The sequence below is a fragment of the Cyanistes caeruleus genome, chromosome 1 (assembly GCF_971803275.1).
Source record: "Cyanistes caeruleus chromosome 1, bCyaCae1.hap1.1, whole genome shotgun sequence".
Lineage (NCBI taxonomy): Eukaryota > Metazoa > Chordata > Aves > Passeriformes > Paridae > Cyanistes > Cyanistes caeruleus.
The window spans coordinates 119,191,355-119,331,447 of record NC_141701.1 but is presented as its reverse complement, the minus strand read 5'-3'; the positions used below and the strand labels follow the sequence as shown (position 1 = coordinate 119,331,447).

The 140,093-nt window shown below is 45.6% G+C and overlaps 10 protein-coding genes and 3 long non-coding RNA genes across 20 annotated transcripts; 3 read left to right on the top strand and 10 right to left on the bottom strand.

The window, feature by feature from the left end:
- Positions 1-42,733: 42,733 nt before the first annotated feature.
- HOXA1 (homeobox A1) lies at positions 42,734-45,360 on the bottom strand. The gene is made up of 2 exons (XM_023919833.2): positions 44,558-45,360; positions 42,734-44,146 (listed from the first exon to the last, which is right to left on the bottom strand). Exons 1-2 carry the CDS (start codon positions 45,174-45,176, stop codon positions 43,791-43,793), a joined length of 975 nt encoding a protein of 324 aa, XP_023775601.2. The 5' UTR covers positions 45,177-45,360; the 3' UTR covers positions 42,734-43,790.
- Positions 45,361-49,827: 4,467 nt separating this feature from the next.
- Positions 49,828-55,791, bottom strand: HOXA2 (homeobox A2). The gene is made up of 2 exons (XM_086853030.1): positions 51,871-55,791; positions 49,828-51,191 (listed from the first exon to the last, which is right to left on the bottom strand). The coding sequence occupies exons 1-2, from the start codon at positions 52,250-52,252 to the stop codon at positions 50,434-50,436; spliced, it is 1,140 nt and encodes a 379-aa protein (XP_086709156.1). The 5' UTR covers positions 52,253-55,791; the 3' UTR covers positions 49,828-50,433.
- Positions 55,792-56,666: 875 nt separating this feature from the next.
- On the bottom strand, positions 56,667-102,066 carry HOXA3 (homeobox A3). Of its 6 annotated transcripts, XM_086853042.1 has the most exons (6): positions 101,664-102,066; positions 89,523-89,627; positions 75,355-75,543; positions 71,619-71,700; positions 59,821-60,409; positions 56,667-58,334 (listed from the first exon to the last, which is right to left on the bottom strand). In XM_086853042.1, the coding sequence occupies exons 5-6, from the start codon at positions 60,290-60,292 to the stop codon at positions 57,565-57,567; spliced, it is 1,242 nt and encodes a 413-aa protein (XP_086709168.1). In that variant the 5' UTR covers positions 60,293-60,409; positions 71,619-71,700; positions 75,355-75,543; positions 89,523-89,627; positions 101,664-102,066; the 3' UTR covers positions 56,667-57,564. The 6 variants fall into 6 exon arrangements, with proteins under 6 accessions (XP_086709168.1, XP_086709173.1, XP_086709185.1 ...); XM_086853047.1 differs by lacking the exon at positions 75,355-75,543 and having other exon boundaries at positions 101,664-101,991; XM_086853059.1 differs by lacking the exons at positions 71,619-71,700; positions 75,355-75,543; positions 89,523-89,627; positions 101,664-102,066 and adding exons at positions 61,069-61,313; positions 62,278-63,217.
- LOC111923423 (uncharacterized) lies at positions 64,387-67,721 on the top strand. The gene is made up of 2 exons (XR_002861075.2): positions 64,387-65,215; positions 66,922-67,721. It is a non-coding gene; the product is annotated as an uncharacterized LOC111923423 (long non-coding RNA).
- HOXA4 (homeobox A4) lies at positions 76,999-79,480 on the bottom strand. Its single transcript, XM_023948009.2, has 2 exons — positions 78,844-79,480; positions 76,999-78,271 (listed from the first exon to the last, which is right to left on the bottom strand). The coding sequence occupies exons 1-2, from the start codon at positions 79,424-79,426 to the stop codon at positions 77,943-77,945; spliced, it is 912 nt and encodes a 303-aa protein (XP_023803777.2). The 5' UTR covers positions 79,427-79,480; the 3' UTR covers positions 76,999-77,942.
- HOXA5 (homeobox A5) lies at positions 90,558-93,982 on the bottom strand. The gene is made up of 2 exons (XM_023919161.2): positions 92,695-93,982; positions 90,558-91,657 (listed from the first exon to the last, which is right to left on the bottom strand). The coding sequence occupies exons 1-2, from the start codon at positions 93,254-93,256 to the stop codon at positions 91,407-91,409; spliced, it is 813 nt and encodes a 270-aa protein (XP_023774929.1). The 5' UTR covers positions 93,257-93,982; the 3' UTR covers positions 90,558-91,406.
- On the bottom strand, positions 94,362-97,594 carry HOXA6 (homeobox A6). The gene is made up of 2 exons (XM_023919162.2): positions 97,003-97,594; positions 94,362-95,659 (listed from the first exon to the last, which is right to left on the bottom strand). Exons 1-2 carry the CDS (start codon positions 97,436-97,438, stop codon positions 95,400-95,402), a joined length of 696 nt encoding a protein of 231 aa, XP_023774930.1. The 5' UTR covers positions 97,439-97,594; the 3' UTR covers positions 94,362-95,399.
- Positions 99,360-102,967, top strand: LOC147655858 (uncharacterized). Its single transcript, XR_015277075.1, has 2 exons — positions 99,360-100,448; positions 101,671-102,967. It is a non-coding gene; the product is annotated as an uncharacterized LOC147655858 (long non-coding RNA).
- Positions 102,957-110,880, bottom strand: HOXA7 (homeobox A7). Of its 3 annotated transcripts, none has more exons than XM_086853139.1 (3): positions 105,700-106,331; positions 105,536-105,606; positions 102,957-104,806 (listed from the first exon to the last, which is right to left on the bottom strand). In XM_086853139.1, the coding sequence occupies exons 1-3, from the start codon at positions 105,747-105,749 to the stop codon at positions 104,523-104,525; spliced, it is 405 nt and encodes a 134-aa protein (XP_086709265.1). In that variant the 5' UTR covers positions 105,750-106,331; the 3' UTR covers positions 102,957-104,522. The 3 variants fall into 3 exon arrangements, with proteins under 3 accessions (XP_086709265.1, XP_086709268.1, XP_023803512.1); XM_086853142.1 differs by having other exon boundaries at positions 105,829-106,331; XM_023947744.2 differs by lacking the exon at positions 105,536-105,606 and having other exon boundaries at positions 105,829-110,880.
- Positions 110,881-112,104: 1,224 nt separating this feature from the next.
- HOXA9 (homeobox A9) lies at positions 112,105-115,229 on the bottom strand. The gene is made up of 2 exons (XM_086853118.1): positions 114,628-115,229; positions 112,105-113,514 (listed from the first exon to the last, which is right to left on the bottom strand). Exons 1-2 carry the CDS (start codon positions 115,172-115,174, stop codon positions 113,276-113,278), a joined length of 786 nt encoding a protein of 261 aa, XP_086709244.1. The 5' UTR covers positions 115,175-115,229; the 3' UTR covers positions 112,105-113,275.
- LOC147655856 (uncharacterized) lies at positions 114,627-115,725 on the top strand. The gene is made up of 2 exons (XR_015277074.1): positions 114,627-114,757; positions 115,588-115,725. It is a non-coding gene; the product is annotated as an uncharacterized LOC147655856 (long non-coding RNA).
- Positions 115,726-120,537: 4,812 nt separating this feature from the next.
- On the bottom strand, positions 120,538-124,315 carry HOXA10 (homeobox A10). Its single transcript, XM_023919163.2, has 2 exons — positions 123,465-124,315; positions 120,538-122,043 (listed from the first exon to the last, which is right to left on the bottom strand). The coding sequence occupies exons 1-2, from the start codon at positions 124,282-124,284 to the stop codon at positions 121,769-121,771; spliced, it is 1,095 nt and encodes a 364-aa protein (XP_023774931.1). The 5' UTR covers positions 124,285-124,315; the 3' UTR covers positions 120,538-121,768.
- A 9,208-nt stretch (positions 124,316-133,523) lies between these two features.
- Positions 133,524-136,430, bottom strand: HOXA11 (homeobox A11). The gene is made up of 2 exons (XM_023919904.2): positions 135,856-136,430; positions 133,524-134,439 (listed from the first exon to the last, which is right to left on the bottom strand). Exons 1-2 carry the CDS (start codon positions 136,388-136,390, stop codon positions 134,207-134,209), a joined length of 768 nt encoding a protein of 255 aa, XP_023775672.2. The 5' UTR covers positions 136,391-136,430; the 3' UTR covers positions 133,524-134,206.
- Positions 136,431-140,093: the final 3,663 nt, after the last annotated feature.

Below are 140,093 nucleotides of genomic sequence, written 5' to 3'. Positions count from 1 at the left end.
CCTGTCTGTTGCCTGCAGTTTTGTACCTCATTCTGCTCTGCAGTATCTGAAAACCTTCCAGAGCTCAAGAAGAAAACTGATTGATATCCCTCTTCTTTCATCTTCATCACAAGAATGGAAAAAAGGGTCCAAACTGCTGGGTCTTGTTTTCATTGGTCTTGTTTCATAACTTACAATCTGTGTGGCCAGTGCCACAAAAAAAACCAACATTGTTCCATTCTCTTTATTTTAATTCTTTGTGTGATTTTTGTTGCATGGTTTTATTTTCTCTTTCATTCAATTGCTTGATCTACTAACAGTAATACACCTGAGTTTATGCAAATAATCCCTATTTTGAATTTTATTGCTTCACTTTATATCCCCTCAACTTATCTGAATTTCTTCCCTTCCTTGGTACATCCTTCCCCCTAATTTCAGAGATGAATAAAATGTGAACTCTATGGCTCTTTGCTGGGCCTTTTCATGTGCTTTCAACTTTGAACAATGAGCAACAGAAACTGAGGCATTTTTATTATGTGTACCATTCTCATACATGTGTCCCCAGGAATTTTTTGGTTGGTTGGTTGGTTGGTTGGTGGTTTTTTTGCTATGCTTGAAGATGTAGCAAGGTGGCTAAATTATTTTAAATTAATCACTATAGTTTGGAGTCATCCCATGGTCAGTAGAACTGTACAGTTCATTATTTAATCTGGCAACACTCAGAAATTATATTCTTTTTTTTTAGTTGTAGATGAAAGACTCAAAAGGAAGGATCGTCCAATAACAATGTAGGTTGTAAGGTGTGACGATTTTCATCTCTGAGAGCATTTCATGAGGTCTGTGCTCCAATACCTTGCATTTCTGTTGTTAATTTAGTGGAACAAACAATGATAAAGTATTTGTGAAGTCAGAGGGAGTCTAATCAGCAGTAGTAGTTCAAAGTATTCCCTGCCACTGTCTCAGACTGGAGGCTGGCTGTTGGGTAGGTGGTGAAATACCCCTTGGATAAAATTCAGCCTGTATCTGCATCTTTGATGTAGAACTTTTATGACTCCTGTGATGCTGAGTAACAAGCTCGATTTGCATTCCAAGGCACTCAGCCCTGCCGCTGATATCTTGAGTAGGAGTTCAAGCCCCATTGAAGGAATCTCACTTAACATCGGTGTGAGCTTTAACATGCATTCCTTTTTCCTGTTGACCTGCTCTTGGGGGTTAAAGTTGAGTAGCTGAACTTTAGCTGCTGCCTAGATATGTGCTGAGTGTTTGATACATATTGTCATCGTAGGTCCATAAGGAACAGTTGTGTGCATTGTCTCTGAGTATTTTTACACATGTTTTCTGATAAGTTATTGAGAATGCAAACACTTTTCAAAGCTCCCTTACCAGATACTACTTGTTAAGGGTAAGTAATACTTGAAGCAAAGCTGAAAAACCATTTCCTGAAACTTTAGGAAGCACAAGTACCCCTTACATCTTTTCATTTTAAAAGTCAGGCTTCAAAATTAAGATTTACAATTTTCAACTATGTAACAGATTTTTAAATTTATCTTCTTCTGCGCTATTTTGATTACAATGGCTAGATCAAAGGAATTTTCCACTCCTTCAGATGTGTCAGTCCCGAGAATGACTTGGTGTTAGTGCAAAACCCAATTTACTACTATAGTCAAGCTACTCAATTAACTACAGCAGTATCACCCTGCAGTCCTGACCAGCACAGGTTGTGTTGTTCTACAATACATTGTGACATCCAGGCTTGAAGCATTTTCAGCTATATTGACAAAATGTACAAAAGGACTGGGACCCACACAGCAACACAAATAATGCCAGGTATAAAATTCATATCAGGTGAAAGTTCCTTATGAAGTGTGGTGAGAGAGAATATTTTAATGGTGACAGAGGCAGGAAGAAAGGAAATAAGAAGATATTACTTTGCTACAGCTATGTCCCACTTAAGACCAGGCACTTAAAGGCATGAATCATTACTGTCTACTATATCCCAGGTAATCAGCCTTCCTGGTAAGTCATAAGTGAAGCAATAACACCTTGTATTAGAACTGGTTCAAGAATTTAAAAACTTGATTAAGTAATAACAGATATTTTCAAAACTCTTGGGAAAACCAGGGGAAATTTCCTGAAAATCAGTAAGAACTCAATGAAGATCCCAGAAGGAGGAGCCAGCACAGTGACCTGTTAAATTAGCTACCTTCAGAGTTGACCCCTTAACATTTATCACCTACAGTTATGCCCTCAGTTACTGAAGTTACTAGTTACTACTACTGCCTTCTTCCAGGCCAGCTGAATCTCGGATGATGGGAAAGGCCAGTTGCTGATGCTGCTTCTCCGAACTCTTGCCCTGGGAACAGCAGAGAGAGGACTTGTCTGTATCAGAACAACTGAGAAAGTAGAAATACCATGAACAACAGATGAAAAAGAAGATGCAGGAAACCTCAGTGTATTTTACGGGCAGATAAATATCAAAAGAGGGGCAAACTGGGGAGAGAGAGGGAGAAAGAACAAGCAGTCATGCTCTCAAGTGTGCCGACACCCATCAGTAAAGTTCTCTGCAGACAGATGAAATACCACAGAGAGGGCCTGTCTGAGCACTACAAAGAGAACCAGGCTCTGTCCTGAAGAAATTTATGCCTGTAGTGATACAAGGCTAGCCCGCCACCCAATGTCTCCCAGCACTGAATGTACATAATTAGGTTTTTCTAGGTGTGCAGCAATTATACTTGAGGTGCTGTCTTTCATTTGAACCATTGCTGCTTATACATAAGGGGAAAAGCTTATTCTGTGTTAAGTGGGAGAGCACATATAAACCTGAAAGAAAATGAAACTTCCCTGAATGTTATTCTCCCTTTTGCCGAGACGCTATGCTGTAGGAGATACAATATTTTCTTGAGTTGCTGAGCTTCCTGCCTCCTTCCTGAGACAGATCCATTCTCATTTAAACTAGTTTTCCACTGGTCTGGAATGGCTTCAGCTGTTATGCTATAGTGGCCCTGTGTAAGAGCAGAGAATTTAGCTCATTGACTTCAGTATCTGGTGAAATCATTTAGGCCTTTTCATGCAGAGTCCATTATAAGGAAGAGCTGGAGTGGCAGGGGAGGGTGGGTTTGATGTTTTTGTTCCCTGTCAAGACCCTTCCTCTGCCCATGCCTCGGATGTAATAAATTTATTCAAGGCAATGAAATGTTAAGTATGAAATCTAGTGAGCTTGTAAGTTGCTTCTGATTGTTTAGATAACACATGTAGCTAAGGAGAGGCTAGAAATGGGGTTGAAATATCAGCTCTTTATTTTCCAGGCTTAAGCCTGAATTAATTATGATTTGTGCAATTATATTTCTTACTTTTGTCCCCATACTAGGGAAGAAAATCCTGATCCTACAAAGCCTGTGGCAAGACAGTCATTAATTTCACAGCTAGTGTTTTCCTCTTTTGTTTCTAATTACTAGTCAAACACCTGGTGGAAATATTTTTTGTAATTCTTTCTTCTTATCTCTTTAGATACACACATACTGTCTTATCCCTCATCACTTAACATAGCCCTATAGAAAATTTATGTAAACGTGAAAATATATATTTTTGAGCTTACAGACAAAACAGGATTGGTACGCAGAAATGCAAGTGTTAGTTCAGTTTTCCTTCCTGGTATTTACTGAAAGCTATGACTTCACCCAGCTGAAAGTCAAAGACACAAAAAGAAATCTAGGAGATATGCTATGAATATGTTAACATTGAATACCAATGGTGGACTTGGGTCTTCTCCTTTAAGTTTCAGGTGGAAGATGGATGATGCTTTTACTGTATTTCCAAGTTAATTTTAAAAGATCTTCTAGTCTTTGAAATAGGGAACTGCATCTATTGTTTGTACTTTTGATCATTAAAGGCTTATAATGTAGAGTCTTATTCTTTCCTCTTGCCTGTAAAAGAGCTTTTCCAATCTAGACACTGAAGCCTTCAACATATCTAGAAAGATATGGCAGCTTTTATGCTAAAAGAGGTATAAATCTTTCAACTCCGAGCACGCTTGTTTATTCATGTCCAGCTGTAGCCATTTTGCTTCAAATTTATCGATACAACCCGGCTAAGTTACTCATTTATTACCTTTGGCAATCAAAAACACAGTAAAATCAATTTGTAGGGTCATCCATCTGTGATTCTCACTGTTGCAAAGTTTTTTGTGAGATTGTTGCCATTCTTCTACTGTCAACTTCTGTTGTGATGGTAACTATAAACCAAAATTATGTTATGCCTGGACAAAGAATACAGAACAATGTGACTTCAGTTCATCACAGAGCTCATATACACTACAATATTCTAAATAATACTTTCAGATTTGTTTTTTTATTGACAGATGAAACTTTACAGCTACTTATGCCAGAATTTTGAAAGGCCTTTCTAAAATCTAAACACCCGTATCTTTCTTAAAACTCAACCTGAATTTGAATATGCTTACCATAAATCTAATTGCTATGCCTCATTATCTTCAATTCAGCCTCTTCAATTTTTTTCAATAAATACCTAAATGCAATGAAAACAAGTCTGGTTTTAGTCACCTTGTGTAGACATTTTAGAAGTAGCCCAAAAGCCTCCAGAGGCCAGTGGACAAGAGAATGACATCCACTTGTCTAATACTGCCTTTTCCAAACAGTGTAATATTCACGTATCTTCTAGACTATGAGTATGCTAGTTTAGTCTTGGGTATAGGTAATCATGAAATTGTTGACTTTCATAGAACTACATGTAATTTCATTTGTGGCTAATACAGTTTCATGCCTTTGACTGAAAATGTGCATGCAAATGCAGCGGCAACACCTTTTTTATTATGTGGTAGGTTGCATCAGTCAGATTGGCTTTGGCACAGACTACAAAGGCTCCTAAAGTGCAACAAATATACCCATAATCCAAGAGAAAACCCATCTAAAATCTCATACAAAACAAAACCCTGAGCAGTAATAGCTTGAGAAAGCATTAAAAGAGTGTAATGGAGTGACTACGGTTTGTAATCCCAGTGTGGTCATCAGGACACCTGCAAATTCTGAACATGCTTTCTACTAGCTTCAGGCAACCATTACAAAAACATCTGTACCAATCAGTGTTCCTGAGACTACAGTCAGGGAACAAGACCATACCAGGGACTGTGTAACAATTTATCAGTAACACTAACAGATGTCCAGGGCTGGAAACATACTCAGCAGTGCTTACACATCTAGCAATACATCATCTTTAAAACTCACCCAGAGGTAAAGCAATTCCAACAGGAATTCAGTATTGTCCAGTGAGGTACTACCTTACTGAGATCTAGTTTGAGGTTCATTGGAGAGGCAAAAGAGAGTTCTCTTTGCTTGCTGTCCACTTTAAGATGTTATTAAATCTACCTATGTTACTTAGTCTAAATATTCAACCCATACAAGCACAATTTCCATCCATAATAAAACTTGTAAATCACCTAAAACAATTTCAAACTGAAAAGCTTTAATCTTCATAGCATTTCTTTGAAAGTATTTTATAGACTGAGATTATTTTAATACCTAATTTTTCGTAACACCTATTTACTCATTTTATAGGGCTGCTTGCCTCAATTAATACCATTTTATTATTATTGATTAAGGTAGTTGTGAATCCATCAACAGAGGACAGACTGTACAGTTATGCCCTAAAGGAAAGCTTTAAAATAGTGGGATTTTATTATGCAAATAATTCAAAAATATTTTTAAGAAGCATTACTTCAGCATTTAGATATTGGCTGAAGCAGCTTTAATATGCAAGACAGGATGTTAGGTGCTTAGCTGATCCAAATGCCAGTCTATAGATTTGAAAGACTAAAGATCACATCACTGGGAGGTTGACAGAAGTGACACTTTGCAAAGTGCCAATGATTTATGCCAACGTCTTGCTTGATGATACTGTTATAGACAGCACTGTCATTACAAAGTCCCTAACGACTTCAGTCTACATTTATGGTGCACAAATTATAGGTGAGCCCAAAGATCAAAACCTTCCTGACTTTTAGATTTCAATGACCAAGTAATTCTCACTAGGTTCACTTCTTGTGTGTTGCCTGATACTTTGCACTCCCTTTTTTGTTTCAGCATTTGTAATTAGATCGCAGTAACAAGGACAAAATATGTGTTCATTCTATGATACCAGGAGTGTAACCTTAGCCTTATCTTGCAAACACCATGTAAAATGCTCTAAACTTTATACTCCAGCAGCAAGCCACAATGCAGCTCTGGCTTTTTCATCAACAGAGATTTTGCAGCCAGTTCTGCAAGGTATCACATACCTCATGCAAGCTGCTTGGGTTCTCTGGTTCCCAGTTATGTCCCCCATGGAGGTGTGCTCCAGATCATGAAAACTACACTTCCTTCTAAAGAATATGTCTTGGTTTGGATGCATTCCAAGAGCAAGCTTTCCATGCTGTAATAGCCTGACCACCTGTGATCCTGTGACATGTATGATGTTCTGTGAATTTGTACATTTAAAATGTTACTCCCATGCAACATTACTCCCCCTTTAGTCAGGACCAAAATGATTGCTGATACTGAAGCAAATCACAGTGTTTGGGTGGTTTACTCTCTTCTGTAATTCAGTTACCTTAACAAGAAGGAAATCAGGGACTTAACTTCATGAAGCATTAAGGTAAGTAACACTGACAGTATCAGAGGTAGCACTGACACTCAGATGATATCAGTTTAAACCAGGAGAAATAGTTTCTCATAGCTATTTAAAATGAAGTAGTAAACTTTCCTGGGCCAGGATTCCTGCTCTAACACTGATAAAGCCTGCCAAAAAGGAGGATAGGTCTAAATATGGTGGGATGATAGGACATGGAGGGAAGTTCTAGAAGCAGAAAGTTACATCTGGGTAAGCCATAAAATTTCACATCTCCCAGACAAAGTTATCTCTTACTACAAATCAGAGATAATCTTCCTGAGGGAATAAACATTTTAAAACATTGAATGAAATCCTGCAGGTTATTTTAAAGTAAGTCAATTCTTTCTGTGTCCATCAAGGTACCTACTTCATTGTCTAAGAGCTGCCTGAGTGCTGAACCAGAATACGTCCTGCTGTAGAAGCCTTTTAGCCTGAAAATGCTAGAAAGCATCTAATTGCTTTGGTCTTGTGGTTTCCTTTGTAACCACAAATCCTTCAGAAAAATAACAGCTTCATATTACACAATAGGTTATATTCATGTCTGAGCTAGAACTTCCTCCAGTTTCTGTCCCATTGCAATTCCCTGCTGGCTCTGAGGACAGAAATGTAACACACAAAACCAGACAAGCAAACATGCAAATGATGAATGTCTAGATAGAAACAATGTCCTTCTCAGAAAATTTTTGTGGTGCAGCTGGCAATATTCTTCAAATTGTTCACTCCAACAACATGTCATTCCAAAGTCAGATTACAGCTGAAGCAGAAAGTTATCTGTACAAAAACATATTTTCTTGACTGGCCTGAATAAAGCTTCTATGCATCAAGCTTATTACTATCCATGGTAATGCTAAATAGGGAATTATATGACTGCTTAATCTGCAAGAGCAATGGGTTCTCTAGAAGAAGCAGTATAAAATCAAGTGCACTTGTGTCTTTAGATGCTCTTCAAGAAAGATAGATAAAAAAATCGTAATTTGGTCAGGAAAAGATGATCATCAATTTGTAAAGACTGATCTGGCAGACACTAAGAAACAACTTCAAAAGTGCTTCGATTCAACAACAATCTCTCTTACAGAACTCTTCACTTTTGACAGGAGTCTCAAACAGGGTGTTTCAGGGGTGCTGTGTTAATGTAGCTAATCACGTCATTTATATGAAAAGAAATTAAAAAAAAAAGTTAAATAGGTATTCTTGTTTGTAAATATATATCAGTTTAACACTGCTGTTTATTAAGATGAATGAGTACTCACAACATCAATGTATTTTTTTTAATTTTTGAAAAATATGAAGTCAGCATTTTAAGTTCTTCATTCTCATATTCTGGTAACTTCATAAAAGGAAGTTCTAGGCAGTTAAGTTAATCTTTGCAAGACTAAAAGCTTAAAAGAAGGCTGAAAAGACCATTGAAGGTCAGAATTTACATATTGATCAAACTGTAAGTTTATACTCTTGTAAACATGTAATTAACTTTGCTGTTATTGAATTTTTGTTCACAACCAATTTTATTAGTCATAGTTTCACAAGTAATTCCACTGGACTGAAGCATGAGTGACAGACATCCTTAATAAGGTAAAATGCATACTAAGACTTTGTGTTTAAAAATATATATAAATCACCTGAACCACTGGTTATTTTGAAGAAAACTATTCATAAAAAACACAGCTCTTGGCAATGGAAATGAAGCCATCTTCTGAGAATTATTGATCAGAAATTGAAATAAAGACTTGCATAAAAGTTATATTTCAAAGTTCCGAACCACTGAACCTTTTGCTATGTAGTTTAATTTTGTAAGTTAACAATCATATAGTCATCAATAAAACAGCTAAACCCTATTATTTTAACCCTTGGTTTGCTGACCAACACATAGCTAGAAGCTGGTAAAATAAATATCTGTGGCAGTCAGCCTCAAGTGTATTGAAGGGATGATTCCTGTCCACACAGCAAGCAAGAACATGTGGGTGAACTCATGTTGCTACATATAAGAATTGCTCTAGAACAATTGATGAACGGCCTGGGATCTGTTCTGGTTTGCGCATCAGCAGCAGAAATGATCATTTGTATTCCTTCTTGATGAGAAAATGCAAGATTTTCTCCCTGAGATATGAAGAGAATACTCAGGGACAAACAGTGTCCTCTCAAAGGACTATTCCTTTGCATATGGTCTCCAAAATTGCACCGCAGTCAGGAATGTTATAGTATATAAATGAAGACCTCACATCTTTAATTATAAGGGATAGTAACAACATTCAGTCATAAGCCACTGATCTCAGTGGCCCTTTCACCTTTGGATGGATGAAAAACAGAGGAAAAGGTCCTTTCCAGTGTCTCTCTGCACTCACAGCCCTCTGCACAATTGAGGTTTCTGTTTCATGTTCCTGCTGGCAAACATAGAATGAAAGCACATCCTCAGTGAACCTGCATCCTTCTTATGATATCTTATCTGTCCTTTTTAGCTGTCTACCTGGGCAGCCAGCAGCTGTAGGTTCTTCCTTCCTGGAGACTAATGAAGCCTTTTAAATACTAGGAATTTAAAAGCTGAGCTTGGGCTTTGCTGCAGACTTGCACACCAGGAGCTCACATGCAAGTGTATTGGCACTACTAAGAATGGAAATCCCACACAGGCTACAGTCACATCTGACTCTGATGCCTTTTCCTCTTTTCCTTTCCAAGTAAAAAGATCTGAATAGAAGGAAAAAATTCAGGAATTTGCACGTGTGCTCCCATGTCTAAAAAACATATAAAACAAAGCTAGATTCAGACCTGAACTTTTTTAATTATGATACCTTCCAATGAAGCCTGTCCTAACATGAAAAAAATGTTGAAAACTTTAGGATTATTTTTAGCATTTCAGGAATGACTATCACCAATCTCAACAGACTGATGTGCCTTCAATACATATTACCCTCAGCCATCATCTCCATGTCAATACAGCCATCAGCAATGAAGGCTTCACTCTGAGAAGGGAATTCCTAACTTCACTTGTTATAGCAGGACCCAGAAGCACAATATCATACAACACTCTGGGAAAAAAATGACAGGATCATTGACAGTTTAAGCAGAGAAATGTTATGTTTAGTGGCAAAATGTAGCTGTTTGAAATGTGTTTTATTTCTGTTGAAGTTTATGCTTCAAGAGACTGTGCAATTGGATACGTGTCTACTGAAAAAAGGAATAAAAACATAAAAGTGTTGTGGCTATCATTAGGCAAAGGCACCCAGAAATGGCAATATTGCTCAGCATTCTTCTGGCCACACACTCTCTAGATACAGAGAGGCAGTGTGTTTAGTTAGACTTCAGTTCCAAGATAAGAGCTGTTTCCTTGTTGCTTCAGTGGTGGCAGCAGCAGAAAGCTTCTTGTTGTTTTAGCATTTGTTTTGAACAAATTACTCTGTCCATAAGCCACTGTCAATAAATCTCTTACTTATTTTCTTTACTACAGAGAAAATGTGGTATCAGATTACACCAAATACCATGTTTACCAGCCATCAAATCTAAAAAATCATTGTATTTTGTTACAGTCTCATTCGAAAACATTTTATTTCAACTTCTCCATACCTAAACATACGAAGCAAGCCAGCAAAATGAGAAGGTGAGGTAGAGAGGACAGTCATGAATGCTTCTTTTCTACACATCTGAGCTTCATCTCATCATCTTTCAGAAGTTAATCAGTATGATAGCTGTGAAAATTAAGTGACTGCCCCAGCTATTACTCTGAACAAACCCTTGGTACAAAATAGGCTTCCGATGCAGCATATATTTACTCTCCCAAAGTGACCTACCAGCCTAGAGCTGTGTCAACCAGTTTTCTTAATTGCACACTAGCTCTAAACACTGTATTAGCTATAGCTAAAAGGTGTTTAAAATTATTTAGTATCTATTGTACATTTCATAACTCATCCTATAACTCTGAAGTGCCAAGAGATTGAAATTCAGAGCACAGTGTAAGATGACCTTTTGTATGCAAGCAAAATCAATTTTATACTCCTTAGAATTTGACCCACTGAATATAAAAGAGTCCAAGCTGTCAAAAAGAGAAAGCTATATTTAAAAAAAAAATGGTGGGGGGCATCTCAGCTATGCTTGCCAATAGATAAACAGGTAGTTCAAGAAATGTCTGTGAATCTCTAGCATAGAACTTCCTCCCTTCCAGAAGCCATCATGAGCCAGTACTTGGTGCTGGCTCATGATTTGAGAGTATGTCTCAGGTGAAGAATGGGACCCAGCCCAACAAGATCTTCTGCAGGAGCAGGAGGGAAGGCAATGGAGGCAGCTGGTGGCAGACTGGTATCCAGGAAGGAGCTCGATCTAGTCCAGTAAAAACCTGAAGTTTTCTTGAGTGAGGCTTAGGTGTGCAGATTAATGAATGGCCACTGTAATTAATTCTGTGCTTCACGTTATATAGCTCATAATTACCTCAGTGGTACACACTGCACTCGGGGGGTGCTAGAGGGGATCAGGCCTTTCACCTGCCTGCAGGGCTGTGCAACACTGGCAAAAGTGCCCTGCAAGGAACTCACCCTAAATTTATGCCTCCAGCACAACAGTCACATCCACAGGCTTGTGCTGCGTCTTCTAAGCTTCCATTTCTCTTTTTCTTTCTAGTAGAATCAACAATAGGTGGCAGTAGCCAAAGGAGATGGTTTTATTTGAAAGTTCTATGAAGGTGGAAGAGATGGGAATTTTATCACTTTATTTTTACAAAATTCGGGACTAAATTCTGTGTTTGGTAACAATCAGGTGACTTCAGAGGAATCAGCAGGCACATCAGAGGGCTAAATCTGGTTCTTAACCATTAAAATATTATGTAAAGGAACATGAATAGAAACAAAGGCAGGAGAGTCTTCACTTCCATATCAATGTTCCAGATACTTTGCATTCATACAGAGCAGAGTTCATGAACTCTCTCTAACCATGTTAACAATCCTCTGGGTTTCTAAAGGAGCAGCAGGGGTTGGAATGAGAAGTCTCCCCATATACATCAATAACATCAGTCTTGACACACTGATGGGATTTCCAGGGGGTTCTTTTCTAACTGTGCCTGCTAAATCCTCTGCAGCACTCAGCAGTGGTAGCTCAGTATGCCTCGCAGGGAGAAGAAAAAAAAAGTCTGAAATTTGTAGTTGAAAACAAAATGTGCATCTGTGGGATATGATTCCTTGTGCAAAAGCAAGTTAGAGCATAATGAATTTTAAATGCATTTTTCTCAGTGGCTGAAGTCAGTTGGGGTGTCTTAAATGGATATTTTACAGAAATTAGGCACAGCAATATTTTGCACCACACATTTTATATTTCACAAAATATATGTAGATAAACATGTCTAGTGTGTTGTTAATTTTGAAGAAGTAAAATAAAATCAGAGTGACATAACTATCCCAGACCAAGGATCCACATAGCTCAGTCCAGGCTTGCTCAGTGTCTGGCACTTAATTGAAGAATATTATCAGAACAGGACAAACATATTTTTATTCAGCAAAACCTCTTAGTACCTGAAAATCCATGCTATAAGGACACCCTAAAACTTACATGCTGTTTATGGAATTGTTCTTGATGTTCTTCTATGGATGGTTTTATTCTTCTAATTGTTTTTTGAATTCATTTATACTCATTGGAGTTAGGAGACTGCATTCAGAATGAGATTGTCAGCTGCAGTTAGTGGCATGATGGCATGCCAGTTTCTATCAACTAAGAATTCATCCCTTAGAAAATTCAACATTAATATGTTAACTGCTTCAGCTTCATAAACTTTTTAACTGACTCATCTTCTAATGTAAGCAGTTTCTTACAATAGAAAAATAACTGTGTGCTGAAATCTGGCATTTTGATAGAGTTTTCCTTAGTGATACAACATTTTTTTTAATAAATCTTGAAAAGAACTTTAAAGCTTTTGTATTCTGAATTTTTTAGAAAAGGTAGATTTTATAGACCTATAAACTGCAAACCAAATTAATATCGAAGAAAATGTTGCAAAGTAGCAGTAGTGTTCTATCTGGTTTAAGTGCTTTGATACTACATATATGTACTTCCTCTTTATAAAATCTAGTATTCCTAAAATCCAAAAGTTAGTAACAAATAAAATCTGCTCTAAAATTTTATTTTGTGACATTTTCACAAAGGTGAAAGTGAGGCGAAAATTCCTTGTGCCTGGGATTAAGCACAAAATAAAACCCAGTACCAGGGAGATACTATTGTTTCTGATGGTTTTCTGTCTTCATCCCAGGCATGTGAAATTTCATGCTGGATCATCTAGTACAAGAGAGACACGGATGAGCTGGCGTGAGCTCCATCTTGAGCCTGCAAAAAGTCCTTATTCACTCAATTCCTGAAACCATGGGGATAACTAAGGAGAGTGGGGAGAGCCTAGATAACTCTAAGGGCTCACCTGTTCCAAAGTCCTTGAACAGTGGTTTATTCTGTCACCTCCATTTGAACCCTCCTCATTTCTCCAAGCATGACAGTGATGGGGTAGAAATGCACCTCTGCGGTCTCCTCCTTGCTTTGCCACACAACTCTCTGAGCTGCTTGCCAGAACCTGATCAAATGCTTGAATTTCCATTTTGCTTTGCCTTAAATGATTACTTAAATAAACAGAAACAAACCTTAAGCAAAGTCCTCGAGCTCTGGATGACTACAGTGAATTGGTTGTACGTATGCAAAATGTTGTCATAACAAAACAGGTGTTCTGTGGTAATTGTGCTAAGTATCCTAACAAACAAGGTTCATCTGGCGCAGCTCACCCAAAGCCTTCAGGGGACTTGCAAAATTTATTTACCAGTGAGAGAGAAAAAATGTTCTCCTTAAGCTAAGGCAGTGTAGAATAACAGAAGCCAGCCATATACATCCTTTTTCTGATGGCAAGAAGGCCTGTTTAAACACAGCATGATCCTCCCAGGCACTTCTGCAAAAAGAAATGGCCTCCATTCCCTACCAGGTCTCCTGCCCACACAGCTTGTTTGGAAACTGGTTCTAATCTTAAGCAACAGTGGAAGAGAGGCATAACTGGGGAAAAAAAAATCTGACTTCATCCTGGTGAATTTTGGGTAACTCAGTAATGGGGTGTATGAAAGAGGTGATCAGAAGAAATTCTATAGAAGAAGAAACTTTGTTAAGAGATATGGAATAAAATATTTGTAATCAAAATATGTCAGAGGAAAAAGAAGGAATAAATGAATTTTCCAGCTCAGGGGCAAAGGTCAGCGTTGCAGACAGATGCATTCATGTTTATATGTTTTCCTATGGTTAAACCCCAAAATGTGCTCAGCAGCATGTAATCATAAATCCTGTCTGGATCAGAGAAGCGTTTTTCATTGTTCGATCTCCCTTCCACCGAAGAGAGCGCTGACAGCTTTTCTAACAGGTGGCACTTGCTCTATTATGTGCTACTAAAGAGTGAAATGGTATGGGCTGTCATCCTATTCCCAAGTATCATGTCTTAAATGTAAAAGAGCTTTCAGCATCTGACTCAACTTAAACTGGCAGTGTGGTCTTCCGTCCTCTATCATAAACCTGAATATAAAAATATTTGGCCTAAGCTTAAATAGGTGGATTCTTACAGATGATTTGTAGGTCTATATAAAATTCTAGGTCTGCTGAAATCGATGATAAAGTTCATATCAACAGTCATAGAGCCGAATTTTACTGAACTATTTTAAGGCCAGGCATTTTTAAATGTCAGAAATAATGCATTCAGGAAACATTAGTGTCTTTGCTCAGCTGAAAGTGGGAACCCTGCTCATGAAAAATTTGGCTGTTCTTCCAGCTTAGCTGGTTTCTGGACATGCTTTGCTGCCTCCTACACATCACACAGTAGTGTTGAAACCAGCAGAAAACAGGATCTTTCCTTCCCTCCTAAAAGCTTCGCATGCCAGTCCTCCTAATGAGTCCAGGGTAACAGGTGGGATCTCAGAAAACACATTGCTGGTGGTGTATGGGATCAGCAGCGCTCAGGTTGTTGGATGCTTAGACGTGGGCTCCTGGAGCATGGCTAGAGCAGTGTTGGATCTGTTCCTGTAGGGGTTTGGATTTGCTTTCCTGGGGTAATGAACCCTTACCCTGTCATGCAAGAAATGCTGATGTCGCCAACAGTGTCTGTGGGTAAAATACCAGCTGAATTAGAATCATTAAACCCAGACATATCTTTTTAGGGTCAAGGAGGCAAGGAATTGTAATTCACACTTATGGGTGAGTAAGCACATAAATTACAGTATTTAACTAATTGCTTACCTTACAAAGATGAATTGGACAAGGCTTTCCCAGAAAACAGCAAGAGTTTGGACATGTTTGTATATGGGAACACTTTCCCAGTCCTCACTCGAAACACTGCCAGAAGGTCATTTCTCATTACTTAAACTTTCTGAACTATTTCAAATCATTTAATGGACCAAATATATCCAATGTTTCTATGGCAAGGATAGAACAATTCCCTTAGGATCCCTCAGAGATGCAGTAGGCTCTCAACAGCGTGGATAACAGCCTTGTGAGCTGGCACAGGAACAGTTAAGAAGCAATGAACTCTGGTTTGACCTCTAGTAAGAGAAACTGGGTGTTCCCCATCCAGTCCAGCCCTGGGGACAAACTGTGAGACACTAAGCCAGCTATTTGTGGCCGTATTTCCCTAAAATGTTTGTATTTTTCCAAAAATAGTGAATTGCCATAAAAACAGGACCTGTCCCAGATGACAGAAGTCAGGAGCTTGTATTTTATTTTCACAGGAATAGAGCATGAGGAGTTATTTACACTAGAAGGGGATGTGCAGTAACGGGTATGAACCAGCACTACTTAGCCCCAGGAAGAATGTATGAAGTCATAAGTTCTGTATTTAAAAGAAGAAAAAAAAGCTACAGGAATCAAAGATTTCATCTGGGAACAGAGGATGCCTGCCAGAACCAGAAATAGTTCTGTTGCCTGATGCTTGCTTTCCTCAGGCTCAAGGACCCCAGAGGTGTGTTGAGGAGTAGGTGGAGTTGCAATGTTTTAATAAAGTACTCTGGAATTTTGTTAATGTGAAGGGTTGCAAATGCCTGCAGTTCTGGTCATGTGAGAATCTGCATTCAGCTGTCCTGGATTTTAATGAGGTTCTGAAGAACATTAGCTATGTAATTCACTTGGTTTCTCTTTTGGCCAGCCATAGGGCATAGCAAGGTTAACATTATGTTCACATTTTGATTTTAGTGTTTGCCTTACTGGAAAGTAAAAATAAGTAAAAGAAATCCTATGCCTCGAAGGGGATCATAGGGACACTTGGAAATGAAAGGACTGATTTGCAAATGTGGAACTCATGGAGTGATGAGTAAGGCTAGCCAGGAGAGACAAGGAACTCAGTGTTAGAATTTCATACCCAGAGACTTCACTGCAGATCTCAGACTCACAGAAAGCACTGAGTGTCCTATTACATCCCTAGTTAGGAAGAGCTGAAAGCTGAAGTGAATTTTAAAACCTTTTTCCCTTCAAGAGGAAACCAGGTTGATCATGCTTCTTAGGAAAAACAAATGCTTACTATCTGGGGACTTCTTTATTAGGGCATAAAGTTTGCTCTTGGTCCCAGTTCAGTTATGACTGGAGCTCAGTCCCTGCAAGAGGACTGTCTGTGCATTGATGCCTCCCCCAGAGAAGCAGGGGTTGGCCCAAGAGCAGAGCACTGCTGCAGAGGTATCACTTGGAGCCCAAAGACAGCAGCTCCTTCCCAGGAAGCAAACTGAATTCCTCTGTGTGCCACTTTTTAGATTTCTGGCCATAAATATCAGGAAGCTTTCTGAGCACAGACTAGTAGTTCATCCATATCCTGAACATATATTTAATCCTCCTTCAGCATGCTTAGAAGTGGGAAGATAGCAATTCCATATGTGAATTTTACTCTGAACTTCAGCTTCCATTAAAGCTATGGTCAAGTTACATGTCTTTTCCACTCCCGAAATCCACCCCCATCGCTGGATCTGGTGTAGTGCTTCTTCCCTGCTCCCAGGGGAGAGCCTGGCCTTCCAAAGGAAGTACTGTGAAACCAATCAGCACACAAGCTCTCATTTGCTGTGTACAGCCCTTTCTCTGGGCAGTTACGTGTTCTGTGCTTTGGGGTGAAGAATGGTCCTACCCCCAGCTCAGCCACTGGTTGCTGAAAAGTCATCACCTCTCTTGGCTTATCTTTCTCCTTCTGATGGCAGTCTGAACAACTTACCCATCAGCATGTGCACTCCAGCAGACATGCCAAGGATTCCCACCCTAAGGACCATTCAAAGGGTCTGGTCAGACCTGCAACATCAGGCAGCTGTTCTTGTTGAATCCCCCTTGGAAATCGTCTTCCAGCTGCTCCTGAGCTCCTCAGGAATGGGGTGTCACAGCTGGGGAGAGACTCTAGGCATGCTGGGCCAGAGCTGTCATGCAGTCCCTCTCCTGTAAATGCAAAGTCCAACTTGTCTGTGAAGATATTTGAATCACATTTTTCCCCTGTGCCACATTGTGAGCTGTATGTCATGCTGTCAAGGCTAGCAATCAGCCTGATTGTTGCAGTCTTGACAAACATGCTTATTTTTAGAACTGCTGGATATTACACATTGCACTGGATCTCCCTTTCATGTTAAAGACTTTAATCTTCTGCTGGAGTTTCTTATTGGACATCTGCCCAGAATATAAAGACTGATCTTTCCTTTTTTTTTTCCTTTTCTTTGATAAAGTGTCAGAGCCTCACTGAAAGGTGTAGATGGCAGTCAGAGGATCTCAGCTGAAGTCATGCCTCTCCCACCTCTCATCCAAATTATAAGTAGGGGTTATTGGCAGTATGTTGAAATAACTTTACCTTGGGATAATAGCCTTTTGCTTATCTCCCATCTATCTGTCACACTGTCTAACTTCTGTATTAACAGAGTCTACCTTTGGGCAGCTCACACAGTACAGTAGCTGTCATTCTGTCCTCACTCCTGGGTATTTAATGTAAACTAAACTAAAGTATGTTAAAGGTATACCAGGAAAGACAGTCATTTTTCCATTTCACTCCCCAACAAAGTGAGAGGTAGCCAAAATAGTGGCCCTGCAGCACTCCAGATGTGAAGTAGCACAGTACGTATCATTACAGAAGAAACATTTTCTGCCTCAGGGGTCTATTAGTAACTTTGACAGCAGAGGCACTCTAATCCCACGCAGAAGAAAACAAGAATAAAATAAGCTGGGACCTAGTGAGATACTAAAAATTAAAATTAAGACCCAACTGAGATACCCTGGCCCTGCTGTCAAACCAGAGATTGCTGAAGACTGCATTCTGGACTGTAGAACTCAATATTGCCTGACTGTGATGGCTGGGAGTAAAGTGAGAGTTGAAAAGATGGGAAAGTTCACTTGAAAGGCTCATTTCTTTTATTCCAAATGTAAGGCTAGGTGACAAATGTCCCACAAGGACTATGTACTCCAAGGAACACCCTCTTGACTAGCATGCTTCCCCCTCTCTGCAGGAGGTGCTATCCAAACACAACAAGAGGAGGCAGAAAGGAGCTGAGACAGTATCAAAACCTTACTGGAGCACCAAGATTGGCCATTTATGAGAAGCAAAGGTCTCAGCAGCTCAGCATCCATCATTTGCACTATGCCACAAGATGAAACTTTGTCTTCCCTGAAATTTAAAAAAAAAAAAAAGTATCTAAAAAGATAAAGTGGATCACATAAGTCAACATGCTTATGACCATGTTCCATAAATGAGTTTTTCTACCTACTTTCACGTATTATTTCTGCTCTCATTTTTTTCTAAATGGCATTCCCTTATTGTTCTGGTTCTGGTCCATGGCCTCACTCAATAAGACTGGGGATGTAGACTTTTGATCCCTCTTTATTGATTTGAATTTTAAAAAGGGGTCGTGTACAAGTAATCTGTGGCATTTGAGTGAAAATATAAATCTATCAAGTTTAAGATAGTCTTAAAATCTAAGAAAAAACTATTAAAACATGGTATAGCACTTCCACAGGATAGAATATACCCAGTTCTTCAAAGAGGAAATATGTGGGAAAATTCCTTAAGAAGGAATCATTATACCTTTACAAGATATGTGATCTTTAAAACTGCAAAGCTAAAAACTCCTAAGCCTTTCTTCAATTCATAGCGTTTGAAGTGCACCACAACCATATCTCTCCCTTCTAGCCTTCTGTCCAGAGAATCCAGCTGGTGGCATGAACTGTCCTGATAAGGACACGCTTGGCAGCCAAGCTCCACGCAGAACAAATACCAGTGCATTGCCTCATGAGCAAATGTGAGAAAAGGTAGGAGTGCCACAAACAACAGGGAACTGGCCCGAGGCAGTTCAGCTTGTTAGCAGAGAGAGTGGAGCAGCCCTGAAACAGATGTAACCAACACCCTTCGTCTGTAATCACTGCACAGTTCTCATGTCAGGATAGCTTGGGCAATATGAGGATCTCAACTGCTGTCAGTGTCCTATTCATGAGAAAACAGAAGATATGGCAAACCTCCAAACATAGCTCAGTTTGATGGTCCAGCAAGTCAGTAAAGCACAGGAGAGACAGTTGCTTTCCAGATATGGATCTCAGTTACTTTTTTTTTTTTTTTCCATGACAGATGGGGATTAGTGTAGCTAGCCAATATGCCTAATCTCTGGGGAGTGGAAACATTTTATGCCACTCAACAGGAGGCTTTATAGATGCTAGAGGTCAAATTCACAATGATATCTGAAAAACTAAAACCTACAGGGGTACTTCCCTTTGGTCTTAGTGGGAATTTAGTCTCTGGAGGGTTAAACCTTAAACACCTTTGTGAAACTGAGCCTGGACACTTAACATTTAAACTATCTCCTGAAGAGTTCTTCCTCAAGCTGTTCCCAAGTTTCAAGAATCCCTACATCTGCTATAAAAGCTCAGACTGTGTGGAGAACAGATTATAACTATTTCCACAGCGAGAGAGTAATCCTGCAAGCAGCAAGACTTGCTGTACAAAAGTATACCCACTGCACGAAAAGTATTGACGGGCTTATAAGGCTTAAGCGTAACATTGGCCTTTCCCCCTTAACTGCATAGCTGGGAAACTGTTCAGTGAGTGACATACCTGCAGTCACACACCCTGGGAGTCTAATATCCCATTAATCCTATTAAAATGGAATGGTGTTGGAGAAACTGAATTTTATGTCAGGCCTGTCAATAATTCCGCAACACTGGCATTTTTCCATGTTTATTAGAACAGTGCATCTCTCGTATACCACTAACATTCCTCAAAAACATTTGCTGTCTTCTTATCTGCAGGAACAAAATGAGCCCTGGATCTCACTTTGAAATGAGGATGCCCAACATGTGTCAAAACATGCTGCCTCTTTTATTAATTCTTTTCCATAAGCATTTCAATGACCACAGTTTAAATTAAAATTTAAGAGCAAAACAACCTGGAATAAGGTATCACCTGTACCTGCTAGAACACTGTCCCTTTAAGGCCTTGCATTCTGCCCCAATTAACATTCCACTTTTATTGCATGTACCTGGCCTGAAGAGAGTCAGTAGCCACTGGGCATAGGATAAATTGTTGGCCTTCAGCAAAATGAACAGCTGAAACACATGCAGTACCTGACCATGCTTGTTAGGCTATTTGCTCCTTTAATCACTGCTGCACTCCTGAATGCCTGCTATTCAATTATCTTCCAAACCTTCATCATGTCACTAGACAATAAAACCTGACAAGACAGGTATTACTGTGGTAAGGTCATCTGATATCTAGAAGTGTCTCATTATTCCCTTCAGTGATTAGCTACAATTACTGCTTTAACCCAAGTATTTAAGGCCATAACTAAGTGTTTCAAATATTCATCATGGGATACTTTATGAGAGGTAGAAATATTCATGGAGTGTCTCCAGAGCAGCAGCAATCCCAGAGACAGTGCTCAAAAAAATGTTGGGACCCCCAGTTTGCTCCTAAGACACAATCAGACACTCACAAGACAGAGGCAGCCTGTATCTTGATTGTGCTGGATGCAAGTGGTATCAGAGATAAGAAGGATCCATGTGGAAGACCATCCTTGACTCATCTTTCTTGCTCTAGTCACTCCAGGCACTGCTGACAGGACAGCTGGAGCCCAGAGACTGACCTGAAGCACCCAAAACATCTCCCAGAGGGGATGCCCCAGAAACACCTGCATATGCAGGCTGGGCTGGCCCAAAGGATGTCATCGTGTGGCCACTCTTCCATAACACAGGCACCTTTGGCTTCAAAGTTCCTGCAGTTTCTGTATTTGTCAGGAATTTATAACTAGATTTAAGATTAGGCCATCTTGTTTGTTAAACCAATGTCGTCCTATCCTAAAAACGCCTCTTCAATCAGTTCAGGACCAAGAAAATTTTTTGTTCCTGATGCCTGAAAACAGCAACTTGCAGGAGTTACAACCAATAAAAGAGTTCACGATCCCACGTTCCTCAAGTTGGGGTGGATTAGGTAACTCGCTGAATTCCAATTCTTTCTGTCCTTGAGGTGACACCATTTATAGTGCACAATGGAGAGTTCCCTCCAAGAGAGAATCCCACAGGTAAGCAGAGATGAAGGAGGCAGGGCTGGCAGTTGGAATGCTGATTGTTGAGGAGACGGCAGAACAGACCCAGGGTTTAACATTCCTCAGTAAATCTAAATTACATCCAGGATCAAATCAATGTTTCCTCTCCCCCTTTCACCCTGCCCAACCAAAGTCAAACTCTGGAGAGAGGAGAATTCATCCTCATCTTTGAGTTCAAAGGCAAGACACACATTTCATAGTTCTGTGGGAGATGGAAATAATACCTGCATAAAGTAGTAAACAAGAACAGCCAGACTTTGACTGGGGGAAAGGCAGTTTTACAGGCACATTGCCAATTGAAACTTCTCTCCCACTGTGGCTCAGTGGCCCCAGTATTTGCTCTGCCTTCCACAGAGCATTCAATGTGACAAGCTAATAACCACAGCTGGCACTGCCGCTGGCGAAGTCAGCAGCTACCTCGAGCAGATGACTGATAGAAACGGGCAAGATGGCTTTTGCATTACCTACCAGCAGAGCCCTGGAAAGTCAAGTGAGGGGATGTGGCAGATGTCCCACCCCAGTGGCACAGGAGTAGCAAGCTCTGCTCTCCAGGACTCGCCTCCATTCCAGCCCTTCTTTCGTCCTTCCCCATCCAGCAGCAGGACAAGCCCAGTCCTCCAATCTTGGGATTGTAAAATTCAATCCTGCTAACACTGCTGAAAGATTTGAGCTGGCCCTGCAGACAACACGGCTCACTGCAAGAGAATGAGTTGACAATTTTGTTTCTTGTGGTACAATGAAACTTATTTAAATAAAATTCTGATTAAGACAGAAAGGCATGGACTTGATTCACAGCAGGGAAAGCTGAAAACTGCTTACTACATGCCGTTAAATTACCAATTTCTACCATTTTATTTTTAAAGCACTGTGCTTTTTCTTTGAACTGGGAACAACACGGCATGCACATCATTTTGGGTAATGTCTATGCAAGGTCAATTTGTTCATTTGACGCTATTGAGCCCAAAGTAAGAAACATGGGGGTTTTTTTTCCTTTCCAGTTGAGCAGTGTCTATTGCCATGCAGAAATCAATGATCCTGTGGTAGCAAAAATCTGTCTTGACATGCAATTGGTAAATCAAAGTGACCCACCCCACCATAAGGATCATGCAGCTTTTAAGAGTCAGTGTCCTACGCCAGGGGTGCATCAATGAGGTAAAAGAAACTTTGTAGCTCTCTCATCTATTCCTCACATTTAAGTGGTAACTGCTATAGGGCACAGTTAGAATTTGCAGATCTTTGCTTTCTATCTTGGTTACAGAGGACCTGTTACACACACCAGGCACAGCTGGCTACAGTTCAATTAGACAAACATTAAGATACCCTATAACAATACACCAAAACTTTAATTTAATGCTAAGTGAGAATAATTTGATTCATTGTGACCATATTTCCCTCTAAATCTTAATCAGCTAATTACTAACCAACATTTCCATTGCCTGGCTATGACTGTATTCTCACATTAGACCTTGCAGCTATGTTGTAGCTGGTCATTTCAGACAGTTTCTATTTCCTACTGGTATGAGCATGTGAGCAATCCTTAAGCAAATACTCAAATGTACTTCATGTGGATAGTTGTATCTAGAAACAAGAACACAAGAACTTCCACAGAAAATGGCTATAAATAGAACCAGATCAAGAAAATGCAGTTACAGGAATTCCTATTTCTTTGTCCTTTGGGCTTTTTTCCTAGATCTTCTTGGCAGAAATGTTTGATCTCCCATCAGCTAGCCTAGCTATGAGTTTGGGGCGCCATATCAGCTTGCACCACTTGAGAATCTGGTTCTTTTTGTACTATGTATGTTTATGGCAGAACATTCCAGAAAACACGTCCTATACAAATGAGAGGAATGTGTCATATATATTAACCACCGTAACTGTTGTGTTTGTTTTTACTACCCAGACAGAGAATTAATTGCATTGATTTTTAGGAATCTGCATTTTAGATGAGGGTGCACTGCACAGAACAGCACAGATGAGTTTGCATGATTGTGAGAATAAACACTCAGCCATTTTAGAGCATCTCTTTGAAAATAATCCCTGGCCTTCTGTAATGACAAAAGCTTATAGGTGTAGCTCTTTTCTATAATAATTTTCAGTGAAACCAACTTCCTTCAGCAATGCCCTGTTTTCAGGGATCCAGCTATATTAGCAACATTCCCTTCCTCTGCAGAGGGGGCAGTGATAGCCCACTGTCACTATTCTGCTGCAATTCCATATTAGGCTGTGATGGAGAGCAGTCAGCCCTGTCAGCTGCAGCCAGGATAAGCTTTCATGTTTAAATCACATTAGATCACTCAGCAGTTATACCCAGGGCTGCCTAAATACCACAGATAACAAGCCTGACAAGTCTAAGGCAGGTACATTAAGAAGTGCAGTGCTGAAACTCTTCCCACTTACTAGGTTTCCTTCACTGGATTTTGAGGAGTATCTGTAGACCACTTCTCTTGTGCATGGCACTGTTTTGTACCTGTGCACCCTCCTCTCCAGTCCTTTTCTCAAACAATCCTATACCACAGCTGTGAAAATACCATTTATTCCATACCATCAGTGCCCAGGTAGCATGCAGATACATGTCCATCACTAGATGGGAAATTCTCTTTTCCTCATTAAAATGTCCCTCCTCTTATGTGAGATAGCAGACAGATGGAGGGATGAGGACAAAAAGTTGATCCAGGAAAGCAGAGAGGGTGAGGTAAAAAAGACAGGTGATCCTGCCAATTCATTAGTCTATTAGCCCAGGGGCCAAAAGGCTATTGCAAAGCCTCCAGGTCCTACTAGACACCTGAATGCAGGTCAGTAGTTAATGAGAAAAATTTATTTCAGCTGACTGTGCTCTGGCTTTTTCTCTTCCCCATATGCATCAGTATAGTAGCTGCAGTAGATCTGATTATTTCAACTTCAGTTATCTAGGTTCAGTGGCCAAATAGTTGGCCATGTGCTTGCTGTACCTGGACTTTCTATTGGATCATCTGAGTACCCTGGATGTAATCAAAGTCACTCAACTCAGTCTGGGTAAGGCTTACTGAATTCTTTATTATAGCAATCCTTCTGTGGGGCCCTGAAGTTTTAAGTGACTCACAGCTATGCACTATGCTTATATGTCACTCCTGAGACTTGTATTAGTATAATAAGCCATTGGAGAGATTATTCATTGTATGTAATTAAGATGTTGGTTAACCATGACATCCAGAATGAGCATTAGAGCAAAGACACTTTGCTAAATCTGTTGCAGTATTCCAAGTCATCAAGATATCAGTTTGATTGACAGATCAGATAATCTCTTTAGTAATCCCCTGAATTCTAAACACAGAACCCGTAACTCATCATCAGATAAGAATATGTTGCGTTTATATTCTAAAGTGATGGAGGACAGCATTTCATTTGGCTGGGTTTATCCACTCACTGCACAAATATTCTTAGAGCATGTCTGTTTCAAAATGAAGTTTAACTTTAGCAACATCAGGCAGGCTTATCCTTTAATGTCAATGACATGTTCTTGCAGAGGTTCTGCTTGTTGGTTTGGTTTTTTTACAAGGCACTAATGATGTAATAAAGATTAATTAGTGTAAGTTATAGTGTCTGAAATGTATACATTCAAGCTGTTAAATGTGTCAGTGGAGATCCATTATGACAACAATGGACATTTTGGTCTCAATAGGAATTGCTCTATTTGCCAGTGTGAGATGTGTTTTCTCTATTAAGACAAAACCAGTGAGAAGAGCCCAGATTTGAATACAGCTGAAATAAGAGCCTTGCTTTACACAGCATGATTAGCCTTGATTTTGTAAACACTATTACTTTGCTTTCATTACATATTCCTGCTGGAGTTATTTCATGGCATCAGCTCTTTTACCAGCTTTTATTTGGCATCATATTAAATCAGACCAACAGAACATGCTCACCACCTCACAGCTTAAAAGAACCCAAAATCAACGTGGTGTTTATGAAGGACAAGTAGTTGAATTTCAAATAGGATCTGTGTATCCATATAAATACCTGCCCAGGTCTAGATTATCCATCAGATGAAAAATCTTAAAGCTCACTGAATTTCTGCAGCCAATAAAACACAAGGGAATGTTGTGGATAACAACACCTTTGTATTCTTGGATATTCCATAGTGCAATTCAGCAGGCATCCACACTCACTGCTGGATCAGAGAGGTGATTACCAGTGCAAAGCCCAAATCCATCCATGTCTATGGATCCATATTGGCAATTGAGATGTACTCCTGCCATCTCCTCAGTCCACCATCACTTTAAATTGTTGGAAGACTTAAACTGATTTTAAAGCCATTATCAAGATATTTTAAAACAAATGAAATGCAACAGTAGGATATTTGCAGCAAACTGACTGCTTAAATGCAACAAACACTAGTAATCAGCAAATTAACAAAACTAACAACTAGCAAATGCATTGCTTGGATCATTTTGAGTGCATAAGGCAGTTACTAAAATTCAGTGCTTGATCTGGTTTCCAAAGAGGCCCATGGGATGGGCAATTCTTCACTAGGCCAAGATGGGTCCATCTGAAGGCACTTCCAAATCCCCCACAGCAGCTTGGAGCCTGTAAAAACACAAGTTTTTACAAATTTGAGATTTTACATAGGATTCTTCTGTGCATGGCATCTCTTGAATTTTGTGCATCTTAGCCTTTACAAAAGAACATTCAGATGTCAAAATTAGACATTGTTTTCTCTTTCTTGCCTGTTTGTTTGCTTGCTTGTTTGTGAGCTGTATTCTGTAAGAAGGTTGACTGTCCCTCTCTTCTGTGATTCAGTTTGATCAAAGATTTTTTCCCAAAATTTTAGCAGGATAAAAAGGTCTTTTATAAGCTGAGAGCAGGCATCAAGTCTTTCAGCCCCAGAGAAGCTTGGGAGCAATTTATAGGTATTTGAAATTGAGGGGGGAACAAAACAATTCATGCCAAGAGTGACTTCCCTGACACCTGGAGAAATGCTGCTTTCACCTCTCCCCCTGCCATGGCCTCCAGTTAAAACAAATTTCAACTTTTTCAAAGCAACATGAGTGGGGCTCAAGGCTACATCTTCCCCTCCCTTTTTTCCATTAGGCTTTCTGCTAGCAGTTTCATTCAGGTTCACCTTAATACAGCAGAAGGAAAGTGAGGAGGGAGACGTGGGAATGTGAAAGATCTCCCCTTCCTCTCCTAAATATAAATGAATGACTGTACTGAACCTCAAACAGAGAAATGCTCACCTCATTCACTCTGATGGACAACTCATAGTCCAAGGGGACTTTCCAGGCAACTTGAGGGCTGCACACCTCATACAGACTCTCTGAAGTCTTGCAGTTGTACTGGCACAGAGCTCGGCTCAGCTGCCACCTGAGGACTCAGCTGTGACTGAAGCAACAGGATACCTGTTCATAGATTTCTTTGACCCAGAAATCCAGAGAAATGCCTGTGCTTGGCTTCATACCTCTGGGACAGCATCACAAGTGCAGACAACATCACAGCCTAAGGAAATCGGTAATAACAAGTAGCACACACACCAGAAACTACCAGTGCTGTCAGGGATTGAAATATTAGTGGACTGTGCCTCAAGAGAGCCATGAAAACACAAAACATTGTCCATATATCACTGACTCTGATCTGCTTGTTTAATTAAGATCTCAAGATTAAAGTTGGATAAGGAAGAAAACCCTTTCCACAAAACCTTCACCTTCTCAGAAACGAAGCATTGAGCCCAGTATGTAATAAAATCATAATTTCCTGCAATAACATAAGGTGTCAGGGCAACCCAACCCTCAGGAGCACAGATAGCTACACTAACAGAGCAGGCAGCTTTTGTAGATGAGGTGAAAATTCACATGATCTTGGCCAGTTCTGAGTCTTCAGCTGATGATCTCCACAGATCCAGAGAGCTGCCCAAGTGCCAGTGCCTGGGTTTGCTCCCTGTAAACAAAAATATGTAGCAATTGCCGCTCTGCTGTTGATCAGTGTCCCATTTGTGGAGCATGTTGAAAAAAGAACTAAAGAATCTTTGCTTTATAGGTTTGAATTTGGAATTAAGACTAAGCTATTGTAAGGTTTCCTACATTGAAGTCTGAAGTCTGCAACAGATCTAAACTACTGCTTCATGTTACTTTCCATACATTAATCATTCCTACAGCTCAAAATATGCTCATACACCTTAGTGTATGGTATGAACATGTATTTACTGAAGATCCCATCTGTGCTTTGGCATATTTATAATTAGATGTACAGTTTATCAGTCAGGTACAGAAGATTATTCTTTTTCTGGTAAACTAATCATTGCCACAATTTGAAACTATGTATTAAAATGCTTCAATTATATGTCTTTTACTGTAAATGAACCTTTTCCTAGTAACAGCATTGCACCTGAAGTAATTAAATAGATGTGGAGCTTATAATAACAACAGAAATTGAATTTTCAGTTAACAATTCTGAAGTCCTATTGATGAAAATTCCTACTGATTACAATTCCTATTGATTGAAAGTGATTTTAATCGGTTCAGTTGTTTTTCTTTTTTGGAGGATTGAACACAAAATAAATACTCTTTTCCCATATGAGAATATTTGCATTGCTAGGAGCTATACAGGGATGAAGCTTAAAATTCGGTGTTGATTTACTTTATCTAGTTGTCTTCCTTTGAAAGAAAAAACAACTCTCCTTTTGAAGGCACTCAGCACCGTAATTTTAAATGCCTGGGCATATCCATCTCCAACAGATAAGACATCAGAAAATTTTTAAAAGTCCATTTCTGAGACTGCCAAACAGCTCAGCCAGTGCAAACATCTACCTGCTTGAATTCTTAAACACTGAGCAAGCACAGGAATCAGTTATAAAATAAAAAAGCTTCTGGCTTATCAAACATAAAACCAAATCCTCAATCCTGATATTAAGGATTTGTAATAGGTAAATAAGTAATAAGTAAGTTTTCTAAAAGACTATTAAATTTTTTAATATTATGCACCTGTAGCATTTCTCATTTTTATTTTTTTTTTCTGAGATGTATAAACCTTATATTTATGTCAAAAATAACCATTGGTGTGGAATAGCTAACATGAACCATCCATATTACTTCAGCCTTCAGAGGGGTTATGGCCTAGGATTTCTCAAATCTTAGATCAGTGACAGCCAGATCAGCTCTCTATCCATGGTTAAAACCCACAGTGGGTATTGGTATTTTACCACATATTTTTCTGACCTAAAAGTGTGTTTCAGTGTGGAGAGCATAAGCTAGTGGCTCTGAAGCCATCACTGCAACATTGCACAAACCAAACGTCTGCCTGGGTGGGGACTCTGAGAAAACCCAGTGACTGGCTCCATTTTGGAGATAAAAATTCCACTCCTGGAGTTGAGTTACTGTCACCAGCCTGCTTATTCAGGGATGCATGGCAGTGAGGTTTATGAAAACCTTTAGGGAACCAGCACTGAAATCTCCACCTGAACAAAAATTCAGTTGCAAGTCCATCAGATCTGGCCTATATAGTATAATAGCATAATACATGATAACATATCTGAGTCAATACTCTTCTAAACCACACCACCTTTCTAATTTTCACATGATTCATAACAGCATAATCAAGTCAGAAACTCCATCACAGTAGGAAGTACTCACTTTCTCTCACTGTCGTAGTATGGACAGGCTCACAAAAAAATGTCTGTAATTGGAGCTGTGAGCACCTGAACTTCAACAGAGGGCAGCTGTCAAAATACTGTAAGTTCATCTTCAGATCAAATATCCTCAATGGTTCCTTTGCACAGTATCTTTGTTCAGGTGTTAGAGTGCACAAGTCCTCCTAGAAGGATCTTGGTTAAGATAAGCTGATGTCCTGTCCTTTAATCGTTTAGAACCCTGACTCTGTGTTGTTATTTACTGTCAGCTCCAGAATTCTGCAATATTGTGACCTTATCCTAGTGTCTAACATCAGGTTGGAGATGTACTCTGCTTCCCTTAGCACTGTAATGCCATTGCTGAGGACAAAAGGTATCCTCTGTCAGTGGAGGACACCTGCAAGTCTTTTCATAGATCAGATTGCCTAAAGATTTACTCTTCTTTTTTTTTCAAATTAAAAAAAAAAAATCAAGTGAATTAAAACCATTTGAATTGTGTGATAGATAAATTATCTGAGAAACTTCAACATACAGAAAAGATTCAGGACCCAGAGTCTGGCAATTTCTTTAAAATTTCACACAGGTCAAGATGACAAACAGATGGCACAGTTAGTGGAAAATCTAGAAGGCAAAATATAGCCCCCATGTCACTTTAATGATGCCTCTGCTTATCACAGCCTATATTTTAAATCAACTTATAAAGTATTTTTCTAAATCATAAAACTCTCTTGAGCTCTATTTTCTAAAGACAAACTGGTCTGTAAATATGCATCAGTCAAGCAGAAGATTAATTCCTGTTGTACCAAGTTGTTGTTTTTGGCACAGAAGTCAATATTTATAAGACAGAAAGCAGCTGCAGCACGCAAGTTAGCATAGTGCATAAATCTTTGCAGCAGGTTATAGCAGGATGATGATACTATCCACAGGTAACACGATGGAAGCACTGCCACAACAGAGCCTTCCTAATGGTGGTCATCCATTTACCAGTGTGAGCCACGCTAATGAGGTCACACTGATTCACTTCTTGTCATTTCCCCTTTGGAAGCAATCAGCGCAAATATAAACCAGTAATACATTAGAGGAGGTCACCCAGCGCAGTAGCTCTGTAAAGAGTGAGCTGTTTGTATAGGACTCCGAGCCAGATCCAAGCCTGCCTGGAGCAATAGGACGTGTGGCTACTGACAACAGGGCCTGGGAAGCAGATTAACCCCCTGTCCCCATGAAAGCTGGCTGAGGTAAAGCGCTGCTCTCGGCTTTGCCTGTGGTGCAGCTCTTCATCCCCCCTCTCTCATCACCCCTCCACATCAGTGGTGGGGGTCGCAGGAAGGGCAGGGGGTTAACTCTCAGTTTTCCTTCTGCTGATTGAAGCTTTTGCCTCCTGCCTGGTGATGCCTGATGGCAGCTTTGGGGCAGCAGAGGGACAGGGGCACAGCACTGCCAGGAGCTGTGGCAGATGTGGTCCTGCCTCCCTTACAGGGGGGCAAGAGACGTGATTTGAGAGACGTACTGACCTCCTTCTGCATCACTCCACCTCTCTTGCTTGATGCATTAGCAGTGAGACTTCCACTGTCCCTTTCCTCCACGACAGAGACCCGGTGTGGTCACCAGCAGGGTCAGGGCATGTTGGATAACGCCCAACCAACCAACCAGCCAAGCCCCAGCAAACCCCAGCCTTGCCTTCCTTATCTTCAGCCCAGCAATCATTCCCTTCCACAGCATATTTAGAGCTCTGCAGTGGAGAGGCTAGAGCTGATCTTATATTTGATGTGCAAGATTATACAGGTTTTCCATATCTCTGTCAGCCCTTTCCCCAGCGCTGAGATTGAAGATACCAAATCCCTTGCCACAGTATTGTCTCTGAAATTAGAAGTGAAGGAAGTTCAGCCTATGAAAGTACTTGGGTATTTCTCCCCACTTCTTGAGAAGGCTATCATGCCAAACTTGAGTTTCTGGCACTTTTCACATGAGTGTAGCTACTCACTTACAAGACCAGATGCAGTTCCAAGCCCATATCTCTCCCCAGCCACTGCTGCACTAGCTCTGACATTTCCAGCCTCGCTTGACCAAATTATGTGGGGTTGTAGGCAAAGACGTTTGAAATTTACTGAATAGATGCAGATTGAGCCCACATGGGAGGAAATACAGTAGAAATGTGGAACCCCATTATAAGAATTTATCAGTGTACATTCTGCATGCTTTATAAATTTCACTAGCACAATCATCTGTTTCATTCCTAGAAGAGAAAAAGCTATATTAATTTCTTGAAATAGGCAACAGAAAGAGATTGACTTGAAATAAACAAAATAGTTGAAATTAAATTTTCTTGGCAAGATTTGCTTGTGTTGTTCGTCAAATAAATGTACATTATGTCTTGCACTGTTACTCAGCTGTGATCCTGTAATGTGTTCTCTGCATCCTGTCAGACATATGATCCTTTGTCCCATAATAGACCCAACTATCTCACAACCAGCTGAGCTCAGGGTCATCCCAGGGTCAGGCTGGTTAAAGATGGCTGTCAGTTCTCTGCCTGACTCACAGACGAACTTTAAATCACCTTTATCTCACTTTGTGCTGATGTTTTCCAGCCATCACTGTAGCAGGAGCTGTAGCATCTATGTACAATATGGGGAAATGCCTTACAGCATCCCTGAAAATTTCTCTGTGGATCTGCAATGTGCAATGCACTCAATATAAAGAAAGTGCAGCTTGATGCATAATGTGAAATGGGAACTATTTCAAATACCTTTATGCAAGGTAGTTAACAATATGGTTCTCATCCATCTTGCAAATGAAAACAATAATTCAGAGAGTGAAATATCACCTTTCAGAACAGAAATATAATTATTACTTAGCCTGAAATTTCCAGCAAAAAGAGTATTTGCATAAGAAGGACAGATAATCTGGGAAATGCATCACCTAATGTTTTTATTGTGATAAATACCTCTCTTCAGCTACTGCAGCTATACAACTTCTTAATGCTTGCCACTAGTCTCCAAGGTACAGAAGAAATACATGCCTTAATTGTAAATTTACACATGCTTTATTACTGGTGCAATGGCATAAACACATTTAACAGGATTGTCATTCCAGTTAATTATGCTGATTGTGACATGTACCTGTCTCATCTAAAATCGATAGTGCCTTTTGACCAGTTAGTAGCATTGCAATGTGTTGTGTCTTTCTTTCTAAGGTTAAGCATGTTAGTAGCAAGAGAATGGCAGGAGAAGAGTGCACGTATAGCAAATAAACACCAACAGATCAGCAGCCAAACCTCCTTTTAAGAAAACTGTAGATAGCTGAACCCCAGCACATGTTCTGCATTTCTGTGTCTGCTGCAGCCAGAGCACACCTGCCCCAGGCACAGACAACAATCTCCATTATGTCTAATAGTAAACAACACTGCTCCAGCCCCTCAGAAACTACTGGCCTTGTTCACAATGTGTAGCACCCAGCACCCAAGCAGATGGTAACACTTATTAAAGATATTAAAGCAGAAGAAATGACAGCAGAAATGGAGGCAACTGTTAGAGAACACATTGTGACAAGGGAAAAAGCAATTTCCATGTTTTCCCTGCAGCAGAAGTCTGTGAATTCCAGACTAAAGAAATTGGGGGGAAGACATGAAATCAACAGCAAACAACAAACAAGCATCCAATGACAATATAACATCACCCTTCCCCTCAGCAGAATTATCAATGCTCAGATCAAAGCCTCATTTTCAAATCTCATACTGAGAAGGAAACCACACAAACTTGTTTCTTTCCCACACACTCCACTACAAATCTGGCAGGGCATTCTCGAAGGGAGATGGAGGTACCTGTATCTTACAGTCGAGGGGGGAAGGGAAGGGAAGGGAAGGGAAGGGAAGGGAAGGGAAGGGAAGGGAAGGGAAGGGAAGGGAAGGGAAGGGAAGGGAAGGGAAGGGAAGGGAAGGGAAGGGAAGGGAAGGGAAGGGAAGGGAAGGGAAGGGAAGGGAAGGGAAGGGAAGGGAAGGGAAGGGAAGGGAAGGGAAAGGAAGGGAAGGGAAAGGAAGGGAAAGGAAGGGAAAGGAAGGGAAAGGATCTGCTTTTCTAAAAAATGTATTAAAAAATCTTCAAGTCATTAATTTTCTATCCTGTGATCCACATGCCTTTTAAAGAAAAACAAGCTTTTATGCTCTATCAAAAGCATAAAACCATGGGTGATGGTAGGCAAACCAGAGTGCAAAAACCTGGAAGAAAAAACTTTGAGGAATTAAAAATGCATTAAAAAATAGCAATCCTGTTGGGCAGTCGATTGACATGTAACTTGAAATGTATCCCTATGTAATATACAATTTCACACTGTGCTTGGGAAGGGACAAGGTATCACCACTGAGGACTCTCCTCTCTATGCTGTCCACCCACTCCTGCCCCTACTCCTGAGCAGCAGTCTCTCCTTACAGCTACCCCACTGCTCTACAGCCAGGATTCTTGGGGACAGTCCATGTCCAACAGAGCCCCTGCACAACTGTCCATCTTCCTTCCTCACACAAGCCTTGCCCTTTTGACCACCCTCATTCCAACCTAGATTACAGCAATGGAAGAACTGCACCAAAGGCTGGAGAACTTGAAGCTCATGAAGTCTGGAAAACTGGAAAGGCTTGTGCCACCTGTGAACCAAGCTGAAGAGCTTGTCTCATAGCCGTGGATAAGCATCTGGGAAACATCTAGTATAAAGCTTTGGACTTTAATATTCTTTTAAGTAGGGGAGTACAATGGATGCAAGGAAGATTTCATTTCCTCCATTTTCCTAAAAAGGATTTTGCAGGTCTTCAGTTTTTGAGTACATCTAGAATTCATTTTTCTGGCCAAGAAAAAGCCATATTTTCTGTAGTGGCATTCTGGCTAAGCCCATATACTCCTTCTCACAGTTAAAGGGATGTTCTCATGAGACAGCTCAAAGATCCAGCTGACAGGATCTCTGGAGCAGAGCACAGTGCCTGCCTTCAGACAAGCTCACATTAAGTGGGTATGTCTCAAGACAGTGCTGCTGACAGATTTCATCCCTTTCTCCTTCTTCTTTTTGAGCTCAGCTAGTAGTAGTGTGACTTTTGGGGCTACTTTCACACTCCTTTTTCTGAGAAACTTCCCACTGAAACTACTAGGCCTTTTTATATAGTGAAATATGACAGGAGTTAACCCTTTGTGATAAAAGGAAATCTATTTGATGCCTGCTGGCAATTTTTTTCTCTAAATATTTTACTACAATAATAAAAAAAAAAAAAAGTCCTACCTTCTGAGATATGAACAATATATCCTAGATTATTTAATCTTCACTTAAATGCAGATTGTTTCTTACAAAGTCTGCTATGTATTCCTTGCCCTGGAGAATATTTATAGACAAACCAAAGTTAAGTCTCAGGCTGGACTCCATCACTTTTAGTGCTGCTGCTCCAAACTAATATGGAATTGCACTAAACAAAATAACTGCTTTAAGTATTAAAAACCTGAAATAACATGTCTCATTCTCATGAATTCTAAAGAACACACCCAGGATGCTTCATCATGGACACTTCAGGCATGTCAGCACCTGGGGCAGCTCTTTCAGGTGCTTCACCAAGGAAAATGGCTATTGGAACTTCCCATAGGTAGTAACAGCATCCTTCTCACTCTGAGGTTCCATGCTGAGTGCAGACACTGGGGTAGAGGGGACCCTGTACAGCTGCACAGGGATCATCGCTGTCCCACGTGGCTGAACATGCATCCTGCCCTCAAGGAAAGGGGCCAGGTTTGTCTTAGCCAACACACACCTGAATGCAGTTAATATTGTTCAGCTCTTCCATTCATCTTCTGGCCAGTATTTCAGTCTCTAAGAGGAAAGGAATTTTATGAAATAAAGATCTAAGGGCTGAAAATGTGCGTGCAGAGGAGTGGGGGGTGGGGAGTGTGACAAACCTTGTAGCCCGTGTGAAAGGTTGCTTTGCTTCTAAAGCAAAGGGGAGGAGGCCTGATCCTGCTCCCATGCTAGATAAGCGGATATCCTGCAGGCAAGCAAAGCTGGCAACAGGCTGAAATTGTGGTGAGAGTTGAAAAGCTTGTTTTTCTATATGCACAACAAACCAGAAACGTTGACAGAAAAGTAAAAGAACATCTGCTCATGCTGATCTATGAATGCTTTTCCTGGATCCATTAACCTCCTTTCTTTGTCTGTCTCTTTTTTCCCTAAACTGAAAATTATCATTTTAAATATTCAAGGCTTTCATTTCTCTATTAATCAAATTAAATCTCCTTAGCTACAGTTAAAATACTCTGTGAGGTCCTTCGACCAAAGATTATCTGACTCGCAATTAGAACTCATTTTTAATACAACAGGCGGGAAATAGAGAACCACAGCTGTAGAATCAATACAACTATAAATTACATGGGAAAGGAAACGGTAGCATCCTAGCTTGAAACAACAGATTTATTATCAAAGAGGATGGTATTTTATCGACAGAGTACATAAGTTTTATAAAGAAAGAGAGAAGGAGACACAGAGAGAGAAATCAATGTTAACATGGGCTCACCGTTGCTTTAAATGCTGCATTTGTGGTAACTAATTTTAATTTCTTTTTTTAATTTATAAAATGTCACACTGAAAAATGTTTACAGGCTAAAAAAATCCTGTCTGGAGAATTTTCTAAGGCAAAACTCCACTGATTTTAATGAATAAGATCTGCAGAAGGAGGTCCCATTATGTGTTCTGTATTTTATCCTGGTTAAGACTGGTTGCTAAAGGACTTCCTCCATTCTCTTATTTTGAACGGTATCATAGTTCAGGTTGCAGCTAAGATTTGAATTTAAACTTCAAAGACTTGCATTTATCTTGATTCTCACCTACAGGATAGGGTAAGAAAAATTGTTCCTTCTGATAGCAGCAAATACTTTAAATGCATCACCTTCCCCATCCACAATCAGAATTCATCAGTGGTTGCTGATATATAGGATACAAAAAAAAAAAAAACCAACTAAACCTGTGATCAGAAGATTTCTTGCTGGATTTTCACTGCTTTCAGTGCACAGTCTGCCCTGCTGTTTTCTCAGTGAAAAGCAAAGGGGAATTTTTTTGCCTGTTGTTGAATACAGAGTTTCCAGGCACTGGAGGACCTTAAGAAAGGAGACGTAAGGAACTTTAAGTTCCAGAGCCCAAGGTAATAGCTATGTCTTCCTCTCTTTCAGCTCCAACAAAAGTGGGAGTCACCCTGTATGGTTGACCAGTCTCAAAACACACCATGATGTTCAAGAAAGGGGATTACATAGAGATTATCTGGATTTCTAGAGTCTCTCATCTGATTTGCAATCAAGCTGTCTTGTTAGAGAGTTCTCAGCAGAATTTTCTGTGGGTTTGGCTGTGTTCTTTATATATACTTTACTGTATAAATGCTGTTCAACCCCTGGGGTGACAAAGATGTGATCTGAGGATAGAAAACTTATCTTTACTGGTTGATTACCAGGCTCAGTGAGGCTAATTTTTGGATTTGCAGATTTATGGGTCACAGGTGAGCCGAGTCTCCCTGAGCAATGAGCCACAGTAGGTCCCACTCAAAGCCATGTATCACGGTACAAGCCTCAAAATCTTTCAAATCTTTCTATTTCTGAGCTGACTTGAAAGAAGCTAGGGTAATGCCTTTTTACACGAATCTAAGTTTTTGGGAACATACATGTTCCTATGGATATAGAAAAACACTGCATGTTTCCTGTGGAGTGGGATCTGAGCTCTGTCACTGAAAACAGATCTTCTCAGACCATTTTTACCCCACTTTCTATTTCCATGATCACTGCCTTGCCTCATAGCACTGTCAGAAATACAGAAAATAAAATATACAGGGGGATGTAATGAACTGCAAAGCCCCTTGGGGTCCTGCCTGTCTGCAATACCCACTTCTATGTCTAAACATATTGTTCATGTTAATACTGTTTGCTGGTAGGAGTGTTCCTCCAAGATAACATTTTTGTGCAGTGAAATATGCATGGTTTTCAGATGGCTCAGCTCAGATGGGATCACCTTTCAGTTTCTAGACAGTGTTATTTTTTTTACCCTTTTTTTTCCCCATCACAGCATGAAGAACACAACACTACCCCACCAATGCCTTTTGTTTTATGACCCATCTGTCCACAGAACTATGCAAGGATGTTAAATCCACTGATATTGCAGAGCTGTGCTGCAGGGATTTCATTTCTTGCAAAATAGGGTAGTCTGGTCCAAGTGTCTACCTTTGCTGGGTGCTAGCGGGAATATTTTACAACTATGCTAAGAAAATAAATTGATGTTTGGATGACATTTCCACTGCAACTGATGTTTTGCACTAGAGTTATTTGAGGTAATATATCCATTGCAAAAGTAAAGAAAAATCTTGGCTTTATTGGAACAGAAGAGTTTCAATTGAAACTGTGTAGAAATTCCCACTTTTATGGCTTAGCCCCTTCCATGACCTTCACCTTCTTATGAGGTGGGAAGTTTGGACAAGTGGTTGCTCTCCAAGATCTCTCCAACATGCCCCCACTGCTCCCAGAAGGGGTCTGTGATATATACAGGTGTGCTTTGCACCTGAAGGTTCACTGGTGTGCAGTGGAGGTGCCCCTATTTCCACCACCAGCCTCATCCTCACCCACGTCTCTTTTCATTACTTAACGAAGCTGGTCTTCTGTGTTTTCTCTGCTCTTTATTGCTTGTCACCGGGGCTGAGTGACTGCTGAAGATGAGAGGGGATGAGGAGTGTGAAGAGGGAAGCTTCTGCCTTTGGTCTGAGCCTGACGGGGAATGATGAAAAACACATGGGCTATGAAAAAGTCCAGTCCAACTTTCTGTTTACCGAGCTCCCTAGAAACGTCAACATCTGTCACCAAGTTACCCCTAAAAGGGGCACCCCCTTGCTACAGGACCCCGATGGCAGGTCCCATCCCTCTTCCCCCAGCTCGGGCTGGAGCGGAGGGGTGTTGACAGAGGGAAAGGGAGGTTATCCGGGATTTGGTGATGGCTGCATTAATAGACAAAGGACATCAGAAGCGATATCCGCGGCTCAGCGCTGCCGTGCCACCTCAGGCTCGGCCAGCCGGCCCTCAGGGATGGGGTGGGCTCGCAGCAGCCCTGGGTGAGCCTGGCTTTTGCCGTGCCCGCAGGCGGGTCCCGAAGGAGAGAGCCGCTGGGTGCGGGGAGCGCGGCCGCCGGGTCCCGCACCCCGGCGCTCCCGGCCCGGCGCTCGCAGCCCCGCTCCCTTCCGATTCCAATCCGCACAACGAATTCTCCTCGTATCAGTAATTTCACCGAGATCAAATACAAAGACAGCTGCGAATGAAATCGATCCCTACAAAATATGTGTTAGCGAAGTGTTCAGTCCAAGTAGAAGTAGATATTTCCTCGTTCTTTTTTTTTTTTCTTTAATTTATAATAGTCGATAGCATATTGCTTTTTTTTTTTTTTTTTTTTTTACTTTTACTTTTTTTTTTCTTTTATTTCTTTTTTTTTTTTTTTTGCTTGCTTGCTTTCCTGGCGGAGAGTTACAGCCCCGCATGGGATAGAATTAGAACATGCATAAGTACCTCGGCAAATCCAAGCTTATCGGATGCAAACAGGAGCCCCGGGCGGGCATCGAGACAGGCACCGGGGCAAACACCCGGGCAGGGCACGCTCGTCCCCTGGCTCTCGACTTCTCAGACACTGTCTACAACCCTGGAGAGAAAAACCCTCCATGAGTCCCTGTATATTCCTTATCCTCCGCCTGCCGCTGGCTGCACCACATCTGATATCGATGTGAACACAGGCACGAGAGTTTGTGACTGAGATTGGCTTCGTACCTCCCGCTGTCCCCGCTGTATTTGGAGTTATTTGACTTTTTTTTCTTTTTGATACTTTTACTTTCTTGAGCGGGAAGAGTTCTGAAATACTTTGTGTTTATAAAATGAGCACTCGGAGAAGTCATCAACTTGCTACGAGTTTCATCGTAGTCGAGGCTGATCATTATTTGACAACATTTTCATCAGAATCAGTAGTTCCGATTAAATTTCGTGAGATATACACTTTCAAGGAAAATAGGTTGGGAAGCCAAAATAATAGTAATAGCTGAAACATTCTCCGCCTAGAACAAAGGCTTGCACTGTGTCACTGCCCTATAAAAAGTAGCACAGAAGCATTCTCCGGACCCCTTCCTGCTCGTATTAGTGAAATGTGTAATCCTTTTGAAGTGGCAAAGAGGACTCCCTCCTTGCATGATCAAAATAAACACAGTTTGTTCCCAAATGCCTAGGCACAGGAGAAAACTTTCTTTCCCCTAGAGCGCCCATTGATTTCATTGGTCTTTCCGACCATGAAACAGGAGTAACTGTGACCTGTAATATTTTATGACACATAAACCATAAAAGAATAATGTTAACAATGAGAGTGGGCCAAGTAGTGTGCCTGGGGGAGAAAAGGAATGTTTCTCTTGGAAAAGGGGTAAGGCAAAAGGGAAAGAGAGAGACACAGAGAAAGAGAGAAAAAGTGAGAAAGGCAGACCAAAAAATAAAGAAGGGAGGAAGGGAGGAAGGGAGGGAGGGAGGGAGGGAGGGAGGGAGGGAGGGAGGGAGGGAGGGAGGGAGGGAGGGAGGGAGGGAGGGAGGGAGGGAGGGAGGGAGGGAGGGAGGGAGGGAGGGAGGGAGGGAGGGAGGGAGGGAGGGAGGGAGGAAGGGAGGAAGGGAGGAAGGGAGGAAGGGAGGAAGGGAGGAAGGAAGGAAGGAAGGAAGGAAGGAAGGAAGGAAGGAAGGAAGGAAGGAAGGAAGGAAGGAAGGAAGGAAGGAAGGAAGGAAGGAAGGAAGGAAGGAAGGAAGGAAGGAAGGAAGGAAGGAAGGAAGGAAGGAAGGAAGGAAGGAAGGAAGGAAGGAAGGAAGGAAGGAAGGAAGGAAGGAAGGAAGGAAGGAAGGAAGGAAGGAAGGAAGGATTCTCAAAAAACATTACATATCTGTTTATTCATATGTTATTAATTTCATTATTTATGTAATGCTTTTTTGTGGTCGCCAATTTACTGTGATCTCACGGAGCTAATTACTAAATAAAAACAAACAAGAGCTCTTGCTCCTAAGCTGACTCGGAAAACATTCCGAAACTGCTCTTTCTCCCTTCAAAAAAACAAAAAAATGCCAGCCCGGTGTTCCGCCGGCTCCAGGGCCCGGCCGTGCCGCGGGCAGGAGCCGCCTCCCCCAGGGCCGTCCCCAGCTCGGCTCCCGGGCTCTCCCGAGGGCCGCCCCGGACTCTGGCCCCGCTCGGAGCATCCCCTGCTGGGGCCTGGCCGGGAGCTCATCGCCTTCCGTGCCCGGGGTCCTCCGGCAATTCCTGGGAGGGAGGGGGCATGGCTCTGGAAAAGCAGTTTGCCGGTAAAAAGCCGCCCGAGTCTATAGCCCAAACGTGAGCTGCCATTAGAGAGTTACTAATAAATCCCTATTAAGCATGCATTTATGCAGTGATTATGTGAACTTTGGCCTTTGAAGAGTCCCAGCAATTAACGTCTATCGCATTTTGCCCAGATTTCTACCCTTTTCCCATATAGGATGGAGAAGGGAGCGCGGCTCCTCCAGCGCCTCCAGCTGCCGGGTGGCTCTCCAGCCATCCCCTTCCTCATCACTGCTGAGGAGAAAACCCCAAGCACCCCTCCCTTTTCCCCCAGACCCCCGCTTGCAAATGCCGGCTCCTTTGCGGGATGGATTTTTTTCCCCTCGCTCCGGTACCTCTCGCCGGGGATACCCGCCTGAGCGTCGGATGCAGCGCGGGGAAGATGCCGGGTTTTTGCTGTCTCCGCAAAACAGCGGAAAGATGTTAAAATTTAGTAAAAATCTGCTGGGCAAAAAATGAGAGGAAAGTTGCCGCGGCCGGGGAGACAGCGAGAGAGAGAGAGGGAGAGGGATGACTCTGTAATTGTTGCCTTTATCAAGGCTGTGAGATTAACTACTGGGATTTATTCTAAAGTGACCCATCACCGAATTCATTTCTGCTTGAACTTTCGGTGAACCTGAGATTAAAGAGGGGAGAGCAGCTAAGCAGTTTGTTGTTAGCTGCCTTTTCAACAGCCCTTTCAGACTGAGTAAATATTGATCGGTTTCAATCTGATTGCCCCAGAGGAAAACACCAAAGCATCTCAATAGCCTCCAAAAGTAAACTTTAAAGGTGAACAGCAGAAATGGCCTTAAGTATGATAGGAAGATACTAAACTCCGTTTGACATTTGAATGCGATTTTTGTTGACGGGTTTTGATGAGAGGAGGGGGTTTTCTTCATTTTTTTCCCCTGAGATTCTGGACAGATTTTTTTTTTTTTTTTTTTAAATTTTAAAATGCGTAAAAAAAAAAAATCCTTACAACATGAAGGGTAAAATACTGTCTTCATTTAAAGCACTTTGTGGGGTTTTTTTTAAGCGACATTTTTGCGCTCGAAACTATAGGCTAGAGATTTTCATTTCTCTTTGCTGCATCTCTGAACCCAAAGACTGATGGTATCGAAATAGTATTAACGCTAAATAAACGAGACAAGATGGGGAGGTTTGGAGCGTCTTTGCTTGAAATACGTTATGACTGCGGGGGATATATATATATATATATATATATATATATATATATATATATATATATATATATATATATATATATGGAGTTTGGGCTTGGAAGGAGATGGGATTCTGTGCTCGAGAATCGCTCATCACAGATTGATGCACTGACTTGTCTCTCGTATTTAGGCTGTAATTTATGGCCGCTCTTTCTAACACATTGAGTCAACACCGGTGGAATCGAGTTGTAGATCCGGATTCCAGCAATGTTTAGATCCAGATTTCGATATTGAAATGCCCTCATTGGCATGTAAATGCCACTTTAACACATCCAAGACTCTGGAAGAAGGCCATCTGTTTTGCTTTGTGGCTTTACACTAATAAACAAAAGGTAAAGTATATGGCAGGCGGGGAAATGAAAGAAATAGAGGCATCGGCGGGAGCCTTTGGAGACAGCCCTGCTCCTTTGCAGATAGCTCGGCTCTTGATATGGCCGCCGCGCCTTGCAAATCAAGGCTTGTCTCTTTTGACACCGAAGTGAAGAAAATTTCGTCGGCTCTCGGCGGATCCCGCAAAGCAAAGCCTGCGTGGGCAGAGCAGCCCCGGGAGAAGGCCGGTGGCACTTCCCGCAGCTGGGCCGGGTGAAGGAGATGTTAGGCGTGTTTGCGTTGTAATTCAAGAGGCATCAGTGACTTGAGACAGCCCCCGTCCAGCTGAGCAGGTCTCTGCTCTGTCTTGCCACCCAGGTTCTCCCCACAGAGGCAACTCTCCCTTCCCGACCCGCAGTTCACTTTACATTTCTTGGAATAGTTATTATATTTACCTGCAAGAGCTTTCTCTTGCACACCGAGGGGACGGGGTGGGGGGGCATGGAGAAAGAGGGGAGGGGACGGTGGAACGGGCTGGGGTTAACACCAAAAACACCGGGAGCCATCTCCCGCTTTGGCACCCCATCAAGCGCTGGGGATAGCAGCTTGGGGTGGGAGAGAGAAGCCGGACAAGCTCAGTGCCCAGGCTAATTAAATGTGCAGTCCTTGGAGAGGGGCCTGCAGTGTGAGGAAAGACTGGCTGAAGAGAGTTTCTGCTTTTGCAGGGTGCTCTGTTTATTTAAGTGTCAGCATCCATCCCGAGGTGAAAAGGTTAGCACTTGACCCAGGAAGTTCTCCTGTTTGTGCTTCAGAATTAGATTGGGATCATAAATTCCTCCCAGTTACAGAGAATGGAGAGAAGGACCTTATATTTTCTAAAAATAATATTATTTGAGCATAGGAGAGGAAGGAGTTTTGTGTAGGAAGTCAGATTGGGCAGCCAGAGCTCTGGCCGCCAAAACAACATAGGAGGAGTAAGGTTGTGAGGTTCTTACTCCCTTTCCCCCCTTGGAAAGACTCCAGTAGGAGAAAATAAGAGAAACAAAACTGCTGAGCCCAGCCTGTGACTCAGCGCTGACGTCACACAGAAGTAGGCAGACGAGGGCTACCTGAAAGTGGAATATATTTATTACAGACATTATAAGGACCCGTAAATCCTGCCCTGGATTCCACCACTGGTGGAATCACAGAGCCTTTCATGATTGTACAGAAAAGTCAGGAGGACATTTTGCTCACACACGACAACTGATAGAACTCAGTGTACCCGCAGTACAGCAAAGCACGGTGCGTCATGCAAAGGTCTGGACACCAACCACAGAAATTATACATTCATTTGGCCATTTGTCACATTCACGAGTAGTTTGAAAAGACATCGAGTCTAAAGGAAGGTTAATATGAAAATAGGAAGAGGTCTTTTGGATGGTTGTACCCCTCAGCTGAGCATAATCCAACACAGCTTTTGGGGTGGGGGGGAAAGGAGAGGGAGCAAGCACACCGGGTAAGGTTTAAAAAACCTAGTGCAATTGAAGCCTCGTTTGTCACATTTAAGGAAATAACGCTACTTATTTGAGGTATCTGCTTGAGCTTAAGACGTTTACTTTATACGGTTGTCTACTTTACCAATATAAAAATGGATCCAGTTTGGCGAATGCACTCACCCTGCTTAACCTGATAATCGAAACATCATTCTAGAAAAATCTGTAAAAAGATAAATCTCTCGGACAAAGTATTTACAAGCAACAAACTCATTGACACGAACAAAGAATACATTAAATTAAGGGGATGAAAGTCCTATAAGTCGTGTAAACACTTGCAATAGTGCATCTCTTTGTGAGGTTATGTACCCTAAATAACCTGTCTTTCACTCAGGGGAACTCGGTGGAGCGTCCTTGCAGCGGAGGAGGGAGACCCTTACGCGTGTGCCAACACAGCTCCTCCAGCAGAAAAGGAAGGGGGAGGTGGGCCGGGCAGAAAATCCCCTGGCACCGAGGCGCCGGGACCCGGCGGAGCCGGCAGCCCCGGGGCCGGGCGGCGGAGGTAGCGGGGCAGGGAGCGGCAGCTCGCCGGGACCCCTCGGGGACACCGAGCGACCGAGGGACCCACACAAGGGAGCCGGACGGACGCGTGCCGAGCTGGCGGGGCCGTCGCGCCGTGCGGCCGGGCTCAGTTGGAGGCAGCCAGAGTGTCCGAGGCGGAGGAGGCGGGCGAGGCGCTGCAGGGCGAGGAGCACGACTTCTCCGACGAGTCCTCCGCCTTCTCCTCGCAGCCCGTGGGGGTGGAGGGGGAGATGGGCAGCAGCCCCTCTTTCTCCCGTTTCTTTTGCTTCATCCGCCGGTTCTGGAACCAGATCTTCACCTGCGTCTCGTTGAGCTGGAGGGAGGCGGCGATCTCCACCCGCCTGGCCCTGGTCAGGTATTTGTTGAAATGAAACTCCTTCTCCAGCTCGGTGAGCTGCTTGGTGGTGAAGTTAGTTCTGACGGTGTTGGGCTGCCCCACGAAGCCGTACTCGCCGGCTTTGCCTGCGAAGGGACATGCAGCGGTGAGTGAGCGCAAATGATTTATAGGCGATGTAATCAATGTGTCCACACCGGCTAAGCGATAGGGAGCAAGAACTTCTTAGGATAAGAGGGAAACCCCGGCAGGGTGAGTGATGGAGTGCGAGGTGCTAAACCGGAGTCAGCCTCTAGTGTCAGAGCAAACTTGATAAGTGGTTTATGAATTACCAGAAATATGACCACGGGAGAGGAGGAGAAGGGGGAGTCAGGAATAAGCGAGGAATAAGCGGCGCTGGCTTCCAGCTCCGCGGGCAGACAGCCGCGACTGCTCCCAGAGGTGCGGGCCGCCCTTGCTGCCCCGCGGGACGCCGCGCCTCTTTCCCCGCACCACGGAGAGGAGCGGCCCCCGCCCCGGCCCTCCCGCCGCCCACTGACCTGTTTTGGGTGGGTTTCTTTTCACTTTCATCCAGTCGAAGGTCTGCGCCGGCGGCGAGGTCTCGGTGGAGGGGGAGCGGGAGTTTTCCCGGTGGCCAGCGTGAAGGGGAGACAGGGCATGGTTGTAGGTGCCCAGGGGCAGGCTCTGCTGCTCCTGCCCGTAAGGGGGAGGCACGTACTGAGCGGAGGCCCCCGCGTAGCTCTGGTGCGGGAGCGGGTGCTGAGCGGCGGCGGAGGAGGAGATGCTCCCCGAGTACACGGCGGGGGCACAGGGAGGGAAGCCGCCGCCCAGCTCCGCGTCCTGCCCCAGGGGGTAGGGGCCGTACGCCGGCCCGAAGCCCTGCGCGCTGTAGGTCGGGCCGCAGCCGGGGTGCGCGTAGGACACCCCCAGCCCGCCGTGGTGCTGGTAGGCGGCGGGCTGGGCCGGGGGGTGGTGGTGGTGGCGGTGGGGGCTGACGGGCACCCCGCGGCCCGCCAGGAAGCGATCCTCTCCGCTGCAGCTGCCGGCGCTGACGGCGCAGGGCTGGAAAGTTGTAATCCCGTGGTCGGGGTGGTAGGAGCGGGCGGCGCAACCCCCCGCCTCGCCGCCCAGGACGGGGTACTCGAGGAAGGAGCTCATCCTCGCCGCGTCCCTCTGTCACGCCGCCACCGGGTCTTCAGCGTCCGGCGGGGCCGCGCCAACTTTCCCACTTCCTCCATGGGGCCGGCAGGAAAATGACACGAAGGCGCCGGCGGCGGGCAGGCACGTGGGGGGCGGCAGCCAATGGCTGCGGGGCCCGCGGGGCTTCCCCGCTCCTGCCGCTGACACAGCGCCGCGTCGGGGGCATTTAAACACCGAGCGCTCCCGGGCAGCCGCACCGCGGGCAGCGAGGCGGCGGCCGTGACCCCCGGGGTGGGGGGGACACACACAGCATACACACAGCATACACACAGCACACACACACACAGCATACACACACACAGCATACACACACACAGCATACACACACACAGCATACACACACACAGCATACACACAGCATACACACACACAGCATACACACACACAGCATATACACACACACAGCATACATACACACAGCATGCATACACACACACAGCATACACACACACAGCATACACACACACAGCATACACACACACACACACACACACACCATACACACACACCATACACACACACACCATACACACACACACCATACACACACACACACAGCACACACACAGCACACACACAGCATACACACACAGCATACACACAGCACACACAATATCACACAGCACACACAGACACACACACACTCACACACACACACTCACACGATCACACAATCACACACACACAGCATACACACAATCACACACAATCACACACACACACAATAACACACCCCCACCGCGGCAGCCCCCTGGGTCTCGTCCGCCAGCTGAGAGAGGAAGGCAGGAGAGACCCGGAGGCTGCGCCCAGCCCGCGGAGCCCACCGGCCGTCCCCTCCAGGGTGAGTGCTGCTGCCAGGGTGCCCCAGCATCACCCTGCTGTCGGCGCTGTCAAGCCTGCACGGGGCACCTCTGCTGCCCACCAAGACCCGGCCCCGAGGGGGGGTGGCGGGGGGAGGTGACTAGATCCAGGGCACGGGGCTAGGGATGGGGCGGAGAGAGGCAGAGACAGTACTGAGAGCATCCGCCCTTGGAACGGGAATGAGAATGGGACCGTGGATGCGCCTGGGGATTTCTACGAGGATGGGAATTGAGATAGGGACAGGAATGAAGGTAAGGATAAGGTAGAGGATGGGCACGGGACCGAGGATACGGATGTGGGTGGAATGCGGGTGGAGATGGGGACGGTAACAGTGCCGGTGCCGGGAGATCTCGCTGGTCCTGCCTGCCCCGCCGCAGTCCCAATGCCGCGCTACGCCAAGAGTTAAAGGGGCTTGTCCAGCCGCATCACCAGGCGGCCGCAGACATTAGCATGGAAATGAGGGGCTTTTGGGACTGACGGCCATTGTGCTATCCCAGGCTCACCGGCCACCCTCTGGCCTTCATCCCTGCTCCTCCCGCACCTCCGCCGGGCTCACCCTCGCCAGCCCAGGGTCGGGGTAGGAAAGGAGGAGCCGGGGGCAGGAGGACGAATGATTGGACGGGGGCTCGGGGGCTCCGCAGCCCATCTGCTGCGCTCCCGCAGCGCCGCTGCCGCCCGTCCGCCCTGGGACAGGGTGGGGGGAAGGCTGTCCTGGGTGCCGCAGGTCGCAGCTCGAGGGGGCGACCCGGGACAGGGGCAGAGGAGCGGCGGGAGGCGCAGGGCCCGTCGCTCCGGCCCCTTTGTCCCTGCGCTCCGTCACCCGGGTGGGCGGTGGGGAGAGGTGGCAGATGGCCAGTGGCAGAGGCGGCCCCAGGACCCCTGGGAACCGCGCTGAGAATCGACTCCAACCTACCCCTCCCCAACACCGTGGGGAGGTGGATCAAAAAATGGGTCCGTGGCCAGAGAAGGAGGGATGGCGGTGAGATGTGGGTTACGACCTGGTATTCGGTTTACGTATGCGGAGAGGGAAAGGGGAGGTAAAGTCCGGGCATCCGTCTGTCCCAGCGCACCTGGCCGTCTGCAGGCAGAAAGGACGGCACCAAAAGTCGTCAAAAGAAGTTCTGTAAAACGTCAGCCTGGGAGAAAGATGGATGGAAAGTCATGTCCCCTGACACCGGCCCCAGGAGGGGCTACCCCCTCTATTTCTGCAGGTGCCGACTCTTCTGTTCCTCCTTGTTTTGAAATCCAAAAGGCTGGTCTACCCCGCCACCCCTGCCCGCTCACGAATACACACACACACACCCATACACGCACCCTCAAGCTCCTCCCTCCCACATGAGCTACAGCACTCTCCTAGGTGCAGAGCTCTCCTACTGCTATTAGCTCAGCCCTTATCCCACGGCATCTGCACGGCCTCTCTAGTGTCAGCCAAAACCGAAGGGCGCCTCTCTCCACCACGCGCCTATCCCGGTGCCCTCAGTATGTCTATTTGTTCTGATTTACTGCAGAGGCAGGGATGGTTAAGGGCCCTCTGGAAAGGTTCCGTTTCTTAAACTGCAGGGGGGCTGAGTGGAGGACAAGAGCAACAACACTCCAGAGGCATTTATGGTATTATACCGCGCCAATCTTGGCTATGGTTACGGCTGTAAACACATTTATTTCATTCTTGTGAACCAGTTGTGATAAATACTGCATAAAGCAGAGAAAAAAAAAAAGACAGCGATTAGGACTGCTTAGTAAAAGGGCTGACATCTTCTCAGTGGTTTTTCCTTCAGAAAAGAAAAATATTTTACTACAAGTAGATCCCTTTCATCCGTAAATTCCGATAAATCGCTTTTCTTACTGTCTCCAGCATCCCGAAATCCTTTTTTCTCTGCCTTTTTTGGTGCCATTGTCTCTTGTTGCATTGTCTCTCTGGCGGGGCTTTCGGGTTTTGCTGCCCGCACTATGCATGGGGGCAACACCGTGAGAAGGGTCGGAGCAGAGAGGAGGAACACACACCACACCCTCCCTCCTCCGCGGCCGGCCGAGGGGGAGCTGCTGCCCCTTCCCCCTGCCCCCAGGCCATCCCGGCCCCTCCGCGCCCCTCCGCGGCTTCGCTCCGCGTTTCCTGCCACGGAACTGAGGCTGAGGGGGCGATCCCGGCTCTTTGGGCTTTTCCGTGGGAGTGTGCCCCCGCTGTGGCCCCAGAGTTCACCCGGAGCCCCGGAGGCGGCTCCTGCTTGCTGAATTCCCCCGTTTATTTAAATGGAGTTTAGGAGAAGTTTAAACCCTGTACCAGGTTTCCTTTTTCTTTTTCTTTATTTTCTTTTATTTTTGTTTGATGTTTCTGGGTTTTGTTTGGGTTTTTTGGGGGGTTTTGTTTAATTGTTTGGGGTTGTTTTTTTTTTTAGTTCGTTTTGCTTTGGTTTTCTTTAAGCGTTGTCAGCATCCGGAAATCTGGGCACAAAAGAATCCCCAACATCCCCAACCTTACACGCACGTTGCGGTCCAATTTAACCCAGTGGCAGAGGAGTGAAAATGCCGGTGAGGCTGCTCGCTTTCCGCAGGGACATGGCTGGAGCAGAGGGAAGGAGGAGAACCAAGGCCGAGGTTTCACCGCGCCCGCAGCTCAGCCAAGCTGTTGTTTTAAAAGGGCAATAAAAGTGAATTATGACTAAACGCCTTCTCACTTAATGGTTTTAGACGGGGATCCCCAGCCCTGGCAAATACGTAAGAGGATTTTTATTTGTGAATGTGTTCCTGCAATTGATCTCTTTGATGACATTCTCATTCATAGAAAGAGTTTGATTTATGACTTTCGGAAGAATTGCGTTCAGCCCTTCCAGCTATAACCCACGCATCCCAGCTCCACAGCGTGTTCCAGGGCTGGGAGACAACACTGCTCGCACGGATGGACAGCAGAGCCCCGTTCACAAACCCCCAGCCAAGCCCCACTCGTTTGTAAGCGATGTAAGCACTCGCACTCGCTCGCCAGGAGCCGCCAACGTCCCCGCCCGGCTCCCCCGGCCCCAGAGCGGCAGAGCCTCGCTGCCATCTGTGGCTCGGTTTTAGCCCAAAGGACGGGGCTCACCCTCCTCTTTGGGGTTCGGCAGGGCCGGCTGGCAGGCAGTTTGCTGGAGGTTTCGGAAAGCCCGTCTTGGCCGCCTCCAGCAGAAGAGGGGAGCCCGAGGAAACTGTAACTTTAAAAGTCAGGGTTTCCCCTTTACGTTCTGAGTCTCACCTCTCAAGAAGGCTTACAAAGAAAAATATCTTCGGGTCTGCCCTCGCACCGCCCCCGAGAAGGATGGAGTGGGGAGGCCGGTTCCTCCCTAAATACTTTTTTCTTCCCCCTGCGTTTCTGCCACCCTTTTGATTTCACAGGCACTAACTTCTCTATTTCCTCTCCTCCTAGGACTGATTTCTTGGATTACTCGGCACGTGAGAAGTAACCAACCACATTCTTTGTGAGCTCTGATAAATTTTAAGATACGTTTTCTGAAATATCTTGCTGGCTGTTAAGCGCTGCTTTCTAGAATAACAGGATTATTAAAAAAAACCCCAAAAAACAACAACCAAACGCCTTTCCTTTCGTTCATGTAACAGGCTGGTTTCTGCAAGAGACGTTTATCCTACTGATTCTCTCTTACATTATGCCTGTAACAGAGAAAGTCCTCGTTCATGCTTTTGTTACAGCTCAGGATTTTCAATCTTTGTATCCTCACAGACATAAGATGCCACATTTATATATTAAAAGGAACAAATCTCCGTCAAACCTGCGAACAGTTTTAATTTCTTTAGTTTGTTTTTCCTTCCCTTGTGAGAATCCTTACAATAAAGAAAATGAAAGATGTTTTCCTCTCTAATTAATGTCCTAAATTGCCAGAAGGGAAGAGCTCGTTGTCAGAACGTTGGATTTTGATTATTAGTAAATTAATGGTGGAAGGGATGGGGAGAGAGACCCGTCATGTTATCCATCTTGAAAGCAGAGAGAAAGTGAGGAGAAAGAGAAAGAAAAAAGAGAAAGCTCCTTGTAGCAAACAAGAATTTATTCTACCAAAAATACTTATGACAACGCATCCTAATGCAATACAAAAATAAAAAGAAAGTGAAGATACATTCCTATATGATCACTTTCTTACAGACCTCATATATTGCTTTCATAGAAGGACCTAGAATGTGGCTAGGTTAAAATTGAACACAACTAAAACTTCATAAGAAACGGCAAAATGGCATATCAGAGGGAAGTAACAAACAGAAAATACTGAAGAGGGCAAGGGAGGGGGAAAATAAAATTAATTCACTGGGGAAAAAAAAAATTAAGAAGAGTAAGGAGGAGGAAAGCAGGACCCTTGGAGAGGACGTCTTAAATTTCTTAGTAATTCAGATGCTGCAAGTCAATTGTGGTGAGTGTGTCTGTAAAAAAGTCAAAACTGTCAGCAGAGATATCTACGGGACTGTCCAGAGATCCTGGCAAACTGGGGGAAACTGCATCTGAAAGCTGTAGGCAGGAATCTGTGGAGAAAACGTTAAAGTCCTGTAAAGAAGGGACATCTAGGGCCTCAGGACTGTCATTGTTCAGGCCAGCTGCACAGTTCTGGGCCATTGTTGAGAGGCAGTTTTGAACAGTGGGTGACTGATGTTGAAAATGTTTCAGATTTTTCTCATTGCTCGTTAAAGGCGAAACGGGGAAAGTTTGGGATTCGCCATTGTGCGCATTCTGCGCCTGCTGCTGGGAGAGGGCATTCTGCTGGAAAGCGTAGCCTTCCCGCTCCAGGAGAGCGCCGGACACGTTGCTGAGGGCTTGCTCGAAGAGGGATTTCTCCTCCTCCTCCTCCTCTTCTTCCTCGTCCACCGCTTTTTCGGGGTCCTCTAGGTTCTTAAATTTCCCCTCGCTGTTTTGATTCTCCTTGCACTGGGTCTGTCTCTTGTGCTTCATCCTCCTGTTCTGGAACCAGACTTTGACTTGTCTCTCAGTCAGATCCAGCAAGGCTGCAATCTCAACCCTCCTTGGTCTACAGAGATACTTGTTGAAATGAAATTCTTTCTCTAGCTCCAAAAGCTGGGTGTTGGTGTAAGCCGTCCTCAGGCGCCTAGATCCACCGCTACCGCTATCGGGGATTTCAAGGGGGTCTGTTAAAAAAGAAAGAAAAAAAAAAAAAAAAAGAAAAACACCACCACCACACGCACCCCAAAGCATCACCGCCAGAACGGCGAAAGCAAAGACACACGGACACACATACAAAACAGATAAATGCACGGATTGAATTTCAGCACCCCAGCACATCGCATCCCGGGGGGGTGGGGGGGAGTGCTCTCTCTGCATGTATGTGTCTATATCTATATGTCCATATAGCATAAAATAGCAACTGCAACAAAATGGCCGCCTTTGGATGCAGTAAACCCATTGTGTTGCTCTGCTGAGCGCCCGGTGCTGCGTGCCCCTCGGCCACCTCCGCCAAATCGCTGCCTCCAGCTCCCCAACCTCCCCACACCAGAGCAAACTTTATATTAGCCATAGCGCAATTTATAATTAATGCATCAGCTGCTTAGCTGAGCGGGAGCAATCTATCACTCTTCATTACTGTCAAATATCCTAACTCTAGGACGGCGAGACAAGAGAGGTCAGCTCCAACTCAAATAAATCATCCCGCATTAGGCAAGTTTGGGGAAAGTTTGGGTTTCCATCGAGCCCCGCCAGCTCCGTCCTTCCCGCCCGCCCGCCCTCCGCCTGGTCCCCCCGCCAAGCCGGGGGGATGCGGGGAGCCAAAATCTCGGCCCGGCGGGGCTGGCGGCACGTCTTTGGACTGACCTTTGTGGCTGAGGCAGGCAGGTCCAGCGGCTGAGGCGGAGGCCGAGGCGGGCGGCAGCGCGGATCGCTTGGACGCCTTTTTCTCTTTCATCCAGGGGTACTCCGGGGGCGGCGGGGCTCCGGCGGGGCCCGGGCTGCCGCTGCGGCCGCGGGGGCTCGCCTTGGGGCGACCGCCGCCGCTGTGGCGAGGGTGGCTGCCGGGGTTCAGGCTGGGGATGGTCTGCTCGAAAGGAGGAGGAATCAGTGTCGAGTGTGAAAGCGTCGAGTTCTTGATTGATGAACTTTGAAATGTATCACCGACAGGGGGAAAAGATGTCAGGCACTCAGCAAGCGATGGCTGGCTATTGATAAAACCGATCTCTCGCTCAAATGCGAAATTCATGGCCTTCAACTGGCAGCCCCCGCGGAGAAAAAGTTCCCTCGGATTCAGGGGCCTCGGGGGGAGGGGAAGGCCCAGGAAAAAGGAGAGAGAGGAGAAAAAAATATAGCATAGAAGATCGCTGGTGGGGTGTTTTTTTTCTAATTCACTGATTACAGCCGTATGGGGACCGTGCTACTATTAAACTATTGAATTCATGGAGACAAGGTTGAAATTGGACCGAATTGGCTGTCACATGATTGCCTCTGCCCAATGACAATTTGGGCTTTAATCAAAAGAAGCCACTGTCTGTTTGATTGATCCAAAAAAGTCGGGAAGGAACGCCTCATTGGGGGCCAGAAAGGCTTTATTTACACTTTTTTTTAAAAGGGGAAATGATATCTCCAGTATCTATCCCCTTGGCGTCCTAATCTGAAATGATCGGGGGTGGGGAGGAGGGTGCGTGTGCGTGGATATGTTTGTGAGAGAGGCTGGGAGTGAGTGTGTGTGTGTGTGCGTGTGTCTCTGTGTGTGTGTGTGTGTGTGTGTGTGTGTGTGTGGCTGCTTGTCCTGCAGCCTGCTGCCTTCCTCGCATCCACCCGCACACTCTTCTCTCATTGTTTGGGACTGTCAGGAAAACGCTTTGCACCTCACAAATCATTTAAGCACCTCAATCTGACGCCTTGAGTCATTAACAAAGTAATCCATTAATCTTCAAAGTTTTGACACCGTCAGGCCCCCGCATAAGAAGTTGCACCCAGGCAGGAGTCTGAAGCAGAGGGTCTTGATTTTTTCCTAGGAATAGCACTTCCTCCAAAACTAGTTTCTCCTTCCCGACTCAGCCTCCATGGGCTCCTTTGTAATTTTTGTTTGTTTGTTTTGCTTTGCGTTCTTGTTTGATTTTTTTTTCTCTCTTCCTTTCTTTCTTTTTTCCTTTTTTTTTTATTTTTTTAATTCCCCCCCCCTTTTTTTTTTTTTTGGTGGCTATCGGGTGTACAGTGCGGAGAACAATCGGTCGCCGGTGCTGAGCCATTGTTTATCGGGATCTTCCTCAGCAACCTTGCTTCGAGGGGAAGAGTCACATAGGCAGCAGCCCTGGCGCTTCATGACTTCCCTCTCCACTTGGCTTCCCGGGATTGGACCGTAACACATAACCCTAGGAGAACCTCTCTGGGCGAGCCAAATCGCGAGGCTGCAAACGCGTCTGGCTGTTGCCTCTTAAAAAAAAGTATATATCCCGTGCCTTAGCTTGCAAACGATACTCCCGTCTGCTGGCATAATTTGCTTAATAACCGTAGTAAGCTGGGTCTGGTGAGTATTTTCGATTACCAGGAAATATATGGGCTGGTAGCGGGTTTGTTTTCAAGGGGCCAGACAGAGCGAAAATGCTGCGGGGTTCTGACTTGAGAGACGGCACTCGCCTCCGATGCTTGGCTCTCACCGCCGCCGCTTCCAGTCACCCTTGCCAGGTCGAGGCAAGTCCCGAATTTGGATGCTTTTGGCATAGTTTTCCAACCATGCTGAGGCGACAGGGAGAGTGATGACAATGATGGCCACAATCACCAACCCGATGAATCCTATGGTCACAGCCGCCCTAGAGAGCCAGGATGGGGCTTGCTTGCCCGCGGAGCCCGGGGTGCACGGCGGGGTGGGGTGCGCTGGGGGCCGGGGGGAAGGTGCTTCCGAGCCGCTCTCTGCGTCCTCCAGGAGACAGAAACCATCGCCAGCGCGATGAGCTGCCGTCTCGCTTTATTTTCGGAGTTGCCAAACAGGGGTCGGCAACCGTCTTCGTAATTATATTAAAAAAAAAAAAAAACAAACCATAAAAAAAAACCAAAAAAACGGGGAGGGGGGAATAGAAAACAAGACCCCAAGCACTCAGTGGATCAGTCTGCGTCCAGTCTGAACGAAGCGCATTTTAAAAATCGGTTTTAAGTTAATGCACCCACAAGATATAGCATATCTGCGAAGGCATTGGAGAGAGGGGGAGGGGAGGGGCCGAGAGGCTTTAAATGGGCTTTTTGGTGGTTGCTTGTTTAAATAAAATATAGAACGAGACTTGTCATTTAATCCCTCAAAAGGGATGCCTTACAAATATCGATGCTGTTGGAAAATGCAAGGGGTTTAATTTTCTTGCTTTTAGTCCAAACAAAGCTCTGGTGGTGTCTGCCCGCGATCAATCTTGGCCGCCAAAAGGTTTGACAGCTACTGGCCCTTAAGAACACATTTAAAGCTTCTTGCTCTTTCCAAGATCAAATGTGGCCGTGAAAAGAGGCAGAGCAAGAAACGCAAGTAAACAAGGAAAAAAGCTGCTTTTAAAATATGCTGGCAGAGGACTGGGCTGCTTGTGGGAAAAGTCCGGTTTTATTTTGCTTCTTGGTGCCTGCGTTTTCTTTTCTTTTCTCTGATTTCTCTTTTTTCCCCTCTGGAAAATATTGGGACTAAGAGCAGGATGACAAATAATAAAGAGAATGGTTTGGACTTTAACCAGGCTTTGTGAGTGAAACCTGTGTGGGTGTCTCTATTCTGCACATTTGTTTCTTGTGGTCAGTCTAATACAAAAACCACCTGGAACAAAACCTTTGCAGAAAGGACGCGAAATTCTTGGGAAAATCAATTACTGCTGCCTCCAGGGGAATATTTTAATCGGACGAATCTTAAATGCAAAATTACAAACTCTTATTTGCAACCTACAGGCTCTGAAGAGAGGATTGAATGCGGTTTATGGAAAGAAGGGAGGAAAATCGCCTGTATTTTTCTTTCTTCGGGGTGGGAGGGGAGTGAAACGCCAACTTCCTTCTATTTGAACATTTTCCTAAATGTAATTCGTGGTGCTAAAGGAACCACGCAGTAAGTATTGTGACTGTACCATTACCTTTTGTTGTATCTAACCTAACTGATCCGACAGCTGCGGGGGGGGCGGCTGGAATTTTATACGGGCGCTCCTTTGAAACGAGCATTGTCTTGCAATGTTGCAAAAATGATTCTTTCTCCTACAAAAGTAATAATCAGTCGCTGGTCTGTATTGGGTAATAATCAGGTCTCAGTGAAAAATATTAGCCTACATAGCCTTTCCTTCCACGGTTAAATGTCTATATATACAATAAACAGCAGAGTATAAATCTATTTGCTATCCTTTTCTTTGACTGGGCATGCTTTATCTATTTATGCAGAAAAGCTCTATATAGATTCACGGATGCATGACAATGTTTCAGCATCAGGCAAGGATGGTTCTGGGAACAAGGTAAAGCCCAAAGATTAATAATATTTCAGCATGAGACCAAAATGGCGACATTTTTTTTCTGTGCTCTAAAAGATACAGATGGTGAACAGCGTGCGTTATTATCTACACAGCATAGGAATATGTCTTTATAAACGTGCAGGGGTATATTTTACCTAGTCTATTAAGGTCCGTTTTGATTTATCTTTCAAGTTTCAATCTAAAAATTACGGACATTTCGCCTGAAAGGAAGAAAAATCGGATTTAGGCACAAGCTTGCGGGTTTCTCCTCGAGTACCTCGAGCCGATTCGGACCGGGGACCCCTACGGGAGTCCGTTTGGGGCCGGGACCGTCTCCCTTCTACAGTGCCGTGTCCCCCCCACCCCGACACAAACACACACCCGCACACACATCCGCACCCCCCCCGCAGGAAGAAACGGAACGCAAGGCTCCCCTCCCCCACACCTTCAGGCTGCCGTGGGAGGAAAGGCGGCTCAGCAAAAATGAAATCAGTAAAATGCATATATATATATATATAAATTAATTCGGGGGAGAAACATAGTGAAAGGAAAAGGTAAAAAATCCGCTTCTTAAAGGAGAAGGGAGGAAGGGCGGGGGTAGCGAGTGGAAGTAGAAGCAGAGCGCGCATCCACCCCCCAGCGCATTGGTGGTTCAGGCAGATCCTGCTCTCCCACCCTGCTCCCCGCTGCTGCCGGGGCTCCGCAGCCTCGGCCGCCCGGCTCGGGGCTCCAGCCCAAGGAGCAGGAGACCCCTCCGAGCCCGCACCCACGCGGGGCTTTATCCTGCGCTCCGGTGCCCGTGCTTGCCACACACGCTCGTACAGGCACACAGGCACACAGGCACACAGGCACACAGGCACACACCCCCGGCGCTGCTCCGCGGCCGGTCCCCCAGCGGAGCCCGCGGGGAGGGGGCGATCCGCGCCCGCCGGGCACCGCGCAGCGGGTGCGGGAGGAGGCGGCGGCCGCGGGCCCTGAAACCCTGCTGGAAGGAAGGGAAGATAAAAAAAAAAAAAAAAAGGAGAGAGAGGTGGGGAAAAGGAAAATCTCTCTCCCTGCCTATGAAATGCTGAAAAGGCGTCTCGGGGCCCTTCGGGTGAGCAGATCCTCGTGTTAGTTTACAGACGAGTTTCCTAGCTCCCCACGTCACGAAGGGCTCTCCATTCCCCTGCGCTGCAAAGAACGTGTTCTTAACTCTTTATTATTCAGAATAAAAACTTTATTTTTTTTTTTCCAGAACGTGAGCAGCAAGGAATGTATAACTTTCAAAACAAATCTAGCCTTTTCAGCTTCACACACTTTTTGCCTAGCTGGATGTTACAAGCATAAAGTATTCAAACGGCGATCTTTTTTCCCAGATTTTATTGCATCGTCATCATCATTATTATCACTATTTTTAATAAAAGGAGTTAATAGGTTCCTTTCAAATGATAATTCTAACACGTGCCGATATGCCATCTAATATATGGCCTCCTGAATATTCAGGGTACAGATATTTTATATATATATAAATATGAACAAATGGGGATAAATAAAATTTTAAACACTTAGATTATTCAATGTTTGCGAAAAAAAAATATAAATAAATCTGAATGTTCACCAGCATACACACATTGAAAGACTTACACGTATCAATAATTGTCCAGGAAGTCCCTGTCCAAGCGCTTTTGATGTCTTTCTTGCTATTTAAAAGAAGTGCAATAAAAAAAATTGCTTCCCCGTGGGATCAATCATGTACGAACAAATTCACATTTAAGAATTCCTTTTATAGAAAATTTGTTCATATACCCTGTTTTGATAAAAGTGTAGAAGGTAAAGTATAAAGCCTCTGCATACTCCCAAAGTGAGACACGAGGCTACAGTTCAAGAAGATAAATATCCACTAGTGAAACTATAGAGCAATTCAAGCAACAAATATTGCTACGTCACATAAACTAGAAAACGCTTTTACGAAAGGAAACAAAACAAACCAAAACGAACAAAAGAAACGAGAAGGGAAGGGGAGGGCACATGTTGGGGGGAGGAGAGAGAAGGGAAGGGATGAGTACTTTCCAAAACTTGGGGGCTTGGTGTTCCTCTTAGTGACTCCTGTCTCTTACAGATGAGTGAGTTTGGGCGCTTCCTGAATTCTTCCCTGAGAAGGATGGTGAGCGGTAAGGTCTGTGTATGTTGGATGCGGATCACAAGGTCCATGGTGGTGATTGTTGGCCATTGGCCCAGCCCCGCTGTAGTCCATGTTGGCAGAGGGAGGATGAGGGAGATGAGTTAGACCAAAGATGGAAGGCCCAGAATTGGTCATGGTCTCCACGTAGTTGCCCCCTACATAGACGGGGCTTCCCTGTATATGTGGATTCCCATAACCGTTGCCTTGAAGAGGATGAGTATCATATTCAGGTGTCACAGCTGCTGTGCCCGTGTATCTCTTTTGAGGAGGTGGGCAATTATTAAGAGGAGCAGTATACGATGCAGGGATGCCATAGGTGTTTTGATGAGGCTTGTTAAATGGTGGAGGCGACTGGGGCTCGTAGGGAACACTGTTTACTAAAGAATGCATAGAGTTTAGGTATCCCCCAGCAGCTGGAGGGACGGGGCTTCTGCTTGGGGACTGTCCTCCTGAAGAGGTCATCATACCCTTTCCCTTTTGATCCTTTTTGTATTTCATTCTGCGGTTTTGAAACCAGATTTTGATCTGTCTTTCTGTGAGATTGAGCAAATTAGCCATTTCTACCCTTCGTGGCCTGCAAAGGTACCTATTGAAGTGGAACTCCTTTTCCAGTTCTACCAGCTGGGCACTTGTGTAAGCTGTACGGGCTCGCTTAGAGGAGGCTTGCCCTGGAGGGCTTTTATCACCAGCACAACTCTCACCTATGTAAATCACACAAAGAACACAATCAGCATGGTGAACCTACACACGGCAACATGAGAAAATGGCCAGCAACACCAGCACATGGAGAGTCCAGCTCCCAAAGTCCAGATGGATGCCCATGCGTGCAACGTGTACTCCCCCATGGCATGAGCTCAGCTGCACCAAGCCCCAAGCCTCAAAAGAGTTCCTTTGCCTAACTAGTGTCACTCTACGACTACACTTGCTTCCCTTAAGAATGACAGCATGCAACATATCTTGAGTTTGGTAAAGAGGAGCAAGGAAGGTTCAGGGAATCACAGTGAGGTCTGGAAACTCTGAAAGTGAGCCAGTGGATCTGCTGACAGAGAGGGATCAGGGTCTTCAAGAACTAGCTGTTCTCCATTGCTGTAAAGACCTAAAGCCTTTTTTTTACTGCAAACCTGTATATATATATATCTATATATCGATATAGATCAGCTACAAATGCCTGAAAGTTAGCTATCTACAACAGAAAATTTTAACATATAAATATAGAATTGTCAGTATAATGGATTTTTTTATCATGTCTGTTTTATAGCATGAGCTTGTGGTAGCGATGGGGAAGTATAATATATATAAAGAAGAACATCCAGTATCTAGGCTTGCATATAGGTATAGAGATATATTTAAATGTTGCTGCTTTTTAATAAAATAAATACATTATATGGAAGGCTGTAAACAGCAGTGTTACCACAGCTTTAAAAAGCAGACTGGCAAAACATTTGCCAAAGTTTTGAACTCTATTTCCAAGGAACATTTAAGCAAAAAAGAAGAAGTCAGAATAAGCCTGACTTCTGAGCTTTGGAGCTAGCACTGGTGTTATCAGTTTGGGTTTCCTTGAGTAATAAAAGCGTTGATATACACTTCCATCCCTCAAATAACATTTTATGGGCTGAAGTTTATAGCACTCCAGAATGATTTTTGTTTACCAGGCTTGTAACTTTGCCAATCAGCTTATTAAAATAGGAAGAGGTTCTGACTGCACACAGGGCATTGATCCTGCCTGCACATGATTATGAGCTATTTTATTCCCGTTACACTTCAGCAGAGATAGGTCACTGTCTTATTAATCTAACAGCACCATGCCAACAAAGTACTCGGGACAAGCCTCTGGCTTAAGGCCTGGGCTGCTCCACTCTGACATGATTTACTGAAGGGGGGATTACCTAAGAAATGTGATAGATGCTGGAGGGCACAAGTGGTTCTGCCACTAGGAAGCAAAGTCAGTTAAACCCATTCTGCAAGGCTGGGAAAGTTTTGTATGGTTTTTTTTTTCACTTAGCTCCCCTCAGTGAATAAGCTGAGTGATGCCATGCCCTTTCCAAAAGTTTCATGGGGTCAACTCAGAGGGTAAAAAAAACCCCACCCTCCCCTCCCTGAAGTGAAGGTGGGTAAGACGACCCTCCTCCCCACCAGATGCAAAGCCAGCCCAGGAATACCCAGGGAGAGGGGGAGCATGTTTCATACCTGAACTGGAACTGCTGTTTTTCTGCTTTGTGTTTTGCCGAGACTCCTTCATCCATGGGAATATCTGTTTGGAAACGGTGGGTGAGTTAAGAGCTGGGCTCTTGGTAGGGTTGGCCGGGGCAGGGTTGCTGCTGGCATTTTGAGATGGTGAGGTGGAGGACGGAGGTGGAGGTTGTGACTGCTGGGCTGGAGGCGGTTGCGGTGGAGCCTGTGGGTCACTGAGGCTGGGGGGCTGGAGAGTCTGGCTGGGGAGGGTCCTCATGCAACTCTCACTGATGTCATTGGCCTTGTGGTGGGACACAGAGCTGCCAGGGGACTGGAGGGAGCACGCGGGGCGATGGTACTCAGTTTCCACAAGTGATGAAGATGGAGGATATTGCTGCTGACTCGCATTATAAGTGAAACCATTTGCTCCTTGGTAGGGGTAGGCACCATAGATTGCAGAGCTGTCGTAGTAGGTCGCTTTTTGCATTTCGTTGTTTCCCAATATTTATTTCGCAAACTGACAGGGTCTTGACACCCTTGGAGAATAACATTGGCACCCCTCTGTCACGTGGCGCTCTTCCTCCAATGGCCTCTCCGGGCAGACCTGGGGTGTGGGGAGAGCAGAGCAGGGTGAAGAAATGGTACAAATCCATCTTACTTTCAATAGCTAAGTGACATGAAAGCCATAAAAGAAAAAGTGGTCAGCAATATTTAGCAGCATGACTTGGCCTCAGGCGTGGAGCATTTCGATATAAAAGCTGCCTGGATTTACTGGCAGCTACAAATATGTGCTTTGCTGCATCGGGATAGAGGCTTTCTAGGTTTGTTTTTTTTTAATATTTCTTTCTTCCTAAGGAGCAGAGCAGGCGGGTTGATCGTTTATCACCAAGAGGCTGTTTTAATACCGGTCTCTGAGATAAGGGTGATCGAGGAATCGGTAATGCAAAGGGGCTGGGCTATTACCTCAGTCCAACTCTGAGATCAAACCCTCTCCTTTAAGCAGCGTCATTTTATTTTTAGCCTTTCTCTCCTTGTTACGGCTCCTCATACAACTTCAAAGAAATATATGAGGTGGTTCTTGTCTACGTGTGTCAGGGGGCAGGAGCGGGGTGGAAAGGTTTGCTAGGCAGAGATATTTAAACACCCCGAACCCAAGTGATGGATCTTGGCTTGTCTATGAAATGCTCGATAGGAAAATAAACGAAGCCAGCACCTTCTCCCCTCTGTGCCCGCACACCACCCCGAGCCGCCTGGGTCACGCACCCTGGCAGCGGTGGTTTCTGCCCGGGTGAGCCCCGCCCGCTGCTCACAGCGGCTCCTCTCGCTCCTGGAGCCGCTCCACAGAGCCCCCGAGCCTGCCTCCCACTCGCCAGTGGGTCTGGAGCCTCAGCTGCGCCCGGCGCTGTGCAAAGCCCCTTCAGCGAGGCCAGCAGGGGCGGTCGATGGTTTGGTTTTTTCAGCAGTTATTTTCAAGACACTAACTTTTCATGGAATCAGCCAGATCCTACCTGTTAAAACATGATGGATTGGGGGAAAAAAACACACCAGAAACCTGAAAAACCAGCGTTCATCTCCATGACCACGGCTTGAACTTTCCTTCCAACTTAGCGATAATAGGTTCTGTCTTGGAAACTGCTATGTAATTTGATGTATGAGGGTCACTTGGCTGGGGAGAGGGTGGACACAAACTCAGAGAATGCTTCTCCTGCCCGGGCGAATCCCTTCCCCCCACTTCTTTTTTTTTTTTTTGGACACCCATCCTCTTTTCTTCCTTCCCCCCCGCCCCCCCCCCCCCCCCAATTAAAATCTACTCGTCACCTGCCTGAAAATACCCAATTAAAAAATCGCCCGTATTAATGAGAGAGGAGACCTGTGTATAACCTCCGATCTAGGAGGTGTTTCCACACGCACTCACATTGTTCTCAGAAACTGAAGTGTGTTCCTCACCGTCCCCCTAACCCCTTGCTGGCAAATAACCACGTCTTTCAGATCAGAAGAGCCTCTTTCCTTTTACCACTTTCCCTGTACTTAAGCAGCTGGATATTTCCCCCCTAAAAACATCTAACAAGGACAAATGCTTAGGGGCGAAAAGCCTTACACAACACAAGCACCAAACGAGCTCATTCTACGCCTTTCAAGTTATACAAGTTCTTAGAAAACAGTATTCCCTTTGTTAGATCGTAACAAAATGAAGGTAACACACCTACAGCAGGGCGGTTACCCTGTTATTGCACTAATCAAGCTCTTTGGATGCTATTAAGCTAATAAGCCGATGGAGATCTGAGGCGTATACACAATTTCCAGCTCCTCGCCTCTCCTTCCCTGTGCTATCGAGGCCTGGTGTGATTTTTCTCAATTCCTTTGAAAGAGACACCATAGACACCACTAGCAGAGGAGAAGGAGGAAACAATCAGCCAGCGGTGATTTCACAAAGGCACCCGCCTTTCATGACCGCGACACCAAATATTTCACCTTCCTTCGGCCGCTGCGAAGTTTTGTGGCGCTGGCAGGACGCGCAGCACGGAGCGAGGATGCGGGGTGCGCTGCTCCCGTAGCTGCCGGCCTGCAGACAATAGGCAACTTTACTTGGAAGGTAAAATATTATTGGAGATTCGGCCGTCTGCCAGCAAGTAAAAAAAAAAAAAAAAAAAAAAAAAAAAAAAAAAAAAATCAGATCCCGAGTTTGGGTTCGCCGAGTTAATCACTTCCTACAAAGTTATAGAGAAGCGGGGGTAACCTGAGGAGCTCCCGGTCATTCCAGGAGAAAGTGGGAATAGCGGGATTAAGAGCGACAACGACCACGACAGCATCCTAACGGGAAAGGGGAGAGGAGGTGGATTTACCACCCCAGCCGGTGCCTGGCATGGGAAGAGCTCTCCTCTCCCCTTCGAAGACAGAAAGGCAGGTCTTACAAACACAAACGGGCCCCCAATCTTTCCAATGCCTGTTTTATCGGCTCCATCTCGGTTTGTGCAATACACGGCTCTGCACTTTACCAACTTCTCTCCCCCCACCCAGACAGCCCAGAAACAGCAGATGAAAGTTGCTTGAGGAGGCAAGTCCCCTTGGTTTCTCTCACTCCCCACTTCAGCTCTCTCCTTCCTTGCGCTTCCCCCCTTCCCAAGCACATCAGATCTTTACCCTGTAACTCCCAACCGAGCCCCAAATTCTGACTCTAGGACGAAAAACCAGGCAGCCCCCCTGAAAGATTTCCTGAAAGATAAAGACAAAGTTGAGGGAAGGTGGGGGGTGGGGGGAAGAGAGGAGAGAGAGCTGCCTGAACACGAAGTGTAAGGGTATCAGTCACTGCCTGGAAGGAAGCCCCAGCTTGTGAACTCTTCTTGAACCGACATTTAAGTCTACGGTCATAAATCACTGGGACATAAACTCCGCCATTCACGACTGATAGCAGCGTATTTGTGGCCTGCTTACCTTAACTTCTGACGACTGAGGCGGAAGCCAGCATGCTCGCTCTCTCTCTCTCTCTCTCTCTCTCTCTTTTTTTTTTTTTTTTTTTTTTGGAGGCGACACAAGCCAGAGAGCAGGGGCTGTCTGCCCCAACTCGATCCCTGTGGCCGCGGGGTGGGCACCGGCTCAGGGCTCAGCTCATCCGCAGCCGGCACCCCCCGGCCGGGAGGGGCGAGTCCTGCCCCGCACGGGATGGGGTCGGCTGCTCCTCACACCCGCCTACCCCGCTCCCCTGACGCTTCAGGCTGCGCACCCCACCCCGAGCCGGTCCCCGGCGTACCGGGCTCCCCCTGTGCGGGCCACGGAGGACGGAGATGTTTCCCAGGGCTGCTCTGGGAAGGGAAAGGAGAGAGAGGGAAAGAGGAGGGGGGGGGGGGGGGGGCGGGGGGGGAGTTGGAGTGGGAAAAAAAAGGAAAATATAAAAAAAAAAAAAAAAAGGAAGGAAGAAAGAAAGGCGGCCGCCTGGGGAAGCATGGGGCAGGGTGGGGGCTGGGGAGGGAGCGCAGGAGCACGGCAGTGAAGGAGTGCGGCCCCCCCGCACCCGGGCGTCACCGAAGTCCAGGAAAATTATGCTAATGAAGACAAACGGCGCTCACAAAGGGTCGCTCTCACCAGCCTCCAGGGTGCTGCTGTGGGGCTTTGAGTTTGTCCCTCTTACCGGTGGGCTTGGGGGGCAGCTGCAGAATAGCCCCTCTACCGCTCCCCACGGCCGGGAGCCCCGCACAGCCCCGGCTGAGTCCCGGGGAGGGGAGCAAAGCCCGGAGAGCCAACCGAAGCCCACCAGGATCCCCGCTCTGGGCAATGCTTTCAGAGCCACGCTGGAAATCATTAGAGTTACTAATTATTAACTCATGCATGCGTGAACGCACACACACACAGATGTACGCACAGACACCCCCCTGCCCCCCTGGAGTATCCCCAGCTCCCGGGACGGGCACAGAGGCGCTCACGCACGCACATGTGCTGCACAGACGGCTCGGGGTGCCCGCAGCGCCCCGTGGGGACCCGCGGGAGGGAGCCTCGCGTGGACGCGGGCCCGGAGCCTCGCAGCTCGCCCTAGCCCGCTTCCAGCGGCAGCGCCTCTTTCCTCAGCGCCGCGGGGTTTGGGGGTGCTGCTGTCCCCACAGTTTCCTGCCACAGAAACACGGCGGCGACCGTGCGAACGAGAACTTAAACAAAGTTGCAGATCCTGCCCGTGTGGCAGACGGTAACGGGGCTCTGGGCTCCGTGCATTAAGAGGAGCCTGCGAATAAAATCTAGGTGTAAACTTGACGTTACTTCGTTAATTAAGGCATTATAAATATAACTAGTCCGCTTAAAGCACGAGGGAACCCAGCGTCATCTTTAAACACAAACAAAGCGAGGGGGAAGCGAGAAATAAAAAGCACTATAAGGCTGGGGTGGCCTCTTACGCATACCAATGGTTTTTGTCATTTATGGCTATGCAAGATTTATGACTTCGTGCACCAAAGCTGTAAACAGAGCACTAAAACAGAAAACACTTGCTCCTTATGGCATAAGTGAGAAGGCACCACATGAAAGGGGAAGCGGCCAGCGTAGGAGGAGAGAAGAGGCAAAAATCCTTCGTATGCGTTTTGCTTCAAACAATCCTGTGAATGTTGCTTTGGAAGAAAAAAAAAAAAAAAAAAAAAAAAAAAAAGTCTTTTTAGTCAATAATCAACCCCACACTTTCTTCTGAAACTGCTGATCTGCCATTCGCCCACTTGCCCGGCCAAATACTCAGAGGCAGCGCTGCGCCCCGACGGAGCCCCCCGGACTGGCGAGGAGGATTTGGACAGGGAGAGAAAAGATGGGGACTGCCGAAACCTGCGGACACCGGGGAGCCTCCCTGTTTGGGGGGCCCCGCCAAAAGCCGGCCGAGTTTTTCCTAGGAGCGCGTTTCAACTTGGGAGCCATCTCCAGCGGGATATTCTGACTAAATGTCTGTATTTAAGAACGGGGAACGGGAAGCGGGGGGAGGTTTTTTAAAAAATGAAAGGATATGTAAGGACTTTAATCGTGAGAACCGGAGTGGTTCATAGGAATATGGAAGTGTTTCTTCCATTCATCTTACTGCCTGCAAAGAGTATTTTGCGAGATTTCTCCAATTAGTCCCGTTTCCCCACGCCCCCTCTCTCCCCAAAGAGGTAATTTTAAACATGAGAAGATGATTATTTTTTTTTATGTCTCCTATGATGTCGGGATAAGTGTCCCAACGCACAGATCCCCGCTGCTTTTATCTGTCTTTCCCTCCCAGAGGCCGAATATTTTCTTTCTGCTCCATTCCGCGGAGAAAGATAGGGCTCAGCTCGGGGAGGGACGGGCAGTGTTTGGGGCTGATTTCTGAGTCAGAAATGACCTGCCTTTTCTCCCCGAAGAGTCCCACTCTGTGGTACTCCCTCCCGTCCCTCCCCCCACGTCCCCCGAATTACTATTTTCCGAATAAAATAATGCCTGTAAAGCGCCTTGTCCTTGGATGCCCCGAAATGGAAGAAGGCAGCACCATAATTCAGGGCTGGTTCTGGGGGATCTCTTACCAAAAATAAATAGCAAGGCAGAGAGTTGAGGGAGAAGGGGGACAGTTCTCAAAGTGGTGCCTGTCCACTAAGTCGTTAGAGAGTTAGAAGAGGATATCAGCTGAATTAGAGAAGGACTGGACAATCGAAGAAAGCCGTGGTCAGTCTAAATTGTTGTTTATATTTTCTAACACTAGAGAGGCAACGCACTCTTTGCTATTTTCTCAACAGACTGAAGTTATTTACACAACTCGCCGAAATCCCCCTTTCCTCCAGAACTCTTCTTGCTTTCTTTTACTCTAGAGCAGGACTATATTATTTATGAGTGTTTTAACTGGGTCAATATGCATCCAAACTGGGTCATAAATCAGAGGAAAGGCTGCCAAGTAATTTAGCTGCAATTAAAGCTTGGATTTTATTTTTGAGGCACATTTTGGCCCATTTCAAAATACGGCAACGCCAGTCTTTCCTTTTAGACACACAGATGGGAGCAAAAGAGCTCTCCTTCCCTTGCTGAAGAAAGAGACACCGTGCTTCAGTATGGCGATAAGGGGAAATATTTTTGGGGGTCAATTCTGCTTCGAGAGCCGCTTTAAAGAGCAGAAAAACGTGATAACATCCCAAACATCACTCTGAAGGTCTCTGCAGAAGGGCCGCGAATAGCTCCGAGTGGAAATAACCTTTTTTTTTGTTGTTGTGCTCTCACTGGAGTTTTTATCATCGTTCACTTTTCTCCCTCTCTTTCTGACCCCTTAGAAGATGAGCAATTACAAACAGCTCGTAAATGGACACAAAATGGCTCAACAGGAATAAACGAGAGGCATGGAGAGAGCTGGAGGAAAGCGAGTCCCAGGGCTCCAACCTTTCCCAAAGCCGGGGCACACCGGGGAAATAGGGTTTCATTTAGCGTTTTGCCCTCTTTGGACAACCAAGCGATCTTTAATTTTTGTCATTTTAAATTGCATTTATATCTCTGCATTCGTATTGATAAGTATACGCAAATCCTTACATATTTATATATATGGATATATCTATATTTATGTAAGCAAGGGCATGGATATTAATTTAGAGCTAGTGTAAGTTCTCCTAGAAGATACTTTCCACTCCTCTCCTTTTTATTCTCTCTTTCCAGATGCCCATTCAGAGAAGCAGAATAAACCTCCACATTTTCAAGGCTGATTTATTGTTAGAAGCCGTGCCTGGCTCTTGGTTCAGCTCCTTCTCACCGCTGAGAAATAAAGAGGAGCGCCTTGGCTCATTTGGGAAGGGGAAGCTTTGCCATGGAGCTGAGCACTCATGCAGCGCTACTCGCACAATAAACAAAGTACCACTAAAGCATCATAAATAAAATGGCAGCACGATCGCACAGTCATCGATTTACGGAGCGGCAGCGGCCGAACAAACACCCATAAAACAACAACCACCGCCGCACACTCGAGCACGACCCCGACCGAGGAGCATCACACACCCCCCACATCGTTTTCTCCGGCTTACCCAAATACGTAAATAAATAAACACACAAACACACAAATAAAATAATAGAATAAAATGAAGGGGGGAAATATTCAAACGCGACAGTAAAAGAGGCTTCCCATCTCTAGCCGGTCATAAATAATGTTAAAATGGCAATCGAGGGGCTGTAGCGGAGGCAGCTGGCCATCAACAGCAGTGTGGGATCTCTATGGAGAAAAATAAATAAAGAAGCAAACTCTGCCTGCTCTGCTCGCTGCAAGGGTAGAGTTGAATATTTACCACAGCAAATTGAAACAAAGGGGGAAGCAGCCTGGCTCCGGGTGCACACACACCCGCACGCACACACACGCACTCACTCCAGCCTCTGCTACTGACCTTTGCCTCGAACAGCAATAACTCACCACATAAATGAACAATCAACGGAAATACCTTAAAATAAAATCCATCCTTTCTAACGAAGCATTTCGTCCTCTCGGCTCGACAATAACCTTTCCATAAGGAACGAAAGCTGTCAGCGAAATGGCCAGCTCTTGTGGGGACGGTGATGGGGGCAGGAGGAAAAAAAAAAAATAATAGAAAGCAGTGCTTGCTCTGAACAGAAACTGGAAAAGCGTAATCGCAGACGGAGCCAGACCGGGTCTCCACTCCAAATGCCACAATAATGCGCTGTATTATGTGCTCACGTGGTCATACGTCAACTTAAATCCTTTTATTTGAAATAGGGAATCATTGAAGGAACAGGGTTTCTTAGCGCGAGCCTTCGCTTTTTAAAGCCTTAACCCAATATGTTAAAGAAGAGTTTTAAGGGAGGGGGGGGAAAAAAAAATCTAAGAGATGCAGATGACTATAGGGGGAGATTGGTCTGATTCTCTTTCCTCCCACACCAATATTTCTTTACACAAAACCCACTGGAAGGTAAGAGGAATTCTTATAACGCTGCTCTTCGATACTTAGCCTAATTAAGCGGCGTTTGTTCCCCAGGCCCGCCACTCTGCTCCACGTCGCATGTCCTCTGCGAGCCCAGAAGAAAGCCCAAATCTTAATGCTATTATTTCCAGCCCCCTTCTAAACGGGACGATTACCAGCCTTCCCCCCACCCCCAGCTCCCTCTACCCTGCCATTGTACAGGGCTTGCTCAACTCCCACACGCTACATCAGGGCTCCTGTAGAAACTAAAAAGACCTGTAATTACCTGACAAAGGCAAAAAAGAGTCTCTTCTAAGAGGCTAGTTGATTTTTGTCCTCGTAACACACTGGGAAGAATACACCTTTCTTCACTGGCGTGCTTCTGAATTTTGCAAAATCTTTTGGGACCTTGCTGTTAAACCTGTGCTTACGCATTTCCTATACAGCTAGTTTGAGTGATGCACAAAATTATAGGTTTCTAACGCTGGGGGAAAAAAAAAAAATTGGGGAGGGGGGAGTTCTTTGCCTAAGGGGAAAAAATTAAGAAAAAAAAGGAAAAAAGCAAAGTTGTATGTGGCCCCTGAGCCAGGCTGCGTCGCCTGTGTGTGAACCCATCACATCTTCCCTGGAACACTGTTTAACTTGTGCTATTGACACAATAAGCTAAACAAACAAAAAAAAACCCTCCACTCACACAACTTTTCTGGAAGGAGTCACAGTAAACCAGATAGTTCACGCTTTTAACGTGCTCCTGGCTCAGTTCTGTGACTCCAGCATTGTGCATCATCATGTATACATCCTTGCCTAAATCACCATCTCCCAGGAGCTCTAAGAAGCTAACTATATATCCCCTCTTACAGTTTCACCTACACTTCATTGAAAAGAATGGAAGGGGTTTTCTTTTTAAAGATGACTTTCAGTATTATGGACAAGCCTTATTATACTCTTGCCTGGATTGTAAAAGTGGGCCACTGGAATGTAAACCCATTCGTAACAGTGTACAGTAGTGGCATTGCAGCAAAGTCAGCATGACGCTACAGCAGGAGAAAACTTTGCAATTTTTCACATGGAAGTGACTAAGCTAGTACCAGGGTATACATATATTATCGCTGACTAGGAACTGAAATAAAAGCTACAGATTTTTTTTAAAAAAGAGGGGGCATCAGGCACACTCGACATGCCCGAATCTCTATCAGCATGCCTGGTAACTCCACAGCTCTCATACTTATAGTACATCAAGACCGATATTTGCTTGAGACGGATTCACGGCTCTTTTAAATTTGGCGCGTTTACATCACATAGAAGAAACACATAGAGAAGTTCTTCTGCAACAATGCAACTGAAATTAATGGGGAATGGAGCAGATGTTGAAAAAAAGCAAATCAAGTCTTTCTTGGGGCTGTTGTAAAAAGTTATCGACTGCTTTGCGTCAAAAGTAGAAAGATGGCTTTAGAAGTTACAGTCTTGAGCAAATAGAAACTACAAAAGCAATAAATCACAATCATAAGTCATCTGAAATGCCTTAACGCTAGCTGTGGCTATTGGCTTCAAAACCCTGTTTCTCTGAACATCTTTATTGGTATTAATGGTCAAGTTAATCCTAAAACTACTGTTTAACAATTAACTTGGTGTATATAGTGGGGAAACTAATTAATTCTTAAGAAAAGTAACTTCTTGACGTGTGAATACCTTTCACAGAATGTGCTTTGGGAAGGCAGAAGGGGGAGTCTGCCTAACTTTGTGCTGTCCTGAGTTGCAGCTGAAAATTATTTCCTTTCGCCGAATTTGGAGAAAGTTTTGTTTGCTCTAGTAGCGTGATTACGAGGTTTCAGATGCAAATTCAAGTGATCTTACGAGTCGCAGGCGCTAGACTTCCCTCGCCACCCCATTTATTGCTTTGTTCCTGTTCCTGGACACTCAACGTTGTGTTTTATTACCTTGATGATTTGGAGACCCGAAAGACTGTTTCTAGCAGAAAAAAATGTGGAGCTTATCAGTAGGTGTGCTACTGATTTCTCTGTGCTTTATACACATGGCTTCGAGCGGAATTTGAATTCCAGCCTCAGTAACAACAAACAGATCTGAGTTCATAACGTGCCTTCATTAAGGGAGACCCTTTGTGCCCGTTCTGGCATTAATAGCCACTCTTAGCATTAATGCTATTTAAAGTTACCTTCTATAGAATTAGAATTTTTACTGTGCTTCAAGTTTACTTTTATGCCAGTTGGTAAGAGGTGTGCCTATCAGTCCCATGTGGAGATGAAATGGGAATCACCCGTACGATATAAGTACTTATTTCCTCGCTACCTCGAAAGATTTGCAATCTGCTAGGACGCAGAGCTGTTTACCTACATCCGTGCGTCTGATAAAGTTGGTCTTTGATCATTCCCAAGTAGATAAAAAGAGCAGCGTTATCGACTGTGCCCTTGTGAGAGGAGTTCTGCTCAGAGTCAGCTGAGTCTGCCGGTGTTGGGTCACTTAAGGAATCCCAAATATCTCTGCCCGCAATGCTGTGGGTACATGCCACCGGAGGAAGGTTCCTTCGTACCGTGTTTTCGCTTTCAATTTCCGAACACAAGCGTGAATAGACATTTGCAGCGCCTTTTTGTAGTTAAGATTTAAGCAGCTCATTAAGCCAACACAAAGAGCCCTTGTAGTCCTGTAATTTATGGCCGTTTTAAAAGGTAGTAAAATACACTAATTGTACATCAACATCCAAAAAGGAGCAGGTAAATCTAGCAGGAATTTGAGCTAATTCTATGTAATCCTCCCCTTTCGACGGCCGGCATAAAAAAATATTGTCACTATGGAAAGCATTTCTTTTCTCCTGCCAGAGGACCAAGCACATCAAGGACTTCAGCAACTCCGAACCACCAGACACCGACCTCCACTCAGTGCAAAGCAGGCCAGGACGGACAAATACACGAAATTTATTCGCGAGCCATTCTGTTGTATGCAGGCAGACAAAAATCAGGTTTTCTAACATCCCCACATGCACTTCTCGTTTGCAGGACTGGCTGCGGAACTCCTCGAGGAGGAGGCGAACAGACAAGCCGCGAGAAGCAGCCTTTCAATACCGAACTGGCTCCAACCCTCTCTCCCTCGCCTGGTGCCTTTGATTTCAGAAGGAGCTAAGAACGGACAAAGAAATTCTCTAACTCTTTCGCTCTTCAGATGACTTTGCATCCTTCCTGTCCCCAATGCCTTTATAAGGATGGCGATCACTCAGGTCCCGTACACTTCTTTGTCTGCCCAGACACGCGCATTCACCACCCACGGAAGATGAATAGAGCCAATCCAGGAAAAAAATCCCAGCTAGGTTAAATATTTATCGCAACAACAACAACAAAATCACATTCCAGCAGTCTTGTTCTTCATGCAGGTACCAGGCAAATCGCATTCTTACAGCTGCCAGCGGCGCAAAAGCAGCGGCCGCTGCCCGGCTCTTACCTCCTCCAGCTGCGCAGGGATGGGCTGAGGCGCTCCCAGCTTCTTCCACCGCCCCGGCCGAGCGGCTTCGTTTCGGGGCTCCCTGTAAACAAGCAACAAACAGAGCCTTACCGGGGAGTGCAGGGGGAGGTATTTTGCTCCTTCATTGGCAATACATGCTTTGCCGGGTGCGCTGGGAGAGCCCGGAGAGGGGCGGGCGGGGATGGAGCGGGCTCGGGCTCCCGCGAGGAGCGTGGATTCCCACCCGGGTGAAGAGCACGGGGAGCTGAGAAATAAAAGCGTGCGGTTGTTTTGGTTGGGTTTTTTTCCTTATTTTTTTTTTTTTTTTTCCCCGTAGACAGCTATGCCTTCTGTCTCCAAGTGTTTGGAAATATTGTCATTCCTAACTCTTGTTACATGAATGTCTGCTTTATTTTCCTCTGGGAAACCTTTGTTTAGGATCATTTAATCAAGAACAGACATTAAACACAAGTCGTGGTGTTCATCTCTGCTGAATAAAACTCGGAAAGGGTTCCAGTTTAAATGCGGGGCGTATTGTGGTTGGGCTTTTATTCAAACGGTTAGCCGGGGCCCAATCCTGCCACCACAAGCTCAGTAAGAGACTAACAATTGACCTCAGCGAAGCGGGATCGGGCCCAAATGCTTAAAAAAAAAAAAAAAAAAAAGAAAAAAAAAAGCCAGCAACGAAAAAACCAACATCACTGAAAGCCATTGACAGAAGGGAAAAAAAACTGGGCTGCTTCTTTTCCCCGAAAATAAACAATATTGCTAAGCCCAAAAAGAGAATAGTCAGGTCATTTGCATGCCACTTACTGAATCACTTTTACATATGAATTTGTCACATATAATAATGTACCCCTGTATTCAGTCTTGCTAATAAAACCCATCTAACGCATCTTACAATCGAGAGTAAATGTAAATGCTAATAATTAAATAACACCGTTCTTGCTGAAGGGTGTTATCTGAGCCCTGGAAATATTAAGTCTGTCTTGGGAGAACTTTTCGAGCAGATACTTTGCTTTGGTAATTTAGTAGTTCCATAATTACGCTAATAATTTTAAATTTGGTGTTGAACTCCAGTCTACATAAAATCATGCAATAATAGCCTACTAAACTGTTTATTGCTGTCTCATAAATTTGCAAGCGCTGACTGTTAAAATCTACTGGCAAACACAAAAGAAAATGGAAAGTTTGAACTGCAATCACAGAGCCCGGGAGCTGCTTCCTGGGGTTATTCTTAGCTCTACCTTTCCTTCCACTCGGCTTCAGCACAGGGGGAACCCCCTGGCATTTTAGGCTCAAAGTCGTACCTTAGTCGTTTTGATCCCTAATCAATAATCATGTTACAAACAGCAATAATCATCGATCAAGCGTGTCGTGACTGGGTTGTCCCACTCGTGTTAAATATGGAGCGTGTATCTGAAAATGGTGCCAGCGACTTTCTGTTATTTATTTTGGAGCTATTAGGTCACGCTACCATATTTTACACTGCCACGGTCCTTTAAAGTATGCTGTTTCTTTAAAGAGTTGCTAAGTAGCAATAAAGCACTTTACAAAAACTATGACCTTTTTTTTTTTTTTTTTTTTTAATTTGTTGTTACCCCAAACTCTAATATTCATTGCGGCACTCTAAGTTCGTACATAAATCGTTCAGACTAATGAGTCATAGAGAAATTCGCCCATGACTTTTCCTTTGCAATGCTCACTGCCTTTCCATTGCTTTTTTGGCCATGTATTAAGAGACGGTGATTTATTAACGCCAGGAAAATTGAACAAAGCAGGTCCTCCTGCACTGTGGCACCCAGCTTTCCACAGCGTGAATTAGAACATTATCAAGTGTGTTTGCCTCCGTAACACTTAATCACCAAAAGCCGTAATGTGACCACAAGGCAGCTAAAACAAAGATTTAACATTTCTAAATATTAAACTTGTTAAGCAAATGCTCAGCAGACAAAGCAAGCACAAACAATTAAAGTCATCAAGCTAGAAATACACACTACCTACTTACCAACACAGACCCTATTGCTTGCTTAAGAAGTTTAGAATCTTTCAAGATAAATCAGGTGGGGTTTTTTAAAGGGAAAAAAGAAAAAAAAAAAGAAAGAAAAAAAAGGACAATAAAGAAAGAAAAACAAACTCCAGTAATAAGGAGTTGAGTTTCACTTCTGAGAGAATCACTCCTAGTGAGGACTGACGGCCACAGATCCATTCCTGACTATCTGCATTAATTATTTAATGAGTCACGTGACCCTAAAGATTAAAATTTCAATATCTCCCCCAGAACAGACGCAACACCTTTATCTGCGAGCGCAGGGATGCTCGTACTCGGGTCCCGTAATCTCTACTGCCTCTGACAGCTCCTCAGTTTCCAGGGAGAGCTCTGGGGCATTATTAACGCGGGTTTGTCCCGTTCTGCACAGCGAGCTGGGTCCGCTTTACCCCCTCCGCATCCCCCCCCGCCCCAACTGCGAATGAATCGGTTGAAGGCAGACCGTCATTGTCTGTCATTGTGAGGGGGCTGTGCCGCTGCCAGGGGCACGGGAGAGCGGCAGGGCGGCACCGCACGGGCCTCTTCCTCGGGTGAGTGCTGCCCGGCCGGGGCCCGGGCGGAGCCACAAGGGCTGCCCGGGGCCGGAGGGAGGCCGCGGAGCTTCCCCTGCCCACGCGGGGAGCCCCGAGCCCAGCGGCTCCTGACCCGCGTGGGCCGGGCTTGTGCCCCCACGCGGCACCGCGCAGGAGGGGACAGCCCTGGAGCGACAGCCCGGGGTCCCACCCCGCCGCGGCCCGGCCGGGCCGGGAGGCTGCGGGCACGGCCGGAGCCTCCGCCTCCGCCTCCTCGGGGACGTGACGTGAGGGGTCCCGGGGCCGCGCCGCCCGCCCGCCTCGGCCGGAGAGCCCGGGGACAGCCGGAGCCCCTCTGCAAGCCCGTCGGGATCTCCGCCTGGGTGACGGCTCCCCACACCCCTTCCTCGTTTACAAACAGAGGACAAGGAGACCTGGGACTGCGAGCACCCTAGGAGAGGAAAAAAAAAAAAGAAAATAGAAAAAAAAAATTAAAAAAAAAAATCCTGGCATTGCGTAATCCCCCGATGCAGGATGGCCCTGGTTATTAAATACCACAAGGCGCTTGTCACAGTTCAGCTCCTCCTGTAATGAAACACCAGGTATAGCAAGAGCTCGCAGGAGAAACGAGGAGGGGGATCTTGGAAGAGGAGTATTTTTCTTGGTGGGTGGAGGGGAGGTGGGTGCCGGGGTTAACCGAGTGGCGTTCCCTGCTGACAGCAAATTGACTCCGAGGTGATTTGGTCTTTCTTTGAAATATTGACACACTTCCACTTCCAACGTTTTGAGCTGTGCTTGCCTTTGTGGCCAGAGCAGATAAATCCGTGTGTGAGAGACACCGGGAGAGCGAGAGAGAGAGGGAGGGAGGGGGGAAGAGACATTTAGGTCCAAGTGCCGGATTAAAAAGAATACTGTCTTTAAAGGTCAAGGGTTTGAAGGGTCAGTCTGCTCCTCTAAAAAAAACAATTAATGGGATAGAAAATTTGTCCTCTCGGTGAACTCCTGGTTGCCTTAGCAAAGGGAGCACAATGCGAGAATTTAAACAGGACGATGTAATTTTTGAAGTTATTGTAAAGATGGGAGGTATTGGACGGGGAGCAGAGGGCTCCCAGCCCGGGAGCAGCATTCTGCTCCCAACCAGGGCAGAAAGGGAAGAGAGGGAACAAGAATTTACCTTAAGCGATGGTAATCTGCCATGGGGTATTTTGCAGTCCGCAGTTCAATCTCCAGATTCAAGAGAATGTACATTTTTTTAGTAGACAGCCAAGATGCTGTGTCTTTACACATGACCACTTTTTTTTTTCCCCCAGGAAAATCCTTTGCGTCTTCACAGACTTTTCCAAGAGAATGCCTTTCAGAACCGCTGTTGAATTACAAAGAAGTATTTATTGTAGGAGGTGATTAATGATTCTCGCTAAAATTGCTATTTGCAGCGTGATTTCATTTCTCTTTACAATGGGAGCAAACCAGGTTTATACACATAGGCTGCACACTAAAGAAATCCTGCACTGCCAGTTAATATGTTTCAGCTGGAATTTTGCTCAGTTGTGCTAATTTTGGCTCTAAATACATTAAGGGATTCTCAAGCAATAAACCAAATGAAGAGTTACACATTTGCAGATAGTAGTTACCTCACATGCAGCTATATATTTTTTCCCTTTATAAGGAGACAATTGGCGACTCAGGATTTAGGAAACAGCAATGTGTGAGCAGAAATGCGCTTTTCAGGCCTGCTCCTTGGTCAGGTATGGGGACAGCCGTGTTTGCTGAGGGAGTTTACGACTGCCACCTCCCTGATGCTGAACGTGTTCTGCCAGTGGCACGTTACATTTTTCTCTGGGATGGTACTTATTCCATGGCTAGGCAGGGATGCTGGCACAACCTTTGGAGCCTGGTGCTACCTCAGCCAGGGGTGATGATGCCCTTAGTCCTGGCAGCCTCACTTATATGAAGACAAGATTCCAAGAATCCATCTTGTATGTATTTGGGTGAGTAAATAAATAAGTATTGGCCTTCAGGTGTTCCCTGGAAGATTTACTAACACTGGAGCTCCTTTCCAAGACTTTTCCTACCCAGCTCAGTGCTAGACCATGTTGTGAAAGCCCCAAGCAGGGCTCTCTGTTAGCAGCTCTGCTTTGCCTGGACTCCGTAGCTGCCTGGAAGCAGAAAGATGCATGGCCTGAGCTGGAACCAGTTGAATCCCATTTTGCCACGGTAGTTGTGACAATCTCAGTCAAAAAAGCCTTGTGAGTTGTATCCAAATTCATGTGTCTACCAAGGCTTTCTCCACACATTTCAAAATAATCTTAAAACCAAAAAAAAAAAAAAAGGAAATTGAATCAGAAAAGGCAGCTTAAAAAGAAACTTCAGGTTACCGCTCATGTATTTCCCTTAAACAGTGCTAGTCAGCTAAGAAATCATAATCAGGCGAAAATGAATGAATAAACCACGACTGGCTAAAGATTTTAAATGTTATCACGGCATGGGAGCTTATTGGCTCCCAGAAGAAGCACAGTTTCTCTTGTCAGGCAGCTGAAAACAGTCGCACGGCCAGCGGTGGAGTCAGACTCATTCTGTCTAAGTCAGCTAAAGAGAGCACCACTCACCTATACAATGAAGCAAGACCTTTCCTCATCCTGCAACGCAATTTTTCCCAGCCAGGCAAGTAGGAGTCAGGATGTTTTTCACCACATTTAAAATAACCATTACCTTATTGACAAGATGAATCCAAGTCAAAACAATGCATTAAACTGTTGTTTTCCATTTCTGATGCCAACACCAGTCAAGCACAAGGTGGATGAAACAGCACGTAGTGGACTTGTGTTTCAAGCGTTTAATTCTTTTGTACAGAATAATCTTTATTACTAGCATTTGGCACTGTTATACATTACACCAAAAATCCACAAATTGTACATGGACCCAAACTATTTAGACGGTGCCAAATATGAAGACAGCAACAGCCTTTATAGCAATATTTCTTTAAATAAATGCAGTAGGGAATGTGGAGAAAAACTAATAGATCACAGCTACTGAGGGGGCTACACTTAAAACCAGTTAAGTTACCTTTGATACATAAAACATTTTCCTTTAGACAGCGTAAGGGGACTTTTTCATAAGTCTTTAACCTCTTGTGGACGTGTTTGTTCTCTCTCCCGTGTTGGTCTGTGTGTGTATACGTGCCTGTGCACCATCACACACACAAGCACGCACAGAGAAATCCATGAACACACCACAAAACAGCGCTATGAAAGTCAATGCCTTACACAAGTGTCTCACGAGCTCTTTGCTTTGTTTTAAATGTTTTTTTTTTTTATTTTTAACGTGTTCCCTTAAAAAAAAAAAAAAAAAAAGAAAAAAATAAGAAAAAAAAAAAAAGAAAAGAAAAAGAGTCCGTCTTAGGTACAGAGAATTCGTCCATGACAGCATCCAGCCCTCTCTTACACCGAGGGCAAGAGAGCGTTTCCATAAATAGAAAAAAATGATGGGCATGGAACCATTATCTATATACAATGTAGACAATCGTCCGGGTTTTGGTTTAAACATGTGCCCGTTCTTGGACACGTCTCGTCTTCCTTTTCTGCTCCTGTTTTGTTTTACACAGTTTGGTCCAAAAGGCCAGCCTCCACCTCGAGGCAGCTTGAAAACCCCAATAGATAGGTAAATATATATATATTAAAAAAAACCCAACAAAACAACAACAACGACAAAAAAAATGCCAACCAAACAAAAAAGGACCAAAAAGACTCAAACCAAAAACCGTATTTATAGCGCAGCTGCGTTGGGTGTAGCCCCATCGAGCGAATGGGGGTGGCCCTGTGTCTGTGCTTTGGACTGCTGGCTCAGTGTGGACTGGTTTGAGGAGCGCATCTTTGTGTTAGGCAGTTTATGGTCTTTCTTCCACTTCATGCGCCTGTTCTGGAACCAGATTTTGACCTGGCGCTCGGAGAGGCAGAGGGTGTGTGCGATCTCGATGCGTCGCCTTCTGGTCAGGTAGCGGTTGAAGTGAAACTCCTTCTCCAGCTCCAGGACCTGCTGTCTGGTGTAGGCAGTGCGAGATCTCTTGGGCTCCCCTCCGTTGTAATTGGGATTGACTGAAACGTGCACACACAGGCACACACATACACACGCGGAGGGGAAAGAAGGAGAGGGAAAGGGATGGAACATAATCATTATATAATAACTTGACATCGAGTTCACATAAGATACATAAACGGCAAGAAAAATTGTTTCCCAGCCTATCGACAGTGAGGACAATCGAGGAGCAATAAAAAATGGTGATGGGCATTTGGGTTAGAAGAAAAGCTTCAAAGACACATGGCCCAGAGCCACTGCAGGGCAATTAAATTTATGGGGGCTATAATTACTGCCCTAACAGTTTGGCGTCTCGTAAATCTTTTGATAAAGGACCCCGGATACAAAAGGTTTCTCACTTTTTTTTTTCCTTTTTTTTTTTTTCTATTTTTTTCCTTTTTTTTCTTTCTTTTCTTTTCTTTTTTTTTTTTTTTTCTTTTTTTTTTTTTTTAAACTATTAGGAAACGCGGAGGGAGAAGGAGGGAAAAAAAAAGCCACACACGCAACGACCCATCCCGGTCCCGAGAGCACCCTCCCCCCCTTCCCTCCTCTGCAGGCGCATCCCCACCTCCCCCTGGCAAGGGCAACTCACCCGTGCTCACATGGATCTTCTTCATCCAGGGGTAGACCACCGGCTCCTTCCCCTTCAACCCGGGCAGGCTCTTGTCGGGCAGCAGCGGGCAGGCGGGCCCGGTGCCGGCCCCGGCGGCGGGGGCTGCTTCGCAGCGGCGCTGCAGGGCATGGCCTGGGAGCAGGGGCTGGGGCGGGCCGGGGTGGCCCTTGGCGGGCGGCGGCGGCGAGGCGCCCGGGGGCGGCTGCTCGGGGCCCGGGGCGGCGCTGCCGGCGCTGCTGTAGCTGTAGGGCGCCTGGGGGTAGGAGGGTGCCTGCGCGGGGTAGAGCGCCTCGGGAGGCGGCCCCGGCGGCCCCGGCGGCGCCGCGGGAGCCTGGTAGCCCGGTTCCCGGCGCGGCCGCGGGAAGTACTCGGGCAGCGCCGGGCCCGGGTGCGCGGCGTGCAGGTGCGGCGGCGGCGGCGGCGGCGGGGCGTGCGGGTGCGAGTGGTGCGGGTGGTAGCTGGCGGAGCTGCCGGCGCTGCCGCTGTGCTGCGTGTATTCCTCGCAGGGAGGGAATTTGGGTTCGATGTAGTTGGAGTTTATCAAAAACGAACTCATGGTCATTAATTTGTGAAGTGCAAAAATACTAATTTTTCTCGCGTTGTCGTTTTTCTGGGCTCGGCGAGGCCCCTCCCCTTCCCCCCCCCCCCTTCCCTCCCTTCCCTCCCTCTCCCCCTCCCGCTGCTGTCAAGTGCTGCCGCTGCCAAAGTTTGGGCCTCCAGCCCTTCCCCCCCCCCCCCCCTCCTTCCCCGCTGCACTCCCCTCCCTTCCTCTCTTCCCACCCCTGGAGCGCCTACAACACACACAAACACACACCCGCGCACACACACACCCGCACCCCCCGCCGCCCCGCCACCACCTGACCGCCAGCGCCAATTACCGCGCGGGGCCGCGGAGCCCGGATCAGGAAATGGAAGAGGGACGAGCGGCCGCAGGGCAGCTCCGCGCCCGCGGACCCTCCGCGGGGAGCGCGCCTCCCCCGCGGGCGGCGGCTGCCTGGCGAGGGAGCGCCCCGCGTCCGCTCCTCAGCAGCATCCCCGGCTCCTCCCGCCTCCGACCCGGGCCGCGTCCAGCAGTCGCGGTGTCAAGCGAGATAAAACTAATCCGGCTTTGACAGTCTCCCACCCACCCGGCCCGCCCCGGCACTTTTTGTGTCTTCGTTCTCCCGTGGGAGAGTGTAGGAAGTGAGGCGAGGAAGCGGAGCGCAGCCCAGCTGCGTGATCCAGAGAGAGGCAGGCATTGCACAAGGCGTTGCACAATCCCTTTAAACAAGCCCGTCTCCAAACGCCGGGGCTGCGCGCAGGCAGAGGGCGGCATCGGCTGTCGGGCACAGGCCACCGGCCGCCCTCCGGGGTTTGTCCCCAGCGCCCCGCCGCTGGCGACCGCGGGACAGCTTTTTTTTGCCCCATTGAAGCTGGGCTAATTGGAGGAATAGACGCAAAAGTTAGAACGAAGGTCGCGGGGAGGCCGAGGAGACTCCTCGAGGGGCTTGCGGTGTGTGAGGCTTAGTGCGAGCCTGAAAATAACGGGGAACAGAGGGGGAAGGGAGAGGGGAAGAGGGACACGACGGTATCAAACACTTCCTACCGGCGATTACAGGGCTCGCTGTGAGCATCCCTCCCCGCGGGGGAGAGCTTTCTGAACTACGAATTTAGGTCCGTCGGTTTGGTATGCCTCGTCTTAGGTTTACTTCTTAATTTTCACTTCCATAAGAAATCGCTAGCGCCTTCTTAGATGTAGCTCGCAAGCCCTGGTGTAGGAGGGAGAGGGCACTCGGGCACTTCTACGAAGCCAAAACTGAGGCTGTTAACGGTATTTGCAGCTCAAGGGGAATCGAGGCAATCGCCCTGACCTTAGGTAATTGAAATTTGATGGTTAAACTAATTACGCTCTTATTCTAAGGGGGAAAAAAATACTTATTGAACGTCAGCTGGTCTGCCACATTTGGAGTAGGCGCGAACTTTTTTAGATTATTTTTTTCAGCTGTACAGGAAAGAATATAAACACATAGAAATATTTACCACACCCTTAGAGAATATAATTGCTGAGTTGCTAAATCTCATCTGCTGGTATGGGAAAATACTTCTAATATATCAAGCGTAAATATGATACAGTTTAGATCTTGCCCTCTTAAAGATATTACATTAACAGTTACCCTGGTTTAAATTCAGGTTATTGTCTTTTGCAGTTTAATAGATAATGGATACATGCAATAAAATTCTATTTGAATATATATTCTATCTAACAAGACACACATCGTATCGATTTATATTTTAGCCACAGACACACAGGCACGCACATTGCATGTGGCTTGTAATATGTTAGAACATTTCCAGCACTTGGGTATACTGGGGTACTTATCCAAACAATCACTCATTTCCTCCTACTATCGAATGTCCAATTTGTAAAGAGAGTTAAAACACATTTACTTACTCATTTCCAACAGCACATCTATGGAACTCTAACTGGAGTAATAGATAAGTTTCTCTATTTACTCTGCGTGGAGAGGAAATGCGGTTACACACACGCGGTTACACACAGAGACAGCCGCAACTGTTCAACAGCACACACTTGACAGAAAAGGGGAGATTGTTTTATTTATATACAAAACAACAACAACAAAACGACAGCAACTATTTTCCTAAAAGAAAAAAAAAAGCCTCCCTCTCATGACTGTGAAAAATAAAAGATTGCCGAAGTCCGCCACGATAGTATTTTCCCGGTATAAAGAGATACATGCACACATAGAGACGCACACGTACAAATACCTGCCGGGTAGCACCAGATGAATTACACTGGGGTATCGTAAATATTATCCTCGGCAGAAGTCCTGAGGCACTATGGCCGGAGCACTACAGCGGGCTGCCGTGTTCTCACGCCACAGTAAAACACAACGAAAAGTGTTGTCTCGCTTTTTAAGATGAGGGCTATATTGGGAGAGTTGACCGGGCTCTGCTTCGTATTATTTACTGTGATTAGATCTCGAAGTTTCACCGTGCCCCTTTCTACACTAAGGCTCTGGCGCTTGGTTACAGAGAGAAGGACTCATTTTTGTATACGAGTGTAAATCTGCAAGGTGACCTGAGCTGCTCAGCTCAAGTCTGGTTTTTTCATGTGGTTCTCTAAGTCTGCGAAGATGTGCTGAGGCAGGACCTCCAAAAGGCCTGTTCCGTGTCTTTCTGGTTTTGTTATCATAAACAAGAACCCAGCCAAGACCACCAAGTGTTATCTTGCACACGGCCATTTCGACATTTTACTGCAAGATTTATGGCTGTAATAAACAATCTCAAACCCTTTTTCTCCCCAGTACTTCCCTTTAACAAACTTGTACCATCACCCTAAGTTCTCAAAGAAAGAAAAGGATAGGATAAAATAGGCCGGCTCCCTTATTTTTTCATAAGGACTAAAGGCTCGATTTCACTGGAGAAGGAGCCTTCAATCAATTAATAAAGAAGAGAGAGTTTCCTGGCCGAGGCTGCCCGAGAATGGGATGGGGACAGCACCGGAATTAAGTTGAGAGGGAGAGAGTAAATTTTCATGCACCAAGAAGAGGCAACTCAATACATACCGAAAGAGGGGGAAAAGGGGATCCCTCTTTTTCTTGTGAAACAGAAAAGCATTCCTGTTACCCTCCACATATGCAGCTAAAACGTAATTACCACGAGAGAGAAAATAATAACAACAGCAATAATAATAATAATAACAATACTAGTAGCGTAGTAGTAGTAGTAGTAGTAGTAGTAGTAGTAGCAGTAATAATAATAATAATAATAATAATAATAATAATAATAATAATGATTCAAGTCAACCTCTCGCCGTGCCGGGCATCCTCCACCGAGGGCGGTAGGAGGAGGAAGAATCGCACTAGCAGCCTAGCTTGACTTTGATTTGAACCATTTTGAATATATTTAGTCCCAGCTTTCTCCTCTTGAATGCGAGGCTGTCCCAAGTTTCAAAGTGACCGAAAAGTGACACCGTGTGCATTTTGTTTCTTATTAATCTTACACATTGACAGTCTTTGTTAAATAACAAGGCGTGCCCTTCACCAGGCGACATTTTCATATTTGTTAGACGCGGTGACCTGAAGTTCACCTCGGCCTTGGACTTAGTTTTTCTAAAAGGTCTATAACAGTGTCTTTTAGATAGCAGGGTGCTTTGCCCAGGTCACTACTTCTAAGGGAAAAATAAGAAAAAAATCGAGGGAAAATGTAAACGTTATGGAATGTATCGACTGTATTCCTTTCTTTGTTCCTGGGAATGATACAGCCCCGAGGCTGCTCCTGCCTCCGCGGATGAGAGCGTCCTTCCCGATGGGCGCTGCCGGGGCAATGTTGGCATTTTTGCCCCAAGTTCAGCATTTGGTAAAAGCGGTGGTTTCCCTGGCACTGGGGTTCCTTCTAACAACGGGATAGTTGGCAGGGTTAGCTCAATCCGTCCTGGTGCGCTTAAATAAACACACGTAAAATGTGATTTGTGCCCGGATTTTAAATGAATGGTCTTTTGAGCAGACCTTCCACGCCAGAGAGCAGCATGCTGAATGCAGAGAGTGAAAGGACAGAAAGAGTTCGTCTCAGATTATTAACTGTTCTGTTCTAGCCTGTTGCCTTTTTCTTTTTCTTTTTTTATTTTTTTTGGGGGGGGTGGGTGGGTGGGACAATTTAAACAATAATTGAAAAGAGTCAATATTTCTGTAAGTCGCGGTTTCAACTTCTTTGAAATTATTCTCATTGATATTTTAATTCTAAACCAGATTTAAAATATGGAGTCCGGACCACTAATTGTTTTAGTGAGGAAGTAAATGGATTTCTGTCACCTACTCCTAAGTAAGCCGGTTATAGTAACAGCTTTCATTCTGGGTATATCAAAGACGCATTGTTATTCTTGGAAACAATCCGCCTGCTATTCTCTAACAAAATAGATATTTGGCTACGGTTTTTAGCTTGTTATCAGGCTTCGCTCTTACACCAAATAAATAGTCTGGATGTGAAAGGTTATATACTATCTCCAGAGCGGGCAGGCTCCCTAAACGTGCAGTGCCAGGGCTCGCTACAAGTGAGCAGCAGCAACAACTTGTGAACAGCGTCTACACGCCGAGCAAACACTTGCATTACACACTTTCCAGGCTTCAGCAGGTACTTTAGGCACAATCTCCGATAATCACTTTGGCTAATCTGGTATCTAACCTCTCGCGTACTTGTTCCCAAGATACAGCGCTCGCCTGCCACGATCCAGCTGTGTCTCTGGCAAATAATTCACGCGTCCCAGTTACACAGAGGCCGGTGTAGGCTGCTGCCTTGGGGCTGGAAAGGCAGCAATGCGTGGCTGGGAGCGAGGTGCGCCCTTTCTCGGATTTCCTTGTCGCACTGTCCCCTCCTCCACACCTTTCAGGTCTGATTAGGACTATTTGGGAATATGCTTTCCCTCTTCCACCGACCCCTCAGCTTTAAAATTTCAAGCTGAATCCCGTCTTCGATGATGTCCTCCAAAATTAAGTTGCTTGAGCAATATTGGCTAGTTCTCCCTGCAGACACGTCTAACCAAGGAGCTAAAGCTTTTACTCAGAGGCGGCACTGGGAACAAAAAATCCCAGCAATGTGGGAATTTCTCTGCGCTAAGAAATTCCACTAAACTTTTTCTTGGAAGGGTGAAGAGGGGTGGGTGGCGAGAGGGAAAACACCGCGTCCCACTCCCAATTTCGCTGGGAACTGCCGCCTCGGGTAATTCCAGAAGGCTGTGAGAACCCTCCAAATCACAGAGAGGCGCAGGACGCCAGCTTCTCCGTAATATTTTCCATGGGTATGGCAACACGACTCCACCGCTCGGCATTTTAAACGAGCTCCTTCGGACCAAACATATAGCCCGTATTATCTCCGGCGTGTCCTGTTTAAGCACAGTTTAGCGGTCGCTACAGAACTGAGAGCAAAAACAAAGACGCGGCTAGGATCGATACACGTGTTAATAGCTTCGCTCCTATCTTATCTTCCTGCCATTTTGCAAAGTGAGAAGGCTTAACATTAAACCTCTTAGAGCAGGTTATTATATAATAAACAAGGGTGAGGTATTTTGCTACCTGACTTTTGGAGGAGGCAACATCAGTGGCTTCTGTGGGGGTAACACGCGTGTTTACCTGCCGCGGCTGAACGCGAGATATTCAGACACAAATGTGGCTGATAATTCAAGATGAAATACAACGTGTATTACTCTTGAAAAGAGGAATTTTCTATCCTTTCCTTGGTAATTGAGGTCATTCAGCCAGTAGGGTTCACCTGGAGTCCATACTGTGATACACACGTAACTCAAAGCTATTTTATCTTTTGTGCTGATAGTCAAGATCTCGGCTATAACATTGACATCAAACTCTGTCTGGGCGAATGACTAAGAGTGGTGCAAAACGTAAACTTTTGACCCTCAACTTTTTGACCTGCAGTTGTAACGCCCTTAACCACAAAGATATACAAAAGCTATGCAGCTTCTTTTAGGAGTAAGAGACTCGCACTGTTTGTTTCAATACTTCTGCTGTTTCCCCCAGCTTTCTAAGGGCGCTTTTTTTTTTTCCTCTTCTTCTTGCTGCTGAGAAATTGGATACTTTTGCATTTTTAATTTTTTTTTTCTTTTCCTTAATCTCGCAGCTTTGTAAAATGCTGTTAGATCAGTTTGCACAGCCTTTCGGCAGCGTTGGAGGGAAGCCTGTTACTCAAAGGCGCTATATGGTTACAATTGCAGGTGAAATGCTGGGTAAGTTCTGGGCGTGAGGTTGGAAGGAATGGAGCGACGAGCGTTGGGGGAAAAGCTGCAGCTCTCTGCTGAAGGGTTTTAGTCATTTCTCCTTGATTTAAACATAAAGAAACAAGTCTAATTGTTTGCGAAGCCTTGTCTAGGCAAACGAGTTGACTGTGAACTTGGTCTAAAGCGAGCTCTGCTGGTGATTCCTAGGGTGTGCAGATTTATCTTTTCTGCATTTACTTAACCTGGCAGTGAACTGCACGGGCTGCCATTTATTATCTGCAGACAGACTTCACCTCAAGCAAGGACTGTTCCACAAAATTGCAATAATTACCCAATAACCTTCATAGCAAATATTATTATTGAAAAGACATTTTTTGGGGGGAGGGGATATAGAAAAGATCCCTTTTGCATGTTATAAGGCAAAATCCATGCAAATTTTACACGCTCTCTGTGTCGGATTTGAAATTGTTTGTGCACGTAGCTACAAGAACATGTGACTGGGGTGGTCCATGAATATTTGCCTTACAGAGAGACATTAGCGAAGATGCTTTAATTTGAAAGGGATAATATTTTCAAAGATGACCAGACGACTGTGGGAACTGTGGTTTTCCGCTCTAGCTAGTATCCCTAGCCTCAAATCGGGGAGATTTTTGAGGGCAGAAAGAGAAAGGACTAAGAAAACAAACGACATCTTAACTTGGTCAGGGGATTTACTCGTGTCTGCATTAAATGCGTTAAATCTGTATTTGCGGGGTGGGAAAAGGCATTGCTCCCGTATTCAGGGTTTGAAATCGAAACCTCCTGATCCCCACCCCGCCATGATCAGTTCCATTCAATTTCCCATGGAGCAAATTGCAAACTCCTCTATTGTCACCCTTCCACAGATACACACTTATTAAATGTAAGGAAATGGCAGAATAATAATTTCCCTGTAATGTTCTGAAATTAGGGCATTTGCATGGTTTAGACAAGACTGCAGAGCTGTAATTTACGGATGACTTTCCATTGGATTGTTATACTTCTGGTTTAGAGAAAGTTATGTCTTGCAAAGTCACCAGTTCCACACATTAAGAGAGCTGCCTAATCCTTAATTGGTTTTACACTTCGACGTGAGGCACTACATGCACATATTTCTCTCAAAGGATTAGGTAAACTGTATTTCAAATTGCAGAACACAACTTGCCTTTCCTAAAAGAAAACCTCGCACTTAATAATCCTCCAAACTCCGCAGAAAAATTACATGTGCAGATAAAACCTCTCTCCTCATTCCCAGAGATAATTTCTCATGACATTTTCCCTCGGAAAACAATTCAGACCTGGGACTATTTTCACAGAGTTCGGCAGTCTGGTCTCTTTTGAATTTCAAATTTCAAAACGTTTTAGGAAATCTTAATACATTTTGGGGTTTGAATGGTTTCAACTGTGATGCTTAGGACAGGGCAGGGCCAGAAACATGGTGAAGTTGTCATTTCTAGCTAACTTTCTTTTGTTGCTAGTGTTTCTTGCAGTACAGGCGGGTTTATATGCTTCTGGACTTACAGGTATTTTTCTTTTCCATAGTTCTTGAACCGCTGTACATTGTTTTGTGTGGGATATGGTTCAGAAGCCACATTCAAAAATGTGGAAAATACATAGTAGCAAATCTTTTCACTCTAGGCAATGAAAAATTACAATCCAAGAAGATATTCAGGATCCTAAAATATAAGCCAAACGGGTATCCGTGCGGGCTTGTTTATTAGCCAGTAAATTCAAATGGCACAGTGTTGTTGAATACTGAGTAATCAGGAGCTGTTTTTCTCTAGTATAATTCCTGTCTACAAGCAAAGGATTTTCCTTGGAAAAGGACCCATATATAAATGAAGACCAAACTTTTAAGGGTTTTTCATGCCTTGCCTCAAACTATAAAATTTTATGGCATATAGTATAATATAATACACGCCTATCATATACAACTTTCTGATATTCCTATTGATGAAAATGTGTCAACTGGAGTACTATAAAATCTCCAGCTGTTTATAGGGAAACGATTTTCAAATGTGCATTTGGATATGCTCTTTTAAAGCCTTTCTCATTTTTTTAATACGAAATATATGCAGATGTGTTTGTTTAGTGCTGATAGGAAGGATCGACAGACACAAAGGCATCAGACTCTATTTCATTTCCGCAAGGGTTGACTTTAAATATTAAATGTTTTTAAGCTCTTTGGGATGAACCTACCTTAGATACTACCATTTCTTTAAAGTTAAAGACAAATAAATTAAAAACAGGAATCAGCCAGCAATATGCAGACCTCGCAGAGGTACACAACAACCTTACCCTCCTAGAATCCTGCGCCTTTCTCCCATTTTTGCTCACAGTAGCCAAACCACCCGAAACCACAACATTTGAATGGCATAGCACTAGCAAAATAAAACAAAGCCCATCTCTCACATCAAACCACTCCATTCTTTTGCAAACCCGACTTTATGACACATAAAGGAAAACAATGCAATCTGCTGAATCAATGTTACTCCAAACCTGTGCAGAGAAAGAGATATCCACAGCTGGTTTGGATAGATAGATAGATAGATAGATAGATAGATAGATAGATGATAATTAATAGGCAATTCTCAAAATCCCACCCTAGCCCCTGACTAGTCTGTTTATACCCCCTGAGATCACTCGCTAAAGTAACAGCTCTGAGGATAAGGATCAGGCCTTAATGTTAGCCAGAGCAAGATAGAGTTCCTTTCACCCTTTCATTCAAGTCCTGGAAATTCAAAGACTGAAGTTAAATCCGGCCATAAAGTTTATTGCTGAGTAATCACACTCTAGTGAGAACAGTCCACTTAAATAAAAAGAATGTTGAAGTAAACACGCAGCTGGGGCCTACCCCACAATGGCAGCCAGCAATATAAGGCAGAAAGGAAGAGAGCAGAGCTAGGGGGATATTTACAATCTTCAATAAACCAAGCCCGTATTTCATAATTTGCAGCACTCTAATGACCTGTAGTCTCTTGTATTAATGCTACAAGTTACAGTCAATTGGTTCGCTTTAAAAAAAAAAAAAGGAAGTCATAGGAACATATATATGTGTACACACGTACACACCCTTTGTGTACACGAATACACCAATATTAGACACATATATGCATCTGCACGGCTTTACACAGACCTACAAACTGATTTGTACATGCAGGCACACATGCATATAATATAAATATATTCATATTTACTCAATTATATATAGAATCAGGAAAAAGTTATAGCAACATTATAAACGCGCATCCCCAAAACACGCCACGCGCACGCAGATGTACGTATACACATAGCTAAAGCTTTCTGCACAGCCCAGTGCAGAAAATATGTATCTAAGCACTCCAGTACAGTCTGTGCCATTTTAATACTGGCTCTCTGATATGCAACATATTTCACCAATCCAAAGATTATTACCATATCATCACGCCTCCAACTCTATCATGCCTACATAAGATACTGCCCAGATAATATCAAGCCCAATCTATTTTGTTTCCCCCTTTTTTTAATCGCCTGCAGTAACTACTCTCTGCTAAACAAAACCTCTCCAAACTTGGAGAGTCTATTGGAGCAAAGGAAGTAATTATCTTCTGCGGTAGTCAAAGTGATTAAAGCTAGGCCCCAAAATCCATCTCTGCCAAAGTCGCTTATTGTGGTTTACTTTGATTTGATCGCTAAAATAGAGAGCTAGCTGCTGCGAGTGAAGGGATGGGGGGGAGGTATTTGCAGCGCAACCTGGATCATTAGTGCTTGATCCTGCCTCTCGGGCTCGGTGGGACCGTCCTGAAAACCTCCAGGCGGAGAGGAAGGGAAAGAGAAAGAGAAAGAAAGAGAGAGGCGAGAGGCAGCGAGAGCGAGAAGGAGCCTCGGCTTCCCCACTGTACAAATAAACTTTAAGGAACTTGTGCACAAAACTTACCTTTGACTTGCAAGGAGCCATTTTTCACATAGTACTGAGAACTTGTGGTTTGGATACTTCTGTCCCTAAACCTGACAATTTGAATGGCCAGGAGGCACACGTAGCCTGCAAAAGAGTCAAATGAAGTCCAGCGTCAGTGAGATTATATGTTATGTGGTATATAATGTTGGATGTCAACTCCCCAAAACCATAAAACTTACTTTAATGGCACCACGTGACTTTTTATAGCCAGTGAGCCTATCTGTCTGTGCTATGGATGATTTTACGATCTAATTCATAGACAAAACCCTATTCATTTGGCACCCAAATGTCATATAGCCGGAACTGGGGCTTATAAAGTTTACTGTTTTATAACTTTTAAGGGAAGGCATCAATGTAACCAGTCAGTAAATGTGCAAATCTTTAGTTGCTCTTAGAAGCTCAGAAGAGTTAACCATTCAAGCTCTGATGGGGTAAGTAACATTACGTTTATAGCAAACTAATTGTAGCGAAGAAAACCAAAAGTTTAAAGGGTGAAGAGTGGGAATGTGGCTAGAGAGGGTTACTAATAGATGCAAAGGGCTTGGACATGGCTGTCCTAAAATATACTTAATGAAACCACAGGAGAAATTCTAGAGCGATGCAAACACACCCTGGAGTTCGCAGCGTATTTTAAAAAAGCACATGTTTTGGGGTTTGGGTTGTGGGTTGGTTTTTTTTTTTTGGTGTTTTTTTTTGTCGTGGTTTTTTTTTCCCCCCCTTAATTTTAACCATCAGCAGACAATTAACAGTTGATTCAGCCACAAAGGGTGTAGACTGTGGTCCTGCGATGCAGCTTTCCACCTAGCGAGAAACAAGTAAGGAAGAACTTATGGTCAAACTTTCAATTAAAAATACTGGTAGCGGACAATTGCAGCATCCACCATATGTAACGTGCAGCAGGAGCCAGGTAAAATATAACAAACTCTGCACGGGCTATTTTTTTTTTTTTTTTCTTTTTCAGAGGCAAATCAGGAAGCACAACTTCTTGCTTTGCACAAATCAGATCACAAAAACTTTACAATAGAAAGTTTATTTTTTTGTTGATTTCCAGTCAGGGTTTTTTTTTTAAAAACAAATAATAATAATAATAATAAAAAAAAAAAGCTGATCACAGTTTGCTCAAACAGCCAGACTTTGACTATATTTGTAACTTTGTTCACAAAAAACATACATCACAGAAGCTGCGCTTAATAAGAGCCACTTCTAAGAGTTCGTGCAAAGAGTCATATACAAAGGCACAGCAAGGACATACTGCTTGGAATCACAGTTTTCGTCACAGATTCACTATTCACTACACGTAGGACAAGTTCAGTTGATTTCATCATTTCACCTCTACAACAGCATTAATTACACAGGAATTATATAGGTAGTTTGAATAAAAATATTTTTAACAGCTTGGAGCTATACAGACATTAACACTTGACCACACATGCACAGTTAAGCAGGTTGAGTGCAACACATAACATTTGTACTAAACCGGGGGAGGGTTTCCTTTCTCTCTCTCCTTTTTTTTTTTTTACTTCTTTTTTTTTTTCCTTTTTGTTCTTTTTTGTTTAGTTTTGTTTTGTTTTAACAGTTACTTCAAGTAACACAGCTCGCTTCATATAAATAAGTTAAAACATCTATTATTTTTTTCAAGACAAAGCCATTCAAGACAAAGAAATGTACGATAAAAGCAGATCTACTTATACACGCGAGAGAATGGTAATAAACAGGCTCATGATTAAAAGATGAATAAGGGCGACAAGAACAGGGTTTCTTCACAGAAGTAACACAAGGAAGTTTTAGAAAGTCAACTTAGTACTGACATGAGACGACGCAGGGTCAGCTAATACTGCTCAGTACTTTTAATTGATCAAGCGCTTAGGGACGGAATGCCCCTCCTGCAGCTGCCATGCTCATACTTTTCAGCTTATTATCCTTTTTCCATTTCATTCTCCTGTTTTGGAACCAGATCTTTATTTGTCTCTCTGAGAGGCAAAGAGCATGTGCTATTTCAATCCTTCTTCTGCGGGTCAGGTATCTATTGAAGTGAAATTCCTTTTCGAGCTCCAAGGTCTGATAGCGGGTGTAAGCAGTCCGAGCCCTTTTCCCTTCTGGTCCCCCTATGTTGTCTGGAAGAGAAAAGTACATGATTTAGATTCTCAGCAGCCTCTCGGAGCCTTCGTGTCTCAATTGCAGCTACCAGCGACCAGGACCGTTATTCTCAGTCCTGCTTGGTTTTGTTTCTGGTTTGGATAAACGCTCAACAAGTTTCCCCCTCCAGCCCCTCTTAGGAAAGGCTTGGGGGAGGGGGAATTTGGTAGTCTCGGTAAGTTTTCGCCTGGATTTGCGATTCGATTTTTTAAATTTAATTTTTCAGTTTCTTGTTTTTCTTTTTCCTTTTTTTTTTATTTTCTTTTTCTTTTTTTTCTTTTTTTTTTCCTTTTTTTTTTTTTTTTTTTTAAATAAGGATAATTCTCCCCCATACCTCCCCCAGATAACCTGATTTGGAGGATGTCTCTGCTGATAGCTGGGTTTTCAGAGCTAAGAGAGCAAGGCTGAAGCGTGCAGCCCTTTCCCACGGCTGAGCTAGGGAAGGCTCTGGGAGGCAGCGAGCCTCCGGCCGCTCTCCCAGCAGCGAGGGCAGGGCAGGTACCCGGGGCTGAAAGTTGCTTCACTCCCCCGCGCCCTTCCAACCCTGTACCCCGAGTTTGGGGAGACTCGCCCTCCCCCCTCCCCCACGGCTTCCCAGCAGTGAAAACTGCCCTTCTCGCCCTTTCCTATTCTCTTTTTAATATGTCTAAGCAAAATAAATGGGGTCAGCCGCGCCGTTCCCACTGGAAGATCCCCCATCCAGAGGAGACCCGGGAGCAGCCTCTGCTCCCGATCTCCCTTCGGCAAGGCTCCTTCTACTCCCCCCGCCGGCGCTGGGAGCCAGGCGGGCGGTGTTTTCGGGGCCGAGCGGCTTTTTTTTTTCCTTTCGGGGGGGACTCGCCCAGAGAAGGGAGCGTGCTTCCCTGCGAGCAGAGTTGTGATGTGCGCCGAGACTGCCCGCTCTCACGCCCTCCTCTTCCCCTCTCCCCGACCTTGCTCGGCGCAGCCACCCGGTTTACATTAAATCCTCCTTTTCCTCCAGAGAAATAAAGAAAGAACAGGGTATTTGCTTTACCATGACTTATGTGCAGTTTTCGCATCCAGGGGTAGATCTGGGGCTGTGAAGGCTGGGCTGTGCTTTGGTCGGTCGGGGCACTTGCCTGCTCGCTGCTTGCTGGAGTGTCTTCCTCAGTCCCAGACGAGGTGCCAACCCCGTCTCTGCTGATGTGCGTGTTGCTGCTGGAATTGGACGAAGTGCTGGTGGAGTTGGCGAGGGAGTTTTTCACCCCGTGGTGACTCTCGCTGACAGGCGAACCGGCCACGGCGGTGCAGGGCAGAGGGTCAGGGGGAGGCGAGTGGGAAGACGTCGCGGGCTGGTTGTACCTGGGCTCTGTCGAGGCAGAGGTGGTGTTGGCCGGGTAACTGCGGGGTCTCTCATTGGCACCAAAGTGGGTGGAAGCAGAGCGCCCGACGCTGAGGTCCATGCCATTGTAGCCGTATCCGTACCTGCCGGAGTGCATGCTGGCGGAGTCCCTGTATTGCTCGCTCACCGAGCTGTGATCTCCATAATTATGTAACTGGTAGTCCGGGCCATTTGGATAGCGACCGCAAAATGAGTTTACAAAATAAGAGCTCATTTGTTTTTTGATATGTGTGCTTGATTTGTGGCTCTTGGTCGTTTTGTGCGTCTATAGCACCCTTGCACAATTTATGATGAATTATGGAAATGACTGGGACATGTACTTGGTTCCCTCCTACGTAGGCACCCAAATATGGGGTACGGCTTCACATCACGTGCTTTTGTTGTCCAGTCGTAAATCCTGCCTGATGACCTCTAGAGGTAAACTCGTGCACTGGTGGGGGAGCTGGGAGGGCGCGGGCGGCCCGGGGCGCGCCTCCCGTGCGCGCCGCCGCCGCCGCCGCCCGCCCGTCCGCCGGCCTCCAGCGCCACCCGCTGGCGGCGCGGGGGATGGCGGCGGCTCCGCGGGGTCGGCCCGGGGTGACGGCCCCCGACGGCGGCGCGGAGAGGCGCGGAGAGGCGCGGAGAGGCGCGGGGCTCGCCGCCACCGGCACCGGCAAAGCGGCGGCGAGGCTGCGGGGCCGGCGGGCATTGCTGCTCCGAGCCGGCCGCCGGGGAGCTGCGTGTGCAGAGAGCGATGCGCTTTGTGCCTGCCTTCTCCTCCGTGCCAGGCTTATTTACAGCAGTTCACAAATCCTACACGATCCGTTCGCGGGTGCTGGCAAGGCTTATGTCCCTTCTACATATGTATATATATATGTGTGTGTGTGTGTATATAATTTCCCCCACACTTGTTCCCGTTCCGGAGTTTTCGAGAGGCAGCCGGGTCCTGCCGATGTGAAATGGCAGATTTCTATTAAAGATAAGTATCGTGCAGCGTTTTTCCAACTAGGGGGTCAAATTCCAGGCGACTTTGCGGCTGCCGTTATTTTATCGCCTCTCAGAAGGAAAAAAAAAAAATCCTCTAAATGCGGCGGTAGCCATTTTGCATTATATTCTCCAGATTTGGCTTTTAAAACATTTAGAATGGTAGCCCAAATTGTGCTGCTTTCCACACAAAAGAGCCTCGATGCGTATACAAGTGCATTTGTACACAGCTTCACATGCACACTCACGCACACGCAATTTAATATAGAAAGATATAACATATATATTAATCAATAATTTTGCTGCTCTTTTTTTACTTCTACAAATCTCGAAGTGGAAGCATTTTATGGCAGCTATTTTTCTTCAAAGCATCAATTTATTTTTTCCAGTGCTAAGTAATGCGAATGTGAATTAAGATACCGCAGAAGCAGGAAAGAAAATCCCCGAGTTAATAAGACCTTCTCTTCAAATAAGAAAGAAAGAGAGAAAGGAAGAAAGAAAGACAGAAAGAAAGAGAGATAAAAGGAAAAAAAGATCGATCTAAGCTCACGAAGCCCCAAGAAATGTAGTCCATAATTCAAAGCCTCTTCAGTGCAGAGCTGAGCTCACCAAAACCTTAGTGTAAGCTCAACGGGAAACACAGAAAATTGCCCGCTTCGAAACCTTTTCCCTCGCTTCCCCTGAAGTTTAACGCCGAGTTTTCACTTTAATACTAGTAGTGCAGACTAAGCAGTTTAGCGGTATTTAAAAAAAAAAAAATCTCCCTGCAATTCATCTCCGCTTTAACTGAAAGTTTATACACAGGGATTTCTACAACGTTTTTTTAACAGAATTTTTCTCCCTTTTGCTATTTAAATATCTTATACATAACTAAAACTTTTTTCCCCCCCTGTGGGTCATAAACTCCCAAACACAGCATGACAAGATGGCCCGCCGTAGCGGGAGCTAGCAAAAACATAAACCACATATTTTCTAAAATCTCTTGTCTTTCTACAATATGAGCATTTCTAATTAAAAAAAAAAAAATATTAAAAATAATTCGCTAATCTTTTCTCACACAAGCACACCAGGGACACTCACCCACACACGGATACTCATCTCAAATATTTAAAATTTTGGGCCAATTCTCTAATACGTTAACCAACACCATATATGCTTTGGGAAGGTGGTTACATACATACATGCCTGTAGCTCGAAAGCTGGGGCTTCCACATATATTAGAGTAAGTCACAGATGATTGCAAATATACATCTTTTAACCAAGCCTTTTGGGGATTAATAGACTGTGACAAACCTATAGGATTTCAGTAGCAGAAGGAACACAAGGTAAATAATAATAATAGTAGTAGTAGTAAGCACTAAGGAAAGGCCTGGTAGCGTTTATTAAACGTGGTTCTACTCCCCTGACTTTTCCTCTGTTTCTTCGCTGCTGGGCTGTGTGGAATTTATGAATTTGTTTTCCTTTTTCCATTTCATCCGCCTGTTTTGAAACCATATTTTAATCTGGCGTTCAGTAAGGCAGAGAGCGTTTGCAATCTCAATACGTCGTCTTCGGGTTAAGTATCTGTTAAAATGAAATTCCTTCTCTAACTCTAGCGTTTGGTATCTGGTGTAAGTTTGCCTCCCTCGTCTCCCATGTGTTCCATATACTGTACCTGTAGAAGTAAAGACAAAACGATCGCATTGGACAGGGCCCAGTGATTTCAGACCAGAAAGAGCGATTAGTATATTCTGCCTCCTTTTGCAGGCACAATCACGGGGAGTGGGGGAAGCTGCTCTGGTTTCCTGGAGGCTTTTTTTTTTTTTTTTTTTTTTTAATTTTCTCTTTTCCCTTTCTCCTGCCTGACGAGCTGTAAATGAGGATGTGCAGTGTGCTTACGAGTGGCGGGGTAAGGGGGATACAAAGAGGCAATAAGGCGGACCTAGGGAAGGTGCAGGAGGTAGAACGGTGCGAGTCGCTGAGCAGAGGCTGCTCTGTGCGCGCTGGGAGCCTGTGCGCACACACAGGCACAGGCACACGTGTGCTCCGGGGAGCCTCACGCATGTGTCTGTGCCTCTGTGTGTGTGTGTGTGTGTGTGTGCACGCACATGTGGCTGTGTTGACACAAACACACAGCCATTGCCATGGCTGGCACTACAGAAGATCTCTAAGTATAATTATAGACATCAGCTAAAGATCATAGAAGAGCGTTTTGTCATTTGCTCCGGAATTTATTGCTCTTGAATGCAAAGCAGCATCGGAATGGTCTTGCTAAAAGTTTAATTTTTTAAAAAAAAGGAGTGAGACCTGTCCCTGCAGCAAACATAAACTCGGGAGGATGGGAGAGAAGGCGAGTCATTAGCAAACACTTGAAGTAAAGGTTTAAATTCGGGATTATAAAAAATAAATGTCATCTATATGCAACCCTCCCACTCCACTCCCACCCCCCATTCCCCCAGCACCACTCCTATACAGAATAGTTCAATTATGTGAAGTTCACTCCTAAGTCTGAAAAAATTCGCGATGCCGTGGAAGTGCGCCCACGGCCCCAGAAACGTGCTCTCAATATCCAATACTCACAGGCTAATGAGCTGGGGGAGGGGGGGCGAGGAGGAATGTACCACAAATGCTTTGGATCCTCAGTACAGAGGGCATATTCCATGCATCGCTCTCTGACAATGAAGAAGCAGAGCAGAGGCTTTGGGATGGATTTAAGAGAGTGATAAAAGTGCTTTGTTCCTTTTTATGTCTTCTTTTTTTTTTTTTTTTTTTCTCTCTACTTTTCAAGGATTCCCCTGTAACTTTCACCAGTAAACCTACATAGTGGGATCTTGGCCACCATTCCCTGGGTGCCAACGTGCCGGGTCTAAACCTGGGAAGATTTCATGTTACATATTGCCCTGCAGGAACCGTGTTTCTCCAGAAATCTGGACTTTATCTAACAAAAAATTATATATAAAAAAAGAAACTTTTCCTTTTCCTCCCCTCTCCGCCCTTGACTGCACCGAGATGCCTTACCAGCGCAGGAGTTCATCCGCTGCATCCAAGGGTAAACAGGGCTCGTGTACTTCCGGTCGGTGCCTTCGTCATTTATAATTTTGGCTTGGCCGCCGCTGGTTTTGTACTGTTGATCGGGAGAAAAGTGCAGGTAGTCCCCGGGCCCCCTCTGTTTGCCACTGCCGGAAGGAGAGGCGCTACTAATGTCCTTGTCCGAATAAAAACAAGAGGCTCCGTACTCATAGGAAGCCCGACTGCAAGCAATGACGGTGTTGGACTGTTGGTAGAAACAAGGTGAGGTGTAAGTCTTGTCCTGCAGGCTGCTTGCCCCGTACGAAGCCGGAAAATGCCTGAGAGCATCATAGCCCGTCGGGTACAGGGGGATCTGCCCGAGGAAGGAGTCCTGGCCCCCGGGCAGGCTCCCCGGGAAAGTGGGATTCACAAAATAGGAACTCATTTGCTCTCCCCCTCTCCCGGACCGTGATTTGTTGTGTATTAGTACATCTGGCGATAACTATTAGGAGTCATCGAAGTGGTTTGTTTCTGGATGGCCGAGCGCCAAAAGCGACAGCAGAAAATAGGAGCAGCTGACGGCGGGGCGGCCAATGGGAGCGCGAGCGGCGCCCGCTCCCCCGGGGCCGCCGCCACCGCGCCGCCAACTTACCGGCAGCGCCGGCCCCGCCGCGCCGCCCCGCGCCCCCCGCACCGCGCCGCGCAGCCCGCGGGACCGGCCGCGCCCCCGCCGCGGCGCCGCCCCTCCGCGGGAAAAGAGCCCAATAATAATAACAACAGCAACAGCCCGAATTCCCGGCAGCGCGGGCGCGGCGGGAGCGGGGAACGGGGACACCCCCGCCCCCCCGCCTCCCCTCCTCCTGCGGCTGCTGGAGGTGTGTGAAGGGGGGCGCCCTTAAAAGTTGGAGACCCCACGACAAGGGAGTCGCGCGACCCCGTGGGAAGGGTGGGCGAAGCGCCCCCGGCTCTCCGGCGGAGGGAAAGAGGAGGGAGGGAAGGACACGGCGGTGGAGGATGCTGCGAAGGGAAACTTTGGAGCGAAGGGAGCACGTGAAAGGGGGAGCGGAGCGCCGCGCAGCGTGCGGGGCCGGGCTGGGGGGGCAGCCCCTCTCCGTTTTGCCGTCGCGATGCCACAACCTCATCCAAGAAATTTTAAGCTATTCTAAAACGTATTTATTTATCCATTCAGTCGAAAATTGCCCCTCCACTAAGGCTTCCCTTCGGAGCTCAGGGAGCCCACCCCAGCGCCGAACCCAGCTTTTGTGAGAGAGCCTAACGCGTCCTGCGGTGGAAGAGGTCTCGTATCTTAGTGAACATCCCCATAGTCAGGAGGTTGGGGCGGTGGCCTTCTGGGGAGTGGGATTTTTGATTTGCACCAAGTGCCCGAGGAGGCCTCGGGAAGAGCCGCATGGGCTCCAGGCTCCCTCCGGCAGCCCAGATGAAGTTCCATGTGTCTCTTCTCCCCAAGTCTACCCTCCTCTAGCCAGAGCAGAGCCGAGGGAATCAAACATTCAAATTCAAAAACGAGCCAGTAAGACTATCCCTAATTAATACAACTCCGCTAATGAGTCAGCAGAAGCCAATCGGTTTCGTTGCTGCTCCGAATAATTTGATCAAACGTGGATTTATGTCTTAAAGAGGGAAAGAACAATACACGAAACAAACATTTCCACCTTCATTTTTCAATATGGCAGTTACCCCATAGCGGAAATATAATTCTTGGCCCAAGGCTCGGGCAGTAACAGTGCTGATGAAATTTGCTGATGCGCATTTAAGTCAGCCGTAACCCTGCAGTTCCTGCAGATAACATGAGGTTGTTCATTCCAAGCTGTGTTTACTCATAATCCGTGCCCATTACAACAGATTGAATAGACTAATTTTAAACGCGCTCTGTCACGTAAAGTGACATTCGTACGAGCACAGTTTCCTAAAGCAGCTTTCAAAGGAGAGTTTTGTTGTTGTTGGGAGACTATTTATCTCATTTCCGGGGGCAGATTACGATACCTATAAAACAGTAGTGAGTTAAAACATCGCTCCACAATAGTTTGTATTGTTTGCAGTCTCAGCTGGACTTTCACATTCAGATGTTGATTGCCTTCGGGTTTTTTTTCAACTTCCTTAACCTCTTCAGCCCAGCTAATCCACAAACACACCTGGTAGAATCACAGCTCACTAGCTGCATGCTTTGAGAGGTCATTTCAGAAACATGTATTTCCTGAAAAGCAGATTTCTCCGGAAAAATGAGGGGTTTTTTTACTCAGTGAGAATAGTTTCAAAAGGAGGAAACACCAGCAAGGAAGCACTCATACACAGCATGCTAAATGCGAAAAGGCTTTTAAAAGAGCGTATTTTCGCCAGTTTAGGTCAGAACGAAAACGCACCACGGAAAAATGAATACTCGGGACAAACAAACCCCACCGGCCTTACTTCTCAAAAGTTGTGGGCAGACGACCTTTTGTTCGAATCCATCACACAAAGACCAAAACAAAATTTAAAACAAAAACCACCCCAGGTTTAGTTATATTTACATTTTGTAGCATCGGTTACAGTCTGATATTTTCCCCTCCCTCTATTTATTTTTGTTTCTTTCCCGTTTTCCAAGATACTGTTTGCGTCCAAACCAAGTTGTGAAAGCCCGACCTCAGGCAGCAAAAATATTTCTTCGTCAATCCCATAATACGAAAAAGGAATGAAATCTCCACATTTGCCTGACTGGGTCGTGTTCGAGTAGTTACAGTGACAGCTAAACAATCTGCACTACAATCTCCGCTTCAGTCACATTCAGGCGTCCTTTCCGCTCCTCCCCCTACCCCAGAGAACCCCGAATCACAATAATCCGCTACCCCCCAGCTCTGCCGAGGAAATGTCCGGCCTGGATGCATTTCGCAGCAGTTTTCCATCACCATTCCCACCCCCACTCTGGAAAGGAGAAAGCAAGCTGGTCGCTGCATTTTGCCACCGCAACGAAGCAACACTTCGCGATACCTGTGTATTTCATACCCCGTGTATTTGTTTTCGTAGTTCCACGCACCCCCAGCACCTCCTCCACAGAACATTTCTCCTTCCTCCTCCCGCCGAAAACGCGTCCGCGTCCCCAGCCACTTTCGGATACAGGTGCGGGAGTAGTTACCCTCTTAAGCTTAAAAGCCTCCTTCTCCTCGTATATAAAACCACTTTCAAATCATTCTCCTGCTCGCCAGCGTCATCAAAACCAACCTTTAACTAATAGCTCCTAATCCAAACAGTTTGGGCAAAGCGGACCGTTGTTTAGACTGGCGGGGTACAGAGAGCCTGGCCGGGGGGACGCGAGCTGGTCCTCTCCAGCCGGCTCCCACCGTGGAAACTTGCGGTTGACACACACCGAGGTACAAGCGGAGGGAAAGGGGAGTGGGCAGAGCCGGTCCTGCCAGAATATTTTGCCCGGGGGCGAGCTCCGATACTCCCGCAGGATAAAGGTAGGCCGCATTTTTTTTTTTTTTTAATTTTTTTAATTTTTTTTTTTTTTTTTTTAAACCTCTTGGTGTTTTATTTGGGCTCCCCCGAGCAGCGCGGGTTAGCAGCGCTGCTGCTCTTCCAGGGGCTGCGGGGGCCGCTCCGCTCCTCGCCCGCCTCCGCCATCCCGCCACGCCGTGGCAGCACTGAGCAGCCGCAATAAATAATCCGCCGCTCACTGCAGCTCCAGTCCGGCGGATACCGCAATGCAATGCAAATGCAGTGCTTTATCAGCCCGGCCGCACAGGCAGAGCCGGGGCCGCCGTTTAAAGCTTTCCGAGCCTCTCCTTCGCCGTGAGGAGGCGGGAGCGGAGCCGGGGGCAGCGGCGGGGAGTCCCAGGGGCGCCGTGCCCGGGTCCCCGCTGCCCCCCGCCGGCACACACCGCGGGGCACCGGCCCGCCGGCCGCCGCTCCCCGCCCCAGCGCCGCACCGAAACAGTCACAACAAGGACAGAAAGGGGGGGGGGAAGCTCCGTCTCCGGCGCTCAGATGGGTTTAGCCGCCGCCAAGCCCGCTCCGCGCAGCCCAGGCGCGCAAGCCGCCCACGCCGCGAACCGACCCACGGCCGGGCAAGGCATTTCTGCCCGCAGCGCTCGGTCTGACAGAGAAAATTTAAGGCACATCCGAGCTGTTTTCCCCCGTCTAGAAATAACCTTCCATAGCAGAGAAGCTAGGAGACATTGTGCTGTTTGTTTCTTTGGGTTATTTTTTGTTTCTTTTTTTAAAAATAAATCACATCTAAATTTCGTCAACCGCAAATGAAATTTCAGGTAATGAGTTAATGCTGCGAATTAGTATTAAAAAATGTTTGGGGATATCACTTTTTCCCCCCTCGTGCTGGGAAAAAAATATCCCCTCCACTGATGCTATAAAACTGAATTATTAGAAAATAACCTGAACGTCACAACATACCCCTGGCTAATGTAAAAAGAAATCAACTTCATGAAAAAAAAAAAAAAAAAAAAAAAAAATCCACCTCTTCCTTGCTAAATCACAGAAAATAAACATTTTATTTAGGCGTGTTTTTGCATGCACTGATTAAGTCCAAATTAACTGAGCTGCAGCCATCTCTATTTTTGGCCGGTAACATTTCCATTTGGTTTAATTGCACATGTCTAATATTTAAACGTATTAAACCATTTTTCCCTGCTTACGGTAGTGTCATATACATTTCTCACCTTTTAGGTTCTGGCTCACAGGAGCCCCTGCGACTTTGACAGCTGTCGTTTTGGCTGCACAGGAGACGAATCGCCCTCCTTTTGGTGCCAGAAGAAGCAGGAAATTAGCCAGGTTGCAAGTTGAAAATCTGCCACGCCAGTGCTTTGAATCCAATATGCCACACCTTCCAGCGGGGGAACTGGAAATTGCCATCCCGGATCTGTGTTCTAGGCGGCTGCTTATGCCGAACCTCCGCACACTTTGTTCACTATTGCCTTACAAAGAACAAATGAAATGGGGATTGAAAGCCAGAGAGATCCGAAGCAGGACAGAGCTCAGCAAAAGAATGCGGCTCTATTCTCGCAAGGGAAATTATAAAAAAGTTCATGTTCACGGTTACCATCCACATGACCGACAACGACCAATGGAAAAACCGAACAACTCATAAAGTTGTATTGCAAAGTTGTAAATTTTCATAAACAACAACGGATTTATGGCCTTTTCCTCATCACTAAGAAGAGGCAGGTCTTAGAGAGGCGCCATCTTACCACAGAGGCAGCCCTAGAGTTTTTTAAAAGACCTGGACTTTGTACTAATTTTATTAAAATTACAATTAGTGCGTTGACCAGGAACGGAGTGTAGCAGAAAAAAGGGAACTTCAGCGCAAATAATGCTCCAGGTCTTACCTGTATTTATCTAGACGAATAAAAGGACTTTTCGGGTTAGATTTTTTTTTTTTAATTAGAAAAAAAGAAAAAAAAAAATAAAAGGGGGAATATTAGATCTCATCGACATTGCTTGGTACCTGGCAAAAATAAGACGTTTTCTAAAGCGGGGCAATTTTTCCCCAATTTCGTGCCACCGTGATGCCCCCTGGCCCCCGAAAGCCGAGCACACAAACCACACATGTACCCCGATCAGATCATTTACACTTGGAAGTTTCGCATTTCACTTTCTGTGCATTACAAAATGTTTTTTCACTGCATGCGATTTCGACTTGATCGCCGATCGTCTGGGCTGGGGTTATGACTGCAAGAGGACACGGGAGCACGGTGGAAGGAAGCTCTCCCATAAAGAAGGCTTTCCGCTTTATTAATCAACAACGCTAGGGAAAAAAAATCATGAAGTCGAGATATAGATATTGACTGATTCCTATCAATTCGTCACCTTGGGTTTTGCTTGTTAGGGTTTGTTTTTTTTTTTCGTTTTTGATTACAGGAAAAAAAAATTAGATGATCTAATTTCTCTATTTGTCTATGTAATGTATTTTTTTGGTGCTTCCCTCGAACTGGTTCCTTAATAAAGAAACACAATTCATTGTCAACAAGCATATTTATTTTCTGTGTAACATAAAACACATTAATCGTGGGAGATACTTGAACACGGTATCACTTCCAAAGAGAGTTCACAGACATTTTTTTTCCCACTTCCAATACTTACACGGCATATCCAAATGTTCACAACGAACACACCGAAACACATTGTAACATACAATTTGTGAATAAACTTTAGCCAAACCTTCAAGACGGATTTATACAGAGTTCTTAACAATACATCATGCTACAAAGTTTCCAAATTAATTACATACTTCTCAATTTATGACATGATCTTACAAATGAGGTTCAAGACGAATATAAATGACAAAAAATATTACAATATCTGCTATTGTAGGAAAATTAATGGTATTACATATTAACACGTTCAGATAATCAGGACAAACAGTTTGTGGATTATTTTTTTTTTTAAAGGTGGTTACATGATCATTTAAATTCACTTTTTCAAAGAACACTTTCCGCTATATTAAGTAAGATCAACGTAGAATAAGAAAACGGCCTTTAGCAGAAGCAGCTGAAGGTAGAAGCCAACGGGAGATATTAAACCGCTTTGTACAATATTGGCGTGTGTTTGCTTCCTCTTTTAGAATAGCAAAGAATCGAGAAGAAAGATATATTGCAGCATATGGTTTTCATTTATAATTGCTTTGGAATAAATATATTATTTTAAATTTAAATATATTCAGACTTTTCGGTACCAAATTCTATACCAAAGCTATTGATGCGTGCTTTTCAAACAACTACGCTTACATGTCTAAAAGCATTTTGCGATTCACATTAGTAATCTTGTAACATCCTTTTGACTACTAAAATACAGTATACTTTCGAAGATAGGTAGGCAGAGCAAGATATATAGGTAGGTAGTCTGGAAAATAGGTAGTACAAATAATTGCTGTAGATTGTAGTGGTTTGTGGAACATTTTTCCCCCCTTACTTGCTGTTTAATCTTTTGTTAGTGTAGCTGTTACTTATGATACTTTTCTAACAACAATTAAAAAAAAAAAAAAAAAGAAAACAAAAAGAGAAGTGCAGAGCTACTTATTCAAAATTAGGTAGTTTTTCTTAATGTGAGCCTAATGCACTTTTCCCCTTACACATGATTGGGACTGTGGAGTCAGGTAGTTACTTCGGAAGGTCACGGTTTACTATCTGTGCAAGCAGCAGTTCTCCCACTGAAATGTCCCCTGAAGAAGCCCACCCAGGTTAGGGTTAATGAAGAAAAAAAAAACAAACCAAAAACCAAAACTGATTGTAAGATGCTCTTAGGAGATATTACCGAAAGGTTCGGCATAGGGCAGGTTTGGGGAGCATGGGAGAGTGGAGAGAAGGCTGGAAAACCAACCCAAGAAATGTTTTCATGTTTGCAAACGCTCGCTTTCAAGATGATTATTAAAAGGAACTGATTTTTTTTTAATAAAAACAGTAAGTCTCTCTTTTTTTTTTTTTTTTTTTTTTCCTTTCCCCCCCTTTCTCCTTTAAAGGGAGCTTTTCCAACTGTCATGTGCATACACTATTCTAAGAGATCACTTCCTCGAGTGGGACTCCTTAGTCCTCCTCCTCTTCGTCTTCTTCCACTTTCTCAACAGAGGCTGCTGCTGACGTGGGCTCGTTGGGAGCCGGGGTGCTGGAGCTCTCCTCCTTGTGCTCCTTCTTCCACTTCATCCTCCGGTTTTGGAACCAGATTTTGATCTGCCTCTCCGTCAGGCAGAGGGCATGGGCGATCTCTATCCTTCGCCGCCGAGTCAGATAACGATTGAAGTGGAATTCCTTCTCCAGCTCCAGAGTCTGGTAGCGGGTGTAGGTCTGGCGCCCTCGCTTCCTATCTGGACCTGAAAACAGGCACACACACACGGCCAGGAGTTAGACAAGAAGTTTGCTCTATTTATTTTTCTTGATGTTTTTTATAAATAAACAAACAAACAAACAAAAAAGTGGCGAGCCAGGGTGAACGATTCCCTTCTTCGACTTCCACTCGCCCCCCCACTTTGCCCTAACAAAGACATTTCAGCCACACGACCTACCCTGCTCAGGCAGGGCAAAAATTAAGTTGCTCGAGACCTAGAAAAAGTGAAGAGAAAGCATTCAGGAGAGGAGGTGGGGGAGGAAATTGCTTTTGGGAGGAGGAACTTTTCCCCCAGGCGATGTATTTCCCTAAAACCTTCCAGACTTTCACGTTTCGCAAGGGGAAATAAAAAGCTGGAAGGCTGGGCTGTATTTATTTTATTTTAATGTCGTGGGCTTCCCCCCACCCATCCCGCCTGGATCGTAAACAATACATAGCATTTAGCTGCAGAAGAGAGCTCTCCTTTTTCACACACACTCTCGGTCCCCCAGTGCCCCCCCTCCCCCCTCCGTTTTCCTGTTTAGTACATTTCTATAGATCCTTATCTCCGTGGAAAAGGGCAGGGGGGACGAGGGTGGCACGTCTCGGCAACGCGGGCCGGCAAAGTCCTCACCATGCCGTCCCTCGGTCCTAAAAGCCTCTGTCCCCTCCGCCTTACCCAGCCAGCGGGATTTTTTCCCCCCAACTTCGACAAGAGGGCAGGGGAGACGCTTACCCGTGGGGGCTCTGGGAGCCCGCAGCCAACTCTCCGCTTTTTCATAGCAAACAGCGCAAATCGACTCAATGCTAAAATTCCATAGCAAATGGAGTTAAATAAATTTACGAGGCTAGAACCCATTAATTGGGCAATAAAAAGTTTTATGATACTCATTTACATACAATGCCACGGGCTTTCTACGCAATGGCGCCTCGGCTATAATTAAAACCATAAAGGCTGTGCTGACAGTAATCCTGGCGACACGCTTTGCCTGGCTGCCACGGCTCCGAGCCCTCTCCGCTCGCCCCTACCTGAAGACCTCATCCAGGGGTATATCCGGAAATTAGGCTCAGCCTGGTTGTGCAGGTTGCTTTCCTCCGCTTTCTCACAGCTGGGTTTGGTTAGCTCATTGCAGAGGACGGGAATGTTCTGATCAAAAGAGGAACAATGCAGGTTGTAGGCATCAGAGCCCAGGCTGTATCCGGAAGAGAACGGGCTTTGATATATGGTACTGTTCACATTGTACAAGCCGGGCATGGAGGAGGCGAAGGCACCCGCGCCTGGTCCATAGCCGCTTCTCTGGGAGTTGCTTGCAAAGGAGCAAGAAGTAGGCTCCGCATTTTGGAAAAGAGAAGCCCCCGCCGTATATTTGCTAAAAAGCGCATTCACATAATACGAAGAGCTCATAATTTTGACCTGTGATTTGTTGTCCGGCAGGCTTCAGTGTCGGTTTTACGAGGTAGCGTGATATATGATAACATTACACCCCCAGATTTACACCAAACCCCATTTTCTTTTGGACTGAGCTGCCCGGAGCACGTGACCGGTCATGTGACGCCGCCCGCCAATCCCCGCCCGCCTCACAGGTGGTGCCGGCCGGGGCCCGACGGTGCCCGGCCATGGACGGGCTGGGGCCGGGGCCGCCACAGCCGCCTCCGCCGCCTCCGCCGCGCCCGCCAGCGCCCTCCAGCCGCCGCCAGCTCGGCCCCACGGGGACCCCCGCACCCCGCCTGCTCGCTGATGGACCGCGGGGTGTGTGTGTGTGGGGGGGGAGCGTTGGGAAAAATCATATTCTAAACCTTTAAATGTATATATGTATTTAATTATATATATATACATACATATAACACGTGTGTGTATCAGGTTGAAAGGAGGTGGCCCGTTCCCCCCGCTCTGCTGTATCGCAGCGGTAACCCTGCAACAGGGTTTGTGAGGGCACCCCCCTCCGGTCCCGAGGGGCGGCCGAGCCTCGGCAATCAAGGCGCTTCCCAGCAGCCAGCCCCGGGAAAAACATCACGGTCACCCTCCCCGGGAAAGGAGAACAAAACAAAACAAAACAAAATCCCCAAAAAAATCCGGCCCCCCAACAAACAACGGCGTCCAACTGAACAAAAAAACTCCCAGCCAACAACAGAACACACGAAAAAAAAAACAAACCCTACCGCCCACCGCAAAAAAAAAAAAAAAAAAAAGGGGGGGAAAAAATTAAGTAAAAAAATAAAAATTGAGGGCTCAACTTTCTGAACGTCTCAAGAAGAAAAACCAGAATAAACCGAAACTCCAGAGTTGAAGAAATCGCCCGCAAATGGCTTCAAATCGGCGCTGCCTGTGTGCTGCCCGAGTTACCTTTCCGCCCTCCATACCTTGCAGTCCAGAGCGGGAGGCGGCAGCGGTACGCTCGGGTGACGGCGAGAGTTGCTGCTTTTCTAAACACTGGGATCCCCAACAATGCGAATGGCTCTCCATTGAGGATGCTGCTCCGTGCCCTTCCTTTAAACGGATCGTAAAATGAGTTTCCTTCCCTCAGACAGGGAGTCCTGGTAAAGACAGCTTTTACTGCCTGCCTGTATTGCACATCATAAACTGGAAGAAGCACAATGGAATTGCCCCGGAAATTCTCCTTTCAATTATAGTTTGGTGCCCCGTGTACAAAGACTTTCTCACCAGTTAAAATTGTCCTTGGCGATATTTCGCACGGACCCTAAACTTTATGTTTTGTAAACGTGGAGCACCCCTCTGCCCCCCTGCACACCTCCAACACACACCCGAGCACCCTTTGGCACCCTTTATGCGCGGTTATTGCAGCCCCATGAACACAGGTTACTGACAGAAGCAAGTCAATTCTTGAAAGCCAGATCCCTGAGATACTGGTGCTTCAGAGCATGCAGATGTGGTGGATGTACGTAAATGTTTGCCAAGTGCTAAGTGTGTGAAAACGCAGTTATTATTCGCAGGCATAAGGGAGAAGCCGACGAAGGAGCCCCTTCGGTTATTTCTTCCAATTCACCAATATTAGACAATATCCCTGAGGTGGCAATCACGGTGCGGGAACATGCCGGCAGAAAAGGCTGCTGGAAGGGAATAGAGGCCCAAGAACTTAAACGAATGCGATGCAAACAAGACAACGACCAAGAAGATCAAAGAGGCTGAAGTAGATGGCATTAGATCAATAAATTGCTCCTTTGGTGACAACATACCAAGATGCAAGAAAAAAGCAACAACAAATATAACCAATGTCTAGACTTAAATATGGATAGCGTAGGACCGAATAGATTGTCTGGATGGTTGTATTTCGAGCTCTCTGATTCTCTACAATTTACATGTTTATGTATTTTTCTTTGCTTACATGCATTTATTGCCGCCACGTTTTTTTTTAAAATGTATTTTTCCTTCAGCTTATTTTTTCCTGCCAGCCCTTTAGATTTATCAAAAAAGCCTTCACTGAATAAATGCTAGAAGGACCCCCAGACATGGGTCCCCACCACCTTGTTGACTCCCCCCACCCTCTGCGAGTTAAGCATAACGCTGCTTCTGAAATAACTCTCTGAAATCTCTCGTTTTGTTGTTTACAGGATCAGGCTAGATTCCCGCGACTGTAAACACGCTTTTCATTTGAATTTATTTTTTTCCAATCGGAAAAGGGTGAACAGGCACAGATTTCAAGTTTTTGGTCATGGCAATATTCTCACACGCTTTAAAAATAATCCTCTAGGACGGATTAACTGTATTTTTTTTTATTTTTTTTTTTCTTGTTAGCTCTGGACTACCCCTCTTTGGCACTGAGCTTTTCCGGGAAGTAAAATGTAGTGATAAAACGGTGCTCGTAAGTTATAAGCGACCTGGGAGCACTACATGATTATGGCTTGTGTACTAAGTAGTATCTTGATGTGGTTCATAGTAGAGAAGATTTTGTTGGTTTGGAATCTGTTCTCGCCATAATTTATCCACGATTATAATGGAACATGCTGTGCCAAGTTATTACTTAGTATGACGATGCATAAACACTTTTTAATTTCAATATAATTTTACTGCCCAAGGAAAAAAAATAATTCATCATAATAAGTTTAGCAATGCCATTGTAGACAAATATTTGATAGGAAGGCTCTTGTTAGAAAGCAGGGAGTGGCTGTTAGTCTTTATCCCTAGAAAGAATTTAATCTTTGAATCAGTACGGGGGAAAAAAAACAGCTCAGTGCATTCCCAGTGCTGAATTTCGATATAAGGAGAACGGCTTTGATTTAAGGAAATGTAAGTAAGATGCGGAGAAAGTAGTTCTGTTACAGAGCTACTAGGGAACATGCAACGATTTGTTTAGTTGTCTGGCTTAAACTTACGAAATACAATGTTTCTACTTCAGCCCATATTTTATGCTTCCTTTCCTCCTGCATTTATTTTCCTTCCAATTACTTTTTTTCCCCTGTCTTTTTTGGCAATTGCCATCTGAAGATATTCCACAACTCCACACTAAGCCTCATTCTCAAGACGCGGGAGCCAACAAAAGCAAAGCGGAAAAAAAAATAGGAAAACGATTCGAGGAAACAAAATAGACGGCGAGAACAAGTTAGGAATGACTTTGAGAGACACGTCAAGTTTGCAGAGCATCAGCCTTCTCACATCTGTGTAATATAATCACAACGGGTCCCACAGAGCTGAAATTGCTTCGGACACAAGCAGGGCTTTTTATTTGTATCAAAGACAGCTGTTGAAGAATTTCACCCGCCGGTAAATAATTTTCGAACAAGATTTTTGCAGCACTGCCGGTTCCCCGCACGGCTGTCCCAGCCCCGCGGAGCGGACAAGGGCATTGGAAAATCCATCGCTTGGCCCCTAGAGCTCCAAGGGTGAAGCTCTTCGGGCGCTCTCCTCCCAGGCTGAGCCGGGGAGAACCTCTTACATCCCGCCCGAACCCTTCAATTCTTCCTTTCTCCCAATATTTGATTTCGCACCAGCCCTTCGGGAAATCAGGATACCCTGTCAGCAAGCTCAGAGCTTAAGCGGAGAAGAGCAAAGGTTCGGGGCAAGGGCGAAAAGGAGGAGCTGGCAGTTCGGTGCCAGGGCTCCATCCGTCTCCATCACTTATTAGCAAATGTCTCGGTATTTTGAGAATAATAAACGCACAGCGTGTCCTTGGTGCAGACCAAGCTTTACTTTCACCACGAGTGCACTGAGCCTGGCCAGGCAGCGAACACCACCCTGACGGCGCCCGCTCGGCGGGGTAACACGGGAAAAAAAATAGGTGATAAGGGAGAGAAAAGCACCCTCAAACCTATCGGCCTTTGTTAAAACCCACGCAGCCCTTCCAAGCGCAGTTATGCTCCCATAAAGTCGACATTTTAGGAGCTGTCGGGGAGGCGGCCGAGCGCTTGATGGCGGAGGGCGGGCGGGCGGCGTTTTGCGGGCTCACAGCGCCACCTGCCGGCGCTCGGCCGCCACCGCCCGGGCCGGCCCGCGCCTCTGCCCGCCGGCCCACCGCAAGATAAATGTCCACCTCCCAGCCTGGGTTTAAGCACGGGAAGGCCAATAAAAGGTTGTTATTTCCGCTCTCCCGCTTTATCTAAAACAGCCAGACAAAACAAATGAAAAGGCTTTTGTAGAAAATCTTAATTGTGGCTGGACAGTTGTAAACTCATTAAGAGCCGAATTCCAGACAGTTTGCAGACCCGTCATTTATTACACACTCTTAATGCTGATTCTTTGAAGTTGCCTCTGTCTGCAACAACAGAGGGCGTCCCAGCATCCCCAAATACTGGCTCGGGGATCAATTAGGGGCTTTTTTGTGTGTGTGCACGCCAGAACGAGCTCCCTTTTGCTAATTAGAAGTCATCAAATCTTACCTGGGATTTATTTCCTTTTTTTTTTTTTTTTTAAGGTGAAGTCGAAAGCATTTTTTTTTTTTTCCGCCCGCAGTTTTGCACATCTGTAAACTTCTTGCCGGCTCCCTAAGTTTTGTCTTCAGCCCTGCAGCGTTTTACACCCCATAAACGGTTACAGCAGTCATTTTCTTTTATTGCACTGTAGTATGGCTCTGAATTTTCTTAACAACAACTTCTGCCAAGATCCTAAGCGTGTCCCATCCTATTTTGCTCTCAATACATATACGCATATACATATATACATATATATATATATGTATGTATGTATGTATGTATGTGCAAAGGTACCTTCAAAAAACAAGAAGGATTTCATGGTTATTCGCCATATTTGCAAACAAGGGTCGGTGTGGCGCAGAGCTGTGCTGCGATTCATGTTATGGAGGATATCCACTGTGAGCAGTAAGATGTCCGCCCAAAACAAGGGTAAATTTCAGCAAGCTCATAGACTTTGCTATTTTCTTTTGTTGCTGAGCTTGGTTTGGCTTGGGGCGGCGGGGGAGGGGTAGGTGCAATGGTGAGGGGATGTATGGAAATCTTCCACTCCAAAGAAACCATCCTTCTCATTTTAAAAATAAATGCAATTTCGTGTTCTCGGCTGTAGACTGTTACCAGCCCACCGCTTTCCTTCGGCTAAATCGGCGGCTAAAATTGACACCATAAATTCTACCATAATTGTCTGTAAAATTTTATCTGTTTCTATATCTATCTATAAATACATATATAATCTGAAGCGCTAGTAAAACGCAACGGGTTGTATTTATTTGCCACGGGACATTTAAAAGGGATAAAAATTACAAAAGTGAAGGCAAGGGAAGGAAAAAGGTGGATGACGTTTGAAATAACATATTTTGCATGAGCAATTATCTCTAGCAGGGAATTTGAAATGAACGCCCTGGTAAGGAGAGAGCCTTCTCACAGGGGTTGTGCAAGCACACTTAGTGCTGGACATTTTCTAGTGGAAGCTAATTAACAATCTCATTTTAAATGTCGCTGTCTGAGCTGATTTACATTATTCTCCACACCAAAGAATGAACGCCGGACATTTTGGTTTGGTGCTGGTTCCCCAGCCCCGCCGGCGAGTTTTATTAAGACGGCATTGACTCGGCACCGTGCCCCGCTGCCATCCAAGGGGCTCCCTCCGCGCACTGCTCAGCACCAGCTTACCAAATCATACCCAGAGGGGGGGGAAGAAATCCCTACCCTCAAAGAAACTACGGCATTTAGGACCCGAGTCTGTCCATTTAGAATGAAAATAAGACCAAATTTCCATCACCTGGGGGCTGCGTTTATAAAACCGTGGGTTCGCCTTGGCTCGAAAATAATACCACTCCTCGCCTCACCTCTGCAGCCGCCCTAGCCCTGCCACATCTGCTGGCGAGATTCGGTGTGCCGTGGAAGAACCTCTCCTCAATAATGTTAAAACATCACAAAATATAAAAGAATCAATATATTTTATTTGGCAAAAAGTTAAATATCATTTCAAGACAACAATTTGGTCAGTAGGCCATGAGGTAACTGTTTCAAAATAGACAGTGTATGTTCTGCATCAACATAAGTTCCCAGATTTTTTTTTTTTTTTAAATCGATACAAATTTACAATAACCAAATGTAGGTTTTTATAATGTATAATTTATTATCAATAAAATTAACCTTCATTACAATAACCATCAAATCATTCGATTAAAATTCAAACATAAACCATAGGTAGTAACCCTTTTCACATATACGTATAGCTCCGAAACCTGCTAACTGCTCACTGGTGCAAAAACAATATTTAAGCTAGTCTGTTTATTTACTTTTTTTTTTTAATATATAGATTATATATACAACCGACGAAGACAGTACTATATATATATCAACTGTGCATACTAAAATTACTTGCTTCATATTTTGAGAACCGTAATTCCCAGACATCCCGAACAAACGTTTCTTCTACCTTTTTTTTTTTATTATTTTGCATTGGGATATATATAATATATATATTTTACAATCAAAGGTTAACTGTCTAATTATACAGAAAAGACTTAATACACTACAGAGCTATACTCTATGCAATTTTTATAATAAACAACCTGAGTTCAAATTGAATTCTAGCTTACACCATTACATCCGGTACAGCACCCAAGCACATAAATTGAGTCACAAACATAATTACCACAATAAAACACAGTGTTCAAGTATTAGAGCAGAGATCTCTCTGCCACGCAAAGAGCGAATAAAATTAACTACGTAGACTAAACTACACAGTCCGTAAATAGTTGTGCATTATGAAAAGGTAGTTTTTTTCTTTTTTTTTTTTTCTTTCGTTAAGTGAAGAAACAGGTAGATTTATACAAGCCAGTTAAACAGCCTTTTCGTGCTAATGCCCCCTTTTTCTTTCCTATTAGAAAATTAAAAGTCTTACTGTACCTCTCCTGGCAATCTGGCCTCTGTGACTATCATTGTACAATCATAATCAGAATTTGCCAAGGGGAAAAAATGAGGCCTGGACCCAGACGCATTGCATGGCAGGGCTCGAGGGGATGATTTTTTTTGTTTGTTTTAACTTTTTTCTTTTTTTTTTTCTTTTACTTTACGCGTTTTCAGTTTAACCCACGTGTCGCCATCATTCGTCCTTCGCTCGATCTTTGTTGATTTTCTTCATTTTCATCCTCCTGTTCTGAAACCAGATTTTCACTTGTCTCTCTGTTAAATTGAGGAGTCTGGCCACCTCATATCTACGGTCCCTAGTGAGATACATATTGAACAGAAACTCCTTCTCCAGTTCCAGTGTCTGATGCTTGGTGTAAGGGCATCGCTTTTTCCTGGTGGACCTTGCGTGGAGCCAGTTTGCAGCTGGATTATCTACAACGAAAACAACAGAAGTTCAGGCTGAGGGGGAGGGTGGGAGGTGGAGGGAGGGGGCTGGGAGGGAAATCCACGCAGAAACAGCCCATCAGGTGTCCCGGTATTCGTGTTTAGGACGTGGCTCTCATTTCCCGAGGCACAGGCTCGTGAGGCACAATGGACTCCAAAATACAGACACATGGGGAGGTCACACGCAACCACACGCGGCAAAGCCCCGCTGCCCCCGCCTCCCCTCGCCTTTTTTATTGTTTGGAGAATACAATTTTAAAATACTTTCTCCTCCTCTCTCTTCCTCTCCCTCTAACTCCTTTCCTCCTTCCTGGCCTCCCCACACCTCAAACTGCCAGCCCGGGGAGTGACCAGCCAGATCAACATGTCATCGAAATTGTTTGTCTTTTTAATCTCTACCTTCTCCTGTGTCATCCCTGGCAAGGCCCAGGGAGCTGGCGAGTTAATCTACAGCTGGCATAATTAAACCCTCGCCCTCTTAGGACCCTTATTCGCACGGCGTTAATCGCGATAGTAATCCCGAGGCGCTCTGCCACCAGTCTCGTAGTCCTGGGAGCGTCCAGCCCGGGGTTTTCCGCCGAGGAGACGAAAGGGGGAGGGGAGGAACCAAGTCAACGGCGAGGTTTCTGTTCTCAGCCCAGCAATAGCCGCCCTGGCCTGAGAGCCGTCTCAAAAAAGATCAGATTCACATCCAGTGCTTTCTAGGCACCCCTCTCCCCGGCGTCTGCCCACGCCTGGGAGCGCTGCGAGGCAGGAGGATGTGAGCGTGTCCTGCTGAGTTTGCTGGGGTGGCAGGAGCCGGGATGGGCGGCTATTGCATTTCTCTCTCTCTCTCTCTTTTTTTTTTTTTTTTTTTTTTTTTTTAATGTTTGTTTAAGTTGCAGTTATAGGGTGGGTTTTTGTTTTCCTTTCACCCTGGAAAGCCAGAGCCGTCCTAGATGCCGTTCGAGCCTGAGAAAGGCAGCGCTGCTTTCTGCAGATGGCAGAGCCCGGCGGGCTGGCGCGGCCGGTGCTCGGCCGTGGAATTAGCCCCAGCGCCTCGACACCTCCCCGCGGCCGGCGCAGAGCCCTGAAGTCCATTACCCTTGCCGTCCCACTTACTTGGATCGATCTGCGGTTTCTCTCCGTTTGCCTCACTTTCTCCATTGCTTTCAGAGAATGCGCCTTCGTGGCTTTGCTTATCCCTATCAACTGGAGGAGAACCACAAGCATAATCAGAGAGAGACAAAGTGTGAGTGTCAAACGTGGTACAGTCAGCCCTCCTGGCCGCCAGCGGTTCAGGTTTAATGCCGTAATGCCTGCTGGTAGGTAACCCGGGGAAAGACAAGGAGCCCGGCACAGGCTCAAGCCACGAACGCATGTACCTGCCGTCGGGCGGTGCCACGGGCGCCTGGTGCTGCGCGTACGGGTGGTAGACGGCGGGGACGCCGCTGGCGCCGGCGGGGTGCGCGGGGCTCCAGGGGGGGCCGAAGACGGGCGCCTTGGGCTGGAAGCTGCAGGGGGCCAGCTCGGGGTGCTCGCTCAGCGCCGCCGGCCGCGGCGGCGGCCCCAGCGGGGCGGGGGCGTAGCGGGGCGCCGCCAGCTCGTCCCCCTCCGGCACCAGGAAGGAGTCCACGTAGTAATTGCTGAGGGTCCCGGGAGCCGACATGGCGGGCGGGCGGGCGGGCGGCGGCGGACCCGCCGCGGTTCGGGGCTGCGGGTTTCACGTAACAACTTGGTGCTGGCGGACAAGTAGAGTCAGTAATAAGTTGAGGGCAGCGCAGGCGCCCATTGGCTGCGCCTGTCACGTGGCGGGGGAGCAGAACAATAAAGTATAAATCAGTCCGCGGGCTATTAATGGGTCAGTGTTTTCCAGCCATAATTTTTATAGCGAGGCCATATGTTTTTATGCAAAGGGATATTTGAGTTATACGGCGGGGTTTGTTTTAATTGCGGCCAACTGAGATTAAAAGATCAGATTCCGTATTACAGCCCCCCTCCCCTCTTTCTCTTCCTCTCTCTCTCCCCTCTCTCTCTTTCTCTCTCTCTCTCTTTTTTTTTTTTTTTTTTTTTTCGTTTAAGCGGACTATTTTATATCAAAATTAATCATCCCATCAGTGGGTCGTGTTCTCTGCGAAAAAAAATCTCGCCGCTCTTGTGATCGGAGACCTTCACATAAAACTATACAATAACTGAAGCAATAAAAAGAGCAAAATAGTAGTTGCGGTATACTGTATTTAAATATACATTTATTATATTTCATAAGGAGTTATTGTTTCGGGAGCCACGGGGTTGTTATTAAGTCAGTAACTATGAGCGCGCTCATTTGCATCGCTGTGTTTCACAGCAGTAAAAATTTACGAGTGCTTGGAAAGGTTAAATTATACTATTGTGTTTAGTTTGGGAACCCACTGTAAATAATAGCGTTCCGTTCGGCTCAGAGCTGGCAGCGGAAAGTCAAATTCAACGTATCCCCTTTCCGAAACCCCGGCGCAGAGCCGGCCCTCCCCGCCCGGCCGGAGAAGGACAGGGGCAGGCGCTGGCTCGCTATTTAGCCTGACCCGCACCAAACTGCACTTCACCAGCCCACCCCACCGGGCACGGCGCGGCAGTGACCGAAACACCCTCCTCGTCCTCCCCGCTGCCCCTGCCCTTGGACCGGGACCCTCGGCAGGCCGGGGAAAGGAGCCGGGGCTGGGCGGCGGCCGGAGGGGAGCCGCCGTCCTGGCCGGGAGGGAAGGAGCGCGGCCAGAGCCGGCCGGCGGTATTTATCACCACAATTAATTCTTCAACTATGCAGGGAAGCAGCGGGGGGAAAGGGGAGAAAATGCCCCGTCTCCCCTCTGCCGAAAGGCACCCTGCTTCTCCAGGCGGCTATCAAAGGGGCGTTCGCAGTCGGCCGTCCCGCATTCTGGTGAATCCAATTTATGTTCAAATATAGTTATTTATTTGCTGGCACCTCCTGTGACTGCAGGACACACGCTAGCGGCATCGGAAGCCGAGCGGAGGGTTGCAATCCTCCGCAGAAGGAGGGGAGGGTGCGCGGGGGAAAGTAAGAGGCGGCCAGATCCAAGTCCAGTGTTAGGAATTAAAGTAGTGGCTGAGCTCTTGGCAAACACGCCTGCGACTCCCTGGTTTCTCCCTGGCGGACATTCACGCTGTTTATCCCCGTGGCTGGCGAAGGAGCGCGGTCACTAAGATGCAGGGGGCACAAAAAAATCTCCGTGAGAGGCTCAATTTACTCGAAATATTTGGTATTGAAAATAGAGCCCAGTAAATGGTAGGGGCGACTGAGTAATGATTAAAATCGCGTGTAAATACTCTGCATGCGAAAAGTGTGGTTCTAATTAGTTTTACATCGCTATGTGGGCTTTCTCTCTCCCTCTCTCTCTCTCTCTCTCGCTCTCTTTCTTTCTTTTTCTTTTCATGTCTTCTCAGCAGTTTAATCCGAAATCTTACAGAGGTCCTATTTTAACACCGCTCTCTTCCACAGTCAAAATTACAAAGGCCCATAATGAAACTATTATCCCCCATTAGAGTTCGAAAATCGTGGAACAGTTGCAAGATCTCAATAAACAAGGGACCCGTTATTTTCTAACAATTTTAAAAATGCAAATAAAGCTCTCTCGGCTTTTTTTTCTTTTTTTTTCTCCCATTGTATAGGCACATAGAAAAAAAATAATTGTATTTCTTTCCTGGAAAGACGGAACTCCACGTCATTTGTATTTATTATTAAGAGTCAGCTGTGGTGAAATGTGATTGTAGAACTTCCTTTTTCCATTCAGAAAAAATAATCTTAGCTGCAGGAGTCCTGGATGTTTATATTCGAATTTGGGTTCTCAACTTCAGCAGCGGGTTTTATTTTTTTGGTTCCTCACCAAAACTAATAGCAAATGAATAACAATAACAATGGCGTTTAAAAGAACGTGACTGCATTTTTATTTCCCCTGTAAAATTCCGCATTTGTTCACTGCCAGAATCCAAGAGGCAGAAGAGATTATACAGAAAGCAAGAGGAGAAATACAGCAAATAATTGGACATTTTTCACGCGGTCACGTTGCTGATAATAACGCTGGCATATTCGACTCTTTTATCGCCGTTTTAGATCCATTTTCACCCGAAGTACATTTTTCATACGAGCCATGAAGGCGATTTCCCTTCGTCAATTTACTTTGCAAATGACTTAAGGTTTTGGTGGCTTACACCTTCGGGGGCAAAAGCCCCCCAAACAGGGCCGAAGCAGACATTGACATAAAAACGCTATACGAAACCAGAATTCCCAGGAACGAAGCACTGTGAGAGAGATCGTGTCCCAATTATAAGTACTCCCTTTCCTCCATCCCAACATAACCGAAGCAGCAGAGCTCCCATCCCGCTAGCTCCGACCCCCGGCTGCATCAGGAAGGATCCCGTCGGTTTTTAAGCCGGGGGGGGACATCTGCCAGCGCTGCTTCATCAGCCACGCACGGCGGAGGAGCGGAGCACAAGCGGGCGTGGGGCAGGGGCTCGGGAAGTTCAGGATCGCCTTTCCCCAGGGTTTCCTGCCACTGCAGACCTCTCTCACGGAAGCAGTGGTGCTACGAAGCCACCGAGGGGTTTTGGCACAGTGAAGAGAAAAAATGATTCAGAATTTAGAGGAAGCAGTCCAAAATCAGGATGAGGCGATTCAACTGGGAATCAAAAGGGCAGAGGCAAAGGACGCCATACGGGCACACACAGACACAGGCACTGTAAATACACTTTCCGAAATGTACACAGACCCTGCAGATAGCCAGTCAGACCTTGTGTGTAGAGGCAAACACAAGCACTTAAATTTGACTGCAATGCAGAGCTCTGCTCCTGCCCCGGCCGGAGACGGCTGCTTTTCCGAGTACGGCTGAAATCCGCTATCCAAACTCATCTGAGCTCCTGCAGCCCAGCCCGAAGTTTCGAAAAAGTTTTTAGCTTTTACTATCGCTATTTTTTTTAAGGCAAAAAATAATCACGACCGCTAAAAAATTCATAGAAATAAATGTGCAACGAGTGAGTTTTGTGTCCTTTTCCCCGCCCTCCTTTCCTCCGCGAAGGGTGCCCCGTTCCGCGGCCCGCCGGCGCTGGCTGCTGGCGAGGGGCCCGGCCGGAGCCCGCCCATCGCCCGCGGTCGCGCTGCGAACACAAAAGGCGGCGGTGGCGGCGACGGCAGCGGGCCCGGAGAGGTCGCTGTTGCCCGTTCCGCCGCCGCGGAGAGCCCGCACCGCAATCGTGATCGTAACCGAGGCCTTGCGGGCCGCAGGGCAGCCGGCGCCCCCGGGCAGCCCCGGGGTAGCGGGCCCGACGGCGGCGGCCCGGAGCCGGCCGAGCCGTGCGCCAGGCTCCGGCAGCCCCAGCCACCCCTCCGCGGGGACCGAGGGCACCCCCGCCGCCAGCGGCTCCACCCGGCCGCGGCCGATGCGCTCCGGGGCCCTGCTTTTGATGACGCCTGGAGCGGGGCAGGCAGATTTGATCTCTCCCCACCCCCTCCCCCAGGCACGCTTTCGGGTCTCTTGGTTTTTAATAAATCCAGATTGAAAAATAAAACAGCCGCCCACCTCCCCCCGGCCCCCCGAGCTCGACCCACGCCGAGCGGAATGCAAAAACGCACCTGACCTTGAATGCAGCCAACGAGATATATTAAAAACCCGCAAGCAGGCAGGGACTCGCTTAGGAGCTAGCTAACCTTGAAGAACTTGTCAAGCTTCCCCCCTCGGCTGCCGTGTTTATCTGAGGAATCAAAGGAGGCTCCGCTGATGGAAACAATGGCATTGGGACTTGACGCCTACAGTTCACTTCAGCGCTAAGATTTCTTCGGGTAGAAAGGACCCTCGCACCAAGCATACCTGGTGATGATATCAACTGAAGTAATTAAGGCAGTTTCGTGCTGTAGAGAGAAAGGTGGAGCCCCAACAACATGAAACTACCTAAACCACAGAGCAGTTCTCAGGCGCTAATTATTACTCTCCCCATTGCCGTGGTCCTTAACGCAAGGATCCCGCTACGAAAATAAAACCAGAAACGTGACTAAAACATCCCTCTCACCCTCCCGCCCACCCCGCCGGCGCCCCTCCGCGCCCCCCGGCCAGCCTCGGGTGGGTTAATGAAAACAAGAATAAAATATAATAACAACCACCCACACACGCGCGAGCGGGCAGATTTCGCCTTTCCATGCAGATGTAATCGGGGAAAAAAAAGGGCCGTGCACGACCGTGTTACATCACGAAAAGCTAACGGCTCCCAAGAAGCCCGGGTTCAAAGTCTGTCCCCCCTCCTCCTCCCCGCATACATATACCCTCGCAAGGAAGCATTAGATGTCTCTTTTCTTCCAGCCTTCCTTTCGGCTTCCCTTTGTGAGATACCCTATTAGCTAAACATGCAGCAAGGAAAAGAGGATTAAAATAAATAAATAAATAAATAAATAAATAAATAAAAAATGCAGCCTGTGTGAAATAAGCTCTTCCACATGCAGCCAGGTAGGGAATAGCCTTGCCTGGAGGGGCCCGCTGGCAGGGAGGCGAGGCTGGGGTCCCCCCTCCCCTCCCCATGAGCTCACCTTTACGATTTCTTCTCAGCCCTGAGATAAAGCTAGAATTTTGTCAACGTCCTCTGGAGTTAAAGATCTCCGCACACACTTGTAGGTGTTCGATTAACCCAAAAAAAAAAAAAAAAAAAAAAAAAAAAGGGAAAGAAAAGAAATATATCGTTTCCCTACCCTCAAGAAATAGTAATTTGCTTCCTCAGTCTATGCAGTTCCTCAGTCAACTGAAACCACTCGTTCAAGACAGCAACAATCCAGATATACTAGCAAGTCATAAAACTGAACAAAAGCCGACAAACCTTAGAGCACCATCGCTATATGGCCCAGACAAATTACGACCGTCTAGGTAATATTTAAATAGATTCCTAAAGTAATTGCAGGGGGTTTAGGCAACTATTCCTGTTGTAAAAGTTCTCGAAGACATAAAGTAGAACCTGAGGATAAACAGTCACAAAAAGAGGTAAAATTAAAAGGATTCATTCCACGGTTTTTTTTTTTTTTATTCTTCTATGAGAACATAAACATCGTCTTTTTCACGCACAGCAGCATTACAATATTAATTTATTCCGATTTAAGGTAAGAACTAGATATAGCTAGAACTAACATTTATAATAACGATAGAATGCATTTGCTTAAAACAGTATCGGCATTTTAATAATAATAGACATTTATCCATATCTGTATTTATAGCTTTTCCCCTTCTTTCTTTTTTTTTTAATATTTTTAAATTTTTTCACCTATATGTTTGACCCTTTAATGCATGTAACTTCACAGTATAAAGGAAGATGAACATATTCTCCCTCACAATCTCAGACTCTGGCTCAGAAAGTCCATCTGAAAGTTCAGGATATATATTTTTCAGTGAAACTAGTGAGGAAAAAAGTGACTATTTTCTTCTCAAGGGGGAATTTCTGTGTGCTTGTCATGCGTTACCAACGGTAACGTTATATATAGACACAAAAGAAAATCACCAAATTCACATATTTAAGCAAAACTACATTAAGTAAATATCTACAACCAGCGAGAGAAATTCAGAGGTAAGTGTAATAATTTAGTCCATGAGTAAAACGAACTCTTTTATACCTTTAAAGAGAAGATATTTCATTTTCCTGGCCAAATTTAAAGCTGTAATATTGGCTTTTAAGGTAAAGTGTAAAAAAAAACCAACAAAAAAATCACTCCTAACACCCGTTCCCGTTAAACCCTTTTTAAGGATGCCTGCATTTCATTATTTTAAGTCCCGCTTTTGGAAGGAAAAAAGGGGGAGGGGGAGAAAAGGCAAACAGAGAAGGGGAAAGCTCCCAATATATAGAAATATGGCAACGCTTAAATTCTTCGTTGTGCAGCTACGTACAGTCCAAGTTACAGCACTTGTATTTTTAAAGAATGCACCTTTAAACAGGATTGTTTACTTTTCAGAGAGAGAGAGAGATAAGGGAAAACATATTTGCAGCTCCTGAAATGGTATTTTTGTGTTTCAAAGCTTAGAGGAACAAATTGGCCCCGGGAAAGGCTGAAGGAAGAGGGGAGGTTCACACACGGCATTTTGTGCTTTAGCGTGACTTTAGTCCGCCCACCCCCCAAAAGTAGCTCTTAAGAGGTTAAGGACATATTGAGAGCGCCTAAAATCCTTAATCCATACAGGTGCGGATGAATACAGCCTAGGAAAATGATACTGGCTCTTTAAACCATAAAGATGTGTTTATAGGTTCATCAAGAGAAATTAAAGTTGGCTGTGAGCTCCCGAATCCTATTCTCTCTGTTCATTTTCTTCAGTTTCATTCTGCGGTTCTGAAACCAGATTTTAACTTGTCTGTCTGTGAGGTGGACTGTGCGGCTGATCTCTAGGCGACGCTCACGAGTCAGGTACATATTGAATAGAAACTCCTTTTCCAGCTCGAGAGTTTGATGCTTGGTATAGGGGCATCGTTTCTTTCTGCCACTTTTTGCCGTGAGCCAGTTTGCTGCATTTTCTCCTTTTGAATTGCCTAGTTTTGAGAAAGTAAAAAATGGACGTTACCATCGGGTAGGAGGCAAAGAGCTGCGGGGAGAGGGTGGAAGGAGCATCTGTGCGTGTGTCTGTGTGTGCGGTGGGCTCTCTCCGCCAGCTGCGGACAATTGGAACGTGGGGTATCCTTGCGGGAACCCAGAGCTTCAAAAAGGTTTCCCAAAGGTTTTGGGCATGCCCGGCTAAAAACTGCCACTGCTCAAAAACCTCCGGACAGCCTCTGGTGGGGTAGCGTGCCCCAGATTGTAGTTCATCTCCGACCCTCCAAAACGAGCTCCTAGCCTCTCCCTGTCGGCCATTCCGAGCCCTCTGATACTGGGGGCAGCTGATGAAGGGCCCGTAGCCTTATTTCCTTCCCCCCAGGCACCTGCTTCCAAAAAAACAAAGCCTCCGGATCAGGACTTTGTCAGTGTGCTACGGAGGTGGAAAACAAGGTGAGCTGGGGAGCCGGAGCCTCCCTGCCTTCAGCCCCTGCCTTTCCGGAGAGCATCGCCATGGCCCTCTCTTTTCCAACCATTTCGGGGAAGCAAAAATACAGTCATAACAATAATGAAAACGTTTCGAGGTGATTTCTATCAGTGGAACTGGCTGGGAAAGAGGTAGCACAAATCCCTTGGTGGCTCGGAGTGGTTAGTGGTTTGGGGTTGGCTCTCTTAACAGTTTTTCGCTGACCCTTTTTTTTTTTTTTCCTTTTCTTTAAATACTACTTTCCAACGGGTAGGCTGAAAGGAATAAGAGGGCGTCTGAAAGGCGGACGGACAGAAGCTCCTGAAAAGTGTGCCGTCCGGGGAAGGGGAGTTATTTTTTGCCATGGGGACACGAAAGGGAAATAAATAAGGAAATGTATAAATAACAACTGTTATCTAGTGTAGATGCTGAAGGATATTCGCCGTGCATTCATCAGTCTAATTTGATAGCAGCTCATAGATGGCACATTTCAGAGCGGTTGTTATTCCGAAAAGCATTCTGGATCGTAAAATATAACTTACCGCGTTAATAGGTTTATTTATTGGCACTGCCTATTGCTTATTTTGGATGCTTTACAAACATCTCTGTTATCTGGTAGGCACCTTCACATCACGGGGGAGAGATTGATCTTGTTTTTCTATATGTTTTAGCAGCATGCAGGCTAAAGTTGCCCATAGAGGAGGCTCTAAGGGTTTTAAACTATAGGATGGACATTAATTTTTACGGCAACCCCATGCCCGAATATTACAAAGTTCAGAAGGTCAGTCTGAGCAGCGCTTCTTGGCAGCCCCGCGGGGCAGCTGGGATCCTCCTTTCGCATCTCAATGCCGCTATGATCCTCAACGACTATTTTTTTTTTCCTTTTTTTTTTTTTTTCTTTCCTTTCTTTCTCTTTAATCATCGCTACCACCATCACCATCATCATTCGCTTACCTACAGGCTCTTTCTCGGGAGAAGCTTTGCTGCTCTCTGACGGAGCTGGAGAGAGCTCCTCTGCGGTGGAAGATGAAGCCTGAGTCTCTTCCTCCCTCTGGGAGACGCACGCCAAGGGGCTTGGGGAGCGTTCCTCATCCTCCTTCCTCCCCGCGTCCGGGACGGGAGGCAAAGATGGAGGCGTCTGGAAGCGGCCGGGGGGCTGCGGAGGGAAAGGGGCAGCCCCGGCTGGCCCCGCGCCGTAGTTCTTGGAAGTGCCATAAGCCTGGGACAGGCGGAAGTAGCCCGGGACGGGGACCCCGCCGCCGCTGCTGGCCGGGCTGACCTCGGCACTCAGCCGGGGGAAGGGAGCGAGGTCTGTGGCTGCCGAGCCCTTGGGGCATTTCTCTGAGTCATAGAGGCAGTAAGAGCTCTCCTCCTTAATGCTCGGAGCGAAGGAGCACGAGGTGGCCTGCTGGCTCTCCGGCTCTTCCATGCGACAGGACCGGGGGGGATCTAGCCACACTTCCATCCCTGACACGTAGGAGTGCGAGCTGGGGACCATGCTTTGAGAAGTACCTTCATTGCGTTTGCTGAGAACGGGGAAAAGCCCGCAGCTTTGCAGCCCGTAGGACAGATCGGACGCCTGTGGCAGGTAGATACCACTGTTGGGATAGTAGCCGCCTCCGCCTCCGCCTCCGCCTCCTGCTCCCGCCGCTTCCCCTCTGCCCGAGCTGATCAGGGAGTCTACCAAAAAAGAGTTTGCAGCCGGGCTCTCGGAGCATGACATTGTTGTGGAATAATTTGGCGAAGGGAGCAGATAGCCCTTTCTGGCTGACATTTCTTGTGCAAAACATGCTGAATATGATGAGAGATACCCCCGCACCACGGCAGGCGCCCGCAGCCAATGGAAGCCCGGGCCTCCCCAGCAACCCCTCCCCGTCTGGTTTCGTATGCACAGAGCTGCTCTCAGGTCGACCTCTGAATTTGGAAGATAGATGTATATTAATGTGTAATATGGATTTCCATACACACAGGCGCGCGCTTCCACCACATGGGCGAGCGCCTGCGCCCAGGCGGGAGCGGCGCTCCCGGGAAGGGGAAGGGGAAAGGGAAGGGGAAAGGGAAGGGGAAAGGGAAGGAGAGGGCTGTGCTGGTACTGGCTCCAAGTTTTGCTCCCCTCTTATCACACGCACCGCTATAAAATAGCCCGGCGGTCCTGATGTTTATTATACCTAGGCTGAAGCGGTGTCCAGATGAAGCTTTTACTATCGCTCCTCTCTCCCCGTGGTTGGGCTTTCCAGCAGCAATGCCTGCTCACCTCCCTGCGCAGCCTATGTGTCACACGAAATTAATAAAGCTACGGCTCGCCCGGTGTTTTATGCTCAGCCTCTGCTCATTTTATTTGATTGTCTCGTTTTTTTAAGAAATAAAAGACGTGTTATTGTTTATCACGGATCATTGGAAACCGTAAAGGGGCCTGGTGCCTCCCGCGTTAAACTACCGAGGAAGGGGGCTGCTTGCAGCCTAACATCACCGCCACGACGCCAGGCTGGGCTTAATTTTCCTGGAGATAAAATGCTCGCCGCTGCGCTGAGGAATCTCTCAGGGAGCAATGCCACTCTGGGAGGATTGATTGTGCGGTTGCAGCTTCTAATGCTTTAGTTAACGCTGGATTCTTCCTGAGGTCTGATTACCATTTAAAATATAAAGCCAGACATATGTCACAGAAAGAATCCAGACGCGAGCAGTTCAAATGGATCCTCGCAGGATGCTGCGCACCGTGTTTATTGATGTGTTTATATTTGGACGATCACTTTTATATCTCCCCTCCCTCCCGCTCCATTTGGGTCTTTTCACTTTTCGCGTCCTCAAAAACATCGTCTCCCTTAAGCAATGTACTAAATAATAGAAATAAGAGTCGCTAGATAAATACCGAGATACCAGACAGCCCAGTCCAGTCAATATGTAATTGTGGCGGAGGCAGCAGACAGATAGCAGACAGGCAGGGATGCAGGCAGAGAGACAGATAGATTTCGTAATGAAATGCTTAATGATGACTTGCTTTCACTTCCATCATCTCTCGCTTATGCCATTTTGAAGTCGCCTCACTGCCTGGCCCGCGGAACTAAGGGCACTTTAGTTCAAGGGGAGCCTGAGGCTGCCCAGTTCTCGCTGCCCATCCCTGAGGAGCATCACTCGCTCCTCTCTCCCGAACGCCGCCTGGAGAAGCAGCCGTCGGCCGCTTTCCGCTTCCAGCAGGACGGGCGGGTGCGAGCGGCCGCCGACCGGGCGTCACCGCGGCCCGGGACGAGAGCCGCTGCCGGGCACCGTGTCCGGGAGGGCACTGCCGGAGGGGATGGGGCCGCTGCCTGCGGGGAGGCGCCCGAATTCCCCGGCCCCTACCCTCGGCCTTCAAAACCCCCGGGGAGCATTTCTTCCCCCTCGCCCCACGGATCTGTCAAGCCCCACGCGGTCTTGTCCCGCACTGCTTGCCTGCCACGGGGAAAAGCTTTTTTATTTTCCACAGCGTGACGTTCCCCTGGAGGAATCGCTCCCTGCGGCAGGAGGGCAGCGTCCCTTCCCGCGGGGCCCTTCCCAGCCTCCCCCGGGAAGCACCAGGACAGGCGGGGGATGCTACAACTTTGAAACACCCATAAAATCTCTGTGGAAAGGCGCCTGATTTTTCCAGCGTGGTGGGGCGAGCATCACAGCGCGATTTCCTTCTGACCGGCCCGTGGGATGCGGTGACAGGGGTAGATCTCCCAGCCTATAGAAACCCTTCGAGGTTTTTTTTTCCTTCCCGCATTTCCTCCTGCAGCATTGTTTGTAATTTCCCAACCCGACTAACTTCGGATGTGTTAATGTGCGATGGACGAACCCTTATCAGATTCCTAGGAGGGCCATATCATTACTAACAAAATTAATACCACATAAGGAACTGGTTTATTGGCTGGTATACAGGAAGGCTATTATCAATAGGCTTAGCTTCATAAATACAGATCTAAATAAAAAGAAACGTGAGCCCCAGCGCCGCCTTCCAAATACATTTCTCTACACAAGTCAGGTATAAAAATTACTCTGGGGAAGTCCGCTCTTGCGGTATGTTTATTTTGCATTTGCCAAATTAAATAGAAACGGATTGCAAATCTAAAAGCCATACGGAATCGTGGAGAAACGCTTGAAATCCTTCCAAAGCTGTTTTTAAAATAAGCAGCTCCCTTTTGAAAATTGGATTAAAGTAAAGGAAAATACTGTAAAAAGTGCGCTGCAATCCTCGTCAGCCGGAATAAAATGACTGGAAATGCATCGATGAGACGCGAGTTGGCTTCTCCTCCCTGTGCGATCTAACGCAGGGGAATTAGACAAAAGGCACAGAGGCCGGTGAGAATTTTTGGAGGTGTTCTTTAGGCTCCCTGTTTAGGTTTTGCAGCAGTGGGTCACCCCAGCCCCGTGTCAGGTCCCGCGGGAGCTGCCGTGGGGTGTTGTGTTGACCGCAGTAAACGGTGCCGGTTTGATGGTCAAGGCACCGACTCCGTCTAGATCATGAACTCAGCTCGGCGTTGCATTATCTCCGCTTTCTTTAATCGCTAACAAGGCCAAGGCAAATAGTAACCAGCATCATCAAACCCAGTGAAGTAAAACTAATAATGTTCACTTGATTCGTAACTATAAAAGATAATGGTCAATTCTGACTAAACTGAGCTAATTTGGCATGCGCTGAGTGTAGCTACCGCATTACCGGCGCTTAACAATGTGTCCCTTGGAACTTAACCCCTGTTTAAAAGAAATTTTAAAGAATATTGTGGACGCCAGGGGACAAGAATTACTTTATTTTTAATTCCACTTCTGTAAGTAAAGCTATCCGAGGGTCTATAAAACCGAGCAAATAAAATTCTGATAAATATCAAAGCCGGCGAGAAGGTGTTTTCGTGGAGAATCTAAATTCATGGCGTACATAGACAATACTATCAAAATAAAATTTTATTGATCTAAGAAAAATATAATAGATGCATTAATAGCGTCGTTAAGCCGTTTTATTGGTTGAACTAAAATTAAAAACAAAAAGGGAATAAATAAAAACCGACAGCTCAGCCTAAGCAAAGTCTGACTGGAAATCTCAAAACGTATCGTGTTAAACCGTGATTTATCTTTTTATTATTGGCCCGTATAACCCAAAAGATCAGCGCTGTTAATCCAGAGGCGCATTTTGTGAGCTAATTAAAATATGCTTTTATTTGTAGACACGGGCAAGCTGCAATTTGTGAAAACGTAAACGGCCTTGCAGCCTGTGCAGGCGTGCATGCGCCGCCTATCTGAGAATACAGCCGTGGACTACATTTTATACAGCTCCAAAAATTAATGTGATCAGACTATAGTTATTTAATATTGGAACTGTCAGTTGCCTGGAACGTGTATGTGTGTGTGCCAGATTCCTCTTTTTTATTTTTTTTTTCCCCCCCCTTTTTTTTTTTTTTTTTCTGGATTTGCTCCAAAGAAGGCGGATTTCAAACAGGAGGTTTAGGAACTGCGTCTGTGCCAAGTTAGGTGACAAATGACGGGCCCACTAATTTTATCTTTACTAGAAATTCTTTCACGCTGGTGGTGGTGCTGGGGAGGTTGGCTTGTTTTGGCGGATTATCTTGTTAAAAATTAGGCTGCTATTTAATTTTATTCCAGCCATCCGGAGGCTTGCTCTCCTAACTATGTTTTATATTATACATGTATCGTTTTACTCATTTGGATTAGGAACATATTTTGCAAGTAATTCTGACGAGCTTCAAATGTTAGTGTGCGGCAGGACAAAATACACCCAAACCAATTCATTAGGGCTTTATTTCCTCGCCATTTTCCGGCACGGACGAGAACAACGGGGCTTTCTATTGTCCGGAGAGCCCCAAACACCGTGCAGAAGCAACAACGGTATCGGGTTCTATATGTGGGAGGAAAATATTGCATACCTAAGTCTGTCTTTTAAGTGTACCCCTTCTATTGCGAGAGATGAGCCGCACAGCTCTATTAAGCATTTGAAACTGTAGCCCTTCTCCCTATTTGTATCTGTCTTCCCTTTAAAGAAGACCGGAATGTATATACAAATATCTTTTGTTTTTGGTTGTGGTATAGCTTGGCTGTCAGACACACACGTTGGCCAGAAGTTTCGATTTTCAGAGCATTTAATGAAAAGATTGTGACCCAAAAAAAAAAAAAAAAAAAAAGGACAACAACACACAAACCCAATGAGCTTATGAAAAAGCCTCCCAGGGGTTTGGATGTGGTATGTGAGCTGAAGTTGAGTACACGATTAATTAAACACAGTGTAGACACTGAGCTGGCTTCCCCTCTTCCCTCCAAAACATGCAAACCCAAATAATGTGAAATAATAAACAGTTATTGTAAGAAACAAGCTTGTTTTTTTAAAATATTATCCTATGACCGCGGCCGTCAGTAAACAATTCGTAACCAGAGGGCGCTTTAACTGCTGCTGGGGTCCCTTTGATTTATTCAGCCAAGTATTGAATGGGACAGGGAAACAACAAGGGGAAAAATAAATATTTGATCAAATATGCGGAGTTTAAGTTGACTGGTGTAAAATGAAATGTTGCAAAGGGACCCTCAAATCTCCCTGCTTCTCACGTGGCTTCTCGCGTCCTGGCATTGCTGAGGGGAAGTCAAAAGGGATCAACATCCCCGAGCTTTTAATGGAGTATCTTTGATGAAATCGATAGGTTCCGATAATCATCTGAAACTGCACTCCGTCCACTGAGCATGTGCATTTAACTACACTTGCAACAGTTCCCTGGAAGCACAATTGAAAAAATACCGCAGGCAACTGGCATTATATACATAGAAAAGAAAGGATAAAATAATATTTTTCGTTTCCCGGGCAGATATTTAAGACACTGTCCTAAGAAACACGTGTATTAAAATATGTAGCCAAACCAGTATCTCCTCCATATAATACCACCTTCCCGCCTGCCCTTCTCAAATGGAGACATAAGAAAAACATGTGAAAATTTTATGGGCATGAAAAGTAACCTGGAGTTAGGGATACTCGTAGAGAGGATAGAGTTTCAAAGCTACAATCCAGAGCAGACCTGAGCACATGAGAATGACTGACCATTGTTTGTTTACAGCAAATGTGCTGAAGAAGAAGAAAGAAAAAGAAAGAAAGAAAGAAAGAAAGAAAGAAAGAAAGAAAGAAAGAAAGAAAGAAAGAAAGAAAGAAAGAAAGAAAGAAAGAAAGAAAGAAAGAAAGAAAGAAAGAAAGAAAGAAAGAAAGAAAGAAAGAAAGAAAGAAAGAAAGAAAGAAAGAAAGAAAGAAAGAAAGAAAGAAAGAAAGAAAGAAAGAAAGAAAGAAAGAAAGAAAGAAAGAAAGAAAGAAAGAAAGAAAGAAAGAAAGAAAGAAAGAAAGAAAGAAAGAAAGAAAGAAAGAAAGAAAGAAAGAAAGAAAGAAAGAAAGAAAGAAAGAAAGAAAGAAAGAAAGAAAGAAAGAAAGAAAGAAAGAAAGAAAGAAAGAAAGAAAGAAAGAAAGAAAGAAAGAAAGAAAGAAAGAAAGAAAGAAAGAAAGAAAGAAAGAAAGAAAGAAAGAAAGAAAGAAAGAAAGAAAGAAAGAAAGAAAGAAAGAAAGAAAGAAAGAAAGAAAGAAAGAAAGAAAGAAAGAAAGAAAGAGAAATTAATTTAAATCTGGTCTTGCACAAACATCGATTTAATATGCAATCACATGAACAATTTTAGCATAAGTATGTCAAAAGTTGTTTGCCACAATCTGTGTCCAGCTGCAAGGAAGCAGACTACCCTTTAAAGTTACCAAACGACCCTAACTAAACTATAGTTCAAGACTAATAAGATCGTCAGAATTGTCTGTCATTTGCAGACTGTGTTGCCATAGATCTATTTGATTGAAGACACCTACTGCTCCACACATAAATGTCAAGTTTCATAATATTTCCAATGCTACACTTCCTTTTTTTCATTTTTCCCCCCCTTTTTTTTAAATAAGTGGAAGAAAGCTACAAGTTACTCTGAAAAAATATTTCCAGATAACGTGGATTTTCCACGCGGCTGGCCAAAAGGAAGAGAAAATAAAAGGTCAGCTGGAACTTAGAAAGTCCCTTCTATATTATTTCACATCCTAATCACCAACTTTTGCATCCCTTCCCCTCCCTACAGTTCTTTTCCGCGGCTCTCAGCGGTCGGGGCAAGGGCCACCCCGCATCGCAGGGTACCATTCCGGTCACCGCACACTCCTCGCCGCTCTCCATGCCGGGTACATGTATAAAACACTTACCTTCGCGCATTTCCTAACCCAAAGCCCAGAGGCTTTAACTCCACCGAGAAGCCCCAGCGTCTCCCCCCTCCCCCGGCATCCCGAGCGGCTTTTTGTACAGCGGAGCCCGGTAAGTGCAATAATTACCCGTGTGGCTCCAGGGATGCAAAGTGAACAAAGGCCAAGATTTTCCTTTTTTTTTTTTTTTTTTTTTTTTTTGCCTTTGCAGGGCTGCTCCCCCTGCCCCAGGCGGCTTTGACATTGATCTGAAGATCGCCATCTTGTGGCAAAGCAGCCCCTAAACTGCGGCCGCCGTCTGTCCGTCCGTCCGTCCGCCCGCCGGGGCCCCGCGGCAGGACGGCGGGCGGGCGGGAGGGCGGACGGACGGACAGACGGTGGAAGAAAGCAATGGTCGCTCGCCTCCCGGTGTAAAAACCTCTGGGCGAGCCTCTGCTGCCTTTATAGTGATGCATTTGGTACAGGCGAGCGGACAAGTCATGGACAGTTTTTATGGCCGCAATGTCACAGCAACACAGAGGATGTGATTTTATTGGGCTAGGAAATCCAAACCCCGACCACAGAAACTCCATGTTTTTACTGTCTCTGGGATTGGCTCTGAATACCAGTTAATTTTTAACCAGGAAAGGAAGCTTGCAGGCTTAACTTTCATTGCCATTCAGCTCTCCATCCGTCCCTCTATCCCTCTCTCACCGTCTGTCCGTCCATCTGTCTGTCTCCTTTTAACTGGCATTTCCCCTTGCATACTAGACATACAAACAAACAAAGTCCCCTCTTTTCCCCCCTCACTTTTCAACATTCCCTTTGGGTAAACGTTGTCTGGCTGGGTGGCGGTGGTCAACAAAGGCCCAAAGTCAGTAAGTCCTTCACCTCAAGGTTATGGGTGATGTCCAAGCAATACAGAAGTTCAAAGCCAGTAAACAATGCAAAAACAGAATCCACTTTCTTCTCCTGATTAGGATTAGGGTCAACATTAAAGATTCAAACACTCTTCTCAAAACACATTCCCATCTCAGCTATTGTTTGGAGTTTGGGGTTTCCTCCCCCCTGCCCCCTCCAACTTTCTCCCTCCAGCTCTCCTCCCCCTGCTGCCCGCCTCAGTCCACCCCCTCCCTGCCTTGGAGATCAAGGACAATTTCAAACAGTCCATTTCCACCACACTGCCATGCGGATTTTTTTCCCCAAAGACAACAATTTTCTTAGGGCTCTCAAATTCTGGCCACATCCATCAGCTGGCTTGAACCTTCCCTTTGGTGCCAGCTTATAAAATGTGTCCAAAATGCTACTGACGACCATTTCTCCTGGACGCGTGGTGGCAGGGAGCAAACAGCAATGGCACATCCAACCCTCGAGCATAGGACCTTGCCCTGCTGGTGCTGGCAGGACAAGGAGAAGGCCTAACACGTATGAACACACTCAATTTTCCTTTTCCTGTGACCCGCTGAAGCTATGCTCAAACAAGCCTAGGTTCACTTGTTAACTCCAGAGTAGAAGATTTAACGATGAAGTTCACAAAAGAAGAGTAATTCGCCCCAAATGACTGAACAAGGTCGTGAGGAATTTCGGGTCCCAGAGTTACATCGGATAAAAGAACATGCAGTAACGTAACACCAGAGTAAAAATATAAAGTTTCCATTTTTTTTTTTTTTTATTTTCTTTGTGCGCTGTTCCACTGTATACATGCAACCAAATACTTTCCCATATTAAAAGAAAACTGTATATACATATAGATGATACATATTGAAAACAGTGATGTCATATAAAGATATTGCATTTTGTGAATTGTGACAAAGAAATTACATCCATTTGGTAAAATTTATTAATCAAAAACATTCTTATCACCACTTTGTTGCACATATAAAGAAATCCCACACGCTTTAGCCCCAAAGGAACAATTAAAAAAAAAAAAACAAACCACCACCAAAAAAAAAAAAAAAACAATCAGGGGAAAAAAACCGGGCATTCAAACAAAATAGGTCATGGGTTCTTTTTTTTATTATTATTTACAAGTCTTGTAAAACACCGTTCCTGTATGAAATATACATTCAGATATTCTCGACAGCAAATTACCTCAACGATAGAACACGGTATCCTTTGTAAACTGATATAGAATTTTAAATATTTTCCTTTTTTTTTCTTTTTTTTTTTGTTTTTTTTTTGTTTTTTTTAAATTGCAATTTTTTCACGCTTTGGTTCCTGCAGGGAAATATATATATATTTATAGATATTTAAAATAAGTCCAAACAACTCTCCATTCTTTGCATACGTCGACTGTGCGACAAAGTAGAGCTCATGACATTTAAAGTAGACAACAACAAAATTACCATATTTACATTGTTTGGCTTCTGTTTAAACTCCTCACTAGTCACCTTTAAACGAACATGCAATCGAGTTATTTTAATCATCCAATGTTAGTGCATTGCACAACTCCAAGTTTCAATTAAGTGTTGTGTGGTATTTGCTAAACTGTCGTTCTCCACAGGTATTTCCTGAAGAAAGTTTGTGAGCCAGAAGCCAGAAGGTTAGTTTCCTTTATGGAGTTGTTTCTTTAAAAATGCTGAAATTCACACTTTTTTGCCGATTTCTTTATAGTATTTGTATATGATTTGTCTCCAAAAAGATGGCAACGCGTAGTCTGTTGTCATAAATAAAAGAAGAGCTAATTAAATTTTTCTAATTTTATTTTTAGTGATTGTTTCTTTACGATATATGGCGAATTTATACCTGATTTTTAAAAGTAAATAATTAATTCTTTCATTTAGGTCTTTTTTCCCTTGCCCCCATCCCTCCCCACACCCCCAAAGGAAACACTACTATAACCATCACTACATCCATATTACAACTACTCGCGGTTGGCCCCGGGAAGGTGTAGACATGACATCCCCCCTTTCTTGAATTCTGTGTGTGTGTGTGTGAGTGTGTGAGTGTGTGTCCGTCCTTCAATTCTCATTTCAAACCCATGGGCAATGGAACACTGCCTCTAAACCCAGATATTTTCCTAAGGAAGAACAAAAGATTATTTTTCAGAGTTTATATTCTGCAGTGGTCCTGGTTGGGTGAGCCCGAGCTGGCAACCTCCAGACAGCTGTTCCACAGCAGCACAGGGGCGAGAAAGGGCCGAGGAAGGGCGAGTCCGGGGATGGAGAAGGACCCGTCCCCGCCCGTGCCTGCCGAAAGCGCTGGCAGGGTGAGCCGCAGTGCCCGCAAAGGTAAGAGGTATGGATTTTGCACTCAGAGGTGACGTGCAGGTTTAGAAATGGATCCCATGTGTGTCAAAATCAAATCGATTCCAGTTGATATGTAAATATATATATATAAAATCATCGTCGCAGTTCCAGAGTGGGTTTACATGTGTGTAAAACCATAGATTCTTCAAGTCCCGTCAGATACACACCTCCTTCCTCCACGTAACCCCGTGGCTTGACCTTGTCAAGGGCGAAATCTGAATTTAATCTCGTCTTGAAAAACGCTATGAGTTTTAAAGTAGTGGATTAGCTGAGTAATATTGTAATCGGTCCCTGTTAATTTTTTTTTCTTTCATTCTTCTGTTCTGAAACCATATTTTGACTTGACGGTCGGTCAGATTGAGCATTCGGGAGAGCTGGAGGCGTTTCTCTTTGTTTATGTAGACACTGAAGAAGAATTCCCTTTCTAACTCTCTAATCTGGTATTTGGTGTACGGGCATCTCTTTTTACGCGTACGTTGTCCACCTGTGGAGCGAAAAAAGGCAGAAACATTTGAGAGCCGGCGGTGGCCGGCGGCGGGGGCTGAGGAGGGGCTGGGGGACTCTCAGGCAAAGCACGTTAACATGGAAAAGACGCGTTTTGCCCTCTCTGGGCTCGGCGTTGGTAGGTGCGGGGCTCGGGGCCAGCCGGCACAGCCCGGCTCCTGCAGCGCCGCGGCCCCGGGCAGCGGGCAGGGCCAAACCCCCGCCGAGACGCGGGGATCCGGCCTCGCTTCCTCCGCGGGGAGGGCAGCTGGAGGAAAGAGTGGTGGCGGGGGGTTCTTGCGGATTTCACGAGCCGGAGGAAAGCCTTTGTAGGCTGCTCCGCCGGGCGCCGCCGCGCACGCCGAGCTGCCCGGGGAGCGGCCATCACCTGGCTGCCTCCCCAGCCCCCGGCCGCCTGCACCTCGCCCTCCTTCCCTGGCCTAATCCCGTCTCTACGTCCCGAGCAGAGGAAAAGCCCCAGAGCCCAAGGGTGAGGCGTCTCCTTCTCCCTTTAGCCGGCTATTTTCAAGCACGTTCTCCACCGCATCGAGGTATTCTCCTCTCGATTAGCCATTACGGTTTTAAAGTTCATTAAGCAGAATATAAAAGGTTTCAAGGTTCAGGAGCTCTTTACATTAAACGTAGCTGCTATGCCTTTAAAAACTTCCTTTTCTGGTACAGTTCATTGTCGAGGTATTTTTTCCCCCGGCCGTATACTGGCTTTGCCTTTTAAAAAGCCCCACATAAAAAAATCAGACTTTGACAGATTGAATAACAATTGTAAGTAACAAACTGTTGGACAGAAGGCAACACGTAATTGCCACAGTGCCTTAGTAAAATGGCTTCCTTTAGACAAAAAGGCCAGCTTTAGGTTAATTTGCTTCTTTTAATATATTGCTACAGTTCAGGCGGCTACTTTATCTGTTAAACGCTATTCTAGCGCAATCGTTAAAACGGCAAAGGCTTTGAATTCAGCTCCTAACTAGACTTCTGGTGCAACACATGGCTTTTATAAAATCACTGGATTACATTGATATCAAAGGAGTCGGAATCTCCTTTTTTTGCCGAATTTACAGGCACAGAACTAATGTTATTATATTTTCAAAAGCTGACCACGGAGCCCTTTTTAAATTATTATTATTTTTTAAAAAAAGCAGAAAAAAAGAAAAAAAAAAGGAGAAGAAAAAGAAAAAAAAAAAAATTTTAGGCATCCATTGCCCGGTGGGTATTTCACGGCCAATTTCAGCACTAAACACGTGATCTCGCCTTTTATAACAAAGTTTTGTTGGGGGAAATCTAAAGGCCCTTCATAAACCTTATATGCTTATAAAACAGCATATAAAAATTTAACAGCGGCGGTGCGCTAGATTTCAAGCTGCCTTTCCTAAAAGCGCTCCGGCGCTGCCTTTATACGTACTGGAACTGCCGGATTTCTCCTCATTGTTGCCGGAAGATGACTCGGGGCTGCTGCTGCTCTCCGGCCGCCTCCTCCTCTCCTTCTCCGCCGCCGTCGCCGCCGCCCTGCCGCAGCCGCCCTCCGAACTTGAAGTTGCCGCCGCCGCCGCCCCGGCGGCCGCGGGCGCCTTGTCGCCACTCTTGTCTACCGGGTAGTCCGCCGAGGCCAGGTTTTCCGCCGTGCCATAAGCCGTCTCGAAAAATTGGTCGAAAGCCTGGGGCAGGACCCCGTTCCTGCCCACCGTGCTATAGAAATTGGAGGAGACGTTGGTGCTGGGGTGGTAGACGTTCGCTGTGTTTTTGCCGAACATCTCGCCCATGCTAGCAGTGTTGGTGGCAGGCAGGCAGTCTCTGTGCATGATCTCCTCTGCGGAGTAGCAGTGGGGCAGATTGTTCCTGGGGTGCCATTTACTGGAGGGATCAATGGCATATTCCCTGAAGGTAACTTCTCTCACAGGTTGGACCTGGGGTAGGTTGGAGGAGTAGGAGTATGTCATAGGGCGAGAAGACGGGGTTTGGGGCAAAAAAGAAGGGAGGCTGGAAAAATCAGGACCCGAGACGTAGTAAGTACAACTTGGCAAATACATGTTAGAGGAACAAGGAACACGCTCATCAAAATCCATCATTAGGGCTACCTCGGCTTCTCCGCATTAGCTGAGCTTAACATGATTCTGTAACGCAGCTGCCCCTTTGAAGCGGATCCGTGAAGTAAGAGATGGGGAGACGTAGGCTGACGTGGAGAGCTCTCCCGGCGGCGGCGGCAGCTGCGGTCACGTGGCCCGACGTTGACATTGACGAGCGGCGGGCCCGGGCCCCGCTCCCTTTGTGGCCGCGCCGGGGGAAAGCAACAGCTCGTCCCCAGCGCCCGGGGGCCGGCCGAGAGCAGCTTGGCCCGGGGGGAGCCCTGGGGGCACACACAGCCGCCCTGCCACTGCCCCCCACTTAGCCGCCCGCTCCCTGGCACCCTCTGGCTCTGGAGCAGAGAGGCTTAGCAATCCCCCCCCCAGGGTTAGGTGAGAGCTTTCTGTTTGTCTCTGGGCTTGCTGGGGCGTTCGGCGGCTCGCTGGCAGGCTCCGACAACGAGGGCACCGTAGAGATGCACGCACGCTTTCTTGTGGAAAGCTGCTTCCGAGGAGGAAAACGCTCCTGAAGAAAACGTCTTTCTATTTCTTCTTTTTTTCCTTTTTTCCCCCTTTCCCCCCTTTTTTTCCTTTTCCCCCCCCCTTTTCTTTCCCTTTTTTCCCCCCTTTTTTCTCTTTTTTTTTTTTCCTTTTTTTCCCCTTTTTTCCCCTTTTCCCCTTTTCACCCTTTTTCCCCTTTCCCCCCTTTTTTTCCTCTTATCTTTCTTTTTTTTTTTGGTGGGGGGTTCGATTTGGGCTTTCCGTCCTCCCTCTTAAAACAAAAAAGAAAAAAGACCTCACTCTTCAGGGTTTTTCTGGAAACCTTACTAGGAAGAATGTGCCAGGGTCAAGCCTTTACTGATTTTCATGGTGAATAGATTACATGCTTGCATTCATGTTCACTTCCGAAGCGCTTAGTGTCTTCCTTCCCTTACTTACATATTAACCTCAAATACCCCGCGCGGCTTCAGCCAAGCTTTACTAGAGGTAGTTAACAATGTCGGGTCCCCAAGATGCAGGTTTCACCCCCTCCAAATCGTCCCTTGCCTCATTCGCAACGCCAGAAAGCCAGCAAACCCTTTAAAGTGCAGACCACGGAGCTAAAGACTCTTTGCTGATCTCTCCGCCTCAAGTCAGCAGCTAAATACTTGGAAAACCGGTGGATATCGGGCTACCCCAGCTTGACAAATACTCCGAATTTAATTGCCAGAAGCCTGGTTAAAATTATTTGACATACTGCTAACCCGTAGGAGCAAACTCGCCGTACCGAGACACTTTCCTTTTAGCTCTGTGTCGTCGCTGAAGGCTGAGACTCAGGGAGACCTATTTTAAAAACCTGGTTAAACTTTTACTATTGTTGCATGAAAGGGATGATATAGAAAGCGGATTGTGCAGGGGAGAGACTAAAAAGTACTTTTTTTGCCAATAAAAATGCACACCCTACCGAATGAGCAGAGCCAAAGAAAACAGAGAAATACGCCAAAGAATACAGCACCTTTTGAGGCACGGACATCCCTAAGCTCTCGGAAAAAGTATTTTTCTGCTATTCTGATGCTCGATTTCAGAAAAGAAATATTTGAGTTCCGGCTGGATTTCATCAAAATAGAAAAACAGAATGGCAAAAGGCTATTGTGAAGTCGGTACTCTTAGGAAATCAGACGTGGTTCAAGATCCATGCCCCCGTGGACTTGGGAGGCTAGTGGAAGGGAAACGAAAATGTTAGGGAAATAATATTTGGATTTCCCCCCCTTCTTCCTCTGCAGTGCAGTGGAAGTATTTATATATCCGGAGAAAGTTCTCTAGTAAATTCTGGAGATCCTCGGTATTTAAATGTCAACATCGATTTGTTTATTTATTGCTTAGCTTATCGTAACCGACTCAATAACAAATCTAATCATGTTCTGCAGAGAGAAAATATTCTCATTATGTATTTCCCCTACATTATAGTTAACTATTGCGTTTGAATCCAAACTGTAAATTCAATATTATCAAGTAATTACTTTGTAGTGGAGTAAACTAATTTATTAGCATTAATGTTTATATGCCTTTTTCTTATTTTACAAGGGTTACCGTTCACAAATCAAATGCTCTGGACGTATCCCTGTAATGAACCCTTTATTTTGGTTTGCTGCAAGAACTTCTTATGCTTACTGCTCGTCTGTGAGCTGAACTTGAAATTAATGAATTAATCTTCCAGCTTGACATATTTGCTAGAAAGTGGATGGAAAGAGATTGCACGTCGTCAAAACCGCTAGCAGAAGACTGCAATGTCGTTTAGGGATTGTAAAAAGGTTTGGGGGCTTTCCCTCTCTCTCTCTCTCTCTCTCTCTCTCTCTCTCTCTCTCCCTTTTTTTTTTTTTTTTTTTTTTTTTTTTTAAACTTGAGGTGGGGAGGGGTATGCAAGAGCTCTGGTTGGCTTTTTTCTTAACGCTGTAATTTTGCACGCATTCACTTTCCCCCTAGTTTTTTTGCCGGGGGTGGTCGCGGTGGGGTGGTGGGTGGAGTGGACCGGGGGGTCGGAAGCCCTCTTTTGGTGTCCGAACATTGGCTATTTTCCCTGTATTACCCGCACCGCTCAATTCCGTCGATGAAAACCTCTCCCCACACCCTGCACACACGCAGACACTCCTCCCTTCGAACAAAAAGGAATGTATAAAGATTTCAGTGACTTTGAGATAACAAAGGCGCCACCATTGCCGAGCCTCGCCCCGCCTCTATGTGATGGCAAACAAATTCTTGCACTTGTATTAGGGCTTTTAAGGCTATAATTGAACACGGCGCGTCTAGGGGAACCGAAAACAGTTCTAGACTGACCTGCGGTTTTATAGCACTTTGGCAGTCAACTTCAGCTTGTGTCAGAGCAGACATGACAGAGCTGCCCAACACTTAATCGCGGGACGCCACCTCCTCGGACTCGCTGCAGCCTCCCTCTTGCGTTTCAATAAATTTCAAACCTCGGGGCTAGAAATGGGGAGCAGAGCTGGCACAGGTTTGTACGGGGCTCTTTGCCGCTCCTCTCTGCAGCCGAGGCTGCGGCGCCGTGAGAGGCTCCGCCGTGCCAGAGGTCGGGGCTGCCTCTGGGAAACAAAGGGAATTTAAGGCAAGAAGGGCGAGAAGGCGACTGGAAATAGGAGCGTGTGTGCGTGGCTGTGCGTGTGGCTGGGCACATACGTGCTTGCACAGCATGCACACGTGCAGCCCCGATGCCTGCTTTGGAATCGCCCGAGCTCTCTCCCCCACCTCTCCAGACCAAGCAGCCTGTTTCTCTTCAAGCGGGTTTGTAACGCTGGGGACCCCGAAACGCCTCCGGGTGCCCCGACAAACGGGAAGGGAGATGGGGGAAAGGCGAGGGGGGCACAGCTCGACTGGGAGCGAGCAGACACCCAAGGCACAGGCTGTTCTCTGCTTTATTTGCTGTTAAGTGAAACAAGAGATAATGTACGCTAAAAGTCCCGGAATGTGTGGGTAATTGCAGGGAGCCTGCTGTTAAGTTGCTGTGTTCAGCACAATTATCAATGTTGATTATTTGGTCTAATGTTGAATTGCTCTTTTAATACAGTAATTGGGACTTCCGCGTTGA

Coding starts and splice junctions, on each gene's coding strand:
- HOXA7 (XM_023947744.2), bottom strand. CDS start 106,204: ATGAGCTCTTCGTATTATGTGAATGCGCTTTTTAGCAAATATACGGCG. Junction 104,807..105,828: donor CCCCTGGATGAGGTCTTCAG/GTAGGGGCGAGC, acceptor GCCTGTTTTCAG/GTCCAGATAGGAAGCGAGGG.
- HOXA2 (XM_086853030.1), bottom strand. CDS start 52,252: ATGAATTTCGCATTTGAGCGAGAGATCGGTTTTATCAATAGCCAGCCA. Junction 51,192..51,870: donor TGCCTGCCTCAGCCACAAAG/GTCAGTCCAAAG, acceptor CTTTTTTAACAG/ACCCCCTTGAAATCCCCGAT.
- HOXA11 (XM_023919904.2), bottom strand. CDS start 136,390: ATGACATACTCCTACTCCTCCAACCTACCCCAGGTCCAACCTGTGAGA. Junction 134,440..135,855: donor GGAGAAATCCGGCAGTTCCA/GTACGTATAAAG, acceptor TTCGCTCCACAG/GTGGACAACGTACGCGTAAA.
- HOXA10 (XM_023919163.2), bottom strand. CDS start 124,284: ATGTCAGCCAGAAAGGGCTATCTGCTCCCTTCGCCAAATTATTCCACA. Junction 122,044..123,464: donor TCCCGAGAAAGAGCCTGTAG/GTAAGCGAATGA, acceptor TCTCAAAACTAG/GCAATTCAAAAGGAGAAAAT.
- HOXA1 (XM_023919833.2), bottom strand. CDS start 45,176: ATGAGCTCCTTCCTCGAGTACCCCGTCCTGGGCGGCGAGGCGGGGGGT. Junction 44,147..44,557: donor AAGAAACCCACCCAAAACAG/GTCAGTGGGCGG, acceptor GTCCCTTCGCAG/GCAAAGCCGGCGAGTACGGC.
- HOXA5 (XM_023919161.2), bottom strand. CDS start 93,256: ATGAGCTCTTATTTTGTAAACTCATTTTGCGGTCGCTATCCAAATGGC. Junction 91,658..92,694: donor AAAACTGCACATAAGTCATG/GTAAAGCAAATA, acceptor TTTCTCTTCCAG/ACAACATAGGGGGACCAGAA.
- HOXA3 (XM_086853042.1), bottom strand. CDS start 60,292: ATGCAAAAAGCGACCTACTACGACAGCTCTGCAATCTATGGTGCCTAC. Junction 58,335..59,820: donor AAACAGCAGTTCCAGTTCAG/GTATGAAACATG, acceptor TGATTTACATAG/GTGAGAGTTGTGCTGGTGAT.
- HOXA4 (XM_023948009.2), bottom strand. CDS start 79,426: ATGACCATGAGTTCGTTTTTGATAAACTCCAACTACATCGAACCCAAA. Junction 78,272..78,843: donor GAAGATCCATGTGAGCACGG/GTGAGTTGCCCT, acceptor TGCACGTTTCAG/TCAATCCCAATTACAACGGA.
- HOXA6 (XM_023919162.2), bottom strand. CDS start 97,438: ATGAGTTCCTATTTTGTGAATCCCACTTTCCCGGGGAGCCTGCCCGGG. Junction 95,660..97,002: donor GCGGATGAACTCCTGCGCTG/GTAAGGCATCTC, acceptor TTACTTCTACAG/GTACAGTATATGGAACACAT.
- HOXA9 (XM_086853118.1), bottom strand. CDS start 115,174: ATGTCGGCTCCCGGGACCCTCAGCAATTACTACGTGGACTCCTTCCTG. Junction 113,515..114,627: donor GAAACCGCAGATCGATCCAA/GTAAGTGGGACG, acceptor TTTTCGTTGTAG/ATAATCCAGCTGCAAACTGG.